This window comes from Equus przewalskii, chromosome 3 (genome assembly GCF_037783145.1).
Source record: "Equus przewalskii isolate Varuska chromosome 3, EquPr2, whole genome shotgun sequence".
In the NCBI taxonomy this organism is placed as follows: Eukaryota; Metazoa; Chordata; class Mammalia; order Perissodactyla; family Equidae; genus Equus; species Equus przewalskii.
In genome coordinates, this window is record NC_091833.1 from 31,688,628 (window position 1) to 31,811,397 (window position 122,770).

The 122,770-nt window shown below is 47.7% G+C and overlaps 1 protein-coding gene and 1 pseudogene across 1 annotated transcript; both read left to right on the plus strand.

Moving 5' to 3' along the window:
* Positions 1 to 23,638: 23,638 nt before the first annotated feature.
* USP10 (ubiquitin specific peptidase 10) lies at positions 23,639 to 94,271 on the plus strand. Its single transcript, XM_070612413.1, has 14 exons — positions 23,639 to 23,828; positions 55,445 to 55,513; positions 60,699 to 60,759; positions 66,051 to 67,094; positions 77,350 to 77,441; positions 77,973 to 78,082; positions 78,489 to 78,544; positions 78,778 to 78,881; positions 81,371 to 81,470; positions 82,256 to 82,433; positions 85,014 to 85,179; positions 88,390 to 88,534; positions 90,431 to 90,496; positions 93,237 to 94,271. The coding sequence occupies exons 1-14, from the start codon at positions 23,808 to 23,810 to the stop codon at positions 93,422 to 93,424; spliced, it is 2,400 nt and encodes a 799-aa protein (XP_070468514.1). The 5' UTR covers positions 23,639 to 23,807; the 3' UTR covers positions 93,425 to 94,271.
* A 5,102-nt stretch (positions 94,272 to 99,373) lies between these two features.
* LOC103554010 (small ribosomal subunit protein eS6-like) lies at positions 99,374 to 100,332 on the plus strand (annotated as a pseudogene).
* Positions 100,333 to 122,770: the final 22,438 nt, after the last annotated feature.

The following is a 122,770-nucleotide window of genomic DNA, read 5'->3' on the forward strand; positions in this document are numbered from 1 at the left end:
CGCATTCATTCTATGAGTGCGACACAGAGACTCTGAGAGGGTGAGTGAGTGACCAAGGGTCACCAGCTCGCTGGACAGGCTGGCCCGGGACTTCTCACCAGGGGCGTGTTCCCGCCCCTTGTTTCTGAATAGTCCCCCTTTCCCTGGTTGGTGATCTTCCCGAATTCTAAAAGGGTATAGGTAATCAAGGAGGGAAGGAAAAAAGCCCTGAAGCTTTTTATAAACATTATTCTGTGATTTGTGCTTTTTTTTTTTTTTTACTTTGTCTCTTTTTTTTTTCTGAATCCACCATTTCTTTTATTACCGACATCCTTGAGCACCACCGCCACCAAATCTGCATTTATTTCTCAGGAAAGGAAAAGGGAGCACCCTAGCATTTGCCCTTGTTTTCTGTGACTGCAGCTCTGAGAAACCATTGAAAGCTCCTGCACGAATGAGCAGGTGTTGATGCCTAAGGGGCTGTGAGCGTCTCCCCGAGCCGAAGCGACGGATCCTGGGCTCAGACGTGAAGTAGTCTGTGCAGCCGGGCAAATTCTGTGACGAGTCTCGAGCTGTTTGCTCATTCATTAAGCGACAGGGGTAGATGAAATACTCACCAGACTCCCCCTCCCAGGGGTCAGGCCCCTTCAGTCTTATAAGCTGTTGAACTACGTTCAGCTCCTCCTGAGATGCGCAGCCTCCCAGCGCTGATTCCGCAATTACCGGAGCAGGCATTGAGAGCATGCCCTGGAAGGAGCATGGGGACTCCTGCCCGAGCCACTGTGTGACAGGAGGGTGACGGGAGGAGAGGATGAGATGGGCGGTACCCGTGAGCCGAGGGGGACGTTATTGCTCTGTGCCTTGGCCAAGGTCTGAGTACAGAGATGAGGACAATTCAGGATTTATTAGCATTGATACTAGAACCCGTTAACTTAGTTTCTTTTTTTGTCTCTTCACTGTACTTCCTTTCTTTTTCCTTCAAGGTTTACTGTGTTTTAGATTGGCCTGTTTCTATAGTAACCAGGAAAGCTCGGAGCGACTTGGGTGTCGAAAGCTTCGGTACCCACAGTATTGCCCTCCAGTGCGAGCTGGGTGAGCCGTCTGCGCATTTAGCTAGCTCCCTGCATATGGAAGTCCCTAGAGGCTTACAGACTGTTGAGAGGTTCTGCAAGGCACGCACTAGAACCAAAAAACTGTACGCTCTTCTCAGAGCTCCCCAACGCTTGTGTGTGTTCAAGGCTCTGAGAAGTCCTGCATTAACTATGAACTTTCCATCGACCCAGCGTCTCCACCTGGAACGCTTCTTTGTCTCACACCTGGTCCCGCCCTCCACAAAGCGTGTTTTGCAGAACTTCCACCAACTTTGAGATGGCTTGCCCCCTTCTTGTTGCAGGAAAGGTTTCGTCACTTGAAGACCCGTTATGAGGCGTGGAACCTGTGTGGTCTCTTCTCAGCTCAGCCCGAGTCACGAACAAAGAGGTGGTCGTTCAGCCAGAATCCAGGGGCAGGTGGGGAGGAGCGCATAGGACGGCGCTGTGCGTGCTGTGGGGAGAGAGATGGCTTGGACCTTGAGAGGACAGCCATCAATTTTCAGCCTAAGCCAACTGTTTTATTTTTGATGACCACGGTGCGTCCCAGGAAAAGGGTGCGGTGCTGGCTTCTGTGCTGGTTTTCTTGTGCCTCGTGAGTTATGTACGATGTCCCGCCCCTAATATTTTGTGATGTCTCTCCTGCCGCTGGGAAGGCAGCTCATGATCCACTTGGCTTAGAATCTGATATTCTCGGGGTTGGGAGGGTTCCTTTAGAGGCAGGGTGGATAAGTAAGTTTCCGCTTGTGAACCAGTTTCCAAAAACTGGTGGCTCCATTGTGCTCAGAAAGGTTTCCCAGCTCGTTGGGGTCGACGGGAAGGAACACCATGACCAATGGGGAGTGTCTGCCTGGTCGCAGGAAAGCACAGAGGGGGTCCCATGGCAGCTTTTTGCTATCCGTGTTTTTAAGGTGGAAATCACTCCGCTGTGCAGTCCAACTAAGAAAGGAAGAAAGTGGCTTTTAACTCAGATGGCCAGAGCTTGGGGATGCACTTAGGCAGGTGGCCGTCTGAACTGGAGAATCAAGATGGTGTGGCTTCAAAGCAAAGTGCCGCAAGCCCGGGCCGTGGCAGTGTGCAACTGGCAGGGCTCCCAGCTGTCCTGCTTGAACTTTGAGAACATCCGTGTCGTTCTTTTAATCTTTGCAAATAAGCATGGCGGGCTTTTATTCAGGTTTTGGGTTTTTTCTCACTTTTAAAGAATTAGAGTTTTAACTTCCTGTTGGTTGTACATTTTGGGTTTGGTCGTCCCCCAGGTCGGAACCCAGTTTGCTTAAGACATAAAACAAAAGGACAGAAGGGAAGGAGAGAGAAAAGCTGAAGAGCCCTTGCTACTCCCAGTGGTCTTTCTGCTGTGCGAGATACGCAGAGATTATCTTTGCAGCCTGCTGGTACGTGGGGCCCAAACGGTGTTTTTAACATTCTGGCATTCTGGAAAGACCTCCCGGAAGGACTTCTAGTTCTTGATCTGAGCAGGAAACCTCATGTGTGTATTTATACTCTCAGTGCCCCCCGGCCCCTGGCTGATAAGGTGACCTCATGGTGATGCAGTAGGAGCCCCAGAAGCCGACCCTAAGGGGTGTCAGTGTCGGTGGGAACCCAAACACCAAAGCGGAGTGGAGCCCCTCCTCTAAGGTCCAGGGTCCCACTCCATGAGTTCAGGTGAGTTGACCTGTGGTTCGAAGTACCTGGTCGCTAAGCCAGCAGTGAGCTTTCGGTGGTCTGCAGCAATGTGGGAAGTGAGGGGACCCTCCGACACCTGCCCCCCTTGTAGCATTGTCAGCCTTCATCTTGACCCTGGTCCTCCATGGCGTGCGGGCAGCACCAGCCTGAGCAGCAAGCGCCTCACAGGCTCTTGGCTCCAATCTCAGACGGCTGTTCCCAAACCTGGAGGGGCAGTTCTGACCGTGGCCTGCCTGGACATCCTCACCGTCTCTGGATTCTGAGTGTCTTCCCAGGAGGGCAGGGGCGGGGGCCCGGCCTCCAGGACGAGCCTCTGGAGGGACAGGGCAGCTCCACGGCGACTCAGAGATCCTGCCCTGTGCGTCTGCCAAGCCTGGCAGTTTTTAAAGTTTTTTGAAATGTTTTGATACTTTTTGATACATTTACTAATGACCATTTTGTAGGTTGTCTGCTGGGGTTTTCCACCTCACCCCCTACCCCAACCCCCTTGAGCTTGCACTAGACAGCAATTGTCCTGTGGTCAGCACCAGGATCTCGGCCACCTCGTGTGGCTATCTTGGATCTTGCTCTCCTCCGTGGCTGCAATCTGACACAACGCTTGCGTTTTGTAAGGTCCCACGTGGCCGCTGACTGGGACCATCTTAGGCCCCCAACTGAGCAAGAGGGCACTGATTTGCCATGAGGACACTGACTCCCTTAAGATGGTCTGCCATTCTTCCGAAGCTCCTACCTCAGCAGTGTGCACAGGGTCAAGAAGATCCCTGAGAACTGATCCATATACCACCTTTCTCATGTGAGTCCTTTCTTGACCCAGGGCATGGCTGGGGTCCTGAGCCACTCCCGTCCACCCCTTCTTTTAAGGACATTTTAACATGAAATCCACAAAAGCTGTAACAGTGAACCGACCTGCTGTTTATGGAATCATTGTCCTCAGCTCTGGAGCTTGTCCTCTTCTGTTCTTTCCTTTTTTTCTTACGTGGATGGAATCTGTAGCTTCTGAGGTCATTTGGGGTCTCAAGAAATTGTCTTTTGGTTGCCTTAGTTAAAAGAGTTGAATGAATGTACACATTTTGCTGGTGGAGGGGGGCAGATGGGGTAAACCCTTTTATGTCAGTTTTCTTTGAAAAAAGGAACTCCATTTTTTCAAAGTTACTTGAAGCCGTCTTTACAGGTTTGCTTGCAATAGAGGGAAACGTCAAGTCCCCTGGATCAATAAGTTCATTGTTACCACCAGCCCCCTTTGAAAATTAGTAAGATATTTGACAATGATGTAATTCAGTGGGTATGTGCCGGCTACTAATGTTACTGAAATCTGTAACTGTACCTGTGTGTATTTAATTTGTTGCTTTTGTATTTGTAATTTTATGACACTCGAAGCTTTTCTATGTCTTACCTCTTTTTAATTAATTTTCTGCAAGTTGATTTTTTTTTTCTTTGTTTTTAATTCCACACAGAGTATTCAGTTCTTGAAACACATTAAAATGTTTTGCCTGCTAGGGGATATTTCATTTTATAATGACACTCCGAGTCTTGTGTGGTTATTGTCGTGATCTTCAGTCCTATTTTCTCTGCCCGAATGAAAAAGAGTCCCTGGCATGTGGAACCCAAATATCATTTGGAAATTAACCAGCCTGCCTGTTGGTGTTGTGAGAGGCTGGGCCGTTTCGAGTCTGCTTTCATTGTGCTTCTAATTACTGTATTTTGCCAGGAGTTTCATTCAGATCCTTGATCACAGCACTGAGTCCTGTGACCTGAAATGAAACTGTTTGCCGCAATTTGTGTCCACTGGGGTAATTTGCTTGGGGGAAAAAAAAAATAGAAACCAGAGGAAACACAGCTTATGACCAGGAATTTATTATCTGTGTCAGAAAGATACAATAACATTTCTATAAGAACAGAGTGTGCTTTATTTCCGTTAGGGCCCGAGAAGAGGATGATGGCTCCCTGCCCTGCTGGGCTTCCACCAGGCCGCCAGGAGTCAAGCCCAGTCACGGCTGGAGCCTCTTCCCTGAATCTTTAGCAATTCAGCTTTGGGGGGATGATGGGCGGTGCCTGCTGTGCCCATCACACCTGGAAACTGGATTTGAATTTGCCTCTGAGCCAATGAGCTGCCCCGGACACCGGCTGCCAGATGCTAAGTTCACCTGGATTCTTCCATTTCAACCTCAGAAGCATCCTGGGTTAGAAATGATACTCTTGCCATTTTCCAGATGAAGCTCCCACAGCTCGGGGCGACCCTCCGACCCGAGCTGCATCCCCTGCCCACCCGGCCGGTCGTGGATGGCTTGGTCGGGTTCCCGTGAATGCAGAACTTGAGGCCTTGAGGGCAGGTGGTTTGTCTGGGGAGGTGGTCCCCAGGAAGCCAGAGCCAGACACGGATGGCGGAAAAGCTGAGGAGAAGCTGCTTTGTCCATGGCTGAGTAGTAAGTCACCCCCAAGCAGTGGCTTCAAACAATAATAATAATTTTTGCTGACAAATCTGGGGTGGACCGGGCTCAGCTCAGCAGCTCTCACCCTGGTCTCCCCTACGGTCGTGGTCAGGCGCTGGTTCCTGCAGGCTCGCGGCCACGGGTCCTGGGGGGGGGGGCCCATCCCCCAGCCCCCTCTCTCCGTCCCCCCATCTCTCCCTCTGTCTCTCTCCCCTCCCTCCCTCCTCTCCTCTTTAGCCTCTCTCTCTCTTTCTGGTCTCTCCACCCAAACTTCTCACATGGCAGCCAGAAGCTCCCAGAGTGAGTGTCCCAAGTGTGGGTGGCAGCAACCACATGGCCTTTTCTAAGGCAGCCTGGGAAGCCGTGGAGCATCCCTTTGCTGCATCCAGCTCCCTGAGGCCACCACGAAGGCCTCCCAGGTTGGCAGGGGCAGAGACAGAGATGGCACCTCTTGCTGGGTGAGTGAGCGAATGGTGGCAGCACGTGTGTCCCCACGCATTTTCGAAGGAAGGAGAGCGGACTGTTTCCTGGCCCCTGCCTCCTTGGTCAGCGCTGCTGCCGCCGGGGGGCCACAGCACCTTCCTCGCGGCCTGCTCTGTGTGCACCCAGCCGGCTGGTCGGTGTCTGAGAAGCCTTGGGGCAGAAAGAAGCAAAGTGTGTGAGAGGGTGACAGTGGCCGCGTGTGGCCTGCGGAGCCCACCCTGAGCAGCCACTGCCCTATGATAGAACCAGAGGAGGGCGGAGGGCCTGTGTTGGACACCAGGGGTGCCTGCCATGCCTGGGGCTGGATTTCAACCCGGGTCTGCCAGCTCAGACCCCGCTCTTGCAACTACTCAAAAACAACCACCACTTAAAGTCCCCATGTGGGGTTTTGTGTCCCCAGAAGGCCCCCATAGGATGCAAATATGTGAGCTGAGGGGCTAAGCAGGGGATCCCTTAGCTCTGACTCAGCCATCAGCAAAGGTTGCTGTCCCCTCACTCAGCAGGTCCGGGACACGTAAGTCTGCGAGGGGCTGGGCAGAGGGCAGGGTGAGGACCCACACCATCTCCCCAGAGCCCCACACAGACAAGGTCCTCACCACATGGCAGCTGAGGCCCCCCCCCATGGTCGCAAGGACCTGCCCACATCCTTGAATTAAGACCAGTTCATATCTCACCTTCGTGGAGCTGGACAGCTCTGTGTTCAAGAGGGCGACACATTCACTAGGCAAGTGCTCTGTGCCAGGCAGGCACCGTGAAGAGGCTGGGGGGACAGTGGTGAACGAGGCAGCAAGATGCCTGTCCCACCGGCTGACATCTTCCCGGGCAGGAACAGAGCAGCCAGCACAGGTCAGGTAGGGAAGGCGACAGGAATGTGCGAAAACCCACCCAGCTGGACTCTTCCAATGGGCACGTTTTGTGTATGGGAATTGTATCACAACAAACTCTTTTTTCAAACTCTGCGTGGGGAGTATGCGTGGCAGGTTAGAGGAGGAGCAAAAGGCAGAGAGAGAGAGGAGGAGAGAGAGGGGAGAAAGGGGAGCTGGGGGCAAATCTCAGAAGGTCTGAGCGGAGCAGGGAAGTGACCGACTCCCATTTTCAAAGGAATGCGTTGGCTGCCAGAGAAGACAGAGAGAAAGGAAGGGTGGAAGGAGGGAGACTGACCTTCCGGGGGCCCCCGCTGGTCCACCTGTGGGCGAGGGTGGCGGGAGCAGAGACTCCCAGATACATCCCTCTGGGGAACGCACCACCGCCGCCCCAGGCGCCATCGCTGCAAAGCAAACCGCACCTGGCCTTGGTGGCTTAAAACAACAACTTAATTACATCTTACGATTCTGTGGGCCGGGAATTTGGGTGGGGCTCAGCTAGGAGCATCTACCGCTCCTTGTGGCTTCGGCCCGGGTCTCTCGGTGGTCCGGCTTCCCTTGCATGTCTGCTTTGGAGGCAAAGGCTGCCTCACCTGGGACTGTTGACAGGACACCTGGCCTTCCCCGAGCGGCGGTCTCAGAGAAGTCTGAGGCGTTCTCACCTGGCAGCTCAGGGCAACCCTCTTCCAAGAGAAGCTGCCTATGTCCTTTTTCTAAAAATTAACATACAGTAAAATTTACTCTGTGTGCGTGTACAGTTCTATGAATTTTAACAGATAATCAGTTATTCGCTGCAAAAATGAAAGCCCGACAATAGACAATAGATAAACAAAGTGTGGTCTATCCATACAATGGAATATTACTTGGTCAAGAACTGGAATGAAGCCCTGACACAGGCTACGACTTGGAAGAACCTTGAAAAACTATGCTAAGTCAAAGAAGCCTGACACAAGGACCACATGGTGTATGATTGCCTTTGTATGCAATGGCTAGAATAGGCGAATTTACAGAGAGAGTAGATGAGTGGCTGCTTAGGGCTGGGATGGGCATGAGAGGACAGGGGGACAATAGCTAAAGGGTACAGGGTTTCTCTTTGTGGTGATGAAAATGTCCTAAAATTGACTGTGGTTGTGGTTGCACATATCTCTGACTATACAAAAAGTCATTGAATTGTGCGGTATGTGAATTATATCTCAATAAGCTAGTTAAAACATTAAAGCAAGAATTCACCCCATTCTCTGAGTTCTGTGTGTTGGTATCCCAGGTAGCTGCAAGCTGAGAGCCAGGATACAAATCTCCCTGCTTGGGTTCTAGAACTGGGGACAAAATGGTGAGAATAGAGGCCGCCTTCATTTCAGGCCTGCCAGGGAGCAATTCTGCGTGCATGGACCTCAGGGCATCCTCCAGAGGGCGCTCCAGAGCAGTGGTCTGCAGACAGTGGTCCCCGGACCAGCAACATCCGTGTCACAGGGAAGTTGGAAAGCAGACTCTCAGCCCCGACTCCAGATCTGCTGGATCAGCCTCTCCGGGCATGGGGCCTAGCAATATGTGTTTCCACAAGCCCTCCTGGTGAGTCTAATGCATGCCCAGTTGAGAACCACTGCTCTAGAGTGTTGTCTCCTTTTTGCACCCACAGGCCTTCCTGGGCTATGAGTTTCTGCCAGATCACCAACAGCTGTGCCCAGTTTGTGCCAGCCAAAACCTGAACCACAGGCTTCTCTCTGGTTAAGTACAGTATGGTCTAGGGGTAGCTGAAGCTTCCAGCTGGAGAAGGCTGGAGAAGATCTTGGAGCAAACCCCTGCAGGGGCCACACACCTGCTGCATCCTGGAGAAAGTGAGCATTGCCTGTGGACTTCCTGTTGACGGAGGCAGGAAGCTCTGGGGTGCAGCCCAGCCCTTTGAATGGTCTCCAGCATCCGCTGGCTCTGGGACTTCACGCTCTGCTCAATAGAATCACTTTACCGGGCATGCCACAATGGTGATTCATCTCGCCCGGGAGTCACAGCCCCGCTCCTGCGGCCGTCTAAAGGTGCTGAAATGCATAACTCCTGTGTGCACTTACGAACTTCTCAGTGCACCAGTGCTGCGGGCCTCTTTCGTTCCAGGCAGAAATTCAAGAGACCTGGATTCCAATCCGATGCTCGTCTCTAACCGGCCTCGAGCAAGGCTTCGTTCGGTGTCTCCTATTTTTAGAACGGGGACTAGATCCCATCTCTGTGATGTGGACGGAGCACGGGGCTGTGCGACAGGAATGGGGGTTTCAGCTTTGGCTCTGTCACCTGTCACCTGGGCAAGGCATTCACTTATGTCTCAGTGCCTCACGCTGTGGGATGACATGGCTGGAGATGATTCGTGTCCTTCAGGGTGTGACCTGAAGAACCCTTGTCCCCTAAGCAGCTATCGAAAGAAGTCCTGGGAAAGGTTTGGGGAACTCTGGAGGCAAGGTTCCCTTCTCGGGAAGTCACATCAGGGCACACATTTGTATATTGCAGCCTCTGAAAGTCCCCTCAGAGACACCCATCTAACTTTGCTTGAACCAGGATTTCTCAACCTTGTCCGCCCCCGGCCCCCCTCCTTTTTCCTCTGTTCGTGACCACAGAGACTGCGTCAGTACAACGCCCTTTGGGAAATGGGAAGCTAAAAGATTTCTGTGTCCCATCGACTCTGACAGTCAAAGATTCAGTGAATGTCCTGTCACCCCCCCTGGGAAGATGCCATGAAGAGATCAAAGAGGATGGTCGGCTGATGTCTACGGGTTGGAAGTAGATATGGCCCCGAGTGATGCAACTCCCAGTGACCCTGTAAGGGGTGTCCTTACTCCTTGCAACTTCTGGCTCTGTGGGTCTGGGGGTCCAGGTTCCCAGAGGAGTTAACATTCTACCTGGGCACCTTGAAAATTCAGCCTCTGACTTCCCCCTGATAGAATAGGTTAAAAGGGTGCGTTTTATGGTATGTAAATTATACCTCAACAAAGCTGTGAAATAAATGAGCAACCCTGAGTACCGTCTGCATGCCCGTCCTTTTCCCTTTGTGCCATGGTGTGAAGTATAATTCGAACCTGCAGGTGGGTGTGTGAAAGCTCTTTGCTCTCTTTCTGACTTGCTTTGTCACCACAGTGAAACTGCAGCAACCTTTGGAAAGTCACATGTATTGGGGGATTTTTTTGTATTATTTTTGTAATAATACAGTTTCACTATAGAAATCTTGGAAAATGCAGAAAAGGACAAAGTAGAAATTCACAACACCCAAAATCTCAATAGCCAAAGACAATTACGTTCTGCTATATGTCTTTTCGATATGGTGCGCTCACATTTTACTTTTTGCCCTTTAATTTAGCAACGATGATTTTAATTCATTTGGTCCTTATTGTATGCCAAGGACCATGCTAAATGTTTGACACACTTTCACCTCTCAAAGCAACCCTACAAGGCAGACGCTGTCATCCCCATATTACAGATGAATGAACGGAGGCTCCGTGGGGTTAAGGGACTGGCCCCGGGTCCCTTACACAGCCAGGAAGTGGCAGAGCCAAGATCCAAACGTAGGTCTGTCTAATCCCAAAACCAGTGGCTAGTTAGGTGACATTTTCCTTATGTCAAGAAATGTTTTTCTACAAGATAATTTTCAATAGTTTCCTAGTCCCCCATGATATGGATATATGGCAATTTACACATCTTTTCCCTGTTGTTGAGATGTGGGCCGTTCCCATTGTTTGATGCCATAAACAGTTATACAACGAACCCCCGTGTGCGCGCACTGCTTTCCTAGATGGAGCGCCCAGCAGGGCAGAGGGGGGTGGACCTTTGTTGCTTTTGCTGACTCAGCATCCATTTCCCTGGCCTCTGGAGGCAGAGCCTGCACTGCTGCTGTCGGTCAGAACTGCACTCACTCCATGGATGCAAGCCCGGGCGATGAAAGAATCAACATCCTCCTGGCAGGAGTCACTGGTGTCGGCATGGAGACATGACCCAGGACCATGCAAGTGAGCCTGTGTTCTGGGTCTTTTGTTTGTACAGTTGGTGAAAAGAAATGCTGGTTCCACTGGGCGTGCTAAGAAAAGGATGCAATTAGGGAGCTTCTGGTACTACCTTATCACCAGGGGAAAAGAGCTGGCCTAAGAATGGAGCCAACCCAAAGGAAAGCAAGGATAGGAGATGGAGAAAGCAACATGGAGCCCTAATGGCATCATTTGAACCCTAGATCCAGCCATGCCTGAAACCCTAGACTTCCAGTTCCAACAAACAGTAATTTTTTTTCCTAATGCTACAGATGAATTTCTGTTACTGGTAATCAAAAGAGTATCATCCAGACTATTTTGTGAAAATGCTTTTGGAAATCCATTGTCAAACTCCTAGGAGAAAGGTGATACAAGTGTGTACTTCCACCAGAGTGCCCATTTCCCCACAGTTGGGCAGATGTTGAGTCCTGTATCCGTGACACCTTTCCAACCAGATTTTCATAGAAGATCTTTGTAGAATCCTCAGACTTATAACTGGACATGAGTGCAAAAAGGCCTGAGTGTGGTGGTTAATTTTATGTGTCAAGATGACTGGACCATGAGGTGCCCAGGTATCTGGATGAACATTATTCCGGGTGTTTCTGTGAAGGTGTTTCTGAATGATTAACACTTGAATCCATAGCCTGAGAACAGCAGATGATGCTCCCCAATAGGGCTGGGCCCCATCCAATCTGGTGGAGGCCTGAATAGAACACAAGCTGGGAGGAGGGAGAATTTGCTCTCTGCCTCACTGTTTTCAAGCTGGGACATTTGTCTTCTCCTGCTTTTAGACTGGAATGACCCCATCGGCTCTCCTGGGTCTCCAGCCTCCAGATGCAGATGGTGGAACTTCCCAGCCTCCGTAAGCACGTGAGCCAGTCCCTCATAATAAATCTCCATAGATCTATGTATCTACGTCTATCTATTATCTACCTATAATCTGTCTGTCTGTCTGTCTGTCTGTCTATCTATCATCTATCTAACGTCTCCTGTTGGTTGTGTTTCACTGGAGAACTCTAATACAATGTGATCACCTGAGATGCAGAGAAGACCTTATGCATAAATATGTTCATTAATATTCCTAAGAGGGAACAATTAGAAACAATTTTTATACATGAAATGTGCACAGGACAGAATACCATACAATCACTTAAAATAGTGTTTATGAGTTTTTTGTTTATTTTTTAATAATGAGTTGGAAAGTTTTAATGGTTCCACATTAGTTTTTTTGGTGAGGAAGATTGGCCCTGAGCTAACATCTGTTGCCAATCTTCCTCTCTTTTACATGGGACACCAACATAGTCTGGCTTCATGAGTGGTGTATAGGTCTCCACCTGGGATCTGAACCCACAAACCCTGGGCCACCAAAGCAGAACATGCGAGCTTAACCACTATGCCACCGGGCCAGCCCCATGAGTTTTTTCTTTTTAATAAAATAGGAGAATACTTCCATAAGTGTCATGGGCAACACGAGAATACAAAATCAGGTATCCAGTAATAATAACAGTAACACTCGTTTCTTGAGCCGTAACTAAGTGTCAGGCACCATCCTGGGTGTTTCATATGTGTCATTGAACTAAGTGAAATTCTCACCGCTATGTTAAAAATATATTTTAAAAAAAAAAGACTCAGAAGAAGCCAACAGTGTTTGTCTTTGAAGAAAAATGAGTGTTTTCTTCTTTCCTCTTTGCTTTACCTTCTTTGGACATCGAGCTTGTGTTGCCTTGTTAATTGGATAGAATTAAAGCAAACAGAATTTTTTCAAGTGGCCTGGAGCCTCGTTCTCCTGCCTGACCCTTCATCTGACTTACCTGCGATGGCGGTACCGGTGGGACAGCAATGACAGGTGGCGGGGTGCCCTCTCCCTTTCCTGGGGGGCCTCCATCCCCAGAATCTGCCCATGGAGTTAAGCTCAAAATTACCGTATAAGCAATGTATCAACCGTGCTGACAGCAGCAACACTATCTTCTATGCAAATCACTGTAATTGTAGAGCGAGCACAGCATAGTAACAATCTATCACAGGGTAATTACACTTTTGTTATTCTTATAAACTTCCATTAAAAGAAAGCATCTTAAATTGGAAAGAAACAATCCATGTCACAAGCCAGTTAGTCAAAAAATGTCTGTCTGTTTGGAGGTCCCAGAATGATCATCATAACATCCACCCCTTATGAAACACTTACCAGGGACCCACCGGCGTGAAAAGCGCTTCGCGTTGGATGTCTCAAGATGCGCCCCTCGCTGCCGTGCTGGAGGTCCGTCTTGTGATCACAAGATCACGGGTGAAAAAACAGAGACCGAGAAAGATTCAAATGGCTTGTTGAGGGGACAGAGCTAGAATCTAAGCCTAGGAGCTTCTCACTCAGGAGCGAGGCGGTCTCAGCCACCAGGCTATGCTGGCAGTAGAGACGTGTTCTCAACCTCTGCTGTGGCGTTCTCAAAGGATCGTGAATGGAAAGGAAGAGAAAGACAAGACGTGTATACTATGCCCCAGAGGAGCTCTGTCCTTCCCTTGGCTTGTCTTTCTCTCTCCCATCAGGTGGACAGCAACCAGAGAGGCTCTATGTGTAAACAGCTCCTCCGGGACTGCCCCAGCTACCCAGTCCAACAAATCAGAAATATGGCATTAGGATAACTTCACCTGTCTCTCACCTTTCATATCAGTTGACGAATCCCATTATCTGAATACCTTTCGCTTCTTTTGCCTGTGACCCAGCTCCTCTGCAGCATCCTACTCAGGATGGCTTAATTGAGAAGTCTATGAATTATTTCTAGCTTCAGGCATGGCTGTATCCAGGAGCTCACACTGTGTCTTGAGCCTGGGATTCAGTTACAGCCTCTTAACTAGCCACACATCCTCCTATCTCTTGCGCTCCTCCAACTTCACCACCTTCCCATCCCCACTGGTTTACATGCCGATGCCTGAGATGTCTTTCTAAAGTGAAAGTCTGGTCACTATTCCTGTGCCAAAAGCTTTTGATGGCAGGATAATAGCTTAACTTCCTGCCTTGACACAATCTGCCATCTGCCCAGCTCCCCAATCTCACCTCCCAACATTTTTCCTCACGTGCCATATAAAGAAAAATTATGCTGACCTTGGGACGCTCAATGCCCTTCAGATGTCATCCCAGACTACTAGAGCAGAGGCCTCAAGGCTGCTGGAGGACCATCGACCTCTGAAAGGCACCAGGACCACCTTGGAAGGCCTGCTCCTGCTCTTTCTTGTTCAGCAGCTCTGAACTCAGGTGGATCCCGAGTGTTTACATTTCTAACAATTCCCAGGGGCGGCTGCTGGTCCCACGACCACATGTTAGGAACCACAGCTCTAGGGCAAAGGTCAGGAGGCTTTTACCGGAAGGGGCAGATCGTAAAGATTTTAGACTTTGTGGGCCAGAGGGTCTCTGTTGCAGCTCCTAAACTCCGCAGTTGTAGCAGGAAAGTGGCCACAGACGCAATGTACACGCATGGGCCTGACTGTGTTCTGATAAAACTTTATTTACATGAACAAGCAGTGGGCCTTCTTGGCCCGCAGTTTGCCTCTCGAGGGAAAGGTCATTTTGTTTGACTTCTTACTTACTGTTAGGGCCTACACCTTGTGAAGTTAGATGCTAACTTGCAGAGTAGTCGTGAGTCACAAATGACGTCTGTCCCATGGAGAGGAAGATGATTTACGTGTGGAGGAGAAGACGGCCCCGAATGTTACCACTGTCTCGCCGTGCAGGGCATTCCCCTTGTGTCGGGCTTTCCAGTCCTGTGCCAGCGGTCTCCCTTCCACTCCCTACGCAGCGGCCTCCAGCAGCCTCCCCCGAGCCCACTTCCCCTCCTGCTGCCTCCCTCCTTAACCAGATAAGGGAGCCTCCGACTGAGGCTCTCCATACATTTACCCGAGGTCATGGTTTTCACTTTTTGAAAGGATACTTGCACAACAATAACACAATAAGGTATTTATGACCCTCATAAAGTTGCAAGTGACAAAATCCCAATGCAAAGTGGCAAAGTTTAAAGAGGGGAGAGAGAGGTGGGTGTCTCAGTCCATGTGGAAATCGGAGTCATCTCTAGTCTCAGGCTGGCGGTGTCCAGGGGACTGGGGAACATCATCAGGTCTCTCTCCGCCTCTGTCTCTGTCTCCCTCAGTCTCTGGGTCTCTCTATCTTTTCTCTGTCTCCCTCTTCCTCCCTCCATCACCCCCTCTCTCTCTCTTCTCTCTGTCTCTCTCCCTCCACCACCCCCCCCCCCCCGTCTCTCTCTACCTCCCTCCCTTCCTCTCTCTCTGTCTCTCTCTCCACCTTTCACCTCTGCTGACATCCGCTTGGCTTCTTCTAAAGCAGGTCCTCTCATGTGACCACAGAGTGTCCCCAGAGGCCCCAGTAATGAGCAGTGGCCCATCCCGGTGCCCATCTTGCTCAGTGGCTTGGCTGCATCCTGGGAGGAGACTGAGTGACCGGCCGGGTCAGGTGCCCCCCAGGAGTGGAGCACGGAGCCCAGCTGATGAGAATCACCCCCCAGTCAGCTGAGTCCGGCCCCAGGCCTGTCCCCGGGGGAGGAGCATGGGCGCCGGCCCCGGAAGGAGCAAGATTACCCTGGAGTGGGAGTGGGAGTGGGGTACGGGGCAGACCAGCACATTTCTTCTGCTATTACAGACTATTACTACTGTTACTGCTGTGACTACAACAATAACAAAAACTAATAATACTAATAAAAACATCTTGTGTTTGGTGAGTTCTCGCTGAGCACCCAGCACTCCGCCTAATTGCTACGTGTGCATAACCTGTTTCCCCTCACCCACAGCCCCACATGATGCCTACTGGCACGAGCGCCGTGGATGGAGACACCGAGGCCCCCAGAAAGCCAAGTGCTTCCCCCAGGTCCACACAGCTAACAAGCGGTAGGGATTGTGACCAAGTCCATCCAAATCCAAAGCTTGTGTGGTCTCCAGTAATGCAAGATGTGTAAATAGGAGTTTGCCAGGCTAGACTGGAGGGAATAGGGAAGGGTGTGGTAGACAGAGGGAAGGGCACTGATAAGCTATGGAGCTGTGAGAGATCACGTTGCCTCTAGAGGATGGCAAGCCGGCGAGGGTATGGCGAGGCCGGAGAGCACAGGCTGTGGCTCTCTTTCTGGGCTGCATGTTAGAACAGCTTGGGGAGGGGGGGGAGCGTTCACAAAACACCTGTGCCCGGGCCCACGCGCAGAGATTTTGTCAAAGAGTAGGCAGCCATCTTTCATCTTCCACACAGATGGCTCCGGGCTGTTAACTCAGGAAGAAATCTCCACGGTGCCTTTGAGCAGGTGCAGCTACAGGCTAGCATGCTCTAGAGAACATTAAAAAAAAAAAAAAAAGAATGTTTTGGAACCAATGGAAGAGTAGTCAAAATCTTGATGTTTGCAAGTAATGGTTGTCAGAGGTAAAACAATCTTAGAGATGTGGCTCCATCCTCGATGTGTCACTAGAGAAGCCCTCAGATAAAGAAGTGACCTGTCCTGGCTCTCTGGAGACCCTCAGTCTGGTCCGTTAATTAACTCCTTAATTGATTCAGTGCATTTTGTGGAGCACTTATGTGACAGATGCTGTTCCACGCTCTGAGGATACTATAGTGAACAGATAAACATCTCTGCTTTCCTGGTGCTTCCATTTTAGGGAGCAAGACAGACATTAAAGGAAATAAATTAAATGTGTGGCACGTCAGTGATAAGTTCTAAGGAGAAAAAAGGAACAAAGAAGAGGATAAACAGTGTCGGGGAGGATGTTCCCATTTTATCCAGGACAGCCAGGGAAGTCCTCGTGAGAGGGTGACCCTGGAGAAAGTGGAGGAGCGGCCTTGGCCATGTGGGGAGGACATTCCAGGCAGAGGGACCCGCAAGTGCAAATGTCCTGGGGCAGGAACATCCTGGCCTGTTTGAGGAACAGCAAGGAGGCCAGCGTGCAGGAGCACAGAGAGCAGGGAGGAGAGGAGTAGGAGATGAGGGGAGGCTGGACAAGATGACGGAGGGCCTGAGAGGTCATAACATGGACTTCTACTCAGGGCAATGGAGCCCGTGGAGGGTTCTGAGCACAGGAGGGACAGGATCAAATTCGAGTTTTAACAGGATCTCTCTGGCTGCTGTGTGAAAGAGACAAGGGTGGAGGAGTAGGATATTGTGTTAGTAGGGTATTGCCATCATCCGGGCAAGGTGTGAGGGGCTAATCTTTCTGTCTCTAACTAGCTGGGTCACCTTGTCAAGGTTGGAAAATCTAGTTTGTCCTGCACTGAGAGAAAGCAAATCTCAGGAGAAAAACGTAAGGATGGGTTTCGAAGGCTTGAAGCTGTTGCACCTCGCTACCATTCGAATGTTCTCTGGGGCCCCCGTTCTTCATTAATTCATCAAGTATTGATGGAGCACTCACCACGTGTCAGGGATTATGCCTCGTGTCGAGGCTCCTGTGGAAAGCAAGGTGTGCGTGCCACACCCCCCCCCCCCCAGAACACAATCATGCTTGTTGGAGCAGAACCAGGAAATCTCGTGGCTTTTGCTCACCAGTGTGCAACGGGGCGAAACAAGCCGTCTCCTGCTCAGGGCCCTGGGCAGGAAGTGGCCTCCTTTATGAGGACTCACAGCTGTCAGGAAACCCTTGGGTCATCCCCCACCTAAAATGTGCTCACGGGCCACCAAGTCATTGCTTATTTGGTTACTTAATAATCAAAAATAGGGGCTGGCCCGGTGGTGCAGCGGTTAAGTGCACACGTTCTGCTTCTCGGCGGCTGGGGATTCGCCAGTTCGGATCCCAGGGGCAGACATGGCACCACTTGTCAAGCCATGCTGTGGTAGGCGTCCCACATATAAAGTGGAAGAAGATGGGCATGGATGTGAGCTCAGGGCCAGTTCTCCTCAGCAAAAAGATGAGGATTGGCAGTAGTTAGCTCAGGGCCAATCTTTCTCAAAAAAAAAAAAAAACATCAAAGATAAAGTCAGGAGAAGACTAGTTAAGCCACACACATTTCATGGCAGAGTCATCAGTGATGGTGAAGTGTGGAAACAACGCACATGTTGGACAACATCAGCTGAGAATGTGTGTGTATCTGTGTGCACCGTCCGTAGACGGACACATTCTGCATATACATTTTGTTGGACTTACCCTTGTATCTCCAGCACCTAGATTAACGCTTGCATGCAGTAGGAGCTTAATACGTTTTTGTCAAATGAACAAATACATGAATAAACGATTGGCTGACACAAATAAAGGATTTAACGAAGTGCCCAGTGCACAGCCCTCAGTAAACGATAGATGTTAGTATACGACCTGCCGGTTTCTCCAACATCTCTGCCGAGACTCCCTCCCTCCCTCCCCTGAGACTTGGCTGCTCGTCTGGCCCTGTGCTTAGAGGCACCGGGCGGGCTCCTCTAGTCTCTCCTGGACCCACTCCTCTCCACTCCCTCACGCCCACCGCACCCCTCGGAGGGTTGGTTGGTATCAGCTTCTCAGGTCGCCTTGGCTGACTTCTCTTCGTTCCTCAGCTTACTCTACTCCAGCTAGTGTGTATGATCTCCTTTAGTCCCCACCGCGACCCTGTGAGAAAGGCATCGGACAAGGAAACCGAGGCACCCGCAGTGGACTCGCCCCCTCCACCCGCTGCTGAGTGGGGTAGGGGGAGCCAAGCTCGGGCCTCCGGGACTCCAAAGTCCGCTTTGTAGAGGCCCATGACATCCTAACAACGAGCTCAGGGGGAAAAATCAATCATAGTGTTTGTGGCAGCGTTCTGGGGTCACAGATTTTTTTTCTTCAAAATCTCTTGATTTTGTCATAATAATTAATCTTGGCTTTAGCTTAGAAAAAATACTTATTTTGTGGGCTAAAGGAAATGGGAAGAATGCTTTTTTTCCCCTCATGCTGTCTGTCTGGCAGAAAGGAAAAACCTAAGTTAGATGAAAATCAATGAAAAATAAGAGATTGTTGGATGGATGGGGAAGGGAAGGGTTTGTCGGGGTGACTGGATCAAGAAAAATGAAAGGGCATTAAAAAGCAATGTCGCCACTTGAACTCGTTAATAACGCGAACGCGTGGCAGTAACGGATCATTTTATGTGATTTAAGTTGCAGTCACATTCCTCATCCTGGGTGATGGGGGAATCCACCCGACGAGGTGGGCATGACACAGCACTCTCCCTATTTTGTAGGAACCCAGTTACAGAAAATCAGTCTTGGAGCGACTTGGGGTCGGGATGAAGGATGCAGTGCAGACCACGGTGCTCCTTCCCTTCTCTTTACTCCCCCTCTGCAGCAGTTTTTCCCCAGCCAAGGTCCTTCAAGAGGGTGGTGTCTGATTGTTACCGTGTTGTCTGGGGACAGTGCCATTCCCTGGGGAGGGCAGAGACAAGGAAATGATTACAATGTGGAAGTGAGGACCTGTATGGATATTCTCCTTAAGAAGAGACTTTGACTATATGAGTTCTGCTACCAAAGATAAGAGAGGAAGAGATGGAGAAGAAATCAAAGGACGAACAGCCAAGCCAGCGTGCCATCCAGAGAGTGGATGCGTCTCCGAGAGCGAGCTGAGAGGCAGCAGCCTGTGCTCTGTCGTCTGCTCCCTTCCGTCCTCCGGCGGGTTGCTGGGCTGAGTTTGATGTTCATGTTTAAAGATAAACAGATTTCAGATAGCATGTCCCACAGAGCAAGGCATAATTAAGGGCTCAAGTAGACAACCTGAGAATTGACTCGGCTCTGGATGAAAAACCCTCTGTGTTGGTTTTATTAAGTGACACAGGGACAGAGACACATAGGGCAGAAGCCCAGGTGACCACGGAGGCAGAGATCAGAGTGACGAAGCTACAAGCCGAGGAACGCCAAGAATTGCCTGCAGGGCCAGAAGCTGGAGAGGGGCATGGGATAGATGCTCCCTCAGAGCTTCTGGAAGGAACGGACCCTGCCGACACCTCCATCTCAGAATTCTGGCCTCCAGAGCTGTGAGAGAAGAAATGACTGGTTATTTGTTCCTTCGTTCAAGAAGTATTTATTGAGTGGCTGCCAAATGTCTGGAGCTGTGCCAGAGACATATGGAACAAGACCAAGCACCTGGCCACCTGGAGCTTAGAGTCCAGTGGAGGAGACAGATGAGTCACGCAAGGAAGAAGCACACTGTCAACAGTCAGCTGGTGATAAGTGCTGTGGAGGGAATCAAGCAGGCGGTCAGCAGGGATGACGGTGGGGCGGTTCTGCTGGACAGAGGGCTCAGCGAAGACCTTTCAGAGGAGACGGCCATTAGAGACCTGAGTGAGCAAGGGAAAGAACGTTCCAGGCAGACGGCAGGCACATGCAAAGTGAACACGGAGCTGCCTGGTGCCCAGAGCTGTCATTCTCAGACTTTTTGGTCTCAGGTCTCTTGACATTCTTCAAAATAATTGCTGACGCCCAAAGGCTTTTGTTTTTGTGAATTATATCTGTCGCTATTTACCAGTTAGGAGTGAAAACTGAGACATTTAAAAATATGTATGACAACTTAATCCTAAACTCATTGTATATCAACATAAAAATAATGTGTTTTTAAGGAAAAATAATGATTTTCTAAAATGAAAAAGAAGAGTGGAATTGTTTTGTATTTTTGTAATGCCCCTTAATGTCTGGCTCAATAGGAAAAGATCTCGGTTCTCGTATCTGCCGCTGAATTCAGTCGGTTGTGATATGTTGCTTCGACTGAAGCACATGAAGAAAATCTCGTCTCGCCTGCATAATGGAGCTGGGAATGGGCGGCAGGAGTATTTTCCTGAAAAGTATATTCCTCAAAAGGAATGGCCTTTTCAGATAATTGTTGATATTTTTCTTTGTTGCTCTGCCAAAAGCAAAATTTCTTACAGGAAAATTGGAAAGTGGAATGTGAAATCCTATCTATGAACTTTCTGTCCTGTGTTAGATTAAAATCCATTGCTCTCTCATACTTTGAGTGACTCTCTTACTCATGCCTGATTTTATAACATCCCAACTGGGTCATTTGGAAAATATTGATTTACTGAGTTATGCAGAATTTCCAAACGTTGAAACATTCCATTATTCATTATTTTTTTAAAAACCCCCTCTTTTGTTACTATTATCACCAATCTCACCAGAAAAGTCTTTAAGTGTTGGAAAGCTGTCCAGCTCACAATGGGGAATACGAGTTTCCCAAAATTCTAATTTTTGTTTGAAAGCTTGAATTTTATCATCAGCAATAAATTCTGTCAAATGCACTGAGCTCTCCCTGTGCAAATATCACCTTCCTTTCCAAGGAGTCTGGGAATAATGCTGATACTTTCCACCATTTATTGAGCTCTTGCTGTATGCTGTACATCTTACTAAGGAATTTATGTGTTATCTGGTTATTATATTCATGTTGCTACGTCTCTGTGAGGTATTATTTCTCCCATTTTACAGATGAAACTGAAGTCCAGAGAGGTTAGGTACCTGCCCGAGGTCACACAGCTAGTGGCACTCTTCTATACTATCAGAATTCCAGAAAAGAATTTTCCAGGTAGGACAGGCCTAATTGAAATGCTCTGCCCCATTGGGCTCAGAAATTAAATTTGCTTGTGAGACTATGTATCCATTGGCTTCTGGGGTAACATGGACCCCCTCTAAAGACATACTTATCAAGACAGCTCAAATGTTACTTGTTCGGAGAAAACTTACACCTTCCCCGGGATACAATAAAAAGCCCTTTACCGTTTGTTGAGTGGTAGTTAAAAAGTGCCAGGCACCATATTCCACGTGCTAGACCGCTTACTTCATTTCCTCCTGGCAACACACTTGCAAAGTAGGTGGTATTATTTCCCCGTGTTAATTTCCTGTTGCTGCTGTATAAATGACCACAAATTTACTGGTTTACAAATGGTTGTTTTAGTTCTGTAGGTCAGATTCCCTGGGCTAGAATTAAGGTCTAGGCAAGGCTATCTTCCTTCTGGAGGCTCCAGGGGAGAATGTGTTTCCTTGCTCTTAGAGACTGCTTGGGTTCCTTGGCTCAGGGCCCCTCCCTCCATCTTCAAAGCCAGCAGCACAGTGTCTTGCTATCAACCTCTCTGTCTCCTTCTCTCTCTGCCCTGCTTCTTGTCACATCTCTTTGTTTATCTGACTCTCTGGTCTCCTCCTTCTTTTCCCTTATTAGGATCCTTGTGATGACATGGGCCCACTCTGATAATCCAGAATAATCTCTTCATGCCAAAGTCCTCAACTTAATCACATCTGCAAAGTCCCTTTTGCCTTGTAAAGTCACATATTCATAGGTTCCAGGGATGAGGATGTAGACATTTTGGGGCTGGTGGGGGTGGCATTATTCTGCCTACCACACCTCCTTTATCAAAAGATTCAAAGGAAGGTTAAGAGAATCTGCTGAAGTTCACACAACCAGCGAGTGGGGAGTCAGGATTTTCATTCGGAGACGTCTCGGCTCTGGGTTCCTCCACTGCCCCTAGACTCCTTGCACGTTCCAGGGCCTGCTAAACACTGTAGGGCCCACAGTGCCAGTTTATCTTTTCCTTTTGACATTTATCTCCTTGCTTCGAAATCATGTGTTAATATCTTTGTAAGTCACTTGAAAATCAGCGCCGGGTCTTATTTACCATAATTTTTATTTTTTATTCAAGCACTGTTATGATAAAAATCAGACATCAACCACCATAACTCACCAATGGGTTTTCATTTCCCTTCCAGCCTTTATCCATGTGCAGATACAATTTTCCTGTCATTTGTAACCATAGCATGGGTACAATATTATATTCTGTTACCCTAGCTTTTTGTTATAAAAATTTTCAAAGATACATAAAAGCTGATAGTTCTAATCAGATCTAAGAATTGTTAATATTTTACCTTATTTGGTTTCTCTCGATGGATATTTTTGTGTCTTTTTATGCTTTTATTTGTTGTTGAACCATTAAAAAATAACTCCCAGCCATTATGACATTGACCCCTAAATTCTTCAGATGCATATCCTAACAATAAGATCAACCTCTTACGCGAGTACAATATCATCATTACACTATGAAATTACCAATAATTCACTAAAATCATCTATATCCAAGCCATACTCAAATTTCTCCAGCTGTCAAAAAACATTTACCAGCTTAAAAAACACACGAGGATCCAATCAAGATTCACACATTGTATTTGGTCACGTCATTTTAGTTCTTTTATTTAAGCACTATCCCCCCCGCCCCTTACATTTTTCATGGCACCCCATATTTGAAAAGACCAGGCCCTCGTCCTGTGGAATGTGGGCATGGATCGCCCTGTGGCTCTCTGCTGCTAGGCACAGGGTCTGGTGACCGCAGGCTGTTGGTTGAATAAGTGAAACCAGTGATAACGGTTATGAAAAATAATCATAGTAGCTAATTTTTATCGAAGGCTGGCTCTCTTGGTCAGTGCGTCCATACTCGTCTAATTTGATTCTCAAAAAACTCTCATGAGTTAAGACATTTTATTAATCTCATCCAGAGTTGAGGAAACCAAGGCTTAGGGAACGGAAGTCACCTGCCTGAAATCACTCAGCTAGAAACGGGGCCAAACCAGATGGAAAACTGCGTGGTCAGGGAGGGGCTCACTGTTTCCTGAACCTATTACCCAAAGCTGGTCCGTCTGTACACACGCGTGCATGTATGTAACACTTATGGAGCGCTTACTCTTTAAGCGCCTGACGTGTGCGTTTATTTACTGATCTGAATATTCTCCAATGCCCAGCAAAAGGCGCGGCACAAAGCAGGCGGTCAGACAACGTTTGCGGAATGAATGAAGAGTGAATAAATGAATGAGGACGGATGTGACCTCCATCAACCAGGGGACTCCCCCACGATCTTCAGCGTTCACTTCGGAGACCCCGGTCCAGGCAGATCCTGGGGTTCGGGGGCCCAGGGCCGACCTCCGGCCGCTGCCCCGGGCTCGGGACGTCCTGAGTGCGGCCCGGCACCCAGATGGCCTCCCAGCATGTGAGAAGCCCGGGAAGGCTGGGCGCTTTGGCGTTATCATCTCCAGCCCCTGCCCTTTCCCCTGCCGGCACCGCCGCCGGGCCCGCGGGCTCCGGGTTCGCAGCGGGCGGGCCCGCACCCGCCCTAGAGGCGCGGGCTCCGAGTCCACCCGGGGCCGGCTCCAGCCGCGCACGCCCACCTGTCGGCCGCGCATGCGCAGCGCCCGCCCGGCGCGCCCGGCCTCCCCGCGCCCCGCGGCGCGCGGCCAGTGCGCAGGCGCGGCGGCCGATGCGAGTGTGTATGTGCGGGCGAGAAGATGGCGGCGGCGGGGGAAGCAGCGTGAGGAGTCGAACGAGCGCCGAGGCTCATTGAAACGGGCCGCCATGGCCCTCCGCAGCCCGCAGGTAGCCGGCGGCCCGCGCCCTCGGCGGGAAGGGGCCCCGAGCCGCAGGCGGGCGGGCGGCGGGCGCTCCCTGGCCCGGCGCGGGCGTGTGGGAGTGGGGGAGGGCGCCGGGACACGCTGCCCGGGACTAGGCCCGAGCCGCCGCCGCCTCCGCCGTGGCCGCCCGCCGCCCCCCGGCCCCTGGGCCCGCCTCGGGGCGGCGCGGCCGAGGGGGCGCCGGGCCCGCGCGAGAGGGCGCGGGGGCGCGAAGGGGTTAACCTTCGGGCGGGAGCGCGCCCGCCGGCGGGGGACGCGGGGCCCCGGGCGCCCCGGAGCGGAGGCCGGGGGGCTTCGGAAGACCCCCGGGGCGGCAGAGGTTTCCACGCGCCCGGGGCTCCGCGTCCCCCGCCCGGTGCGAGTCGCCGGGATTTGGGGGTGCCCCGTTTCCCCCTGCTCCCCCCCCCGCCAAGGCTGCTTTCTCAGCTTGATGGAGCGCGGGGGGCCGGCTGGGTCTCTGGCTTTTAGCCCCAAATCGCTCAGGGGCAGCCTTAGGTTACTGTTGCAAAGAAAACTCGAAATGAGTCTCCAGGGCTGTACTTTGACTTGCACTGGAGTGCGATCTTTTGCACGAATCCGTCTCAGCCTGGCCGACACGAACGCACCCTATGTCAGAACAGCATCTAAAGTTTGGGGGCCGTTTATCGCCATCCCGTCGTGGGAAAGGAAGAGTCAAACGCACCTTTCGCTTTTAGGGAGCGGGGAGTTGAGCTATTTGTTGGCTCGCCTCTCCCTCCCCGGTTACAGTTACTCTGGATGAAAATCGGCGTGTGGTGGTATTTGTCAGGCTGGCTGGAGACTGCTGATTTGTTGACATCGAATCGCTGGAAATTGTTGCACACTTCTATACCATCTCAGTGTGCTTTTGTATTAAATACGGGAAGGTGAAACAAAGTAACTATTCGGAAAACTCGTGGCCAGTAAACCCTAACCCTTTATAAGCTATTGGTTTTTTGTTGCTCTTTTGGAAGTGAAGTCGATTTTTAATAACTGTTGTAATTAATGCTTGTGGGGTTTAAAACGCGAAAACTTTAAAAAAAAAAATTCGATCTTACAGGAAACAGCAGTTCTGTTAAATTTTTAGTATTTTAGTTTGCGCTGGAACTCTCCCCCTTTAGCTTTTTGTTGTCCGCCTGCTTCTGTGTTTCGTATAGTTCTTGGCACGAAAAAGGGGCTTAGTTGAGTGATTTTTACAAAGGTGTAATTCAAAGATTTTTTTTGGTAAGAGATTTGGTATTTGCTTTTTTCTCAACTTAAATATTAATGTAAATAGCTTAGTGTTAAAATTAGTGCAAACAGGGACAAGGTTCATTGTGAACTAATGTGCAATATAATATTCATGGTGATTTTGAAATGAAGAAAGTGTGTTTAGGCATAATTCACTTCCGTTATTATAAGCACCAATCACAATGCACAATTGATTGAAATGTTAATTAGTGGTGATAATATGTAAACTTAGTTGTAACTTCATATGCATTCGTTGTCCAGGTATTTATGCTTTATACAACAGTATTGCCTATATACGTCTTTAGAAAATTGGAGTGGCGAAAGTTAGCCAAACGTGAATGTTATCGACACTTTGCTTTTATTCTTTTAAAGTGTGATTTAAGTGCTTTTATGTTCTGCCATGGAGAAGGTAGCAAAGGAAATAGTTTGATTTCTTAGAATTTTCTTTGTGAAAGAATAGTGATGAAACAGTAATGAAATCATACGTGACAGGATTTAGTGATTGTGTCCTGCTTGAGTTAGGCTGAGCGTTTTAATACGTTTGTTTTATTCAGTTACTTGCCATCCTCGGTCCTGCCACGTTAATGGCCATTCATTCATTAATTCAGCAAAACCTCATTGAGCGCTTACCGTGTGCTCAGCACCGTGGTATGCCTGTGACTTGTTTACTGTTGGGGTTGACAACCACAAAATAACAGTAAGAGTCCTTTTTAAAAGTTGGATTAAAGTTACAATTTTAAGAGTTTGTGTAGATTATATCTTATTCCCATATTTTTGGTTGAACCCTGTTTCCTGGATTGAAGTGAAACACTGCAAAACTCAGAAACTTTTCTAATGCAGACAGCTTTCAGCCTTTTAACAAATACAGGTGATGAACTTAGACAATTGAAGTGTAAGTACTTCTCTGATTTATGAATATTTGTTGTCGCAGAGGACCTGATTAAGTGATTTGGGGTAATTAATTTGAACTGAGCAGTTCTGCCTTAAACCAGAAGAAATTTTTGTGCTCGTTGAAGTCGCCTATAGTGAAATCCCTTCACTAACGCTTCCTGCCCGCTGTTGGGGCTGCACTGTGCTGCTCTGTCCTGGTCCCTGCGGCAGGCTGGCCGCAGTCTTCTCGTTGCCCCACAGGAGCGGGCCCCACACTTCACACTGGGATTCCTGGGATCCAGTTTACAGCATATGGCGGAGTGTTACCCTATCGTTGAAGATCTTTATCACTGACAGCTGTGTTAGTAATTTTCGAAAGATTTTTATTCGAGTCTCAGGCAGTGAGCAGCTGAAGTAAATAAAATTGTTTGAAATACAGGATATTTGGAGATAGCAGTTTTCTTTTGCATAGTGACAGCAAAATATTGAAACGTGTCCTAAGACTTGATGTGGTGTTGAACGCTTGTGAGTTGATGGTTGCCTCGGTGGTTCTGTGGACCGACAGTGCGGAGGAGCCACATCCAGGCCTCACCCTCGGGCTCTGGAGCCCATCTCGTTGGGGCCACAGTACTGAAATCACAGTGAATAACAAGTGACCCACCTCATTCGAAATTCCTCTCTGGAGCAGAAGTTAGGACATATATTCCAGGGCTTTTTTAATGTGGAACTGACGTAGTTCACATAGGAAAACTTAAAGGAGAGAAGGATTACAAAGCTTAATGATTATTCAATGCCAAGCCTACTGGCACATTTACTTTGTGCTGTTCTCCGAATTTAGTATTCAAATAATTGAGAAAAGTCATATCGTCTCTGCTTGAATTAGTTACATCAAGGTTATTTTTTGTTTGTTTTTGTGTTTTTACGAATTTCAGACATGTAAGTACTTGATATTGATGGATCTGGTTTTTCAAGTGGCGCATTAAAGGTGGTTGCTGAGAACACTTCTTACTCATTATATACTAAAGCATGGAAAGTAGTAGGAAGAGCTGGCTTTTGAATTTGTAGTTAGGCTGTTACATTTCTGTTTACTGCCGCACATGCAAGAATCCCTGTGGCATGAAACAGATAAATCGGTTTGCACTGGAATTTACTGGCCTCGGGCCATTGGATTACTGTCATTTGTCACTTTAGTGCTACTTCAGCAGTGTAGATGTTCATTTCCAAAGACTCACATGTGCTTGGACCGCAGTTTTCCTGTTTGTTGAAGTGATCTCCCAAAAGGTCTTTCTGTGACCATTTCTGTCACGAAATAAAGGTAGCGTGTGGGGTGTGTTCGTGGTATTTGTTTCAAGGGCCATAAATTGTAGAATCTGTCATAAGCCTAGATGGGGAGTTTTCAGAATGTAGACTTTTCATGAGCTGGCTACTTTCTGACTATTTGAAAGCTGCTCAGTCATGACCCGGTTTTCAGCACAAGACCTGAGAAACCAGCTGCTGTCAACCAGTGCCTCCATTCTGCCCCCCTTGAGACAGCCTGTGCTCTGGTTGCCCTCTCCTGCAGATGGGGAGCTGAGGAGTAGAGGCAGAAGCATGGTTTGGGGCTGGAAGCAGATCAGAGCAGAGCTTCCCAGACTTTCTCTTTCTGGCTTCCTTGAGAATTGTTAGATGACAGCGTGCATGTGGAGTGTTAGCCCGGTGCCTGCCACGAGTGTCCACATGCTCATGATGGCCGCTGGTGCGATCCTCAGGCCCCTCCCCTTTGGGCTTGTCTGCAGGTTTATTGGTGGCTGTTCTTCAGATCAGTTCTCAGTTTGTTTTTCTGGAATCTGCCTGAGGACCGTCTCGTAAGCCTGCACTCTGATTTAAGAGTCTGACAACTAGTGCATTAGAAATGAAAGGACCTCCTCGGAGAAAGGCTGGTGGCCCTGCCCTTATAACCTTGGGACTTGACTTTTACATCGGGCTGCCTTCCTATCTGGCGCCACCCCCCGCCCCCCCCCGTCTCTCTGTCTCTCTGTCTTAAACATATCTGATGGTGGTAGATTTTTGTTTCCCCATTTGTCCTTGTTTCATGGAGAAGCGCTCCTTTTCATCTCTGTGTTGGATGTGGATAAATTGGTATGCCCTTGCTCTTTTCTGCCAAAGTAATCTTAAAAGTATCAAAAGATTCGCTGTGACAGCTCCCAACTTATATTCTCATTGGAGCTACTGTGGGAAAAAAATATGTTTAAACGTTAGTTGAATAATACTAGATGTATCAGGTACACCCTGCTGTAAGAAACTGAATGTAGGAAAAAACACACTTTAAGACTGCACAAAGTAGAGGGGTTCATGTTACAGACTTGTGCTTCTGGATGGCTGGCCAGTGGGAAGGGAGGAGCCCAGGAGGAGGGCGCCCCGGGGCTGCAGTCTTTGATGAGCTCCACGGGCTGCACCCGAGGCGGTGGGCGTGCCTTCCACAACTTGTTCCCCTGCCTCTCCACAAAATAGAAGGTTACCATTATTGTGAGTATGTGTCAAAAGTACTCACTTTTATGTTTTAAAATATATTGAATTAAGCTGGTTATGTGTATATATTACATTTTGCAAGCTGTGGACCTTGCGAACTGGAACTGCCCAAGAGTGTGTGATATATGGTCCTGTGTAGAGCAGTTTGATCTGCCGTTTGGTCTGAGGGTTACAGTCCGCTTTGTTCACTTGTTCTCGCAACAACGTGATAGTGTCCTTTGCCCTGGATAAGAGCGTGCATTTTTCATTTTATTATATTCTTTTAAATTTGGTCAGGACCAATTGTGAATGTATTTGGTATTCTGATGACTGTCAAGAGGGTTTCTGGTGTTCCTTTTCTTTCGGGTTTTTCCCATTTTAGGCAGTTGAGTAGCTCTAGACAGAGAAACAGTGCCTCTCAGGAGACACGCATCTTATGTGAGTAAAACACACGTCCTCCCTGTTTGCTTGAAATTACCAGGCTGTCTCCTTTCAGTGGGACATGGTGAAGCTTTGGGGGAGACAGAAGAGAGGTGGAAGATGAAGTTTACTTCTAGAGTCTTTGGAGATTCTTGCCTAGTGTTGTAAAATGCTCGTCTTGATATTTCAAGTAGTAGTTCCCCTTTGATGGCTGCCAAGATGTGTATATTCATTTGAAAGCTGGAGTAGGCCTTCTGAATAGATCTGATAATTGGTAGGGAAGAGCATATTTGTTCTAAAGCAGTAATGAAGCATTGCAGTATCAACAGGTGGGGAATGTTGTGCATGGTCTATGAAGTGCCATGGCTTGTTTGATCCTTCCAACAACCCTGTGATATATTGCTAACGTCACCGTTTTACGGATGAATGAAGTGAGACCCACAGAGCTTGTGGCCTCAAGTCACGTGGCTCTTAAGTGAGTGATCATCAGTGATCAGGGACTTAAAAGCAGGTCTTTGGACTTGTGAATTCTTTGCCTTTTCTGCTTTGCCAAACTGCTTTTCTAGAAGAGACTGACAAAGGCACAGTGTTTCACATCACAACTTCCCCGCACTAGTTCCTCAGTGAAAGTTTAGGGGCTGGACGAATGAATGAGACAAAGATTTAAATGTTTAAAGATACCAATATGTTACTAAGTGTTACTAATATGTTACCAATTATTAATTACTAAATTTTGTGTGAAGTGCATTTTGATAAAAGTCCTTTTTGATTTTATTTCTAAATACAAAATAAAGACATGCTATGTCTAAAACATGCAGACAATACAGAAGTATTTAAAGTAAAAAATATGCCATTCTCTTCCTCTTTGATCCGTAATCTTCAGTTTGATGTATGTCTTCTGTGCTTTTTTCCTGTTAGGACGTTTTTGTTGTTCCATGGTATCGTAATACAGTCTGTTATAACTGGATAGTCACTGAGCTGAGCTTTTTGGAGCAAAGCTTGTTTTCAAAATTATTAAAGACATGTGTTTAAGTATAGTAAGTTTCCTTATTTTTATCCAATTTTGCCAGGGAACAGAGCAGATATTCTGGAGGTTAAAGTGGCTCATTGAGACCCAGTATACTGAAGACTATGGAAGTGCTGTGGGGATTTCTTAGTGATAAAATGTTCAAACAGGGGCCAGCCCTGTGGCCTAGTGGTTAAATTTGCACGCTCTGCTTCGGTGGCCCAGGGTTTCGCTGGTTCGGATCCTGGGTGCGGACATGGCACCGCTCGTCAGGCCATGCTGAGGCGGCGTCCCGCATGCCACAACTAGAAGGACCCACAACTAAAATATACAACTATGTCCTGGGGGGATTTGGGGAGAAAAAGCAGGGAAAGAAAAAGATTGGCAACAGTCGTTAGCTCAGGTGCCAATCTTTGAGGAAGAAAATGTTCAAACAACTTTTTTTTTTTTAAAGAAGCGATATTTTGAAAACATACAGCCCCTTAATTAGGGCATCCATGCTGTCCAATTTTTATATTGTAAAAAGAGGTCTGATTCAAATTCATGTTCTTGTCTATCAGTCAGTCTCTGTACTAGACAAGATTACTGAGAGGACAAACCTTTCGTTAGTGGGAGCGATTGGTGGGTCACCAGCCCCAGTGAATAGTGGGGAATTGGGTAATTAACCTGGGTTTTTCCCTGTCTTCTCCAAAATCACGTTTTCTTCTCCTGCCCCTTTGTTTTTATCAAAGTACTGCAATGACAAAAAATAACTCTCTCCTGCTCCCCACGTCAGGTTCCTCTCCCCAGAGACAACCACATTGAGCCACTGCCGACTCTAGTAAAATGCAAAATCAGTCTTCCAAGGGGAGCACTCTATTTCATTTGGAATTAATTTGTAGGATACCAGACTCTTTTATTCAGAACTGCTTATAAAGGACTTTATATCTTTTGTCATTGTTCGAACAAGGATTTTTGGTGGCTGGGCATTAGCAATATAGAGCTGAAAAGAGAGTTCCTGTGTTTTAGAAGTTCATAGAGTAGTGGGGGAGAGAAGCAGGCTAATTGGTGAATCCTGTTTTAGGGTCGTAGTTCTTTTAACAGAAATGTGAACAACATAGCCAAGAACTTTCATTCTTTTATTCGTTCATTCATTCATTCTTTCCTTCAGCAAATAATTATTGAGTGGCTCCTGTGTACCAGGCACTGAGGATGCAGGGATGAGCAAAAACAGGGATGGTCCCCCTTACCAGGGAGCTTACTGTCTAATGAGGAAGACAGTTGCTAATCAGATAATCACAGTAATGCATGTGTCATTCCAAACTGAGAAATGTGTCTGGAAGGAAGGGAACAGAGTCTGTTAGAGTGGCCTGGTGAAGTCAAGGAAGGGTCCCCCAGAATTAGTGCCTTTGCTGAGATGCACAGCATGAGACAGTGGGAACAGCATTTGCAGTGGCTCTGTGGCTGGAAGGAGTTTGGAGCACTTAGGAGAACTCAGAGAGGACTCGTGTATCTTGAGCTTAGTGCTGGGAGAGGAAGGTAGAAAGGAGTCCATTCAACCTTCCAACCTTCCTTATCATCTTTATCCTGAGAAAAATGTGGAAGAGGGGATGATGCAGCGTTTGAGCAAAGAACCTCACAATCAGGGTGCAGTTTGGGCTCACCCTCTGCCTGTCCTGTATAGCATAGACTCTAGCAGGGTCTCAGTGGCCATAAGGAGATCAGGTAGGGGGGTTCTTGGACTTTTGACTAGGGAGGGTGCAGTGGAGGTGGAGAGAAGTGGCATGATCCAGAGGTATGTGGGTATAAGATGGACTGAGAAAGGAAGAGAGTGGCTATCAGGGGAAACTAGGAAGATGTCTCTTCTAGAAAGCTGACATTTGGGCAGAGAAGCATGAGGACAAGGGCATATGGGGGAGAACATGCAGAGGAGCAGTCTGAAAGCCTGCAGCATGTTTGGGAACCCGAGATAAGTGTGCGGCTGAAATGATATGTAGGGTGAAGTGGTGAGCCAGGAGTCAGAGGAGTGAGGAAGGACCTTGATGACCAAGCCAGAGACTGCATTTGCCTTGTAAGCAGACGGGTGCCTGTGAGAAACCACAGGTTTTAGAAAGTGGGTAGCACTTCTCTGTGTTAGCATTGCTGTTGGAGATGATTGTACAGGGGGCCAATTGGGGTCCGTCGTGGTTTGTCAAAGGTTTCACTCTTGAGGCTCTTCACCAGATCTGGGAACGTGCTCTCTGCTCACCTCAGTACCCCAAGCATCTTGAACTCCGAAACTCTGCGGGGAAGAAACTAAGGCGTTCTTTTGGGGACATCTGAGGCGGATTAATGTGAAGCAAATAGCCTTTGAATGTCCTCAGTGATAATTGGATAGAGTAGTTAGGGAATGTCATTTGGGGACATTATTCCGTTTATTTTTTTGTGGGTACCTTTAAAAGTAAGCATTTCTTCCTTGATTATGTTCCTAGAAAATAAAATATTAGGAGAAACATATCACCCATAAATCCCACGACTCTGAGATGACTTCTTTTAAAATTTGAAATGCTTCCCTTCAGTACTTTTTGTGGAAAATTTTAGACACTTGGGATCATTTTATATAATAGTATTTCTTAAGTTGTGATCCTTGGTCACGGTCTTCTCCGTCTGAACCACCTGGCACCCTGTGTGCCATCCAGACCTACTGAGTAGGGATCCCTGTGACCAGGCCCCCAGTCCGAGTTCCAGAACCTGCACATGGTTTTATTTGTAGCTTTTTTCACTTAACCTGTTGAGCACTTCCCATGAATAGGATTAACTAAGTCATATTTTGGACAAAAATGTTTTAACTTCTCCGCTCTAGGTTAGGTGTGAACGGCGACAAGTGCAGGTTCGCGCCGCTCTGAGGGCGGTATTGTCTAATTTTAGCACCGAGTGGAATGAGTTGTGGAAACAGCACCAGCTGAGAGACCTGGAAATGTTGCCGCTTTGAAGATCTGCTGCGTGGGGTCTTCAGAGCGAGATTTCAGTTCTGTTTGAAGTTTGTTAACTGACTGATTGATTAATTCCTTTTCAACAAATATTTATCCTGCTCTTGCTGTATGCTGGGGCCTATGTTGGGTTTGTAAGTTGCAAAACACAATTACAGAAAAGTATGTAATTACAGAAAAGTATGTAAGTATGACTACGTTCCCCCAAAGCCACGAGAGCCGCTCTGCTGAGTGCTGGGCTCCGTGTCTGAGCTGGGCCCTAGTGGAAGGCATGGGCGCAGCACAGCCTCCAGCACAGCCTGATTTGACGGGGCTGCCTGGCGTCCAGAAGCTGGACCGAGCCGCTAATTCATGCCGAACGAAGCCTGCTGGGGGGCAAAATCTGTTCGAGGATGTGGATGTGTGCACAGTATTGAGCCAGTTTGCTATCAGAAGGTCTTGCTGCCTTTTTTTATTCCTGGTCATGGATTTGTCTGCTCAGGAAATTTTTGCCTCCAGTTTTTCACAAACTGGAGGCAAAAATAAGTACGCTTGGTTCCGTCTTGGTTCTTATCAAACTCTTGGCTTTTCCGTGCCACAGCTACACAGTGTGAGGTAAGTGCCAGGAGCGTAAGCTTTCATTTTCATCTGTGACTAGAGTTCTATTCAGTGAGAAAGAGATGAAGTAACTTTTTAAAAAAAATCTTAGGAAGCATTCTCTTCAGTTTTGGCTGGAAGCTTCGCTGGCTGTAACTTCAGCTTCCCTCCGAGCGATACTGTAGCGATAGCCCAGCAATGACTAGTCCCCGCCACACTTACCAGAGCTGTGTTTGGAAAGAGTTTGTCTTGCCTCCCGTGGAACATGTGGACAAACAGGTTTCTTTTCCTTTTAAGGTGGACAGAAAGTAAGGTACATTGCTTTTTGGTTTCTTTGCCGTTGATTTCTTTTTGGTGGAAACATAGATTTGAGTTACCTGTGTTAAGTAGCCCACCGCTTCTCTATGAGAAGGGAAAGGAGCGTGCCTGTGAGCTCTGAGGGCCAGTGGACTTTGATTCTGTCGGTGCCCTGTCTTTCCTCCGACGGTCAGCCAGCCATTCACGGAGGCCTGCAGCCTGCCAGGCCCCGAGTGGGCCCTGTGCCCAGAGCGGCGGAAGGAAGACATGGCCCTGCCTGGCGGAGGGGAGCACCACACAGATGGTTGTCTAACTAGAGCTTGGCAGCTGCTCTGGGGTAGGATCAGGGCCCCAGGAGTGGTCTGGCGGCTCAAGAAGGCTTTCTTGAGTGTTGTGTGATCTGGTCCTACTCCAGCACCCCCGCTGCCCAGCACAGCGTCGTGCCTCACTGTGTGTGGAACGGGTCAGTTAGTTGACAGCAGGACCAGTTGAAGGAAATAAAGAGAACGCCTGGTCGTCATTCAGTCTATTGAGGCCTGCATATGGGTTTGTTTTGGTGTTTCTAGTTGTAAGAATGAAGATCAGGACCACGCGGTGTAGAACGGTGAGGGACAGGCTTGCCCACCTTGGAAACCCATACTTTATGCCATGAGAATGCATGTGTGACCGCTAAGCTTCTTTTAAGGTTTTCCATGGGTCACTTTATCTCCATCATTTAGTGTCCCAAATCCAGGTGATTGACCTGCAGATCAGGTAATAAGCTGTTTTCTTTCATTCTTTGGGCTGTTTCTGCACAAATGTGGTCATGAGATCAGAGGGCAGCTACTGATGCAGACAAAGTGCAGCTTTCCCATGCCCAGGGAGCGGGCGTGGCAGTGGTCCCTTGTTGACCAGGTCAGAGTAAATGCTGTTATCGCCCCGGGGCCGTCAGCCTTCCCAGGTAGAGAGCCTGCATGTGTGTCGGTGATGAGTGTGGAAAGAGAACTTTTCACGTGGCTTGCCTCGGTTATTTTTTATGTTTGCCACTTTTGTTACCTTAGATATCCCAGCCAGTGTCATCATTCATCCTCTTGTTATTTGTTGAGCTCAGCTATGTGCCAGGCACTGTGTGTACAAAAGTGAGTGTGAACGAGTTGTCTCTACCTGAGACCCTCTGCTCCAGACACGCTCCTCCCCTCTGTCCACGCGGCCTGCTCCCCAGCTCTCAGCCACTCCCTGTGTCGATGGCATCCTCTCAGGGAGGCCTGCAGTATTGCCGCTTTATTTTTAAATTCATTTTTTAATTTAATCTTTTATTGAGGTCGTAATAGTTTATAACATTGTGAAATTTCAGTTGTATATTATTAGTCAGTCACCACATAGATGTGCCCCTTTGCTCTTGTGCCCACGCCCTGGCCCCCTTCCCCTCTGGTAACCACTCATCTGTTCTCTTCGTGCGTGTGTTTGTTTATTCTCCACATGGGTGAAACTGTGTGCTGTTTGTCTTTCTCTGGCTTATTTCGCTTGACGTAACACCCTTGAGGTCCATCCGTGTTGTTGCGGATGGGACGATTTTGTCTTTTTTTGTACTGCCCTCTGTAGAGTGGCCCCCTCCTCCTCTCTCGCCACCGTTTTGCCTTCTTTCTCCTCACTCACTCACCCCCTTCCGCGATCCTGTGTGTCTAGTAGCCTCACGTAAGTCCTTCTGTTCATTTTCTGTCTCCTCCCGAAATGGAAGTGTAACGTGGGCCGGGGTGCGGTTAGTTCACTGGCACATCCAGGGCTTAGAAGGCAGGCAGTGTCCAGTGAGGACTCGTCGGTGGGTGAAGGAGTGGGCGCTCTCACACCGCCCGTGCGTTCGGGAAGTCTGCAGTCGAGTGGGGAAGGAGGCTCCCCACCTGGTGCAGTCTGAGCGAGGGACTCGGCAGGCTTGTGCGGGGCGTAGTTCGCCAAGATGAGACTCTGGGACCGAGTTCTGGAGTGTGAGGTGAGGCCAGAGAGAAGGCACTTGACGCGACGCGAGAGACCCCACATGCTCAGTGGCGTGGAGGGCCACGGAGGGAGCTGCAGCCCGGGCTGTGGGGGCACTGGTGAAGGCTTGGCTCCCGAAAGGCCCTGGGAGCCTTGAAAGGCTCTTCCTGGGGCCAAAATAATGAGATTGACATGTTGGAGAAAGCACTGTGGTGGCCGCATGGGGTCTAGATCATGAAGGGTGAGACTGGAGGCAGCCAGCTCGGCCCTCACCGCGACCCAGCGAGAAGTGCTGAGGCCTCCTCTCGGGGTGGCAGTGGGCAGAGGAGCTGAGGGCTTTGGGACGACCCCATGTGAGAGGAGGCATGGGGGCTGCGCAGCGCCAGGGGCCTGTGCTTGTAGTAACGCATGTTGTTTTTTAGTAAAAAGGATTATAGTGCGTGTTGTTTAGTCAAGTGTTTTTTTCCCCACTTCTCGTATTGTGAATATTCTTCATTATAAAACGTTTTTCTTCAGTATTATTCTTAAGTACTGCAGAGTATTCACAGATTATATTTTACCCACACCAAAAACAGTAATGTTCGGCATTTTTTGGATCCATTTTTTAGTTTTTTCTGATTGTGAGTTGATTATCTTATTTCCCAGAGTTAATTAAAGCACAGCATTGTAAACTGAAAGACAGACGTCTTTAATTCATTGATTATTTTGGGGGCAGAGTGGGAGATATATTTTACTAAGTAATGTTGAGAAAATAATTAGAGGTAATTTAAAATGAAGTTTTTTTATGTTCGTGGATTTTAAAACTACATACAGTACTAATTTGATCAAGAGCAAGTTATACATATGAAATATTTGAAAAAGATCGTGTCATAAAATATTTGTCAATAAGCTGGCTCACGTTTGGCGAAGGCCAACTCTTAGCTACTGCTGTAGATATTAGTGTTCTTATTCTGTGTAGGTCGTGGGGAACCAAGTGGGTGGCTGAGGCTTAGGACACAGCGGGGCACATTGCGAGGTGTGTACGTGCGTGCTGAATTACGGGGTGCGCGTGTTAAGTGCTGCTGCAGTAATTGAGGGAGGGGAGGAGATGGGCAGTGAGTAGCCTTGAGAATGCATAGGGTTTGGGCAAATGGAGAGGAAGGAGGAGGGCGTTCTGTGTAGGCAAACAAATCAGATTAACCTGTGTTTTGCTTGTCGAGTGATCTTACTTTTTATGAATCCTCTGGTGGCTGCCGCTGAACTTGGAATAAGCCTTTTATCTCTTTTATTGCTTACTCTGTTACTATCTTAGTTAGGATGCTTTTGATAACAGGTAAAAGAAAGCCCCCGACTCTAGCTGGCTTACGCCATAAACTAGAGATTTATTGGCTCATGGAACTAGAAATTGCAGAGGTAGGTCAGGCTTCAAGGTTGGTTTGATTCATCAATTCAGTGGTATCTTTGAGGACCTGGTTTCTTTCCAGTTCTGTTGTATCAGTAGTATTCTGAGGCTAGTTTTCCCTCGAATAGCAAAATGGCCACAGCATTTGCAGGCTTCGCCTTTGCTCCCAGCCTCCACCACATCAACCACAAGAGAGTGGGTGTGCGTCCCACAGTTCTCGACCGTGTTGAGACTTCTGAGCTTCGTGCCCTTTGGGCTACTCCTGAACCAGGTACTGTGGGTTAGGAGGGTGATGCCTTGCTGGGCTCTGGAGCTGGGATAGATGTGTGCCAGCCTTTTGAACTGACTGGTCCCCATCCAACAGGGGAGGAAGAGATGAGCGCTGCGAGGAAGGCTGCAAAGTTCCTGACATTCCCACCCTGAAGCCCCATCCCTGCACTCTCCTTTCCGACGGTTGTCAATTCTTCCTTCGTTTGGACTCCTCAGGCTTAAGACTGTCCTTCGTGTTCGGCAGGTCATCCTGTACTGTCCGATGGCATCTTTTGTACCTTAAGTTTTGTCGTCGCTTACCTGTTCGTGTCTCTGTGCCTTGGGGTCAGCCCCAGGTTCCAATCATGACTCTCCCGTTTTCTGTTCCTGGGATCTCGGGCAAGAGTATTTCTCTGAACTTAAGGTTTTTCTCATCTTCATCGTTCAGTCAGCAAATGTATTCTGGATTCTCAGTACTGTGTTTAAGTGGACGCTATCCAGAACTGAAAGACACAAGGAGATCGCAGTTCATTCACAGAGATAAGTAGGTAAATGAGAATTACCCTGAGATGTCAACAATGCTTTGATAGGAATAGGGGTTTGGAAGCCTTCCCTGAGGAAGTGATGGCTGTGTGAAGCCAGCCGGGCAAGCAGGAGTTCATTAGGGCAGTGGGGGAGGAGGGAGCTGCCTGCAGGAGGCTTCCCGGCAGGAGACCAGTGAGCACATTTAGAGTAACTGGGGTCGTGGTGTGCAAGGAGGTGAGGCAGGGACACCCGTTACACCAGGCTGAAAAGCTGAGATTCCGTCTCTGTATGCCCTACAATTAAGTTGACCGTACGTCCTGGTTTATACCTGTTGTTCCAATAATTAATGTGATCTTTTCACTCTGAAATGTGCCTCCAGTTTGGATGATAAATGGTCACCCAGCTTAAAGTAGGAGTTCAGAGCCGTGCGATAGCATGTACAGGATGAAGGGCTTACCTTGTAGTAGGACCCTGGCGTCACATGAGATACAGCATTGCAGTGCTTCTCAACTCAAACTACGTTAAGAATCAGCTGGGGATCTTGTTAACAGCGCATTTGGCTTCAGTAGATCTGGGATGGGGCCTGAGAGCTGCCTACCCTCCCAGGTGATGCCTTTGCTGCTGGCTTGGGGACCACGCTTCGAGTAGCAGGTAGTATAGGACATTAGGAGCACCAGAGGGTCTGCAAAGTCCCAGAATTCATGTGCAAAGATGTGTGAGTGTGCACTCTTCAGGCAATGGGCCAGAAATGTGTGAGTGTGCACTCTTCAGGCAATGGGCCAGAATTCATATGCAAAGATGTGTGAGTGTGCACTCTTCAGGCAATGGGCCAGAATTCATGTGCAAAGATGTGTGAGTGTGCACTCTTCAGGTAATGGGCCAGAATTCATATGCAAAGATGTGTGAGTGTGCACTCTTCAGGTAATGGGCCAAATTTGTTTACATCAGGTTCTCAGCAGGGGACTACCACCACCCGGGAAAGGTTAGGAATCATGCCTTTTAGAAATAATGTGTTGGTTAAATGAGATCTATATATTAAATGCCTTTAATGCTGTGCCTAACCCGTAACAGTCATTCAGCATGTGTTAGGTGTCTGTGCTCCTTCCCTCCCCCCCCACCCCCCTGCCAACTTCTTTGAAGGCAAGAAACGTTGCTTAAACATTTTAAGTATCTTTTTTTTTTTTGAGGAAGATTAGCCTTGAGCTAACATCCACCACTAATCTTCCCCTTTTTGCTGAGGAAGACTGGCCCTAAGCTAACATCCATGCCCATCTTCCTCTACTTTGTATGTGGGATGCCTCCCCCAGCATGGCTTGATAAGCTGTGCATAGGTCTGTGCATGGGATCCAAACTGCCGAACCCCAGGCCACTGAAGCAGAACATGTGAACTTAACTGCTGCCCCACCGGGCCAGCCCCTTAAATATCTTTTTAATATCTTCTATGCCATTGGTGTTCAATAAAGATCTGTTTAGTTTGGTGGCACACTGTTTTAGGACTGTTAGCCATTCCATCAACATTTAAGGGTCTCCTATGTGCTAAGTAATTTGTTTGTGTGGTTTTTTTTTTAGAGATTTTATTTTTTTCCTTTTTCTCCCCAAAGCTCCCCAGTACATAGTTGTATATTCTTTGTTGTGGGTCCTTCCAGTTCTGGCATGTGGGACGCTGCCTCAGCATGGTTTGATGAGCAGTGCCATGTCCGCGCCCAGGATTCGAACCAACGAAACACTGGGCTGCCTGCAGTGGAGCGTGCGAACTTAACCACTCAGCCATGGGGCCAGCCCCTAAGTAATTTGTTAGATACTGAGGCTGCCATCTAATCTTGGTTATTGCAGCTATCCAGGCATGGAGGGGTCATCAGGGCTTAGCTGGATAGTGACAGTAGGCTTGAAGAGGAGATGAATCAGACTTGTTTTTTAGTAATCTTACTATTGAAGTATAATGTATGTTCAGAAAGGTGCTGCTCCTGCCTTTGATTCATTGAAATCCTGTTCTCTGGATCTCAGTTGTATGGGATGTCAGTAGGGTTAATTAATTAGAATGCCTTTTTCAGTTCATGCAACTGCTATTGTTCTTTCCAAATACAATTTTTTGAACATTTTGGTATTTTGTTGAGGTCTTCCCAGCAGTTTGGGATGGGAAGGGTATATAATTCAAGATAATCTTGTAAATTTCTCATCTGGAAGGTTGGAAGACCAACGAAGTGTGCCACTGACGTGTGTAGAAGCTGGTTTTCAGAAAATAATGGGCCTTTAAAATTTGTTTAACTGGAACGTAAAGTGGAAGTGCTGTGGGGTTGGCAGCCTGAAAAATGGAACTGGAATACAAGTGGACAGTCCAAGCTGCGGATGTGAATTTGGAGTTCATCAGTGTGGTTGGGGCTGTGGGGTTAGGAGAGCTGCTGGGCGGGGCAATATCTAGGTGCGAGCCCGAAAGAGAGGGAGCGAGTGGTTAAAGAGACAGAACCCAGTCCTGCAGTTACGGAAGACACTGCACGGACGATATTGGGAAGAGTGTGTGCACGTACGTGTGTGTGTGAGTGTGAAAGAGAACTTGTTATTAATCAGGTGCTTGGTAGACTGACGAGCTTAGGATGTAGAGTGATCTTGGATTGGATTGGAAGGTTATTTTTGAAAAGGCAGAGTGTGGGAGGGGAAAGTTAGGTCCCAGTGAGTTAACAGAGCAAATAGGAAAGGAGTTCAGTTACACAAGAAGTGTCTGTGGAAAAGATACTCCTGAAAAGTTACGTGGGAGTTGAATTGTCCATCAAATTATTTCTAGTTTAGTTGCATTATAGGTTTTCTTCTGATTGACATTTGGCTTTGTTGTTAACGACCAGTAAACCCTTCAAAGCACTGAGAGAGTTCCCACTTGACAAACGTCTGCTCTGGATGTTCCTCACACTGCAGGTTCTCTTCTGAAGTGAATAATCGTCTCAGATTGTTTGATAGTGGCTTCTGCCTGCTTTGGGGGCTTGAGTGGCAAAGGAGCTCTGCGCACCCTCCCTCCTGGTGTCTGCTTAGTTCCTGCCACCCTTGATTGTCTGCAACGGTAGAGCTTTTCCTTGGGGCATGTGAACCACCCCTGCACAGTGATTCTGAACCCTAAGTGCACGTCAGAATGACACAGGAAGTGTTTCAAATGCTGGGCGAAGCCTGAGCTCCCCCCAGACCACTGAACCCAGAATTGTTGCCGGCCGTGGCCTGAGGCTCCTCAGGTGACTCTGAGGTGCAGCCCGGGCTGAGAGCCGTTGCCTCAGGTTCCACACAGCCCAGCTTGCTCCCCCTGCTAGGGGAGCCCCACTAGGGCTTGGTTTTCTGCTTCTGTATAAAAAACAGAATATTGTGAGCTGATTGGGTGGAAAAAATCTCTTTTCCAGGATACTTGAGTCCCGAGCTCCACATATTTACTATAAGGGGGACTTTCTGAAGTCTTGTTTCATTTTTCTAATAAAAGATTTTTAATCATAACTATGAACTTAAATACGTAATTGCAGAATGAGGTGCAGTCTGTTATTTTGGCTGGTGAAGTAAACTGTACCTCCATAATGACAGTCTTTGCAGGCCGTTCTTCAACAGATCGTTAGCTGGAGGTTAAATGGAGAAGGTGAACAGTGGACTGCTTCCTCAGTGGACCTGGCAGGTCCTTAGCTAGCAGCACGCCTTTTTGCTTTCTTTTATTTTCAGCAGAGAGTAATTTTGCAGCTCTTAACTACTTCGACAACTCTTTTAAGTAACTGGTTTTCATTAACAACCAAAGCAACTCATTAAGGGGAACACTGTGCATCTCCTCCCTAGAGTTGGAAGGAGAGGGCTGCATGTGGTAGCTCACGTAAGTACTTCTAATCAGGCAGCTCTGACTCCTCCACGGTATTGGAAGAACATTGGCAATGGCCAGCAGATTGGAAGAAAATCATTTATGTAGTCATGCTTTTTTCCTGAATGTCTTTTAACATGAAGCTCTGGTTAGTGATGTCCTTTTCTTTCCAGCAGGTGGCCTTCAGCAGCCCAGCTGTTGTTGGTTTGGTTTCAGCATATTTCATTAAGTGAAAAATCCTGTAGAACAGATGCACTTACAAGTTTCTGCCCATGTAGCACTCTGTTTAATGCAACACTAGAGTTTGGATTCGGTGTTGTTGGCGGTCAGTGTCTCTGTGTGTAGTGTGGGGTTTGAGAAGGTGGTCAGGGGGTCTAGGCAGTTATAAAGACCCAGCCAGGCGCGGACAGTCCAAGGGAGTGTTTGGATAATGATGGATGGAGGCTTAGAGAAGGACAGGCAGCCTCCTAGTGCTAACGGAGAGAAATGCACAGATCACGCAGAATAGTTGAGGTGGTGTTGGGTACCACTAGTAAGAGTCTTTGGACCAAGAAACGTGAAATCTTAAAAACAATCTCAGTGTGTGGATATGTATAAATACTGAGTGCTAAAGAATTCTGCTTAAGTAAGTGAAAGATTAATACTGTAGTCTTTGGTCTTCAAAGCTGTGTTTATAATACACCTGCCTCATCCACCTTATTTGTGGATGTGCATCAATTAATCAATTTGATTGTGCATCACTTAAGAAAAATCAACCATATTGAGATGTAATTCAGCACAATAAATGTACCCATTTTAAGTTTGCAGTTTGAGTTTTGACAGATGTACACACTAGGGTAACTACCACCACAGTCAAGATATAGACCGTTTCCATTGCCCAGAAAGTTCCCTCATGCCGTTTTGCTGTGAATCCCCACCCCATATCCAGGCAATTACTGATCTGCTTTCTGTCACTATAGGCTAAGTCTTCCTTTTCTAGTGTTTTGTTTACGTGGGATCATACAGAGTGTACTCTTCTATCTGGCATCTTTCACTCTGCGTAACATTTTTGAGATTCATCCATGTGGTGTGTAAAAGTTCCTTCCTTTTCAGTGCCAAGTAGTATTCCATTATATGGACCTGCCACAATTTGTTTGTCTCTTTACCTCTTAATGGACATTTGTTCCAGCGTTTGACTATTATGAATGAAGCTGTTGTCTGCATTCATGTACAAGTCTGTGTGTGGGCGTACATTTTCATTCTTTGTGACTAAAATACCTAGAAGTGGAATTGTTGGGTTATATGGTAAGTGTATGTTTTACTTTGTAAGAAACTGCCAGGCTTTTCCAAAGCAGCTGTATTGTTTTACATTCATGCTAGCAGTGCATGAGAATTCCCCTTCTTTGACATCCCCAGCAACACTTGGTATTGTCAGTCTTCTTGATTTTATTGTGTGTCAATTTTTTTTTTTTGAGGAAGGTTAGTCCTGAGCTAACATGTGCCGCCAAGCCTCCTCTTTTTGCTGAGGAAGACTGGCCCTGAGCTAGTGTCCATGCCCATCTTCCTCTACTTTGTACCTGGGACGCCTGCCATAGCATGGCTTGTCAGGTGGTGCCATGTCTGCACCCCGGATCCGAACCAGTGAACCCCGGGCCGCCAAAGTAGAACGTGTGCACTTAACTGCTGCGCCACCGGGCTGGCCCGCGTCAATTTAAAGGGAAGGAATTTTTTGTCCATAGGACCATGAGTTCACTCTATGACAGAAAAATAAATCTGCCTGAAAATACGTATTTCTTAAATATGTCAAGGAAAGAACTGTAAGTTTAAGCAAAAAAGAGGGGGGTGACACTAGGAGAGTGCCTTCTTCACGCCAGACACAGATGATACTTGGTTGTGGGGGGTAGTGTGGGGTGGGAAATAAAAATGGATTTTTAAAAGGTTGCCCTGCCCTGATACTTTCTGATCATGTCTGTGCTTTGTTTTGCCCTTTTTTTCTTCTAGATTTAAAATTTTGAAAGTTGATTTTTCTTTAGTTTGGGAGACCACGTGGTAATTGTGATTGGTGTTCCTCTAGGTCAAAATAGGTATTCTCTTTAAGTTTTCTGTAAAGCTTAATTCAGTTGTCTTGATTGTGTTTAAATGTTATATTTAAAAATTAAATGTTATATCTTGATTATTTATAAAGATTATATTAAAAATGAAAATTGTGCCCCTGACTGGTACATCTCTGGTGATCATAAAAACAGGAGAATAAAATCCACTGAGAGGGGTCAAGTTAAAATTTTGCAGTCCAGGGGCTGGCCCCGTGGCTGAGTGGTTAAGTTCGCACGCTCCACTGCAGGCGGCCCAGTGTTTCGTTGGTTCGAATCCTGGGCGCGGACATGGCACTGCTCATCAAACCACGCTGAGGCAGCGTCCCACATGCCACAACTGGAAGGACCCACAACAAAGAATATACAACTATGTACTGGGGGGCTCTGGGGAGAAAAAGGAAAAAAAAAAATTTTGCAGTCCACTGACATCTGTGAAGTTTAAACTGTTGCTGTGGAGGATGGCGAGGTTATCATTCCTTCTTTCTTTCTTTCTTTCTTTTTTTTGAGGAAGATTAGCCCTGGGCTAACATGTGCTGCTAATCCTCCTCTTTTGCTGAGGAAGACTGGCCCTGAACTAACATCCGTGCCTGTCTTCCTTTGCTTTCTATGTGGGACGCCTACCACAGCATGGCTTGCCAAGTGGTGCCATGTCCACACCTGGGATCCGAACTGGTGAACCCCAGGCCGCCAAAGTGAAACGTGCACACTTAACCGCTGCACCACTGGGCCAGCCCCTTTTCCGTATTTCTTATTCTTGTGTTTGTTATGGGTTTTTTCTTCTTCCTCTTTCTGAATTCATTTGTTCAACAAAGCTATTTTGAGCACCTACTGTATGCCAAGTACTGTATTAACTGCTGGCGATACAAAGATGAATTTAACTTGATTCCTGTTTATTTTTATTTATTTATTTTTAAAAAGATTTTATTTTTCCTTTTTCTCCCCAAAGCCCCGCAGTAAATAGTTGTATATATTTTAGTTGTGGGTCCTTCTAGTTGTGGTATGTGGGACGCCGCCTCAGCATGGCCTGATGAGCGGTACCATATCCACGCCCAGGACTCGAACCCTGGGCCGCCGAAGCAGAGTGTGCGAACTTAACCACTTGGACACGGGGCCAGCCTCTGATTCCTGTTTAAAAACCAACTTTATGGGGGTATGCTATACATGCAGTGAATTTCACCCATTTGAAGTATGTAGTTTGATGAACTTTAGCCAGTGTCTGTGTTTGTGTGAGCATTCCCATCACGCCCAGCGGCTCCCCTCGTGCCCCTTGCAGCCTGTCCTCTCCTTCACCCTGGCCCGGCAAAGGTAGGGCTAGTGAGAGCTTGTTTTTTACTGGCCACCTGCTTTTTTTCCCCTCTTCTTTTGTTTTTCCTGCCTCCCTCCCTTCCAAGATTAGCACCAAGGTGATTGTAATGGATATGGAAATAGGTGGAATCTTGAACTTTTCCTAGTTCTATCCCAGATAACGTTCCCTGAATTCACTCCCTAATTTATTAGCTCTGTTCCATGTGATAAAAATTCTATATAACAAGTTACTGTATAATGAGGGCTATCTCTATTATCTTAGCTGTTTAGTACTAGTTTAGAGCAAAGCAAGTTAAAATTTTACTGCCATTGTGTAGTGTAACTCTAATGCAGACATAGGACTGGAAAGTTGGTAAAAGTGGATTTTTGTTAAACGAATCATGTTTTCTAATTTGGAGATGCAGTCTGTGGGAACAAGGTTAGCTCAGAATCTCCGTGAAAGCGCTTTAAGAATATGCAGCCAACCTATTAAAAATCCTCCTTTGAAAGGTGAGAGGCTGTCTTTGGATAAGACTTTAATAGTCAGAATAAAATACACAAACCACATGAAACTAGACACTAAAGTACAGTACTTTGACATCGAATCCTAAGAAGGAGGGATGCCGTCTGTGGGAGTGGCTTGGTCACATGGTTTGTCCATTTTGCTCCCTTCTCAGGACTCGTCTGCCCTGAGAAAGTAGAGGTCTGCAGCCCACCAGCCGAGGCACATGCCTCTGCCTCCCTGTCCCTTTGTCTGCCTTGCCCTTTGTAACACTCACTGCAACTTGCAGTCCACTTGCGCTGTGACAAAACTGTACGTGTAGTCGTGTCCTGAACGCCGTGTCTCTTATTCAGTTTATTCTCATAAGCTAGCATAGTTCAGCGTGGATAGTTGGTACTCAATCATATTGTTAAATCAACGAAATTCCTGCTGTGCATTGACCGAACAATGTCATCTCCAGATGTCCCCAAAATCACCCGCACCACTTTCCAAAGTTGAAAGCACACTGTAACTATTCAGTAGATGTCAGTTAGCATCCATCAAATACTGACCTGATTTTTTTTTTTACTTTATTGAGATATAATTCACATACCATAGAAGTCACTCATTTAAAGAAGTGTACATTTCAGTATTTTTTGGTATATTCAGAATTGTGCAACCATCACCACAGTCAGTTTTAGAACATTTCATAACTCCAAAAAGAAACCCCGTATTCATTGGCAGTGACTCCCCATTGCCCCTTCTCCCAGCCCCTGGCAACTGCAGTCTGACTTCTTTCTCTAGGGATTTGCCTGTTCTGGACATTTCATATGAATGGAATCATACAACGTGTGGCCCTGTGAGTCTGGTGTCTTGCACTCTGCATGTTTCAGGGTTCATCCATGTGGTAGCATGTATGAGTTTGAGGACATTTCCAAACTGTTTCTTAGTCCTTGTTAGATCCAGGAGATATTTTTGGAGCTGGGAAGAACTTTGGAGGCTGTCTAGTCCAATATACCCTCATTTTAGAGATGAAATTAAGGCTTTATCACTCTTAGAACAGTTTATTACTCCTTAATGTTTACTCATATCTCCCAAATTGAGTTTCCTTGGGCTGGGAAATGAGGGAGAAGACTTTGTACTTCTCAGCTTCTGGTTAGCTATGACTTAGTTTTGTCATTTAATCCCATGAGGCGTACACAGGAGATCGTTCCTGGAGCTGGGGTCATAGTTGTCCGACTGCCTTGGCAGCTGAAGTATGATGCCTCTGCAGGAAAGTGTTTATTGATCACTGCCTTCGTCTCTTAATTTTTTTACCACAGAGGCCGATTTCCTGTTTCCATCAATCCTTTTGAAGGCAGAGAGCATTGCTTTGGTGGCACCTTAGATACAGTCATGTGGGACATGATGACCTTTCAGTCAGCAACGGACCGCATATATGATGGTGGTCCCAAAAGATTACTACCCTATAGCCTAGATGTATAATAGGCTAGACCATCCAGGTTTGTGTAAGTACTGTAGGGGGGAAGACATTTTCCTCTACCCTTCCAGGTTCTCCTGCTGGTCTGAGAATTAGGTTGACATGAGACAGGTTAACAGGAGCAAGACAAATGAGTTTAATAACAGGTATACATGGTAGAAACCGGGGAAACTGAGTAACTCTCTGAAGTGGCCAGAACCCTCACCTTAAATACCGTCCTCAGCTAAAGACAGAAGATGTTGGAGGTGGGGAGAGTCAGGGACTTCAGAAGGAAGAAGGCAGCTCACAGGTCGGAGAAAACAAGTATTTGGCCACAGAAACAGAGGAACACAGAGGGGAGCCCGACAAGCAGGCTTCTCTAGGTGCCTCCCTGTCCACCACCTAGTGCATGTGGCACTAAGCCTACAGCTTGCTTCCTGAGACAGGCTTGTTTATCTGAATTCTTTTAGGCAGTTAAGGGGGAGGTAACAAGAAAAGCTTGGAGTCTTTTGTTTCTTAAAAATAATCAGCCTAGGGCCGGCTGGTGGTGTCGTGGTTGAGTTTGTGTGATCCGTGTTGGTGGCCCATGGTTTGCAGGTTCAGATCCTCGGAGCAGACACACACTGCTCATCAAGCCATGCTGTGGCAGTTGCCTGCATGCGAAAGGGAGGAAGATTGGCACAGATGTTAGCTCAAGGGCTCATCTTCCTCACCAAAAAAAAAAAAAATAATAACAATCAGCTTAAAATAATCCTCATGTTAAAGAGACACATTTTGGGGTGGCAAATCTTGTTCCCTTTCACTGCCCTCTGTGGTGGTCACACAAGGATGAAATCACCTAACGACACACTTCTCAGAACGTATCCCGGTTGTTAAGTGACACGTGACTGGTGTGTCTTCGTGTTTCTGGAGAGGAAGGTTTGGGAGCTTGGCTGGAGGCTCGGCGCGTGGTGCTGCGGCGCCCCCTGGTGCCGAGCTGTAGTGGCGGTCCTCCGTGTCTTGTGCTCTGCAGAACGTGTGCTTCTGTGGCCACGTTAGATCTGCACAGAGCTGTAGGCCGGCAGGTGGACGGTGAACGTCCTCCCTTCCCCTCACCTTCCTTGCGCTGAGGTTGGCTCTTTGCTTTTCCTTTAGCAGGAACATTGGTGTTTGCAGTCTTGCCCAGCCCTTCCGCTCTGATGCTGCAGCCTCTGGGCTCCTCCAGGAAGAAGAATCCAAGGGCTATGCCCAGGGGCTCTCTTCAGCAGCGGGTCTTGTTTCCAGCCTAGCTGTGGTGGGCTTGCCCTCTTCTCCTGGAGTGTTTTTTATGTACCCGTCGATATTTTAATGTCCTCTCTGGAAAGGATCAGGAAATACTCCAGCGTGTGAACAGTGGGCCTCCTGAAAGCCTGAGTGGGGCCAGTTGGCAATGAGGGAGCCGAGCTCAGCTGGGGCAGCAGTGGGGAGGAGCTGCCCGCCTCGCAGACTCGCTCCCCAGGAGGCCGCGGAGAGGCCGACAGCCCTTGTGGCGTGTGCCCTGGCCACGGGCCTTCCTGTGGGTGCAGGGCAGCTGGGAGCGGAGCGAGAGATGTTGCTTTCTCGTTCCTGCTGTTGACTCCGTTCTTCATCTGACTCTGGCAGGAGGGGGCTGTTGCTTAAAACCCAGCGGAATTTCCAACTCTGCCTTATGACAGAATTTGGTGCCGCTCTTAGAAGAGTGGGCTTATTAATGACAACATAAATGTGTCCGTACTGCGGATGGCTGACCGAGGGCTTCCGGCGCCTTCTTTTGTGTCATCCTCACAGCCCCGTGTGTTGAGCGTCGGGCGTGCCAGGCCCGCACAGGGCTTTGGAGACACAACAAAGGATGCGCTTGTTCCTCCTGTTTAGTCTCCTCTGCACACTTAATTGTCCTATGTTTTATCTCACTCTGCTCTGACAGGACAAAGCTACTTCATGCGGTCAGTGACATTTTCTCCCCCACTAGGTTATAAATCCTGTGAAATCAAGCACAGAATCATTTTCATCCTTTTATTACCCAAACACCTACAATATTTTTTCCCTAAAAATAGACTTTAAAATATATTTATTAACCCTCCAGAGGAAGAAGAGTGTTTTGCACTCACATGAGAAGGGTAAAGGTTTTCCTCATAACTGTTTGCAGCCTTAACTTTTAAAAATCTCTTTGTATTTGGAAATTTCAAATTTACAAAAGTTGCAAAAATAAAAATAGTACAAAGAACCTCCATTTACTCCTTTACTCAGATTGCCCTGTTAGGATTTGACCCTGTGTTCTTGCACTTGTGTGTGCTTGCATTCTCTCTCTACATACACGCAGGTATGCCCAGACGGACACGCGTGTGCACGGTTTTCTTCTGCCCCCTCTGAGATTGGAGGGTAGATGATGTACACCACGACCCTTTACCCCTGGATGCTTGAATGTCTGTTTTCCGAGAATAGGGATGTTCTCTTACATAGCCGCAGTACAGCAGTCACCACTTTTATAAGCTTACACTGATGCAATACTTCTTTCTCACCTGCTGTCCGTATTCTAATTTTGTCACTTGACCCAGCAATCTCCTTTATGGTGCCTTCCTTCCAGGACAGGGTCCAGTCTGGGGTCAGGTGTACCGCACTTAATTGTCATGTCTCTTGAGCTTCCTGTAATCTGGGACGTTTCCACAGCTTCTCATGACGTTGACATTTTTGAAGAGCACAGTACCCCTTCTCCCCTTTTGTAACATTGTTCATTTTGCCAAACTCCTAAAATAATCTGTGGTTGAAAATTATGAAGGCTGGGGCTGGCCCCGTGGCGCAGCGGTTAAGTTTGCATGTTCCGCTTCTCGGCAGCCCGGGGTTCACTGGTTCAGATCCCGGGTGTGGACATGGTACCATTTGGCAAAAGCCATGCTGTAGCGGCGTCCCACATATAAAGTAGAGGAAGATGGGCACGGATGTTAGCTCAGGGCCAGTCTTCCTCAGCAAAAAGAGGAGGATTTGTAGCAGATATTAGCTCAGGGCTAATCTTCCTCAGATAAATAACTAAAGAAAAAAGAAAAAAAGAAAATTATGAAGGCTTTTGGAGAAGGAGGTGGTGAACCCTGAACATTTTAATGATGCTTGACTATCCTGAATTTCTGTGATAAACTCTTTAATGTGAGAACGTTTGTGTTGATTCAGCCTTTAGTCAGATATAATTTTAGTTAAATAATTGTCACTAAAATGGAGGGCAGTGCAATTTATGTCCACTCACTGGGATGTACTGTTGAGTAAACATTTGGCCATTTCTTTGCTTTTGTAGTTTTATCAGGATGTCAAAAAATTACCTCTTTTTCTCCCAGTAAATTTATTTAAGCTAAATTTTACTTTATAAGCGACACTTTTATTTGCCTTTTTGGAGCAGTGTGGACAAATGCTTCTTTGTGGTTGTGCCTCCTGTAATAATTTTGAATGACGCAGATGATTTTGTTAAGTACTGAATGATGTCATAGCCTTAAGTTTGTATGAGACACTTTATTATATCATTCTGAATGAATGTTTGAATGGTTACCAAAGAGGCATTAATGTGTAACTTTGCCTAAGAAATGTTTTTCCTTTTTTTACATGCACTCCGGTGGTAGGAAATTCCCTTTTATTCCTAAGGCTGCCCTAGCCTGAGGCCTCAGTGGCTTGGCCTTTGCTGATCTTTGAGAATGAACTCCCTATCATATATCAGGCCTGCCTTAATCTGCAGTCACTGCGTTACATTTGAATTCCTGTTTGAGTGTAAGTAGTGTGTATGTAGACATGTAGGAAAAAGCTACATGGAGTTTATCTGCCTTGAGCATATGGGGAACACTCACTCTACAGGAAGGAGAGGTCCTGACCCAGCCTCCCCCTGGTGGTGAACACCGTGCAGAGACGCTCCTGGTCTTTGTGCCAGCTTCTTAGCGATCCCCTCTGTTAACTCAGTCACAAACTTGAAACAACTGTTCTTTATGTTGGTGAAGTGTAGCTGCTCGCTTTCGAAAATTTATGTATTTGGGGATTGAAAATAAATCTGATTATGGCAAGAGCATGTGGCTCGTGTATTTTGTCAGAGTTGTCTATGGTGTCGATGAAAATAATCCATAACCAATCTATAAATGAAAATTTGGGTGAGTTTATTCTGAGCTGAAATCTGAGGACCATGGCCCGGGGCCTTTCTTCCCGAAGGAAGAAAGGGCACCAAGGAAGTGAGGTATACAGAGTGGTTATATACCCCCATACAGGACGTTTCACATATGATTGAAATGTCCCTCCCACAATAGTCACAAGATTGCCCTGTCGGCACAACGCTTGGTGGACACAGCAGGTAGTGGGTCTGCTGTCTCAGAGGGTGTAGCAGGAGGCAAGTCTATTGTCTCCAGCTGGGCGGTCACAGGTGAGCGCAGCAATCAGTTCCTAGCCTAAGGAAAGATGCTTAATCCTTAAAGAAAGGCCAATGTTGGGAGGGGGAGGGAAGTTGCACCTTTATCTCTAGGGCCTTTGTTCTTGCCATAGCAAATATCTAAAGCAGATGTACAGTGCATGCTCAACAGCCATGGTCAGGTCCTTTTGGAAAGACAAGCTCAGACCTAATTAGGTTTACACCAAATGGCTTCCTCATATTCTCCAATATATCCTATTACTTGCCATTTTTATTTGTCAATGGATATATGTGAGCCAGGGTTAAGGAAATTACGTTGGAGTTCAAAACAGCTCTGGCTAGCTGCTTGGCAAGTGTTAAATGATATTTTAGCGTTGCATAGTTGATAGTTAACAGCTGCTTATGGTGTCTTTCTTGTATTAAATGTTTTCGATCAAGATCTAATCTGTTGTCAGATCTTGAAACTAACACTTGCAGTAAGCTGCAGATTTACAACGTTTCTGCAAAATGGGTATGTTTGAATAGTCGTACAGTGATTTCTGTTGTTTACATTGACTTTTTACATTGAATTTTTGGAATAGATAAGGCGTTTGTATGGCTCAGAACTAGGAACTCTGAGAAGATACACACTAGGAGGCCTCACTCCCGCCCCACTTCGTCCACTTGGTGTCCCCATGGCTCTGTGCTGAAAACAGTTACATCCCATTCTGGGTTCCTTTTCCAGTATCTTTTTATTGCAAAGACAAGTAGATATTTCTATTTTCCTCTCTTTTACGCAAAGAATGTTTTCTTCATTGAACGGTGTCTTAGACATTTCTCTCTATCTGTACATCAAGCTCTTCCTCATTTCCCCCCCCAGTGAATCTTGTAATCAGATTGAAGGTGCCTATCTGTGGAGAAATGGTTGACATGAAGTTGCAATAAAAGCACATTTACAATCTATAGCAGACGTTTTAAAATAATACTTCAAAAATAATTGGATAAAAATAGTAAAATAGAAAATAACAGAAGAAGTCTTTCGGGAGCCTCTCTCAGCCTTCCAGTGGTTGGCTGTGAGGTTGCCCCGCCCAGCCCGCTAGTGCGGCCACGCAGGGCCTGCGGGCGCACCAGGAGCCTTGTGTGTGCGAGTAGCTTGGAGTCGTGTTTCCTCCTCCCTCTCCCTCTTACTGACAAGGTTTTATTAAATCATTTGGAATTTTAGTTCTCTTACTGGATTCACCAGATCTCTCTCTTTAAAAGACTTTTCAGACTGTGTATGAACTCAAGTAAGAAAGGATGCTTAGGAGTGTGGATTAAATGAGCATTGCATTTTTTTTCCCAAGAAGAAAAGCTGCCTGAAGAAAATAAGTTAACAATCCTGTAGAACATTCCAGTTCTCATCCCTATATGTCTTCCCCGCATTCTGAATTACAATAAACAGAGTCCTTTCTACTCATAAGAGAAGATAAAATGGGTGTCTTTGACTGCAGTGTTTCTCCTATTGGTATTGCGTGAAACAGCATGATTGTAGTTTGCTGATTCCTCATATTTGCAGTAGGCTTCACAGCTACAGTGTCGGCAGTCTCTTGGACCTTACTTCTTTGTTTACCACTCTTGTATGTCTTGAATTCATTTTCTGGAATTCTTAAGCAGGCGCCACCCCACCCCACCCCACCCCACCCCAGCCAGAGGGTGTACGGGTGTCAGAGAATGTTGTTTTTCTTTGGCCTTTGAGTAATAACCTCAACTATGGGATAGAGTTCTCTGAAAACAAAATACTCTAGAATTCTAGGAACAAAATATTTTTTTCTTGGAACTTTGAAAATATCGCTCCATTGCTTTGTAGTCTTGTTGACTCTGCTGTTGAAACTTTCTGCTGAGTTTGTAAATTTAGTAATTTAAATCTAATAATCTTCTGATTTCTGTGAACTCTTCCTTCTTCTCTAATGATTAGGTCCTTTTTCATGCTATTCTGCTTATTTTGTCTGCTTGAATCTCTTTAAGGATACAAATTAGAATTTAACTTCTTTTCTGTTTCCTGTGTCCTGTTTACTCAGTCATTTTCCCCTAATTTTAATAGTAATTCCCATTATTGCTGTTGGTTTCCCCCTCACGTGTCTTGTGATTCTTTATTGTCCATTCATGCATGAGGACCGAAATCCTGTGTTAGTGGGTGTGTTTCCTTTACAATTAGGGTGGTTACTGTTTCTCCAAAAGGCTTCTCTTGTGAGTATTTTCATCACGCTAGAAGTTCCTTTGTGCCTCCTTTTAATCAGTTCTTCTCCAGACCTTGACAACCGCCGATCTGTTTTCTGTGCCTATAATTTTGCTCTTGGATGTTGTATAAATGCAGTTAGACAAGCTGTGTGCCCTTGTGAGTCTGACTTCTTCCACCTAGCATGATGCTTTTGAGAGTCCTGCAGTAGTGTTTGGTTGTATAGATGTACCACGTCCACTCTTGATGGATATTTGGGTTGTTTCCAGTTTTGGGCAATAATGAGTAGAGCTGCTGTAACATCAGCAGACAGGTTTTTTCATGGACGTTGGTCTTCATTTCTCTTGGATAGTGCCTCGGAGTGCTGTTGCTGGGTGGTATGGTAAGTAACTCTGTAAGAAACTGCCGAACTCTTTTGCAGAGTTGCTGTGCCATTCTGCGTCTGTACAGCCAGGCAGGCAGTTCCAGTTGCTTCACATGCTTGCCGGCGTTCATGTGGTCAAGAATATTTTCTCCTAGTCTATGGCTTGCCTTCTTCTTTTCTCCTGAGTAAGTTTGAAGGTTTATATCTAGACTTAAAGATCTCTGTCTGCAGTGGGACTGCAAGGAACTCAAGTCGGCAGTGTCGTTTCTTCGTAGATGCCTCACTCCCACCTCTCTTCTGCTTCCTTTTCACTTAGATTCTCCCTCCCAGTGCTCGGGATTGTGCCTAAGTGGAATGAATGTGCGCTTACCGTTGGAGGCGGTAAGACGGTCTAAGCTCACTGAGCTCACAGTGAGAATCTTTCCGAAGACCATTTCTAGATTGTTTTGGGACTCTGCTTATTTTCACCATTAGTGTCACTGCACAACTTCTTTGTGGACTTTTGCAAGTATATGTAAATACTATATGAAGGTATTTTTGGTTTTAATATATATTTACAGTCTTGGTGGCTGTTGCCAAAGAGCCCTCCAGAAGGGTTTCCCCCGGAAATAGTGGTCCATTCTCACCAACAGGGTGTGAGAGTTAGTTGCCATTTATTCACATTTACAATAGTAGTGGGTATTATTCATTTATATAATATTAAGCTACTGGTTACTTTTGAATCATGTGCTTGTACATTTCCCTCCAAGTTACTGGACTGTCAGGTCCATGCGAGCGGGGGACCACACTCTGCTTTACCATTGGTATCCCCGGTGCTGGTCATCGCGCACGCGCTAGTAGGCTCTAAGTGTCAGGGACTAAATGAAGGAGTAATTAGTGAGGCATTCTCTGTTGTAGAAATCTGGGCGCACTGCTTCTTGTTAATGGCTTATTTCTTGAAGCTCCAGAGAGGGTATAAACTGTTAGGCACTTGCCAAACTTGCTTCCATGTAGGTTAGCCATTGTTTTTCCAGAAAGTCATTTAGAATTCTATGAAATGAGGATTCACAACTATGTTTGTGTCTATCGAATAATGTTTATCTGTGCATCATGTTCCAGTGCATTTTTAAGATAAAAAATTACGTATACTTTTAAAGATCATTCGTCAGGATCATTAACATTTTGCTTTTGTGGATTTCCCTATCTCCCCATTTGAACCGCATTTTCTGCTTTTCTTTAGTATGTATGGCAGAGAAAGCTGGAAAGGAGGTAATGACATGAGTCAGCAGAAAGGTAAATGGACAACTGGAAATGTTTGTGAACCAAAGAATTCTCCTGCAAGCAGGACTCTGCTTCTAAGTTTGGTGTATAAAATTGACCTGTTTCAAAATAAGCTTTATCAGCTTTAGAGTATTCTTTGGCAATCTATAGAAAAGGCTAAGTCGCATTTCTCTTGTTTGTAATTGGAAAATACTAGAAATCGCAGTTTGCAGACCCTTATTTTGTTTAATCAAGAAAGGGTCTTGGGGATTCTGGCCCAAATATTTCATAGGATTATTATAACATATAGCATTTTTTCTAAAAGTACATAATTTGTGTATTTTATGTGATCGGTGATTCTCTTTTTTTCAGTATATTTTTGGAGATTTTAGCCCTGACGAATTCAATCAGTTCTTTGTGGCCCCTCGCTGTTCAGTTGAGGTAAGACAAAGCTTTGTTTTATTGAGTATATGTGTAGATAGAATCAATGGTTACATTTTCATTTTTATTTACTGATTTATGCTTTTGATAAAGAATTCCAATGTACAGAAAAGTACAGAGACTAGTATGAGAAATGCCTGAACCCACCAACCAGATTTGACTAATATTAACATTTTGCTGTATTTATAAATAGCAAAACACTACAGATGGTTGAAGCCTCCACTGTACCCCTCTCCCATCTCATTCCCCTCCGTCCCCAGAAATAACACGCCTGCTAAAATTGCTCAGTTTTGTTTCCTGACTCTGGTTTTCACCTTTTGCTACATACCTGTGTATCAGCAGATAGTACATTGTATTGTTTTATGTGGTTTAAAATGTCACAAAAATGGTTTCATGTTATAGTCATCATTTTGTAGTTTGTTTATTTTAAGCTAACACATTTTTTAGATTTAGCTATGCAGATGCATTTTGATCTTAATTGCTAAATACCGTTGATGGATCATACCAATTTATTTGCTTTTTCCTGCTGAAGGCCGTTTCGGTCTTGAGTTCTTCCAGTATTGCAGAAGTGTTGCAGCGAACATGTTTCGTCCTGTCTCCTCACGCTCCTCTCCGGGTTTCTCCAGGATATATTCCTAGGAATGGAATTGGAGGGTTCTGCAAGGAATTCGCGGTTTTAGTTTTGTTAGAGACTGCTAATTTGCTTTTGAAGTGGTTTGAACACTCTGCGTTCCCATTGGCAGTGCCCGAGAGTTTTCTCAGTCTTGTTTTTTAAAAAGTTCTTGCTAATTCTCAGAATAGGCATACTTAAAATTTTTGTTAATCTGATGGGATAAATAGATTCTCCGTTTGATTTGCATTTCCCAGATTACACAGAGTTGAGCGCTATTTTATTATTTTCATATGTCCTTTGGCAGTACAGATTTCTGCTTGTGTGAATTACCCAATCTGTACCCTTGTCTGTGTTTTCTATCAAGCAGCTTGTCTTTTTCTTATTGGTTTATAGGAGTAATAACTAGCATGAGGGCTTTTAAACTTCATATCTGATGCACTTTTTTTTTTGCTGGGTAAGGGCAGTACATTTTTATCTTTAATGTCAAATGTATTGATTTTTTTTCCCTCGTGGTTTGTGGAGTTTTGGTTTTTAAAAAAAATCTTTAAGAAATTCCTCCCTTTCCTCAGGTAATAAAGACGTTTGTTTTCTTGTAAAAGTTTGAAGGTTTCTGTTTTCACTTTAGGATGTGAAACAACTGAAATTGAGGTACTAATTTGTGTCCGTGTGCGCTCTGCGCAGCGGGGGCGCTGGCGTCCTCTCCCCCGTGGCAGCAGGGAGTTGTCCTAGCGCCATTTACTGAGCGCTTGGCCCCTATTCGTGTGCCGCCCTGTGAGGGCGCACATCCTAAGACAATAAGATGTGTCTATGCATTTTAGAATTCTGTAGAAGGAAGACTGAAGTTTAGTTCTTTCTTATTAAAAATCAGTTGATTAGGAAAAACATCAGATCCCATATTCCTCAAGCCTTAATGTTAATACTCTACTAATGATTCACGTGTTAAATACTTTCCGTCTTTGAATTACAGTAAAATGTGGTAGTATTTGTCAGGAACACTACAGTGTAACTGTGTTCTTTGGGATTAAGGTTTTAAAAAACGGTGAAGCCCAATTTCTCTACTTTATAGCTTTTTTCAAGGGTGTGCATATGTGTGGGTTTGTGAGTGCTTGTTTGCAAGTAAGTGTGAGAATAAAAACCTGGCTTTTCCCATGATATGAAAGTGGGAAATGTATCGTATTTCAAGTCTGAAGAGCTGGGTTCCTTCCTCACACTGCCGCTTAAACGGGCTTGGCCGTCTTGGGCAATTTCCTGCATCTCATTGTGCCCTTTTTTTTTAATTTGAGAAATGGAGAATGCTTATTTACTTAACAGAAATATTGGGAAATCATTAAAGTATGATGTGTTAACATTTAGTGAGTACCAAATATTACTAGATATGAAGGATGTTAGTGGTAAAGTTATGTCAGACTTTTTATTTGCAAAAGTAATGGTTGTGTCTCATCACAAGAGTTATAGCCAGAAATCTTTGTGAGTCTGAGCTTACTTGAGGTCTTCCCGTTTTTTCACTTGGGAGCATGCCTTGAGTCTGGGAGGAGGGTGTGACAAGTGTTGTCTGTCACAATCACATATGGCCCAGTAACCCACAAAAGGGAAATGTGGGCTAATTAACATGATCGGGTTGAGTTACCTTTCTCAAGGTATAATTACTATAATTCAGGGGTCTGGCTGACGGTAATACTGTAATCACAGAGGACACGGACTGCCGAAGGGGGTGGCGCGTGGGTGGCTGCTGGGTGTGTGAGGAATGATGTCTCGCTTCCACTGCATCGTTTGGCCTTTTATCTGGAAGGTAAAAGAGTTGCACCTCACACCTGCACTGTTCCTTCCATGTGGCCGTGGCATAAATTAGAATCCAGCCCTATTCTTCCTACACATTTTCGCTGTAAGGAAATTGATAAAGCATTTTGTCTCTACTTAGGGCCAAGACTGAAAAATAAAAATTTGAGAAATATGGAGTGTTAAAATGTGTAAGTTCTATCTTTCTACAAAAATCATCATCCTCCTCAGCTGAGAGTGTGACTGTCTTTTACTTTCCTTCTTTGGAAGCTTGCCCACTGGCAAGATCGGGTGGGGAGTGGTTTAAAAGGATCCGAAGAAATAGGTTCAGCTGATTTTTTGTGTGTGATCTTGAATGTGAGAGTAAAATTTTAAAAGGTAACCGACATCTTTTCTTAAGTTGTGCTCTAGTTTATAAGCCAACGTGATTTAAAAATGAATTTCTCCAAATGGAAAAAATACAGTCAACATACTGAATAAGCGTCTTTTGAATCCCAGTCATAATCCTGTTACTAGTGTTCAAAATAGGGAGAGAATGCTCATTGGTCTCGAAACTTCCCAGAATCACAACATTGGAGGCAACACGTATGCCTCAACCCGTTACTGAATAAACAAAATAAACAAGCCCCGGGTAGCATGATATAGACCGTAAGTGTCCGCGCCTGTGTGTGTGTGTGTGTGTGTGTGTGTGTGTGTGTGTGTGTGTAAGTGTGTAATGCAGAGAGTTCAGACAGTTATTCTTAGTGGTTTGGTGTCTCAGTGGGATTTCAGAGGAGATTCAGCGTTCATGAGGGTCTTGGCGACAGAAGCAGAATAGATAGTGGCTGCACAAAAAGATTTTAAAACCTTACCTTCTTATCGAAGGGCCCGAGCATGGACTTCACAAGACGGCAGCACTGTTTTCAGACTAAGCTGATTTGAGTTTGTATCTAGTAGAACTAGATTTCAGTGTTTTACATTGCTCAGTGTGCATTTGTATGTGAGATTTGATGTTTTTGCTGTGATTTTTAAATTTTGTGCTCTTTTAAGTATCTGTATAGTTAAAAATGGACCTTTGAACAATTCTTACAGTTTTATTCTGCTGTGTATTTATTATACCCAATTACCACAGACCAAGGGACATCTTATGAGTGGCAGAGAGTTGTTGAATTAAAGGTGCCATAAGCCTCTAGCGTAAAAAAGAAATACACACGGACACATTTCTTCTGAGCCACAACTCAGTTCAGCTTTCAGTAACTCCCACAGCTACGCTCTTGCCAGATTAGTCATCAAAATAAGTGTTTTAAACACACTAACAGAAAATGGCAGTATCGCGCCCTGGAGTCAACCGGGTGGTCTTGCAGAGCCTGCCTCTGCCACTTACTAGATTTTGTGTAAATTCAGCGTGATTTAAAAAACAAACAAAACACTTTTAGCTCCTTAACATTTCCATCACCAGGGGGCACCCTAGTGTCGTTGATAGAAAAAGAGAAGGCATTCTGTGCATGGGAGTTTGCTAAACTTCTCTTGTGACTGCAGAAGGACGTGAACCCAACTCGGGGCTTCCTCACACGCGCCTTTCTGCTCCACACGTCCGTTCCAGCAGTCCTGCGGATGCGCCTGCTGCCAGCGTGTGAATGATGTGGAATGGTCTTTGCACTACGGGTGCAAGGCCAAGGGTGGCCCGTCTCAGCACCCAGGCTGCTTTCTCGTTTTGCTTCAAGGTGATGAACACTGGGGTGCCCCCGTGTGGTGGAAATGTGCGCAGCTCTCAGGTCCTGAGAGCGCTCCGTTCCTTTTGAATCGCCCTGCATTTTCTTAGCTGCTTATTTGTCGTTAATTCTCTGTGGAGAGAACTTGGTTATTTGGAGTGATAAGCTTTTATCTCTGTGATTATTGAATAACTTGCTAAGAGTTGATTGCAGAAGTCAGCCGAGGAAGCCACTTAAGCAAGTAATTGTGGGCACAAGCATCACCCGGGTGCCTTGACCCCTGTGGGACCCCGTTCAGACACCTGGGCTGGGGTGCAGCGGGTGTGGCATTGAGCACGCTTGGAGAAGTGCTGTGTTAGGGTGTCATGGTTCTGTTCTGCCTTCAGGTAGCAATTATCTTTCCATTTAATTTGCCCCTTCCCATCCTAAACTCCTTATCTCAAACATGTCCATTCAAAACAGTTCCAACTCTTCAACGGTATGCACTAGCTAGGAAGGAGAAAAACTTGGTATATTCATAACACCTTCCCGGCTTTTTACAAAGAGGTCAGACACTTGCCATTTTGCTTTCTCTCTTCCAAACAGGGAATGTGATTTCTAGCTGTTAATTCCGTTATTTAAGGCACTGTGTTAAAAAGGGAGCCTCGATGACCAGACTTCCATTCCCAGTGGCCTTTCTCCACTCTGCCGTGGGCCTGGTCCCGCCCTCCGCTGGCTGTGCTGACGCACGGTGATTGTGAACGTGAAGTGCAGATGGTCACTAAGAGTCATCTTTGCTAGTCAACAAAGACAAGTGGGCAGTCTAACATCCTGTGAAACAAACATAAGCATTTTATTGTAGCTGTTTACATGTCCATTTGTTTTGCTTCATTTTTGGATCTGTTTAATAACAATGTATATTTAAAAGCATTCCTATGGTGTTTTTTTCCTTAAATGAAGATGATTGACTTTTACTGTCTCTCCATGTGTGTTATTTTGGTAAAAATAATGTCATGAGAAGTTGCATGGATAAAGAATTTTAATGAAGTGTTGCTCTAATGAAATAGTGTGTGTCAGGTTTTCATGTTTTGTTGAGTTAAAATTTGTCTTCCACTTCCCTGTGTAGCTTCCTCCATACAATGGGACAGTGCTGTGTGGCGTGCAGGCTGCAGATGACCTACCTGATGGTAAGCTGGCGCTCCCTTCATTTCCCTGAGTGAGTTCTGGCCTACATGCTGCAGGGGCAGGCTGCCTGGAAGCATGTTTCCTCTTTGTTCAACTTTCTGAGTAAACATTCCCTTACTGCTTGCTGATTTTGCTGTAAACTATAGCAGATTTCATCACTGAGCTACTTTGACTGATGGATTAAAGTTCATTCTGTGCTTCAGGGTATGAGAGTTCAGTGTTTAGTTAAGGAAATAGTTCAGTTCTGTTTTTTCCTAACAGTTCTCAGTGGCACAGGTAGGCTCGTTCCCCATAGCCGGTTCTGTCAGTGAAAGTTCTGAAGTGGGCTTTCTGCCAGGTTGCGGGGCTGCAAGGCCCAGAGCTGGTGAGTCTCTGAGCATGTACTCTTTGCATGGCTCCACGGCAGTTCGAATCTTTGATTCCAGCAGTTTGCGTTTATGTCCTTGGCTGTCGCTAATGCTCTTCAGAGTTCACGTAACTTCTTTACCTCCTGGTTTGTCACTTTTTTTGGGTCTCCTACTCAGACACTGAGCTGATTACAGGAGACAGTGCTTCTTGAGATGCCGTGATTTGATGTTGTTGAAGTGCCCAGTGTTTAAATAACAGCAGGGTCGTTTAATTGTTGGAGGCTGCCACAGTGCAGGTCAGACCTGTCTAGCGCATCTCCAGTTTGCATCTTGTGAAGGGCCTTTGCTGGCCTCGGAGAAGCTAAAACCAAACGCTTTCTTTGCAAGCCAGGGATTGGGTTCCCATTTTCCTTAGCGTGGTCAGACCTGTGAAAGTGGGTTAATTACAATTTAGGTTTAAATACAAAGCTTGAAGAGGCTGTCCAACCTTTTTATCTACAGTAAAGTCAGTAAGGGGTCATATCTAAAATTATTAGCAGTTTTACAGGAAACAGTGATATAGGAGCCCGTAAGGGAAAGAGCAGTTCTAACGATGGCTTAGGATGAGAATAACATAAATGAAACTGAAGGGACCCAAACACCCTTGCCAGGCTGTCCATTCAGCATCTGCAGAGGCTTTTTGTCAGTCAGTCAGATTTCTGTCTGTCTCCATGTGCTTTGCACATAATAAGCATGCTGCCGATGTTTACTCGATGCTTAGAAATGTTTTGTTATTTTCTCTTTCCTGTTACTCCTTTCTTTCTAGTTCAGTTAGTGGCCTCACCATCTTCCCAGTGGTGTAGATCGGAGGCTCCAGCAGCTCTTCCTCCCAGCGTTCAGAGTTCCCATTCCACTCGCTTCGAATCCATTTCCTCCTTCCCTTTCTCACGCTGTGCTTCTCCTTCCAGGCTGTCATTGATACCAAACCCATTAATCTCAGGTTTGTGTGCCTGGTGCCCAGCAAGCCAAACACCAAGACATGAGTGCTTGGAGATGGAGTAAGATTGATTCGAACTGGCCAGAACTAGTAGGCGGGAGCCTGGGTTCACTCAAATCCACCTCCCCAGGAACAGAAAGCAGGGAAGTTTTATGGAGCTAAGGGGCTTGGCAGGAGGAGCTCTGGGGAAACAAAGGGGTCACTCGTGATAAGCCCCTGGGGATCTGACTTCTGGGCCATCAGCAGCCATTCGTTAGCAGCCATTTGGGTGGGCAGCCATCCAGTGATTGCACCCTCCCTGGAGGTATTCTCTTTCTTCTTCAAAGCAAGCTTGCAAATCCTCCAGACCCCTGAGTCACCCCTCAAGTTAAACAGGAAAAACAGTACGTAGGTTTAATATCTGCAGTAGCCCTCAGGTACCCGGCTTCATCATCCTTGTTCAGTTACTGCTTCTTGGCTTTTTTCCTCCATTCACCCATCTTCCCTCAAGCGTATCTATTATTCTGCTGAAAACGCAGCTGGAATCTTGTTACCTGCTCACAATGTTAGTGACAGGCCAGCTTAAAGACCCCTTTTTCTCTGAGGTGTTTCTGTCCTCTTGTGTCTCTTGTTACTTTTGTTGACAAAAATAATCCATAACCAATCTATAAATGAAAATTTGGGTGAGTTTATTCTGAGCTAAAATGTGAGACCATGGCCCAGGGCCTTTCTTCCCAAAGGAAGAAAGGGCACCAAAGAAGTGGGGTGTACAGAGTGGTTATATACCCCCAAAGAGGGTGTTTCACATAGGATTGAAATGTCCCTTTTACAGTAGTCCAGAGGAGACTGCTCTGTCAGCACAGCGATTGACGGACACAGCAGGTAGGTCTGCTGTCCCGGTGGACACAGCAGGGTGGCAGGTCTGTCGTCTCCAGCTGGGTGGTCACAGGTGAGCTGGGTGGTCACAGGTGAGTGCAGCAGTCAGTTCTTACCCTAAGAAAGATGCTTATCCCTAAGGAAATGCCAATGTGGGGGGAAGTTGCACCTTTATCTTAAGGCCATTTGTTCTTGCCATAGTAAATGTTTAAAGCAGATATACAATGCATGCTCAATGGCCACGGTCAGGCCCTTTTGGAAAAACAAAGTCAGGCCGAATTAGGTTTACACTAAATGGCTTCCTCATATTCTCCAGTATATCCTATTGCTTGCCATTTCTATTTGTCACTTTTATTTCTCTTATAGCGCCTCTCCCACTGTGCAGTAATGAATCTGCCTCCCTATTTAGGTTGAGTTCAGCTGTGGGTTGCAGGGACCATAATTCGTCCACTTCTGTAGTATCTGGAATGTTGTAAACCCTCAGCGTGTTTTTGGGTGAATAATTTAGAATGATCTATTCCACCTTCCACCACAGCCGGCTTCAGCCAGGTCTTTGCAGGGTCCCCCTCACGGCCGGTCTGTATACTTCTGCCTTTTTTAGTCAGTTTCTAAAGCTTGAGATAGCCTATATTCCCCTCCACCCCCACAAATCCAGGTTCCTGCCAGTTCCACTGACCTCTTTCTAGCTTCTGATTGAAATTGGTCACTTTCTTCTGTGTCCAAAGCATTCTTTTTGTAAAGCTGTTGAGAACTTATCTCACCCTCCCTCCGCATTGTCATCTTCAGTCCCATGTGGTGTCTCCCTAGTAAATGTAACTCACTGGGGCAGAGACCTTGCCTTGCTAATCTCTGTACCCATGTGATAATACACACCTCACACATAGCTAGGTGCTCCTGATTGTTGAATCAGCTTGCTAGGAGCTCTTTCTAGCAGAATCAGAAATCCACTGAGGAAGCCACATAAGCAGTAGTTCTCAGGTGGTAGTGGGCACGAGAATCACCTGGGTGCCTTGAACATGGCAGACTGCAGGTCCCCGGGCCGTGGTGGTGTGTGTGCTACTGTGAGCAGGCTTGGAGAAAGGCTGTGTTAGGATGTCATGGTTTTATCTGAGCTGGTATTCCTTCCCCCGGCAAACCCACTGCCTGCATGAGCTCTGTATTGAGCTCCCATTTACTCAGTGCCTTGACTGGGTAGTTTAAAGCACAAATTGGCGGGCCGTCCACCCCTATTCTGGCCTGACGTGTTGGGCTTTGTGCTGACCTCTCTGCCTTGCAGTGACATGTGTGTCCATGACGGGTGTTCCTGCATAAGAAGAGGAGCTGTTCTGGGTAGAAGTCTGCCTTCCAGTGATGTGATCCAATGCTGTTCTGGGTCAATGTTTTGATAATAGCCATAGCATATTGAAATGGTTCCATTAATGTCACATCACATTCTAGAGTGTTTCATGATAAGATTAAGAATTGATATGTGGAAGGCACTGTGTCTATTGGAAATAATCAGAATCCCGCACAAGCTGCACGACACGTTGCATACTAATTTTCAGTGTAATCACACAACGTACGCCACAGCCTCCAAAGGGTAGTCTCCCCCTGCGGAGTGTTCTTCACCTCTTCAGGTCCGTCCGTTTCAAACCATGTAGCAGCATTGCACCTTGCAGCATCGTGAAATAGGTGATGCCTGGAAGCGAAATGGACAGTTCACCTTGAGGTATAATAATAGAGAAATTAATTTCTCTTTGATTCTTTTCAGAGTAGGGAAAGAAAAAAATCAGTACTCAGGGGCCAAAGCTCTCCTTCTATAAAAAGACGTCCAAGGTGAAATGTATTCAGTCCTCTGTAATGGAACACGACTTTTGATATTAGGATTTTTGTTCCTTGAAATCCATGCCTTGAAAAAAACTTGGCCTCTTGTACCAGACTTGGAGAAATCTTCAGTTATGCACTAAAAATGAATTAAGGCGTGAGTTTTTTCCTTAACTTCAAAATGCTCGGATACAGGATGACACTGAGCCTCGGTATCTATTGAGACACAGCTGATTCTCGAACTCAGCCTGATTCCAGAGGGCTGAACTACGAAAAAGTGCACATCTTAGAAAGCATGGAACACCTAGATTGTTGTCAGTTGGCAGGAAATCTTGAAGGATTCCAAAGAGATTTTTTTAAAGTTCACAGTCCTAACTTTATCTGTTAGTATTTTTGGAAGTACTTTGACCACCCATGGAGCTAATCCAATATGAATTCACTTAGTGGATGTTTACACGCATTCATGTAAAGCCTCTTTCCGATTTCGGTTCAGGCTGTCAGTGGGCAAGATCAGGAGACGGATAATTCAGAAGAGTGCTTCTGAGGTGCAGTTTTATATAGAGCATTAGTTCTTGGTGTAGTTCAGACTTCTTGAATTATTAAATTGCACTAACTAGAGAAGCCTTTATATACAATGATTTTAAGTCCTTAAGTTAGTCATTGTGATTTTTTTAAATTAAGTTGTCCAGAACACATATACCATAGTCTCAGGCATCAGTGAGCTAATAAAGTCAGATTTCATTGAGGGGTGTTTTTATTTATTTTTTTGAGGAAGATTAGCCCTGAGCTAACATCTGCCACCAGGCCTTCTCTTTTTGGCTGAGGAAGATTGGCCTTAAGCTAACTAACATCCATGCCCATCTCTACTTCTTTGTGGGACGCCTGCCACAGCATGGCCTGGTAGGCATGGCATACAAACCGGCAGACCCCGGGCCGCCGAAGCAGAAAGTGCCAACTAAACCGCTATGCCACCGGGCTGGCCCTGAGGGGTGTTTTTAGACAGGCAAAATATTATTTGCTTTTTATTATAATTCCATTTTAATTTCTACCTTCTGGAAGTCTCCCTTGGCTACCCTGAGAATGGAAGATAAATACAGGCCTCTGCTTTCCATAGTCCCAATTAAATATAATTTTATAGTTATTTTAAGCAAATTACTTATTCAGCACAGAAATAAAATGTCATAACTTAATTAGGAGAAGATTTTAAGGTTTCAGTTTTCTGAAAGAAAATAAATTATTGAGACTTTCATAAGTTTTCACAGTGGTGTTCGTAACTGATGGGTTAATTACTGATCGTTTTCTTTCTAAACAGGACAAGAATATCAGAGAATTGAGTTTGGTGTGAATGAAGTAATTGAATCCAATGGCGCTTTGCCGAGAACGCCCAACTACAGTATTTCGAGCACATTGAATCCTCAGGCCCCCGAATTTATTCTTAGTTGCACAGCTTCCACCAAGACCCCTGACGACCCGGATAAAGAAGCGAACTACAGCTCCACTGACTGCCCGGACCCAGGCTCTGCTCTTGCTCTGGATGGCAGCTCTAACCTGGAGGCGGAAGTGTTGGAAAATGACAGCGTCTCCGGTGGTCTTGGACAAAGGGAGCGTAAAAAGAAGAAGAAACGTCCACCTGGGTATTACAGTTACTTGAAAGATGGCGGTGAGGGCAGCGTTTCCGCAGAAGCCCTGGTCAACGGCCATGCCAATCCAGCAGTCCCGAACAACTTAGGCACAGAGGAAGCAGAGTCGATGGGCGATGTGCCCCGGTCGGGGACGCCCAGGACTTGTAGCAGCCCTCAGGACTCCACGGACTTTGTCAGTGACACTGTGCCTGGTGGTTCTTTCCCTGGAGCCCTCGACAACGATGCCAGGACTGCAGGGCAGCCTGAGGGCTGCCCCAGGGCTGACTTGGAACAGTCCTGCCTCCCTGCAGAGGCTGGCAGGGACAGCCTGTTGAGGACAGCTGTGGCTCAGCCTTACATTGGGACTGATACTACTGAAAATCTTGGAGTTGCTAATGGACAAATACTTGAATCCTTGGGTGAGGGCACAGCTGCCAACGGGGTGGAGTTGCACACTGTGGAAAGCCCGGACTCAGACCCTGCTAAAGCCGAGGGTGCTTCCCCTCCTGGTGACGCCCTGGCCTCGGCCATGGGCGCTGCTCCCGCCAGTCAGCCTGCTAAGTCATGGGCCAGTCTTTTTCATGATTCTAAGCCCTCTTCCTCCTTGCCTGTGGCTTCTGTGGAAACTAAGTATTCCCCTCCTGCCACGTCTCCCCTGGTCTCTGAAAAGCAGGCCGAAGTCAAGGAAGGGCTTGTTCCAGTTTCAGAGGATCCTGTAGCCATAAAGATTGCAGGTATAGTTGAAAAGATACAGGTCGAAGTGAAGATGGGAGCAGATCTCATTGCCTGTTGAGTGAGAAGTTTGAGACAGTCTGGGCTTATGAACTGTGGTGATAGATTGTTACCCAGAACACTAATAGATTAGCTGTGTGTTAATCGGAATTCCTGAAAAACGCGTGTGCCTTAAATGTTATCTAAAAGTAAAACGATGCATAAGCAAAATGGGAGGAGGGGTATCATACCTTTATGTTAAGAAAAAATCCATGTCCATTACCAGTGCTTTTCTGTTGACAAATTACATTTCGGTTTCTTGGCTTTTGATTAAGTAATTCTGCTCCATTGTGTGAGTGTATAATGGACTTGTTCTCTCTGTGTTACAGCTGTCCTGCACCTTTGGTGTGATAATCCCTGAAGTGAGCTCACTTCACACTGTTTCTTTTCTCCGTTTCTTAAGATATAAGAAAGCGTTTGGGCTTTTTGTTTTTAATGCCTATTTTGGATTGAGTAAATGGATTTTACTCAGTTTTAGCACACCAAGGTCAGCTCTTGACAGGAAAAGAAAAACTTAACAATTTGGCTCAAAGTTAACATTTTGTTTCGAAGTGCCAAGGCTCAAAAGTAGGGCCAATTCACAGTAAAAATATAAAGCTGCATAATTTGCAGGGTTTTTCTAAGTTAAAGCAGGAAGTCAGAAATACAGAGGAGCATGTATGTTTATTCGTCTCCAAGAAGCCAAAGCCCTCTCTTGAGGTTTCATCGCACCAGGAAGTTTAGTAACCAACCCTTCAGATTCCTGCTCCTTAGCTCGGTTACGATAGGCGGTCTCATTTGTGCTTTATGTGATGTTTTCTGACGTATCATTTTGGAACACCTGACAGCATCCAGGATGAGGATGAGTGCAGTAGCAAGCTGCAAAATGCACCGCTTTTATGCATGGTCAGAATTCCATCAGATAGAAAACACAGTCTTTTGATGGCAGTAAGGTGACGGCAAGCAGTATTTAAAAAAAAAAAGTAAGCACTTTATTTCTTATACAAAATACATAATTTTGAATAATCTTGGTGTCTGGAGTTCTCTTAAAATGAGAAGACAATTAATAGGCCAGTCGTCACTTTGGGCTTCATATATATTTTTAAAAGCCAAGTAATTTCTTTATCATAACTTTTAGAATGTATTCATTGCCAGGGAATGCTGTTATAGTCGGGATAAGACAGTGTAAGCCTTTGTTACAGATCGTTTAAGTTAAAAGTTTATTTTTAACCTCTAATGAATGAGAAATTCATGGTGGGCTGCTTTTGAAAATGTGCATTTTAAGTTCGAAGTCTTGAAGACATTGTAATTATACTTTTGTTCCTACTTCACAAAGGAAACCTCCCATTCCTGGGAAGTTTTCTCAATCTTTATTTTAAAATAAGAAAGAAGAGCTTCATTTGAAGTGTTTTAAAACATTCCAGTCCTATGACTCTCAATGTGGTTTGACACATAGTTTGCTGTGTTCTCTATGTGTTAACCTCTAATTAACCTGCTAACTCTAGCGTCAGCCTGCTTGTGAAGCAGTGCGGCGGGCGGAGAGCGTCGCTGCAAACCATGCAGGTGGCTCTGCGTTGGCGTGGTGTGTGCCCCCACGCCTCCCCAGCAGGTTTAGGCCTTAATCCTGTTTTGATTAGGCCGGTTATAAAGATGTGTCAATTATCTGAGCAAAAGTGTAGCTCTTTTTACAATTCTTCTTTCTCTTGTTTATTAAGCCTTAGAAATAGAGAATGTAGCTGCTGACAGTTTTCAGCATTACGTCCTGTAAAATAACGCGGTCATAGTCGTCACAGTGAATAACTCTTGCAGTCATGTAGAGCCTAATTAAGTGAAGCGATATTTGGATTTTTTTCCTTTTGTCGTATTCTCTTACTTAGAGATTTACTTTATAAATATGATGAAGTATATTCGGTTTGTTATAAGTCAGACCCACTACCACAAACTTCCCTTTAATGGGCATGCTTTTAAACGTAGCCCCACTTAGTTTAAGCAGGATTTAACTGAAATTCTGGCTCCATTAAAAGATCTGTTGATATTGGTTATCATAGAATTTGACTTGGATTACCTTCGAAGTGGTTCTACTGAGAGAGTAATTTTTATGTTTACTTAATAACTTTTGGGAAAGAGGGAGACGGGAACAGTTCAGATATCAAATCTATTCTTTCTTGAGTTCTTAGAATAATAACAATATCCACAGCCAGTTTTTGATCCCAGGTGCATTTGTTTTGGATGTCTGTATTTTCTAGGTTATCAACCCTGTGCTTAATAAGTGCCAACTAATTTTTGTATTAGGAAGACAAAGCAACTGTAAACAAAGAATGAGAATCACATGTAAGGCATTTTGAAGTGAGATGCAGCCCACTCTTGATTCCTCACAAACTGGTCTCCATTTCTTTAGTGGGCTCTGCTTTCCCCTTGGTGGCAGGGCCATATTCACGGTGTAGCGTATTTGCCAACATTTGGTTCCCTTGGCTGGTTCTTGTTAAGTGTAAACTCTTAGTCAAGAAGGAGATGAAGGAAGAGCACTCCACTGAAAACGCTCGGTGCCTTCCCGACCCCTCAGGGAGTGCGACCCCGAAACGAAGGCTGCGGAGGCTCGCGAGGGGTCTGGGTGTCAGCGCGTGGTTGCTGTGCTCTAAGAGGGGCGTTTCAGGAGCAATAACTGAACCCAGAGCCGAGAAAAATAAACCCGAAGATCTTAGCTTGTATTTGAAAGTGGTTGCAAAACATTCCCGATTCAGAAGTGTGGCAAATATGAGTGACGCAGGGGTAGCTGTGCTGTCGCTCTCGCCGTTACCACACGTCATCGAGAGTTGTTGGAAATCAAACATCTTTTTAATGAACATTAAACTTTTCCTGGGTTTTTACTAAGGAACGTTTATCATTTCTCAAACCTAAATTGTATCAAATGCTTTCAAATCACAAATAGAGCTATTTTGTTTTGCTTTTATTTTATTCTATTTTTTAAAGATTTTTATTTTTCCTTTTTCTCCCCAAAGCTCCCCGGTACATAGTTGTGTATTTTTAATTGTGGATCTTTCTAGTTGTGGCATGTGGGACGCTGCCTCAGCGTGGCCTGATGAGCAGTGCCATGTCCGCGCCCGGGATCTGAACCGGTGAAACCCTGGCTGGTGGAAGCGGAGCACGTGAACTCAACCACTTGGCCATCGGGCGGCCCCTTGTTTTGCTTTTAAAATTGTGCATCAGTGTATTTTGTTTTAAAGGGCTGTAAATAATGTTGGGCAAGGAGAGAGATTAGGGCAAATGCCCAAATGAAATGAGTTAAAATTTCAGTGAAGGAGAACTGGATAAACTGAGGTTTTTTGACAGCTCTAAGAAAATTCTATACTGTGAGGAAATTGAAGTATCTGGTAATATCACTTATTATGAATTTTAGTCCAAACATGTTTAATACCTGATTTTGCACAGTAGTTTTATACCTAAAAAGTTTTGCTGGGGAGAGAGCTACAAAATCGTTACAAGTTGGATCTGCTCAGAAAAATGAATTCCCATGTCCATATTTATTTTAAATGTAAACAGAAATATACCCTATGATTGGTATTTATTTTGGTAGTTTATCAATCGTATTTATACCACCCTCCTCCTTGGGAAATGATTGCTCAAATATTTTGCATTTTTCTTCAAATTCTCCTAAGTGGCGAAGGTCGTGATAACGTAGCGTGCCCTAAGCTGAAAAGGGCAGCTCCTGTGTGCAGGAGTCCGTTCCGTGTCTGATTCCACGTGGACCGCGTCCTTGCTGCTGCTTAGGATGCGTCTCTATTTTATAGAACTAAATTGAGACCCCTCCGCCTGGAAAATGTCAGCTGGGCTGTAGTGCTGCGTTTTGGTCTCTTTGCTGTCCTCCACCTGATTAGGTGACCCGGATGGTCTGTGTGCTTCCAAAGTGATGTAGTGAGGAAAAAGTAGGCACTTGGAGAATGTTCTGGACAGTTAAAAGATGACAGAAGAGCAGGTCAGCAACGTCAGAATGTTGATTACGGGCCAATTGTTGAGCCTTAAGAATCAAAGAAAGTTCTGCACCTTGTGTTTTCATGGATTGTAAGTGGTAGTATGACCTCCAAATCCTAATTTTAGGAAAACAAAATTTGGTGCATAAAATATGTGTAAGTATAATCGCAGCTTATGTTGATGTAAAAGTTGACGTCAAAACTCGAGTTCTGCCACCGAGTTTATGTCATTTCATATTTGATTTATGGCAACGTATAGAAGCTACTTTGTGCGTCCTGAAATACGAGAAAGGATATTAAACACTCCATTTTTCTATATGTCAGCAGATTACGTAAGAAGGTTGAACTTTAATTCAACCACTTAATGTTTGAGGTATTACAAAGGGTGAGGACTCTGGTTTCAGTTTTATATCTTTTATGTGCTATGGAGTCATTCTGGCATTTTGTGCCGTTCCAATAACATTGTTCTGGGCAACCCCACCAAGTCCTGTGAAGAAGATGGGTTGGGGAGGACATCTTCCTAAAGCCGCCGTCTAAATGGCTCTGGTGGTGAATTACACTAACAATGAGGAATTGAATAGAAGGCCTCTGGGAGAAAAGTTTGTTATTGTAGTCAACTTCTGATTATTTGCCCTAAAAGAAGGTAAAATAGATAACCAACAGCATCACTGTGGGTGGTGACTTTGGGCTGCAGGTCAGATTTAGAGTTCCACCCTCAGGAAGTACCCTAACTTCTCTCCTTTGTGGCTGCCCTTCCCAGTTTTGATTCTTTTGACTTCCCTAATTCTAGTGCTTACTGGGCTTTAGGCTAGGAATAAAATAGTTAATGGAAATGGTGATGTTGTTATAAAGGGAATTTAATTAAATAGAGCCAAGAGCTATACAAAAAAATTAAAAGCAGTATTCATAACTGGCTTGTCTGCAAATCGTGAATAACTGACTTCTGAACTATACCAGTAGGATTCATTCATTTTAACAGGATTCAGTAATAGCGACGGGTGACAACTCACTGGAATTAGAATTGTCGTTTCACTTGTGCTTTTTCACTAGGAGGGAGAAGGGGAGGAGCACACGGACGCTTTGTCGCGTCTCAGGGTCTGGACCAGTGTGTGCTTATTGAGATTATTCAGGGGAAATACAGTACGTTACAAACCTGAACCTCTAAAATTGTTTGTATATTTGGTTTTTAAGAGAAAATCCTAGACAGTAAGATATTTAATCCTAATTTTTTTTACAATCTTTCATTCTTTTTGAAATGAAATTATTAATATATATTCACAAAGTGTTCAAAAGTTCATTTTAAGGAATTTAAGCTAACTTATTTCTCGGAGTACTGAAAATTCTTGGTTCTCTCAAACTCTTCCAGAAATTAATTTCCTTGTTACTTCTCTTCCCGCCTGTGTGAGCTCCTTATTTCCTAATGAGGATTACGGAGCATCTGTAACGAGCTGGCCGTCCTGCTATGTGTTCTCTGTGCACGTGTTGCTCATCCCACATCCTCACGTGGCTGTGCATGGGGCCGCTCGTTGTGTCTCTCTCAGGTGAGGATCTTGCAGTCATCTGCTCCAGGTGGCGGATGAATGATGTGGCAGAGCCAGGCTGTGAACCCTGTCGTCTGGGTGTCTTCCTTGACTTGTGCCCTTGGTGGTCTTCCCCACGGGGCACTCCTAGAGGCTCTGTGAAGTGTGATAGAATGACTTTTAGTGTCCATGGGGTCGTATCTGACAGACTCGAATGGTGTCCTGTACCGTAAGCAACAGCTTTGGTATCCAGGTGTTTACTGCATCCCGTGTTACTGTCTAATGAGTGCTTACTGGAGGCAAGCCACCAGGTCAGTGCGTAACAACTGGCCTGGCCGGGAGGGTTGTCTAAGGAATAAGATAGGAAGAGACAGTAGCTCTTTTTAGCTGAAAGAGAGAAGTTATCATTTGCAGAGGTGTGTGGGGGAAGGAGGTGAGGGGGAGACCTGATGGAGCCAGTAGGGATGGTAGTATCAGGCTGGGGGCAGAGATGGCAGGAAGTCCTGTGACCCTGGATGACCCGGTGGGCGGGGGAGAGACTCAGCTGATGGGTGGCAGTGTGAGGGTGTTGTCTGTAAGGAGCTTCCTGCCCAAGGAAGGAGCCTCACTGCTAACACGAGGGAGACGACGAGGAGTCTGCTCCTGTGAAGGCCCGCAGCGCACGGCTCCGAGGCCCCTGTGGGGAAGACTGCTCCCGGCAGCCTGGAACCCTGGCTCACTCTGAGAGCGCGGCTGAGGGGCACCACAAGGTAAAGCAGCAGAATGCTTCTGTGCTTTTTAGCTCATAGAAGTCTTGCCAGTGTAGAGAAAATTTTTCTAGAATAACAGATAATTGTTAAGAAAAATCTAGATTGTTCAGTGTCTCTGTATTTTCTAAGTCTGTAAAGACTTAGTAATCTACATTTATGAATGTTGGAGCAGAAGTCTCTTTAAGAATGTTAAAGAAGCTAGTTTAGTACATTCTCTAGTAAATGTACTGTGTTCTTTTGTTCCACATTGTGTTTTTAGACCTTTTGCATTTTTAATTTTGTAGATAGATGTCTACTTGGAATGTTCCGTTACTTGCAGTTACTGAACAAACCACTAGGTGATGCTGAAAGACTTGAACTAATATTGTGAAAGATGACAGTGAGACAGCTTTTTACCTGCCTGCTCCTTAAAATCAGCAAACCAAAAGTAACTGCCAGAAACTGGCATCGATTCAAGGAAAGGGTGGATGTAGACACCAAAGGTTTCTGTCCAACCGGTACACACTGTTTCCCAGATAAATGTTGGAAAGCAGTCCGCTAATGGGCGGTTTTGAATTGGGTGTATTTTCTGATTCCACAGGGCTTGGATGCTCCAGCCTCCAGGTGTGCGGATTATTTTGGGCGTGTAGCTCGGTTAAGGACGTAAGAGGAGATGTGTTTTCCAGGGCAGCCTAGAGCAGTTCTTGATATTTTTGCATCTGCTTCCTTTTTGAGAGGGGAGTTAGCCTTGTCATAAGTGATTTTTTAAATTTAACAAGATGTGAATTCAAAGTGCTTTTGACCATCTGTAAGCATGTTTTTTATATAAAAATTTTATTTTATTTTCAATTTTCCCTTTTTCTCCCCAAAGCCCCCCAGTACATAGTTGTATATTATAGTTGTGGGTCCTCTAGTTGTGGCATGTGGGACGCTGCCTCAGCATGGCTTGATGAGTGGCGCCATGTCTGCACCCAGGATCCGAACCAGCAAAACCCTGGGCCACCGAAGTGGAGCACGTGAACTTAACCACTCAACCGTGGGGCTAGCCCTGTAAGCATGTCTTTGAGTCTGTTACAGCAGTTGACATGGAAGGGAAGTTTCAGGGAGGTCTTGTATGCCTGTCCCTTGTCATTTTCTTTCCATTTTCTTCCAGTGTCTGTACTGAACAGGAATTAGTGTTGTCAAGCCCCCTCCTCAGCCCTCCCTCTAACCTTCACCCCTGCCCCCACTGTAGAAGATTGAGGTTGCTCTTTCCTTTCTTGTCCCTCCATAAACCTTGGTGAGTCTGCACTTCCTTAGCTCCTTCCCTCCGACAGTCTTGTGAGCCTCTTAGGGACCCCATCCTGTCTCACTCTTCAGCCAGGCTTCTAGCCAAAGGGCCCTGCGTGTGTCCTCTCCACTGTCGCTTCCCTCCTTGAGGCCGTAGAACCTACTTCTGCCCCCACCACTAACTCGGAGTGCTTTGTCCTTCTAGGTTACCATGTGGGTTCTTCCTGGCCTGTCACGTAGGCCTAGTGGTGCCCAGGGTTCCCCTTCGGACTCCTTGTTCTCCTTGCTGTCTGTGCTGTCAGAAGGTCTAGTTCCAGCCCTGAGCTGCAGGGCCTGTGTGTGTGAGGATAGATACATTACTTACTGGTCTGTGTGTACTGTTCCTGGTGTACCTCTTATCAGCACCCTGAAAACTGAACGCATTATCTCGTCACCGCACAAAACAGGAAGTAACCCTCTCGTCCTGCTGTGTTCCTCCTCTGAGTGGAAGGCACCACCGTTCCCAGCCGGAGACCTCCTTGTGGCGTCAGCTGCCTTTTGCTGTCATCGGCCCCTGGCCTCCTCAGGGTTCTCCAGTCCTTGGCTTGGGCTGAGCACCTCTTCGCTGAACCCCTCCAGCTTAGCCTGCACTGTGATGGCCCTTCTTCACTGGTCTGCAAGCTCTCTTGCAGCAGGGCCACCTCTTAGTCATCTCTGCGCCTCCTGGACCCGGTGCTCAGGCAAGACTCAGCAGATGGCAGCATGTCATTTAACAGAGGTCCCTGTGTTCGCAAGGCAGTTGATTTTGAGTCTTATGGTTATAAAAAACTTGTTAATTGTTTTTAGATATAAAAATACCATGGCAGAGATTCACAGGTGTCACACTTGAGCGTTCATTTGGGATTGAGGGATTGATGCTTATTTGAAAATGCACAGATTTTTTGGTAGAGTAATTATATTAAATAATTGCCATTTTCTGGCACACACTGGAAATTATGGGTTGTTGTCATGATATGGCTCAAAGACAAATGTAAAAATCCATTCTAAGTAGAAGATCTGACGCCTGTGGGGAAGGGTTCATATTTGAAACCTCAGAGTAGAATTCTAAAGTGGAGCCCCTTATCTATTGAGATGAAAGAGCTGGGCCTCTGGAGTCATGTGTCAGCTCAGTTGTGTGACCTATGTCAATTACCTAACCCCCTGGCCCTCAGTTTTCTCAGCTGTACAATGGGGATGTTAACGCTGTCTCTTTGACAGGGTTGTTAGGACAGTTATGAGTTATACAGATCCAGCTCCCAGCACAGTGTGTGCCGCGTGACTGCGACTGTCTGTGCTGGGTGTTGTCACGGGTCGGCTTGTGGTTCGGTTCTGTAACTGAGCTGTTACTCACTGAAGGCGCAACACTGCACCCCGTAGTCAGAGAGAGATGAGAGGAGCTTTGCAGGCTTGGTTTAGTTGGACAGATTCTATTGGCTTCTCTTGAGCCCGTGATGTTTTCCTTTCTATAAATGTGAAATTATTCCCTATGCTTCGTCAGTTAGAGGAAAGAGGGCATTTACTCTTGGGAGGGAGAGGGGCGGGAGTGTGTGTTAACATTAATGTTGACATTAGAATTTGCAAGTTGCAAATTAGTTTCTCATTTGACTAATGCTTAAGTCTAGGACCTGCCAATCCAACTGTTTTAGAAAAGAAAGCCTTCTTCTGAGTGATGCCTTGGATGGATGCTACTGTGAAATGGTGTGCTCACTTGGTGTTTCTTTCCTGGGATGCAACTTAAAAGTAATGGGAAACAGTGTGGTATGCCCACAGGTTATGGATTTCAGGCACTGGCTGCACTGCTTGGCTTCTGTGTGGTCACAGGCAAGCTAGTTAACCTTTTTGAGCCTCGGTTTCCTCATCAGTGAAAGGGGTTTGGTAGTGGTACTTCCAGGTTACTGAGGATTAAATGCAGCCGATTAACATTTGTATGTAAAGCTCTTGCCGAGCGTAGAAGTTGTCCTTAAATTGTAGCTGTCACTGTACAAGTTTCATGATGGGCTATGGGGGGACCTTGTCTTGTTTTAAAGACTTTCTGGAAAAAATTATTTAAAGCATTATGTAAAGATGTCATTCACGGCTATCTCAAGACTGAAAGAGAGTGATGGCAAAGGGTGAATCTGAGGAGGAGCTTGTTTTTAAGTGGAATAAGGGAATTCCGGTGTATAACACAGTCCCTAAATAGGCATTCTGATGAAAAATACAATTTAATAAGTAGGAGACAGTTGTCCCAAACAGTATCGTCACTCACTGAGCACCCACTGTGATGTGTTGGCTGCCGTAGCGGTTGCTGGGAGTTCAGGCATGAATGAGACTCTGGTTCTCACGGAAGCACCTTCACGGCTGGTGTCTGAGGGACTGAGCCGTTACAGAAGCGTGCCTGCCCTCAGTGTTGAAGGAAAAGAGCCTGTGTCTTTGACATTTATTCTCTAATACTGTGTTGTTGTTGAAGCCTTTTCTGTTTCTTATTACAATAATTTTCATGCTTCCTAATTATATATTCCCAGGAAGATAAATAAATGTTGGTGTTTGGGGGGAAATATTTTTTAAAATTTTGAATCGTTAAATAATGTACATGATGTTGAATGAAACAAAGCTTTAGCGCAGTATGCCTTTTCTTTGGATGTGTGTTTTACTGAGGGGTTTTTAGCACTCTCCCAGTGTAGAGCATAAGAATCTACTTCAGTGTTGTTGACTTGATGTCATTAACTTCTTCAATGTGCTTCTTTCCTCTTTCAGAGTTACTGGAGAATGTAACCCTAATACATAAACCAGTGTCATTGCAACCCCGTGGGCTGATCAATAAAGGAAACTGGTGCTACATTAACGCTGTATCCTTCTCAAATGCTGTCCCCAAGGCCAGCTGACTGCAGTTTGCTCCTTCTTGAGTGCATTTGACTTGGTTCAGCTTCCACGGGGCATCTATCTCACGTTTTGAATCCAAAACCTTGGTTCATTTCTTAGTCTGCCTGTCTTGCTTATAAACAGGGTTCTTGCTGCCCCCAAAAAGATGACTTGTTGACCTGTGCCTGACGGAATCAGGCAAGTTTTATTCTCATTAGAATGATCCCAAATAATAGGGCAGAGTGACCACTCACAACTGGAAATTTTGTTTTACTAGATTTTGGTCGTCTTGGTTGAGTTGGGTTCTCGCGTATTAACGACTGGATTCATATAACACCTTCTATGGCTGTCACAAGGCAGGTGCTCCCTGGTGGTTTGGTTTATTCTCTTTTGTGTGTACACATCTAAGTCCTTCAGTGTCCTTGGCTTGTTTTACATGCTCTTGTGTTGAAGGTGCCTTTTGGACATCTGCAGTGTCTGTTGTATTTCCTTTATGCTTCCTTACTGCTGACGTGCAGACGCTGCAGGCCCTGGTAGCCTGCCCTCCGATGTACCACCTGATGAAGTTCATTCCTCTGTACTCAAAAGTGCAGAGGCCTTGTACATCGACACCCATGATAGATAGCTTGTAAGTAAGGTGCTCACAAATGTTTTAAAGGGCTAGGTTTCTCTCCCTCTGATAATTAGAATTCAAATGACTTAGCAAAGTTCTTGTTTTCCTGTAAATGAGTCCCTAATTCTATTTTTTTAAATTTACTGTTCATGATTTTATATGGAAGCTAACCAGAATTAGAGCTTATTCATCTGTGTTCTTTATATTGAGTAGAATAAATTTTAGTGTTTACCAGTTTGTATCACATAAAATACCCCGTAAACTTATACAGAGAAGATTTAAGACTCACCAGCTATTATAGCACTGATTACCTGGAATTTGCTGTCTTCATACTAAGTAATGTCTCCTTAGCCGTCAGTGTTCTTTAGTGAAAGTATGTCTTTTTAAGAAGTGCCGCTTAACGTTTTTTTTCCATGTTTAGTGTCCGGCTAATGAACGAGTTTACTAATATGCCAGTACCTCCAAAACCCAGACAAGGTGAGTACAGATGAGGTCTTTGGGGCCGTTAGGTCCTGGGAGTTACGAAGTCAGATCACTGAATTGGATCAAGTCAGTCTTTGTGGAGAGAAAATGTCTCTTCAAGTACAGCTTGCGACATTATGTTCCTCTCAACATTGTGAGGGGGCGGGGGGGGGGTTTGGTGATTTTACTTTCCATCAGTTTAAGACTGCGTCTTAGTTATGAAAGTCTCTGTTCTGTTTTCATTGCAGCTCTTGGGGATAAAATTGTGAGAGATATCCGCCCTGGAGCTGCCTTTGAACCCACGTATATTTATAGACTCCTGACTGTCATCAAGTCGAGCTTGTCTGAAAAGGTTTGGGACTGCGCTAACGTAGCCAGTATGAATGTGGCCTTGTGCTCCAGTGTGTGCCCTGACTGTGGCCTATTCAGGGCTTGCCCTGTGCTTTAAGTGCTGTGATTTGGTGGGGGTTCAGTAGATCTAGGCTTGTTATGGTGTCAGTTGCCTGGATGAATTTAAAGAGTATGACGATAATTATCATAATTAGGGCCAACTCATGTATCATTTACCGTGCACCAAGTACTGTTCTAAGTCTGTTCCGTATGTTAACTTACTTAACCCTGTGAGTAAAGTATGGTTACTGTCTCCTTGTTACATTTGAGAAGAGTGAAGTCATTGTCCAAGGTCGCAGAGCTAGAGCCTGGTGTTGGAGTCAGCCCCTAACCACTGTGCCGTGCTGCCTTTCAGGGAGAGTGGGCTGGTAGGGAGTGGAGTAGTGGCAGGGCTGAGAAGAGCCTTTGTCTTCCTCATGCTCCTGCTTTAGCAGCTCCTTGGGTCCTTGACTGGAGCATCTACATTTTTATCATGCGCTTTGCTGGGAAAGGCCACAGGACCAAGGGCCAAGGAGGTCTGGTAACGGGCCCTGATGGCTTTGAGAGTGACTCTGGGGCATCCTTTGCATTAGTTAACTGGAGCATTTCTTTCTTCCCTGGTAGAGTTTGTGATGAATCAGTACAAGCAGTTGAAATGATGCTCAGGGAAATTATTTAGAGAGAAAAATAGTCAAGAAAATTCCATTAAAACTGAGTAAAGTAATATGAAGCTCCATTGTTTTGGAGAAGGGTGAATGCCCGGGGCAGTGTAGCAGGATACCACCAGGGGCTTTTCCATGCTCATAATGTAGCTTTTGGTAATAAGCTCAGAATTTACATTTCCCAAGTGATGGGGAATATACAGAGTGTCAGGAATGCAGAAATGGAATAAACTGTACCCTCTGCCCTCAGCTCACCGTCCTGTGGGGGAACAAGATAGATGACGTAAGGGTAGAGACAACAAGAGAAGTGCTAACATAGACGCATGTACAGATGCTTTAGAAGCCAGAGGAAGGCCCCGCAGCCCGGGTGGAGGCAGAGCTAGAGAGGCAAAGGCACAGCACTTCCTGTGGTTGAGATCCTGCTCAGAAGTTACGGTCATGGACAAAAGTGTCTGTTGAAGTTAATAAATATTGGCTGTGTCAGGGTCCCCGAGACCTCCCCCCAGGTTTGGTGATTCACTAGAAGGAATCATAGGACTCGGAAGCTGTTGTCCTCACGGTTAGGGTTGGTACAGCGCAAGGACACAAAGCAAAAACAGCACAGAGTAAAGACACCAGGGCAGCATCTTTAGGAAACTGCGAGACCCCTCTCTTAGAGCCATCGCACAGGACATGCTTGGCCTCCAGCGTCAGGTTGTGGCAGCGCGTGGGAAGGTTGTCTCCCAGGGAAGCTCGTTAGGGACTCAATCTTCAAGGGTTTTATTAGGGGCCGTCACGTAGGCACCCTCTGCGTAGCACGAGATAAAACTCCAGACTCCCAGAGGGAAGGCAGGTATCTTAGCATCAGTCACACTGCACAATTTAGGCACAGTCCTTTATCAGTTCTGGGAATGGTGAGAACCTTCCTGAAATCCAGGTTTCCGCATGCCAACCAGGACCATCCCAGCAAGCAGGCTTTTCAAGGACAGCAGCCTCAGGTCTGCTGTGTTAATTCTTTACCACATCCTGGGCTGTGCCAGTTTCTGCCCTTTTCCACACACACGCAGAGCACACTCACACCAAACAGCTGCTGTCCATGACTGCAGTTGCATTTGGAACAAGCAAATCTACCCAGGGGCCGCAAGCAGAAGAATTTACAGATCCTTGGAACATGCCATTATGCTCCAAAGAATGAAATGTGAACTAATTGCGGTAAAACCATTGTGAGATTATAAAACGAATATGTGACTATAGTGTGTGACTCATCTGTGAATGGTTTTGCTGATGTGTGTGTATTTAAAACAGTTAAGTCTTTAAATAAATAGTTTTTCACATGGGCTTTGGGTCCTTCCCCCTACAGTTACCCATCATCAAAAACAGGCAGGAGGAGACGTACTGGGCTGCTGATTTCACAGCGGGCAGCATGAATGATAACCCTTGGGGTTGTGCAGTGAGGCGGCCCTAGACATTGAGTTCTTGTTCTTCTGTTTCATTTAAACAAAAGAGCAACTTTTAAATAACGTTTTTATTATAAAGGTAATGTATATTTGTTGTAGAAAATTTCAGAAATACAGGAAAGCATAATAAAATAAAAATCCCCGTTAGTTCTCTCACTTAGAGATAAGTGTTTGATCTGTCTCCCCCCACCTTCGTCCCACCCTCTGTCTCAGCCGTCCGAAGAAAAGCTCACATGATATTTTGGAAACACTTGGCATTACTTCTTGTTGGAAATTTAAGAGGAGGCATAGTTTGAATATGCAGCTGTAATGTTCCCTTCAGACCTTGGCTAGTGGTCCATTAAAATTCATGGGATCGCGTCTAACCTTTCCAGGGCCGACAGGAAGATGCCGAGGAGTACTTAGGCTTCATTCTGAACGGACTTCACGAGGAGATGTTGAACCTAAAGAAACTTCTTTCACCGAGTAATGAAAGTAGGTTATGGTGTATTTGCTGCAGAATTGCGTCACAACATTTTCTTAAGAATTCTTCTTAAACAAATGTTATGTGTTCATATATTAAGTTGCTCCCCCCCCAACAGTCATTTGCCCTTCACAAATCACTTATTTACTCATTAGGATAAGTACTTATTTTTATGTTGCTTATTACATACCATTGAGAATGTTATATTTGGATAAATCAAAATTTATCCAGAACCTCTGCTTTGTTTCCTTCAACGTTTAATTAGGAAAATGATCAAACATGGGGAAAAGCTGAAAGAATCGTTTGATGAATACCTGTGTAACTGCGGGATTCTGCTGATGTTGACATGTTGGCATTACTTCTGTCTCTTTCCATCCACACACACAATGTCCGTGCACATTGTTCCTGAGTGATTCACACTGAAGGGCAGGTGGCAGTTTAGCTCACCCCTAACTGCTAAAGCAGGCACCTGCTGAGGGCAAGATTACTCTCTCGCGTGACCAGAGTCCTTTATCAGATTAGGAAAACTAACTGGCTGCACAGGAATGCCCACTGTCCCGTTGTCCTCACGTGTCCCCGGTGGTGCCCAGAGCGTCTTCTGAGCAGTTTTTGCAGCAGGGATTCAGTCAGGTCACTCAACGCTGCGTTTGTTCTTAACGTAGAACACGCTCTGAGTTCGTTTCAAAGGCTACAATTGACAAATCTGTGCGGGTGGTTTAAGTAGAAGCTTCTTTTATTTTTGTTTATTGCTGTTCTTGTTGTAAATAGCAGCCTAAGCAGACTGTCTACTTTTCAGAACTTACTATTTCCAATGGACCCAAAAGCCACTCAGTGAACGAAGATGAGCAGGAAGAACCCGATGAAGGAAGTGAGGACGAGTGGGAACAAGTGGGCCCCAGAAATAAGACTTCAGTCACTCGCCAGGCCGATTTTGTTCAGACCCCAATCACCGGCATTTTTGGTGGACACATCAGGTTTATGCTTTTCTGGAATAATTTAGTATTTGCCTTTTTCAGAGTTTTGGCATTTTGCTAAAGGGGGAAAAGGTGTAAGCCTTGTCCTAAGAAATTTTGCACTCGATGGTTCGCCTTTATGTTTCTGTGCCTGCTCTTTCTTGGACTTCCTCATGCTTCTCTTGCCGCCCCAATGCTCTCTCAGTACCCATCGTGACATTTCCACAGGGGCACTGTCCCCAAGGTGCCATCTGCTAGCGTGAGCTCCTTGCTCCTCTTACTCCAGCTGCTCACAGCTAGGTAGGCAGAGGAAAATGAGCTCATTGAAATGCAGGCTTTGTGAAGAGGGGAAATTCATGTGTCTGATTGGAGGAGTTTTAGGTGCCGGAACCACGGGAGCTGCCAAGTTGAGGGAGTGTGGAGGAAGGTACTGTCACAGAGAGGAGGGCGGGTGACTTCCCGCAGACCTGGCACCTCCTCTGCCCCAGTGCCCTTAAACCAGCTGCTTTTTGCTCATTCACGAACTCCTAAAAGGTGTTTATCTGTTTACATTAGAGCCGTTCCTTACCACGTGCTGTGGAAGTCAGTAGAACTCGCCCTGTCCCCAGGGAGGTTCACTCACCTGAAGAGCGCATTGTCCTCTCTGAAGGCCTCGCAGCGTGACCCGCGAGGGGGGTTTTTAGGGAGACTCTCCGCCTTGTGTTGTCCCAGATGATGTGTATCCAACAGAAGTAACACACTATTCAAGGCCTCAAGACTTGTTCAGTCTCTCTGCTCTAAAACAGTGTAGACCCGGCATCTTTCAACAGACTAATGAAAACAGCCCCTCTGCGCTGACTCCCTCACAAGCTGGTCAGCGATGCTGTGGGACTGGATGTGGAGGCCAGCTGTGCTGCTGCCATGGGACCTTGCACAAGTCCTTTCTGTGCTCTTCGCTGTGCGCTAGACTCTACAGGCCCCTCTGTTCTGCAGTCTTTCCGTGTCAGCCCTATGGTCAGGTGTGCTCTGGGGACGCCCAGCCACGACCACTGCTGCTCTCACTCGTTTTTGCCAGATAGGTCCCTGGGGATGGGCTGTTTGGGGAGAGGGAAGCAGGGATCCAGGTCGGGGAGCAGCAGCGAGAGGAGGCTGCCTGTGCCCTCAGCTCTCCGTTAGACCAGCAGCCTGATGTTAGCACTGTTGGGGTGATCACTTATGGATCGGGAGAGGGGTGAGGGAGCAGCCCAAATGGATGTAAGGTAGGTGGAATATCAGGATTGCAAGGCCACTGATGGCCAGCATACCCAAAGATCCCAAATTGGTTTGAAAATAACCAGTGAGAAAAGCTAGCGTCCACTTTTGAGGAATTTCTGGCTTGGCCTAAATGGCTCTACCGTGGCCCCTCGGCCTCTCTGGGCTCCTTGTGCTGAGATTGGTTGTTGATAATTCTGTTTGAAAAACGGTAAAGCAAGGATACTGAACTACGTATAATTTAGAAACTTCTCTTCTGTGTATAATAGCCATCATTAAGCATGCTTCTTTATTCAGACCAGCTAAAAGGATTTCTTCTAAAATTCACCCTGTTTGGGTGGTTTTTCAGTTTCCCCAGAAAGACCAGCACCTTTCGCCACCTTCCCCCTGGGCCCCTGGACACTTCTGATAAAATCCAGGCCCTTTGAGTCAAGAGGACCGCTTGTTTCTTCGCCGACTTCAGTGACTGCTTTTCCGTGGTTCCCTTTTGGAACCAAGGGAACGGTCGTCACTCTCCAGTCTCTCCCAAGAGGAGCGTGGAGGCGCCTCCTCGGAGGGTGTGCAGAAAGCCGTGCGGGAAACTCAGGCCCCGAGCAGGGGCCTTTCAGCCTGCTCCTCGCAGCGTCTGCTCTGCGAAGTCGAACGCTCTGCACACCCGGGCCGGCCGTTTGTAAACAGTTCGCTCGGCCCGCAGGCCCAGAGCCCCTTGTTCAGCTCCTGGAACGTTTCCTGGCTGAGGCTAATTGAGAGGGGCGGACACACAGTTTGTACTCAGGAAAACTTAGAAAAAGAAAGATGAAATGAAAAGCCAGCTAAGAAAACAAGGTTGAATTGGCACCTTCTTCTGGAGGGTGGGAGGCTTGTTCTCTGGAGTGTAACTTGTTTTATTATACACACCCTGCTCCTTTTCTTTTCTAAGTCATTTTTATAGGGGAAGATGCCATTAAAAATATTCTGTTTCCCTTGGGGTTTCCTGTATTTTATTAGAACAGGCCATGATACTTTAAGAAAATGAGAAGTGTCAGCATTTTGAGGCTGTGGCAGGATCGTCACAGTGATTAACAGCGCGGTAAATCAGCCGTGGGGGGCAGGGAAGGGATTGGAAGGCGAAATGTTTTCTCTTCGGAGCACTTGAGCTGGGAAGATTATCAACTGGTGGCCTTCGTTGCTAGAAATACTTAGCAGATGGTATTCAGCAGAATTATTTGTAAATTCAGTATATTTTTGTCTTTTCTGTTCTCTCTAGCCTTATGAATATGGTATTGAGTAATATTATTTTCAGTATTTATTCCTCTTCTCCTGTTGGATAATCTTAAGGGAAAGTCGGAAGGAGTAGTCTCTTAAATTTTGTGTTTTTGTTTCAATTCTTAGGTCTGTGGTTTACCAGCAAAGTTCAAAAGAATCTGCCACTTTGCAGCCATTTTTCACGTTGCAGTTGGATATCCAGTCTGACAAGATACGGACAGTCCAGGATGCATTGGAAAGCTTGGTGGCGAGAGAATCAGTCCAAGGTTATACCACAAAAACCAAACAAGAGGTATATTCACAGTTGATCTTGACTTTTATACTAAGGCGCTCTGATGTGGTGGAAACACAGAATTAGGAATGAGGAGAAGTAGGTTTGGGTTCTGCCTCTTAAATCAGTCACTTAGCTGTTTTAGACTGAAAGTTTGCTCAGTTTTAGAAGGAAATGGTTGAAACAGATGAGTGTACCAACCTGCTTTCACTCTGAATCATGTCACACAAGATAATGATTTTTTGGATTATTTATCCTGAGCTACATTTAATTTTCTGGCTATCTAATCATGATGTCGCAAAATCGCTACTACCTCTAACAGGTGGAATAGCTTCTTTACCTTCCTGGCCTCGTGGAGCACGGTCTCGTGAGATTAGTTAGGCTGTCAAAGAGATCCTGAACACATCTGTTTTGCATTTAATCGTAGCTCTTCAAGGACGTTGAAAAATAGAAACTAATTGTTCTGATGCCTGTTACTCTTTGATTTGATCTGAAAAAGATAACGTCTTTGGGTCTTCAGGGGTCAAGACAAGCAGAGGATAGCTTAGCGTGGCGTTCTTGTCAGCTCCGAGAGGGACACTGCTCTGCTCTGTGGGAGCCTGATGGTTCCTGGCTATTCTGACAGGCCGGTGTAGGCCTGTTTTCTACTCTCCAGTAGAGAATGTCTTTTCTATTACATATCCTGGATTGTGGCAGTGAATTTATAAAATGTGTTGGGGAGATGATGCAGGTGAGTTATGGGTAGTACTTTATTTTTTTACGTTTTTTTATTTTTGAGGAAGATGGGCCCTAAGCTAACATCTGTGCCCATCTTCCTGTGTTTTATATGTGAGGAGACACCACAGCATGGCTTGATAAGCAGTGTGTAGGTCCATGCCCGGCATCCCAACCAGCAAACCCTGGTCCGCCTCAGTGGAGTGTGTGAACTTAACCACTACACCACTGGGCTGTATTATGGGCAATACTTTGGTGAACAGTTTTAGAGTGTTCCTGGGAAGCTTGGTTCAAATAACTGGCAGTGTGTGGTAGTTCTAAGGGGAATGTGGAAGACCGGTCAGCACCTCACCTGGCTGAGGTGGGCCTGCCCTTGCAGCCCACGCTCTCAGTGAAGACGAGCAGAGTGGGACCTGGAGGCCTTCAGTTCCTCTGGGGTCTCCTGCTCCCGATTGGTCAAGCCAGCCTCTTGGGGAATCTGTAGCAGTTACAACTAATCCTCCACTATATATTTTCTGACTGGCTTCTCATGGGCAGTTTTGTTTAAAACAAAGTGGTGGGAGCCAGAAGCAGGATCTTGGCAGTTGCCTTAGTGAGTAAGCTGAGAAGAGTCCGGCGGTGGAACTGAGCTTAATGCAGAGGGGGAGAGAGTGGGTATTTGTTTTAGGAGCTTGGTTGGTGTGGCTGAGTTGTGTCTTTGGCTGTGGGGACTGTCCAATTGGCTCCTTCTGTGGCAGCCATGACTCAGAGATGGAATTGCTGTCCTGGCCACTGTGCCCTCTTCTTGCTGTCTCTCCTTTGAGCCAGCTGTGCGAGTCTCTGGCCCCTTGTTCTGCGGGGGAGATGTTCAGCCTTTCCCTGGGCTACCAGGACAGCCCCCTTGGTGGTCTGTTTTCCCCTCGTTTGCTTCTCCTGCAGTTACACTTCGACTTTAGGGAGGGGGTGTGGCGGGGGTGGGGATGGAGCTGGAGGTGGTTGTTGGCCTGTTGTCACAGGATGGTGAGGAAAGCGGATTTATTCTAGATGGCACATCTGGAGGAAGGCTCCGAGAAAGCGGCATTTTGGCGGAGCCTTGAACATGAAAAACAGCGATGCTGACTGTTCTAGCTCCATGACTGTGTTCGTGTGTTATCAGATGTGGTCAAGATCACTCGGAAAAGCAGATGTTTGGGGAAAGAAGATTTTGGATAGATTGTATGAAAACATCTGTAAAGAGCAAATAACATTTTCTGGAATGTGATTTTTTAAATGTACTTTTGAAAATAGTGAGTTTAATTTTATTATGTTTTTAGGGTTTTTTTCTTTGGGAACACATGAAGGTCCATGGGGAAATTTGACTATACAAAATATTTGCTGTATAGAAAAGGCCTGACCTTTGTTGGATGATAAGAAAGTGTGCCGCAGTTTGTCTGGAAACCCAAAACACACATTTAGGAATTTTAGGTTAGCCACTTAATGAACTGCCTGAAAATTTAAGGTCAGAGTCCAAGATCATGAGCACTGAGAAGCATCCCGGAGACACTGTCGTCAGCTCTCTTGACTCAAGTGAGGAGCCTGGGGGCTTGTCCTCATCCTCTCTGGTTTTGACTCTTGAACTGGAGTTGCACTTTTATTCATTCACAAATCTTGTTGGTTCGAGAGAGGAGAATGCAAAGACAGTGGGAATATAGAGAAGCGGAGGGTGGCTCCTTAGTCTGGGTGGGGGGACGGGCAGGGAAGGGTCCTGAGACTTCATCAGCCCGAGCAGTGAACCACTAGCTTGCTTTCCAAAAGCCTCCTGCCCCTTAAGATACCTTCCGCCAGATGCTGGTAGTGTCCTCCGGAAGCTTTCTCCATATCTTACGTATCCTGTCTTTGGGATTGTTGCTTTAACAGACACTACTGCCAGAAGTCTTCTCCACGTAAATACAGGAAGCATCAAAGCGTTTGTAAGGACAGAGAACAGTAGATAAAGGGATTAAGTATTGTTTGTGAAGTTGTATTTTAATAGAAAGCATTCATTAGACCTGTGAAAGTACTTAGTGGGCACATTAAATTGATAAAACTGAAACTGTTAGAAAACTAATGGTTAGATAAGTAGCTTTAGGGTTGTTTAAAACATCTAATTTAGGAAAACATGCTGGCGTCAGTTTTATCAAAACTATGAGAGTTATTAAAAGCAAGTTAATACATATGCAATTGAAAGTGCCACTGAGTCAGCTTTTTAATTTTTGTGCCAATTTGTCAGTAATGCCCCAGAGCCAAGGTTCTTGACTTGGAGCTCACAGGTGGGCTCAGGGGCCCAGGGGGTCCTCTGCCGTTGTGTTTTAGGGATATACGCGTTTTTCTAAGAATAATATCAGTAGCTCTCAAAAAATCGCATCAGATCCTCAAAAGATCCTGTGACCCGGGAGGCCTGAGGAGCCCTGCCACAGAGTTGAAGGCATGAGCTCTCGGAGGTCTCTGAGTGGCAGGTGGAGATGGCATGCGCTGCCTGGAGTAAGACGGACGGCGTGTCCCGGTGTGCTTGTGTCCTAGGTCGAGATCAGTCGGAGAGTGACTCTGGAAAAGCTCCCTCCTGTTCTCGTGCTCCACCTGAAGCGCTTTGTTTACGAGAAGACTGGTGGCTGTCAGAAGCTCGTCAAAAACATCGAATACCCTGTGGACTTGGAAATCAGTAAAGGTACAAATACATAGTACATGAGGCGGAAAGCGTTTTTGCTGACAGTACTCCTGGAAATCAGTGAGCTTGACGCTTTAGCATTTCTGTGTAAGGGTGAGATTAAGGAAGTTCTCTTTCATGACTTTTTTTATTTTAAATTTCTTGACGTTTAATAGACCTTTATATTAAAATTATCATTAAAATGGCTTTTTAAAAATAAAGGCAAAAATGAATAAACCATGTTATTTCACTAGATTAGAAAAACAGGAGCTTTTGTCCATTAAAATGAGCATGACTTTTCTATGAACATTTTATAGGTTAATGGTACAAAGTAATTTTTCTCATAATAAGTGTTAACGACTGTGTTGGCCAGCCTGATTAAATGGACTTTTTGAATGAATTGAGAATGTTTCCCCTAGGCCACTGGGGGTTCCTCTGGCCTGGCTGCAGTGACACACATTACATTCGTGGCACTCTGTCAGCCACAGGTCCCTGGCAGGTGACTGGCGCTCTGCAGCGTGAGCACATGCTTTCAAAAGAGCGCCAGACTCAAGCTGTCATGCTGACAACACAGCTGGAAGGAAGACTCCTTGAAAGCTTCAGAATTTGTGAAAAGTGTATCGTGCAATCCAGAAGCTCGATCGGGAGTGGAAGAAGCTAGCGGTGATTCTGAGAATAGCAGGTTTTCTGGAAAACAGAAGAGAGGTCGTGGGGCCGTCACCCCTGGATCTCGTAGAGGAATAACCCTGTCGTCTCCCTCCTTCCTTCTCTCCCCGCAGCACGGCACCCGCACTCCACTCCTCCCCAGGCCAGGGACTTGGGAACTGTGGGTAGCTGGCTGTGTTCATGGTCGGCCGTGCCTGCACCCCAGGGACCTCGCATTTCCTTCAGCTGAAGATTCAGACTTGGCCACAAGAGTTGCCGTCTTCAGCTGATAGATTTGCCTCTGGGGCCAGTTTACGGCCCGCCCCTCCTCTCGCACTTTGTGCTGCTTCATTCATAGGCAGCATGTTTTTCTAATCCCAGGTGAGACCAGAAAGGGGAAGAAACGCCAGCCGAGAGTCGTGTATTGGTCATCTGTCCTGTTTTGCACGGTTGTCAGGAAAGGTAGCGAGCGCAGAGTACAACAGCGGCCTTTTACCCCAACCCCTGCGTCTTCCCTCACCCCTAAATCAACCATCTTGACTAACTGACTTATATGGTTTTCACAGATTTTATTTGCCTATCTTTTCTTGCTTGTTATATGTATTTTTGTATCAGCTGCCACCTCAGATGCTTTCTAGAAAGAGAAATGACATAAATGAGGACAAGGGGACCTAGCTTAGGTCATGGAGGTGGGCAGCAGAGAATGAACCAGTATTGGCTGGAAGAACAGTCATCTCCAGCTGAGCTCTTCCTGGCTTTGGAGTGGGGCTTCTGTGAAGGGGAACTGCGTGCCTTAGGAGCGAGAGGACTTCCAGCCTGCGCCGGCTGGGGGACCAGCACCTCTGGCTGGGGAAATCTTCTTACTGTTACTTGATTGAAGTTTTGTGGTCTGACTTCCATGTGAAACGTTTTAATTCTTAGGTCTGCCAGGGCTGCTTCATTCTGTTTTTGTTTTTCAGTGGGCAGCTTTTTTCTTTTCCGTGTTTCAAACATCTGCTTGTAAGGGATTTCTAGCGTGAGTCTAATAGGCTCAGTGTACTGCCCATACTTCTTTCACGGATTGGGTGTGGTCGCGTGTATTAACTGCATTGCACAGTGCATTTTCCTTATGGGTCAATGTTAATGCTGGTAAAGGGATGGGGTTTTGTTGTGTGTCCTGGCCTGCTGGGCGGTGTCCTTGAGTGGAGGCTGCTGTTAGCCCTTTGCTCCTGTCACTCTGACCTTTCTGCAAGCGCTTTTATAGATTGGAGCTGTTGGTATTTTGTTTTTCAGAGCTGCTTTCTCCAGGAGTTAAAAATAAGAATTTGAAATGCCACAGAACCTACAGGCTGTTTGCGGGTAAGTCAGTCTGTGCATGGTTTCCCTGTTAAAACAATGCTAAAAAGGTTTGCTGCCAGGCACGATTTTGCTGTGGTGCCACTTAACACAGGGAATAGTTTCCTCTATTTGTACCTGTATGGACTTTAGAAGTCAGGAAATCATTTGAAAATATGTGCTTTACCTGACACTTGGTGCTTGGAATTTGACAGAATACCCCTTCTCTCAGCTGAGCCCAACATAAGACCTTGTTGAGCACGATCGCTTTGGTCTTGGGGTCGGAGGATGAGTTCTAGGCGCCAGCCTGGCAGTGTGAGAAGGCGGCCTCTGCCTGCTGCAGCTGCGCCTGTGGGGGAGAGCTGTGGAGCGGCCGCGATGCCCGGTCGCCAGGGGAGCACCCCACACTGCCTGCCGCGGGATTCTCCCCACACGGCGCGGTCGGGTGTGCCCGAGCAGGTGCTCCAGCTGCCGCGGGCCCCTCGGCTGCCGCGCTTCTCCATCAGTCCCGGATCATCCAGTGGCCGAGGGCACAGCCCAGCCCCAAAACTGGGGCCCTGGGACCTCCTTTATCTCCCGGCCTGGAGCATCCGCTGGGCCCGTTTGTCTGATACACCTCTGTCCTTGCCCTGTGTCCTTCCTCCCGCCTCTCTCTCCTTATAGCTGGACTCATTGTGCCTTTGAGGCTCTCCATCTCCTTTGGTAGCTGTCGTTGTGTTTCCTTTTCTGGCTGTGTTTGTTAGACTCTTCTGGCTTCTCTCTCATCCCTTCTTTGTGTTGCCTTTGATGAGCCTGTTTGTAATTTAAAATAACACATGTTGATTGACCCTCACACCTTCGTTGAGCCTTTCTACTGCATGCCTTTTATATATTATCTCATTTATTCCTTACAGCTGTCCTGAGAGGTCAGTGGTGGTGTCCCCATTTTATAAAAGAGTAAACTGAAACTTAGAGAGGAACGCTCACTGCTCTGTGACCCAAGTGGCAGAGCAGGGCTTCTCTCCTCTACCCTCGGTCCACTGCCAAGGCTGTAGGAAGTGGGGTTGGGCCCTGGTCAGTGGAGGAGGTCCCTGTGCCACATCAGAAGGTGTTCGGCTCAGTTGGCTTTCTTTCCACCAGACGCTGTTGCTCTTGACTTTCTTTTCTCCACCAAGGCAGCTGGTCACAGCCCCTCCCAGCCTGTGGGGACCCAGAGAAGGTGGTGACGCACACCTCGCTCTTGTTGGTGTCTCCGGCCCTTCCCTTGCCCTGCCCTGGGCTGGCAGCTCTGAGGCCTACCCCCGAGACCAGAGGAGTCCTCCTGGTCGAGTCCCCAGGCTCCCTGCACTGGGCTCCAAGGCCCAGTGGGTGACAAAGTGGTTCTTTTTGTCTCCCTGCAGCTCTCCCTTGGGGCCTTGCAGGGCAAGGCTGATGATCAAGGGCAAGGGGTAGGAATTCCTTGTCTCCTGGTGTCCAGGGGCCTGGTGTGGGTGCATGTCCCACCCCGGCCGTGACCCAGGGGTCACACCTGAGTTGTTCTCTCCTGCTCTCCTGAGTCCTCATCTTGAGTCTTCTAATCTCAGAAATGAGGTCACTGGTTGGAATTTTCTGTAAAATGTGAGTAAAGAGGTACTTTTTAAAAAGGTTCTGATTGTGGGACCAGAAAGAACAAGGTAGTATGGCGCGTAAGCTTTTTAAAAACTCAGATGCTGAGTTCTGTTCTGGCAAGTGGGCTCGCCAGGTGTCCGTGACCTGTTACCGCATTAGTTACCAGGCGACTGCCTCAGAAAGCTGAGTGCCGGTCGAGTGCTCTTCTGTTTTGAATTGTGGAGTCGAGGGGTCTTACAGACACCGGCTCCTGGCCAGCCGCCTGGGCCCCTCTTGGTAGGAGGGAAGCGTGCTGTCTGTAATGTCTTCATTACATCTGCCAACAGATTTGTTTCAGGCCTTTCACTAAGGCTTCCTAGTTGAATTAACAGGATTTTTTTTTTAAGTAAATAAGTGGTATTTTTTCCTGTTAAAACATTGTTATAGAAAAATTGGAAATGTTTTTAAAAGAAAAAAGTAATAACTGTATCACTGCCTCTGTGGGGTCACTCCTCAGCTGTGCGCTCAGCTCAGCTGATGGTCCTGGCGTCCCTCCTGGGACGGGTGCTGTCACCTGGGAGTGGCAATCCAGAGAAAACCTAGCATTCTCATTTTTCTTCATGTAATATGAGCACGCCAAACACTCTTAATCTGTTCTGCCAAAAAATTCATCTAATTGTAATCTGCTTCACTAATCTTTCTTTCTAGTGGGTCTTGAGGTTTTTCCGTTTTTTGACTGTTGTAAAATTTTTGTCCGAGATTCAGATAATCTCTTGTCAGCGTCTGGCTGTGGGCTGGCGGAGGGGGCACGCACGTGTTTAGGCCTCGGATGTGCTCTCTAGAGGGCAGCTGCTCTGCTCTGACGCCCTGCTTTCCGGTCCGCTTCTGCAGCGCTGAACATCGAGATGGTTGATAGTCCTTGCCCAGAGGGCTCACAGACGGGACAACCCCATTTGATTAGCGCTTCTTTCGTTGTTTGTGAGGTATCGAATGATTTAAACATGTCGTTAAGATGTATGTGTATAACTTTTTATCGTAAGTTGTTCAGGGGCTTGGAGTTTCAGTGACGTTTCCTTGTGTGATTACATCTCTCCGTCCCCCTGCTTTGGGACGGGGTTCCAGGGGACAGCGCTTAGGAGGAGCAGGCGGTGCGCCAGGTCGCCCTGCCTCTCCGACTGAGCCCCGGCCTCTCTTGCAGTGGTCTACCACCACGGCAGCAGCGCGACGGGCGGCCACTACACCACAGACGTCTTCCAGATCGGCCTGAACGGCTGGCTGCGCATCGACGACCAGATGGTCAAAGTGGTTAACCAGTACCAGGTGGTGAAGCCCACTGCTGACCGCACAGCCTACCTCCTGTACTACCGCCGCGTGGACCTGCTGTGACCGCCTGTGTGCTCTGTGTGCCCGACGCCTGCTTCTAGAACACCGACTCTCACTGACTTCCTCCCTCTCTTTAGTGGCTCTTTAGAGAGAAACTTTCTCCCTTTTGCAAAAATGGGCTAGAATGGAAAGGAGACGCCTGGGGGCTTGTGTGCAACATAGTTTGTGTTGACTTCTAACTTCCAAATCAAAATCACTCGGTCGAAACAGACTGTCGGTTGATTTGAGAAAATACACAAAAACCCATATTTCTGAAATAATGCTGATTCCTAAGTAAGAGGGGGAAACTTGCATTTGATTCCCAGTCTAATTGCTTAGTAGAATAAATCCTGCACCAGCAACGACACTTGTAAATTTGTGAAAATGAATTTTATCTTTCCTTAAAAAATAAATTTTTTAATCCATCACACTTTCCTTCCCCACCCTTTAGTTTTTGATAAACAGTAAAAATGAGCCAGTTATCAGAGAAGAAATAGTTCTTACTTCAAAAGAAAAATAAACACAAAAAATAAGTTGCTGGTTCCTAACAGGAAAAATACATTTTAATAATTGTGCGATGAGAAATTGCTTACGTGCACATTGCAGATCAAATATTTGGAGTTAAGATGTTAGTCACATAGATGGGTGATTGTAACTTTATTGCCGTTAAAAGATTTCAAATTGCTTTCATGCTTCTGTGTACACATAATGACAAATGGGCAAAATAATGAAGGTTGGTCTTTCCTTGAGTCTCTGTGTAATTCCGCTGTCTGCTCTTCTCTAGCGCTGCGTCTCTAATTGTACACAGTTTAGTGACATCTAGGAGTATAAAGTTGTCGCCCATCAATAAAAATCACAAAGTTGGTTTAAAGCTATGTGTGGGGTTTCTTTGACTGCGAATGCCGTTTTCAGAAACTGGAGCTCAGGGGGGCGTGACTGCCCCTCCAGAAGTAAAGTGAGCCTTTGAGCTGCCTGCTGTGTTTGTGAAAGCCGAACCAAGACGCGGGTCATGCTCGTTTAATGTTTCCAGAGGGGTTAACTGTGGTGATTCGGGTAAATGGATTTTCTGACTCTTCAGACAGCTAAAAAGGGGAGATAAAGTCTCCATTCGTTGTTTCTGTCCCCAGCATTGTTGAGTGTCACCAAAGTGGTGGGTTTATGGCTGAGCATCCTTTTAATTGTGTGCCCCTGGGGCATCTTAGCAGCACATCTGATGCCACCCTCGGGTTGTGGAAGAAAGCCTTCCTAGACAGAAGAGACGGAGAGGAGAGACGCACACACAGGTCAGGCTTCTCCCCGCGGCTCTTGGGCCTCTCGTGCCCCAGCTTCCAGCCCCGTGCAGGCAACTCATCATAATGTACGGGATCCCCAGAGAAGCGGCTCTACGTGGTCTGAGCCTTTTACCCAAGCTCTTCCTCTTACCGTCTTCTGTTCCTAATCATAGCCTTGTGCCACTCCTGGCTTGAGCTAGCTGTTTAAAATTATAGGACAGGCACTGTCCACTTGGCTTACTTAGCTTGTTGTAATCCTGCTCTGATTTGCTTGGCTGACAAGTCATATTATAATTAGTTTCTCATTAAAATAATATACAACTCGTATGTAACATGTGGATTTTGGAAGCCAAATGAACTTTGGGGGAGCAGAAGGAACGCACAGCAGTAACCCAGCCAGTGGTGAAATAACCCCTGTTCTAAAGCACTTCCTTGAGTTTCCGGGCTGTGATACTCTGAGCCCTGTCGTGTCCCATCTGGAGGGAATGGCTTATCTGTCTGAGTACCCACCTCTCTAACTGGTGTTGGTCCTCCGCCCCCAGCAGGGTAAAGTGGCTCTGTTATTTCAAGTTACTGAAGTATCGCCTGCAGTCATAGTGAGCAGCCAGTCAAGAGCAAGGCTGGCTGGTCTGGGAACGCCTTCCACAGGGATCTGGAGCAAGGGGCCGGACGAAGAATGCTGCTGTTGTCACACCAGCCTGCTTCCAAACCTTCAGACACGTCCTGTGTACTTGGATGAGAAAATTTTCCCTCACATAGCATGCAGGGGTTTCTCCATAGTCTTTATGTTGCTAAGGTATCTGTTCTGTCAGTCCCGAAATAGTTTGGAAACGACTGAGACATTGAGAAACTTCCTTGGAAAGATCTCAAGTCTCTCAAAAGTATTTAGAGATGATTTAGGCCCAGTGGGACATTCGGGTGTCCTGGTCACTGTGTAACGTGTAGCAACGATGCATTTGCTGTTGAGGTTGCTGTCCCTGGGGCCCATGGGGACTCGTTCTCAGCCATCTGGTAGCCAGCAGGGGCCTCCTGTGTTAGCCTGCATGTGAGGATGTTTGTTTGAAAGATGAAAGCTAGCTTTGTTTGAAAGAGCGTGCGTAACCCCACACCCCCTAACGACCCCGACTCTATTTATGACAGAGATGTAGCTTCCCAATTTTGTTTTGCTTCTGCGGGCTGAGCACATTTGGCTGCACACAGGAGCGAAACTCAGAAAGGGACAGGATGCGGAACAAGGAGATGCCCCCCTGCAATTAAGCATTATTTGCATTTGTCCCTGGAGTGAATAATTGGCTCATAGATAAAGAATTAGATCTTTCTAGCAAATCCAGCATTTTCTAGGGTCCCACGTGAATTGTGGGCTTATCCATGTTATCGGTTTTTGAGATTTTTGACCTCAACGTTTAATGTTTTGTGCTGTAATGTTTAGTATTTTTGTAAGTTTCATAGACTGTTTCCCTGTCTTTAAGCCATTTACACTTAGAACTTGGCCCATTAACCTTGGTGTCACGGATACAAATTTAGTGATGCTCCTTCATTAGGATTTGACATGTCTTTATAAGTGGCTTTTCATCCAGTGTGAGTAGGAGGGTATTGTTAGAAGTATATTACAGGGAGATTTTTCTTTAGTGTGTAAGTTTTAGTAATGAACTGAGAAGTTACACAGGGAAGAGTGTAACGAGGTTTCCCTGGTTGGTACATTGCCCAGAGCCGAGAAAGCGCACGAGGCACTACGGGTTCCATCCAGAATGAAAAACGGCCGTCGTTTCATCGTCCTCTGTGTATAACATGGTTCGGCTGCCCGAGCGGCTCCGGCAGCACACTGCTTTCTTTTCTCAGTATGGTGAGTTTCATCGTCTTGGTCTAACGTGCGGGCCACACGAGCAGGAACTCTGTAATCAGAAAACACATCATTTTATGTCTTCCTTAGTGGAAATTTCTGGTTGTTGCTCTCGTAAGCTGCTTGTGCTTGACCAGGCCAACCGGTCAGAAAGCTGAGATTGCGGTCAAAGTCCATTGCTTTAATTGGCCAAATAAACCGGTGAGTTTAGAATTGTGAGGCCATCAGCCAACTTGGGTGAGTCAGTGACAGGAAGTTGTTCCCATGTGGACACCTCACTCTAGCCTTTTCTTCAGCTTCTCTTTGGAAGGGCTGAGTCCGTCAGGAGAGACAGAAGACCCGAGACTTTTCTGTTACTTCTCGGGCTCAAGAAAAAAGATTTTGTTGACTGTCCCCAGTGAGGACAGTCACCCATTACACCAATTTCCTGAGGGCCAGTGGATTTAGAAAACATTAGGCAAAATCCGAGTGTTTTAAAAATAGTCAGTGTCTCGCAAGGTCCTGTGTTAATGGCCAATCCTACATAGAATTTAGTGTTTTTTCTTTACAGTCAATCATGGCACATTCGAAGCAGGCATGCCTTCCCGTCATCAACATTTTGTCACTTCCCAGGGTTTTATTTTTTAGCGTTGTTTCTCAGCTTCTGGTCTGACCATTTGCATCTTTTTTTTCTTCCCCTGTGTTATCCTCTTCTTCGCATTACCGCAGTTTTCAGTGATTTTTTTTTTTTTTTTTGGTGAGGAAGCTTGGCCCTGAGCTAACATCTGTTGCCAATCTTCCTCTTTTTTTCCTTTTTCTCCCCAAAGCGCCAGTACATAGTCATAAATCCTAGTTGTAAGTCTTTCTAGTTCTGCTGTGTGGGATGCTGCCACAGCATGGCTTGAAGAGACGTGTGTAGGTGTGTGCCCAGGATCCAGACCAGCGAACCCTAGGTCGCCAAAGTGGAGCATATGAACTTAACCACTATGCCACTGGACCAGCCCCTGACCATTCCCATCTTACTTGTACCTTATGGAGAACAATTTATTTGCTTGAGAAATGAAATTCACTCCATAGCCGGGCTTCACCTTGGTGTTTGTTCTTGTAAGGAGTAAAGGAAGAAACGTGTGATCCCCATTCACTCTCTTATCTTCTCCCTACGCCCAGAACAGGGCATCTTGTCGCTAGCCAGTGTGGATGTCTCGGGCTGTGTGCTGATCGTCATGAGGGAGAATTGACTGAGCACTGATTCACTGAACACAGTACCACTTTGTCAGGCGGTCTTTCCGTGGAAACAATTGGCAAGTAAACGTTGAAATCACTGTTACTCGCATTAGAGAAGATTCACGCAGCCGGGCTGCGGTGGTGTTTACAAAGGATTGTGTTTTGACTTGAGGCATACTGAGGGACGGCGTCTAAGATACTTCCATTTGAAACTGTTATAAACTGCATTTTCTCCCAGAACCCCATTTAAGTGCTGGCACTTTGTCGTATTTATCATGGTTGGGAAAGTATCGTTTGTTTCCAAACGAGTACAATATAGGGTAACTTTGTTTCTTCTGCTGTACCAAACCCCTAACATGCATTGCTGCATTTGCGGAGTTCTGGATGCACTTCCCAAGGAATGCCTGTGTCCCTGTCGGCACACTGGGCAGCTGTATAAACCTCAACCCTAGATTTTTGTCTTGTCTTTTTTTTTTTTTTTTGTAACATCTTCACCCATCCAGACTGTGTTTTGGTTTGTGTTGTCGGCCATCTGCATGGTTTTCAGTGTTCGGGATAGCCCTGGATTCCGGGGTTTGACGAATCTGACGTTGGGCTTCCTGCCTGTCCTTCAAAGCAAGCAAATCTCTTGATATATTTTCTGAGTATTTGGGGATTCTCTAGATGATCTAAGAAAAAAAATTTTCCTCTGCTTTAAAAAAAAAAAGATTGAAAGCCTCCTGTGTAAGATGTGGATTTACTTGCTGATCTGAAAACGGACTGCCTGTCCTCGCTCCTTCCCCGGGCTCCCCGGGGGCGGCTGTGGGCGGGGTCGAGGCTGTCGACCCGTGCCTGTCCTGGCACAGGCAGCTGTGTGTTCACTGTTGGTTCTGCGGCTGCTGAGAGCAGAGGGCAGCTGCCCCACTGCTTGCTGGATCCCGTGCAGCGTGAAGCCTTGCGCTCCTGCGCTCTGCAGGGGGTAGGTCGTGCCTCTCAGCCTCCCGGGGAACGTCCTCCCTCTGCCCCGAGAGGCCGCCAGCGAGGGGTCCTCCGAGGGAGTAGTGCACGGACAGGAGATTTGTCCTCTTGGGAAAAGGTGTAAATTAACTTTGCAGTGAGTAAAGTTGACTTTTTAGGAAGATAACCCCTGTTTCCTGTGGCTTTAAATGCTCCTTGCTGCACTGGGGCCACACCTCCCAGAGCAAACAGCACAGGCTCCACGGGAGCCCTCTGCCTGGGCTGCGACCAACCGTGAGGTTCAGGACCCAGAGCACTTCCATGTTGGGACCGGGCACTCACAGCAGAGTCCTCTGGTCACCCTGGGGCGCTCCTGCTTGCCGCCCCCTGAGCATCTCTCTCCAGCTCCTCCAGCTCCTCCACCTCCCCTCCCCTCCCCTCTCAGGGACATCCTTCTCCTTTGGCTGAGGGCTTAGCATATTTTTAAGCTGTTCATGGTAGCCAAGACAGAGGGCTTCCTATGGACCGGGCCCGCTTCTGAGCTCTTTACAGGCATCAGGCTCCCTGATCACCCCACGAGGACCTCCTGTCTGGTGGCACAGTGGGGAGTTGTTCTGCTCAGAGCCCCGGCACTGTGCTGCGGGCAGGCGCTCCCCCTCTCGCTCCTGCGGCGTGCCCTGCTTGCTGAGCTCCGTCCCTGGCACTTGGTGGTGAACTGGGGCGGCAGGCAGGGCCGGGGATACTGCAGAGAAACGCAGGGAAACTGCACGATCCCTCAGTGCCTGCAGCATGAACCCAAAAACAACTTGTTTGTGGTGCCTCAGAGGCGATCGGTGCGTCGGGATGAAGCTGCACATCTCTGCCCCAGCCCGGCTGCCAGAAAGTCGTTGAAGGCGACGATGAACGCAGACTTTGTCCGTTTTGTGAGAAGCGTATGGCCACAGAAGTTGCTGCTGATGCTCTGAGTGAAGAAGAGGAGGGTTTCGTGGTCCGGACCCGTGGTGGGGACCACAAACAAGGCTCCCCCTGGAGCAGGGGCCCTTCACCCACGGCCTGTCCGCGGGCCTTTGAGGAAGGGGCGTTCCTGTTACAGAGCGAGGAGGCTGGAGAAAGAAAGCGCAGCTCTGTGCGGGCTTGCGTTGTGGATGCCAGTCTGAGCGTTCTCAACTTGGTCGTTGTAAAAAAGGGGAGGAGGATGTTCCTGGACTCACGGATGCTACTGTGCCTCGTCGCCTGGGCCCAAAAGAGCCAGCAGAATCTGCAGACTTGCCAGTCTCTAAGGAAGCTGACGGCAGCCAGCATGTTGTGAGAAAGCGTCTCGAGAAAGAAGGTGAGAAACCCAGGACCAAAGCACCCAAGGTCCGGCGTCCTGCGACTCCACATGTCCTGCGGCGCAAACGTCAGCGTACTGCTCTGGAGAAGCAGCGTCCTCAGAAAATAAGGAAGAGTCTGCAGAGTATGCTGAGCTTTTGGCCAAGAGAACGAAGGAGGCCGAAGAAAAACACCAGGAACAGATTGCCAAGAGACTGAGGCTGTCCTCTGAGTCCAGTCAGGAATGAGATTTTCTAAGGGTAACAAATAAATCAGATCAGACATCAAACAACAACAACAAAGTAATGAAATGATTAAAAACTGGGGCGCAGAAGCCACACTCACCCTGCACTAACGGTCATGTGGCCTTGGGGGTGTGGCCCAGTGTCTGTCTAGGAAGTGGCTGTGGTGGTGCTGCCACACCGAATCGGGGACAGGAGTAAGCACGGTGTAATGGGTGTGACCTCTTAGCACCGTGTGGGTCTCAGTGAGCCCTGGACACTGGTGGCCCCTCTGATGTTGGAGGAGGAGCTGGGCCACGTTCTCCAGGCGAGCCCCGGACCAGGAGCCCTGGCCGAGTGGGCCCTTGCCACAGGAAGCCTATCTCAGGGCCGGGCCAGGTCCTCCTTTTTGACAACTCGCCTTTCCAATCTCCCCCTTTTACCTACTGTGGCCTTTGACCCTGCTTGCCTGTCCCCTCATTTGAGTTCTGCCGTCCTGTCAGTTGGGGATGCGTCTGTTCAACCCAGACGGGTGGATGTTGCCTGCTACCTGGTCAGGGTCCACCAGGAGAGGTATATGTTTCTTTCTGGCCAAATTTCCCCTAAAAGCGTGAATGTCTGGACTGTGGGCAAACCAGCGAAGTGATCCCGACCAGCCCAGTAGAAAAGTTGTACTCCCGCTGTCTTCCTCTCATTCAGATGCGGAATCAAGGGTCGGCCACACATCCGTGCATTCCATTTTTCTGTTCCTACTCTTCTTTGCAGCTGTAATGGGACTTCTTTTAAAACTGAAAGTCACCAGTGCACAGGAGATAAACCAGGTCAAAGACCGCCTCCAGCCTAAGATTTGAAGCAACCTAAGATTTGTTTCCAAAGAAATAGAAATATAAAACTTCAGCTCAGCCCCGTTTACGACTAAGGAGAGAGCACGCACTTCGATAAACACAGCAAACCGCTGGAAGCTTTAGGTCTGTGTGTGCCCAGCCCCGGGCAGGGAGGGCTGAGGCTGTGGGGAGGCAGAGGGGATGGAGGAGAGAGGAGAGGAGAGACACCGAGAGCGGGGAGGAGCCTGGTCCTGGGGGCGCGGTGGGTGCTGACGGCCACCGCGGAAACCAGTTTCGTGTACACTTTCCTCCTGCCCTCTGCAGGAAAGCAGCTAGTCCTTGCTTCTCTTCTAGAAACACTTTGCTCTGGAATTGTCAGGGTCTCAGCGTCTTCAGCACAGTTCGTGTGTTAGACATTTGGAGGTGCCGTCTGCTTGGCCCGAAAGCCTGTTGGATGTTCCCAGGCGGGCGGGCCGCCTGACTTCCTGTGGCATTGGGTGGTTGAAGTCCCCGACTTCAGATTGCACTGCAAAACCCATATTGACTTCTGAGTCATCTTCTCCTGAAACCAGATCGATGTCAGTGTTTTGGTCTCTTTAGTCCTAACGGCGATGGTATAATAGGAGTCAAAGGGAAAATAAAATTCCCTGAGAGATTCTCAGCCGGCTCTCCCGCCCCTTGGCTCGGAGCCTCAGAGCCCTCTCCCTGGAGCAGTAGCCGCAGCACAATAGGCTCGCAGGTCCAGCCAGAGCATCGCTCTGGCCCGTTCATGCCCTGGACCGGATGGAATTAAGTTGTGGCTCAAGCTGAGCACCAGCCAGCAGTGTCAGCTGCTCAGGACTGACCTCCTGGCCCACTGAGCGATGACCCGCCCGCGCCGACGCCCCGGAGCAGGTCTGCAGCCACCTGAGCCAGCAGGGTGGGGCTGAGCCTGCCCCTTTCACGGAAATGATGAGCTCTCCAGTCGGGGGTGCCAGAGCAGTAACACCTGGGGGGCCGTCAAGGAGCTCGCTCACTGCCACGGCGGTGACTTGGAAAATATTGTGAAAGAGAACGGAGTGGCTACCATGAGTCTGCACATTCATATGGTTCGTATTTGACTTGGAATCCCCCAAAACCAGACCTTTTCATTTCACTTGAGTCAAAGTGATACGTGGACTAAAACGTCCTGTCCTACTTAAGCGGGAGTGGTGGCAAGGGCGCTGATGTCGCGCCTTGCGGAGTGTGGGGCTGGCTGGGGTTGGAGCGGAGGATGACTGACGGATGGCTAAGCGCACTAGCCGGAAATGGACTTGTGCTTACTTACACTGCCATGTAAGCGTGTGGAGCATTTCCAGTGCCCCTGAGCTCCCTCCCTGTCCCTGCCTCATCCCTAATTGTCACCAGTACCTGACATCTGTTATACGTCAGTTTCTCGCTCTTGGCACCATGGACATTTGGGGCCAGTAATGCTATATAGTGGGGCCATCCTGTGCACTGTAGGAGGTTTAGCAGCCTCCTGGCCTCCTCCCACTGGATACCAGGAGCATTTCCCCTCCAGTGGTGACAGCCAGATGTTTCCAGTCATTGCCAAATGTCTCCTGGGGGCCAAAATCACCCTGGTTGAGAACCACTGCCAAGACCATTTTGACTGTTTTGAGCTTCCCATAAATGGCATCGAACAGTATGTGCTCATATGTCTTTTTTCACTCAGCGCTATTTCTCTGCAGTCCATCCACGTGGTTGGTTGTCCCAGTCGTTTGTTCTTTTTCATTGCTGAGTAGTATTCCATTATAGGCATAGACCACAGTGTATTTGTGTGTGCTGTTGGTGGTGGGCAGTCCAGGTAGGGCCGTCAGGAAGAAGGCCCTGAAGGTTCCCGCACTTGTCTTTGGTGCACACGTGCGCTTGTGTTTCTTGGGTACGCACTCAGGAGGGGAAGTGCAGGTTCCTGGGGTAGGTGTATGTTTAGCATCAGTAGACACCGTCACACAGTTTTCCAAAGTGATTGTACCAATTTCCACTCCTACCAACCGGTCCTGGGGCTCTGGTCCAATTTTAAGTGCACTGCAGGGTCAATGTAGTCCTTTTGATGGGCTCAAAGTCGCTTTGTGTTGAAATTACAGTAGAGGGTTTAAACATACAGAAACATATCCAGAGGATGCCAGTTTTAATAACAGTATACCCACTAATAAATTATTCTCCAGATGGGAAGCTCTCATAGTTCAGAAGGATATAAAACAGGTCTTTCCTTCCTGGGGACCATTTCTTGAATGCTCACCGCCTAATCGAACACCACACTAACCATGAGACATTATGTCTTCACACTATATCACCCTAAGCGTCACCAAGATCTTAGGAGGAATTAAGTTGTGAGGGCGGGATTAGTCCCATGTATAAATGAGGAAACTGAAGCTTGGCCGGTGGTGGTTTGCAAAGTCACCACGTTTTACTCACCGCACACGTCTCCTCTCTCCCCTCCCTGCTCCCATTCCCTCTGCGAGGTGGGCGGGATCTGGTGCCCGCCTGCTCTGGATGGGCTTTGCGTGAGTGACAGGTGCAGCTGGCGTAGGAATCCTGTTCACCCTGCTGCCCACCAGGACGGTGACCAGCTGTACCGAGGGGCCCGGGCTGATGAGACACAAGTCCGCCTTTCATGTCCATCGTGCATTTGCCACCTTGAAAGCAATTCCCAAAGCGCAGGGCAAAGGAACCCCAAACAAACTGAAAGCAAGTCCGCTTGTCCACATTGCCAGCGGTTGTCTCTGTTGTCTCAGCGGTCGTTTTTTTTTTCTCTCAATCTTTCTATTTGTATACTCTAATTTTTCTACAGTGAGCAATTTTTACTTTCTAAATTTAGAAATACTGTCTCCTCTCTGTCTCCCACCCTGGTGTGGCCTGCCCAGGAAAGGTCCTGGAGCCCCGCTTGTCCTCTGCTTCTCTGCCGACCCAGGGTCCCAGGTTCTCCAAGGCTCACGGTTTGGCCGTGTGGCAACCCAAGGGGCGTCTTTTGATTCCAATCCTTGGGGAATGCGTCTGCCAAGTCTATACCCTCTTGGAATTCAAGCCCTGAGTTGAGAATTACCATGAGATTCAGTTGCATGCCCTCGAAATTCCACCAGCATCTAACTCTACACATAAAATACAGACGCACGAGCCCCATGGGCACCGGGCACCGTTCCATCAGGATGAGTTCACACAAACAAACCCCAAACCTAGGGATTAAATTCTCCTTTAAATACTCGAGAGTTTCCAACTTCTGGAAAAAATATGCCTGGGAAAAATGTCTTTGGGGTTTCATCAAACCCTTGGAAAATAATCTGAAGACATTTTTCCAAACCCTAGATGGCTCCAGCCTGGATCCTAATTGGTACTTAATAACTATGTCTATAAGGGCTTTCTCCGTCTATTCTTAGTTCTGTCAATGGCTAAGGAGACCTCTGTGCTGAGAGTTTATCCTGGCACAATGGGGTCTGGGGCTCACGTTGCTCTGGCCAGTCTCTTTCCGCAATCACAAAACAGCCCCCTTTTTCCCCCCAAAATCCTTGCCCCGAGTCCACTATCAGTCATTATCAGAATCAAGTCTTGGGTCAATTTCAAGTGCATCGATTCATTCATCAACCGGTTACTGGGCACTGACTCGGTGCCAGGTTTTGCTTGCAGTTTTAGGAAGATCAAAAATGAAAAGAGGTGGCATCTTGACGGCTCCGTTCCCGCAGAGTCCACAGTCAGTGGGAGGAGGCAGGAGCCAGGTGAGAGGGCAATGGTGAATGCTCGAGTTACGGAGCAGACAAAATGAAACGTAGAAACCGTGCACGAGTTCTGTGAGATTTACAGCTCAGCATTTCTTTGGGTGGGGGGGGGGGTGGTGCTATTGTAACTGGCAGTATTCTTAAAATTTTAGTTATCAATTGTTTATTGCTAGTACGTAGAAATATGGTTAATTTTTGTATGTTGGCTTTGTTTTCTGAGACTTTGCTAAACTCATTATCCCTATAAGCTTCTTTTCTAGGTTCCTTAAGATTTTCTACATAGACGGTGCTGTATGCAAATTAGGGACAGTTCTGTTTCTTCCCTTCCAGTCCAAATGCCTCTGATGTCTTTTTCTTGCAATATTTCTCTGGCTGGACCTTCCAGTAAAATGTGGCACAGGAGGGGTGAGGAGGTATGTTCTTGCTTGTTTCTGACCCTAAGCGAAGGCGTTCGGCCTTTCATCATTAATATACCTGCCGTGGGGTTTGGGTAGATCTTCTTGATCAGATTAAGGAGGTTCCTATTAATGCCAAGTTTTCTGAGAGTTTTTATCGTGAATGGACTTGAATTTTGTCAAATGGTTTTCTGCACCAGTTGGTATGACTTCCCCTCGCCTGGGCCCACGGGCACCCCCCGGCTTCCCTCCACATTTTGTGTGTGGAGCTGAATTTCCGTCTGCTCTAAACGGGAAGAGTGGAGAAGGTCAGAGTGGAAGGCTTCTCGGGGAGCTTGCCAAGTCCTGTCCTGTTACAAATGGAGAAACCCAGCAGCAGAGAGGAAGAGCGTGGCAGAGCCAAGAGCCCCAGCTGGGACTCCCGCCTCCCAGGGCTGTGCCGTTCTGACACGAGGCACCGGTGTGCTTGACCCTGGGGGCCTGAACGACGCGGAAGGCGGACAGAGTGTGAGTTATCCAGGGAGTGAAAGCGTTCGGGTCAGGCGCACACAGCCAAGAATCTATATTTTAAATACGAGTAACAGCTGTTGTTTCTTAGACGCTTACCTGCACACTGACCATTCTGCACCCACCGAACCCTCTCCCTGCTCTCCACAGCAGCCCTGGGCCGCGCATCATGCTCACTGTCCTCACTGACAGAGGAGGGGGTGAGGCCCAGAGAAGGAAAGTGACTTTCTCCAGGGCACACAGCCAGGAAGTGCTATGGCAAGGATTCGAACCCAGGCCCATTTTTATGGTGACTCCTGGCCAGGATAAATTAAAAAAATAAAATTCTGAAGACATGTCTTCCAGGTAAACACGGTGGACCGGATTGTCGTCCAGTGGCGGGCTTGCAGAGTGTCAGGCTTCTGTTGATCCCGGCTCTTCTGGGCTCAGCCAGCAGTCGGCCACCGTGTCAGCAAACACTTCACAGAGACCGCATCGAGAGGCGAAGAGCCAACGCTCTCTCAGATGACTTCCATCTCTTGATGGGAAATGTTAGTAAGAAGAATTACCCTTGAAAAGCTTGTACGTTTATAGGGTTTTGATTAAGGATTCTGGGAAGCCAGAGACGTCTTTCCGCGTGGAGAGCTGCCATTTCTCCACCAAGGCTGGCTCCTTCTGCAGATGGAGCAAGATCACGTCACTCATGGGAACTTTGTGACCTTCTCTTCCGCTGACCCGGCCCAGTCTTGGTCAGCAAGGCTGACTCAGAGAGGTCCGGATCCCGGCCCCTTCCCTAGGGCTTGGAAGGAGGTGGGACCAGCCGTTCCCTGACTCCCTGTCATGAGGGTTAATCTCAGAAACAGGCCATGGGGGGCGGGCCACTGCGGGACCCCATGCAGGCTGTGGATGTGCACCGAGAGCACTGCATCCCCGGCGGTCTCCAGCACGCCTGTACAGCTGCAACTGGGTGCATTTGGTTGCTGTTGTCAGTTAAACAGCAGCACGCTTCTCTCTGCCCTCCGTTCATGATGAGCACAGAGCGCGCGGCTACAGGTGTGGACAATGCAGCTGGTACATCTCCTTCTGCTCCATGTTCACAGGAAGTTCTGCTCTTGCAAGTCACCTGACAGCGTCGTTGGGTGCAAAGGCGGCCCCGGGCCATCCCTCCTCTCTCTGGTCTGAGGATTCCCCATCACTTATTTTTCCTTCACTCCCTCTGTCCCTTCTTTCCTGTTTTTTTTTTTCTCCTCTTTCCTCCTTCTCATTTTTCTTTCATTTTCCTATTTTACACATTTCCCCCTAAAGTAACACATGCTCACTTTAAACATTTTTGTTAGGAACATAACAGTAGGGAAAAAAAAACCCCGCCGTAGTCTCATCATTCACATGCACGCATATTTCTTTTTGGCCTCTTTGTATTCCTTTTTTTCTTTATATATTTAGGATTGTACCCTTGATATGATGCCGTTTTCTTCTGTATTTGCTTAATATATTTCCCAGGCCACGGGAAACACCATCGTTTTTAGTGGTTGCTCTGGGGATTTCACCATGCATCTTTAACGTACCGTGACCTACTCAGAGTTAGTGAATTCCTCCAGGAAAATGCAGGAGCCCAGCCGCGGTCTGTCCGTCTGCTCCTGCTCCCCCACACTCAGCGCTGTTGTAGTCACACACAGCGTCATAAAACCAAGAACTCTGTGTTATAGTATTTGCTTTAAACAATCTGATTTATCAATTTCTTCTTTTACGGATTGTGCTTTTGATAACCGTATCTAAGAAATCATTGCCTATCCCAAGGTCACAGAGTTTCTCCTGTGTTTTCTTCTAGCAGTTTTATAGTTTTAGGTTTTACATTTAGTCTATGATCTGATGGAGTTAATTTCTGTGTATGGTGTGAGGGATAGATCAAAGTGCATTTTTGCATGTGAATATCCGATTCTTCCAGTACTTTTTTATTGAAGATACTCTCCTTTCCCCATCAAATTTGCCTTTGTGCTTTTGCAAAAAAATAAATAAATAAAAGACCGTATATGTTTGGGTCTGTTTCTAGACTCTTGTTTCCATTTTCTCGGTCTGTTTGTCTCTCCTGTTACCAGTCCTGCACTGTCCTGCTCACTGTTTTATAACGACAGTCTTGAATAGGAATGTAAATCTTCTAACTTTGTTCTTTTTTTCAAAGTTGTTTTGACTATTTTGTAGTCTTTGTATTTCCATGTGTATTTTAGGATCTGCTGGTTAATTTCTACCAAAAAAAAGTTTGCTGGGATTCTGATTGGGATTACGTTTAAGCTATAGATGGAGTTGGAGAGTTCCTCGGGTTCTGTTCCACGAACAATGTACTTCTCCGTTTCTCTGGGTCTTTAATTTCTCTCAGCAGCGTTTGTAGTTTTCAGTGCACAGGTCCTGTTCCTCTTTTGTCAGATATAATAAGTGTTTCCTATTTCGTATTTTGTAACTCTTGCAAATGGCATTTTTAAATTTCACTCTCCAACTATGATTTTGGTTTGTCTATTTCTCCTTTCAATTTTATAAGTTTTTGCTTTAGGTATTTTAAAGCTCTATTATTAGGTATGTACACAGTAGGAATTTTGTATATTCTTAATGAGTCAGCCTTCTTATCATTATGATAAGTTCCTCTTTATTCCTGGAAATATTCCTTGTTCTGAGGTCTACTTTTGATTAGCGTAGCATGTTGGATGGTACACATTTTTCCCTCCCTTTGCTTTTGGCCTATCTATATCTTTGTATCTAAAGTTGGTTTCTTGTAGACAGCATAGTCTCACCCTGCTTTTTCATACAATCTGACAACTTCTGCATTTTAATTGGAGTTTTTAGACCATTTGCATTTAAGATGAATATTAATATCGTTCGGTGAAAACCTGCCATTTTGCTATTTGGTTTCAATTTGTCTTATCTCTTCTTCATTACTTTTTTCTTGTTTTTCTTGTCTTCTTTTAGATTAATTACATAAATTATCTGATTACAATTTATCTCTATTATTGACTTGCAGATTTTTTTAAAAGTTGAAATTTCACTAGGGATGTATAGAAAGTGGAGATTTTCCCTAAAACAGTGAGACAATCAGCAGATGACTGGTTTAGGAAAAGGTCAGTATTAGTAATGCATGCTTGGATGTACCTCTGGTACATTAGGAAACATTGTGTGTGTTACCTAATGTGTGTTAACATAATGTGTTACCGTTAGGAAACACAACACACCTATACCAGAAGCTGAGTGTATTTTATCCCCTAAGTTCACAACTGTGGTGTCTATGGTTTGAGTCATCAAAGGAGCCAGGCAGGAAGTTCTGGAAATTTGGGAGAAATGAGGTATTGGGCTAAAAGCCCAGCCATCAGGAATGACGTGCTCACCTCTGCTCCACTTTCCCCACTGGTTCTCCTCCTCCCCTTGTGCTGGGCCTCTGTCTCTGGAGCTGCATAGTCCACGCCCCAAAGGATGCTTCCCTCTAACGAGTGCTTTCCGGTTCTTCTCTTGCTAAGTACAGTTCTTGGGTTAGCTTGTGTCTCTCTCCCAGATAGCCATTTTAGGTATGTTTGGGGGAGCTGACAATGTGCCAGGCGCTATACTCAGGGCTTTCCTACATTAGTTCATTTACTCCCCCCAACAACACTGTGAGGTTCACACTGTTATTCGCCCCACTTTGTGGCTGATAAAACTGAGGCCCAGTCCCTTAAGGAGGCTGCTGGAGTGAAGCCTGGCCTGTCCGGCAGTTGGAATCCATGCTCTTCACCCTTCAGCTGTCCCGGGGAGGGCCCGTCGTGCTGGGGTTCCTGTTTCTGTCTTTTCTTCCTCGTGGCTGAAACAGACGATACGTTCTTTCACAAGGCCTTCTGAAACGTCTTCCCCTTCAAGAGTCAGCCTCATGCTGGAGCTGGGGTGCAGAGGGAGCATGACGTGGTCCCTGTCTTATAGATGCTTGTCATAAAAAGAGGCAATGGAACCATCATAACAGTTCACTCTTGCCACAGTGATGCTGAGTGCAAGCACGTGTGACTTGGTGCTCTCTTGCTCCCGTGTCTGCAGGTCAGCTGGAGTGAGGGGGTGGGGTCAGCTGGTCTATGCCGGCTTCCGCTGGGCTTGCCTCCAAGCTGCAGATCGGATCCCGTCCTACTCCACACATCTTTGTTCTGTGGCCAGTGGGCTACCTGGGGTGTGTTCTCCTGGTGGCCATGGCAGAAACCCATTGGTCAAAGCAAGTCCCATGGCCAAGTTCAAAGCCAAGAGGTGGGAACTGCTCTCTGCCCACCACGAGGCCGTGCAAGCCCCAAGGCCATGGGGCTGTACAGCAGTCTTCCAGCAGAGCGAAGAATTGGAACCCACACTTCAATTTACCTCATCCATTTTGACAGGTGAGTAAGGTAATTTGCATGATAAATGCAAAAAGAGAAGAGGCAAAAGATGCTGCTAAGGAAGACAGAGATATAAGGAACTGCGACCTGCCTACCACACGCCTTCACAGAGGAGGTGGCATTTGTGCTGGGTCTAGAAAGGTGGGGTGGAGTTCTGGAGAAGGCCTAGAGCATGTGCAAAAGCCCAGGGGCACAGAAGGCCCTGTGGGTTCAGAGGGCAGGAGGAAGTTTGGTGAGGTGGAAGCATAGGTTGTGGGTTAGGGAGAGGGAGTCAATGCGGTAGAAGGAGGTGACCTCAGAGGCAGCCGGTGGTGAAGCCAGTTGAGGTGGTAAGCAGCGGAGCATCTGGTCAGGCTTCAGCTTTCAGCTGATTCTGGGTGCAGAGTGGAGAACAGAGAGGAGGCACGTTGCTGTCACTTAGAAGTTTTTAAACAAGTGCCAGGCACTTGATACACGTAATTGCATTTGACCCTCACGACAAGCGGTGAAATAGGTGTTATTTTTTTAACATACAAAGCCATGAATCTTTATTTATTTTAAAATCCATCCTCATTGGCCCCGTTCGAGGAGCTGGAGGCCTGACTGTGCTCCCCCGTAGGGGAGGGAAGGGCCGAGAGCAGCTCTTACTGCTGTACGATTCCATTGACGTGCCATCCTAGAAGGGGCACGGCTCGGGGAGGGCTGACCGGGGGGCATGAGGGGTGACGCTCTGTCATGGTTGTGGTTACTCGGGTGTAGACAGTCAGCACTCATAAACCGTGTGCACTCCATCATATGTAAAGTCGCCCTGCCATAAGGTTGATTCGTAACGCCTCTGAGGCCTCCTGCTGGTGAGATGGGGTCAGTGCAGGTGCCGTTAGTCGACGAGCGGGATCTTTCTTTTAGAACACGTGGCTGTGCTTTCCTTTTTTGTCTTTGGGGGTGCATGACCTTTTCCCTTCTCGGCCAGGGCTCCTGTCTGCCTCCGGGGACCAGGAACGCTTCACAGGAGCTCAGCACGAAAGGAGGGGTCTGAGCTGAGCTTCTGAGTTCTGAGACACAGTCCTGCAAGTTGATGTAGGTCAAAGACAAAAGGGTTTTCTGAATGCCTTTAGCTCCCACTTCTGCATCCAGAGTTCAGCCCTGTTGAACTTGACCTTCAAGCTGATTATCAGCCGGAGTGGAAATAAAATTCACTGCTTCGCAGAAGGGGCGTCCTCCCCTCTCGGCTCCAGCTGCATGAGGGGGAGATGAAGAAGTGATGGGGGCGACTTGTCCTGAGCTGCCCCCTGGGTCTGAACCCTGGGGTTGAGCGAGGGAGGTGGGTTAAGGGCAAGGCTGAAAGCAGAGGGCTGAGAGCCACCACCCAGTGCGATGTGGAGGGGGGACCCCGTGCGCGGTCCAGCTCCAGCACCAGGCGGCGCCAGAGCCCAGGCTGCTGGGGTGGGAGAGCGGCCAGAGGTGAGCCTGGGCTCGCTGTGTGGGTTGAATGGGACCCTAAAAAGAGATCTCCAAGAGCTGACCCCTGGCACCTGTGACCCTGTTAGGAAAAAGAGTCTGCAGTTGTGATCAAGGGTCTCGAGAGACATGGTCCTGGGTTCCCCGGGTGGGCCCTCAGTGCAGTGACGAGACCTTATAAGAAGAGGAGAAGGCCGTGTGAGGATGGAGGCAGAGACTGGGGTGATGTGGCCACAGAGAGTGCCTGGGGTCCCCAGGAGGCGGAAGAGGCAGGAAGGAGCCTCCCCTGGGGCCTCTGGAGGCAGCAGGCCCTGCCACACCTGGATCTCAGACTCCTGGTCTCCAGGCCCATGAGAGGATAACTTCCTGTCTGTGGGTGTTTGTTATGGCCACCCCAGGAAGCGAGTCCTGGCTCCCATGTTGTGTAAAAGGATCTGGGGGTGGGGTAGGCTCCCCTCCCCCAGCAAAACCATGGAGACCCTAAACCTCCCCTCCAGCCATGGGCATCTTAGGAAGGGGAGAGTCAGGAAGACCTGCCCTGAGAGGCTCCGGAGCCCCATTGTAGACTAGTGACCAGAGACTTTTCAAATGAGCAGAGATGACGTCAAGTGGGAGAGACGGGATACTGCTTATTGTCATGTTTAAGTCCTGCTCCTCCCAGCGCCCCCAACCGCCTGTGATGGAAGATAAATACACGCCTCCGAGCGACGGGGTGTGAACAGAGCTGCCCTGAGCCCGGGCTGAGAATGCACAGAGCAGGACGGCCGGGGAGACCCAAGGGCGCGCTGGGCTGTTTGCCCACGGCCCCCGCCACGTTCCAGTCCCGCCTGCCAGGGCTCCCCCAACGGTGGCAGGACGGCTGCCCAGGACACGGCCGGTGCTGGAGGGCACTGGGTGGGCAGTGATGGTGGCCCGGGCTGAAGAACCCACCCGAGTGGCTTGCGTGGCTCTCAGGCCACGCGGAGCCTGCGACTGGCCCCTGGCCAAAGTCTGCATCTGGAAAGTGTTACTTGATCACTAGAAAAATAATCCGGGCGAACCCAGGGCATTTCTGGTAAGGAGGCTGTAAGGAGGCGCCTCCCGGGGCCGCATGACTCAGGCCGGCAGCGCTGTGTGGTCCGCGGGCCTGAGAGCCGGTGTCCGCGGCGCACGGCCCATGCCCGGTGGTTTCCCTTCGAGGGGCGGCCCGGCCCGCGGCCCAGCTCTGCGGCCTCCTGCAGACACAGCTGATCATGGAGCTGTGCTGTTGTCCCAGGGCTGCTGTAACCAATGGCTGCAGCCTTAGTGGTGGAAAACAATGTGAACTTACTCTCCTACAGTGCTGAAGGTCGGAAGCCCGGGATGCGTCCTGCGGGGCTAGAGGCAAGGTGCTGACAGGGCTGGGTCCTTCTGGAGGCTCCATGAGAGGCTCTGTTTCCTGGCCTCTTCCAGCTTCCAGAGGCTGCCTGCACTCCTTGGCTCGGGGCCCCTCCCTCCCTCTTCCGTGTGCATCACTGCAGCCATGCCTCTCCCGTCACATCCTCTCTCCTCCTACTCTGACCCCTGCCTCCCCCTTATAAGGACCTTGAGGTCCCATTGGGCCCATGGGATAGTTCAGGATGACGTCACCATCTCAAGATCCTTAACTTAATCACACATGCAAAATCCCTTTTTTTGACAACGTGTAGTAGGTTGAACAGCGCCCCCCAAAATTCATGTCCACCTGGAGCCTCAGAATGACCCTAGTTGGAAATAGGGTCTTTGCAGATGTCATCCAGTTCAGATGAGGTCCTTGTGGCTGAGGGTGGGCCTTTGTGAGAAGGGTGTCTCTGTGAGATGAGGGAAGTGTGGATGCAGACACGGGGGCGCCGTGTGAAGATGGAGGCAGAAACTGGAGGGATGTGGCCACAAGCCAGGAACGCCAGGCATCCCGGCCGCCCCCGGAAGCTGGGCGAGAGGCCCGGAACCCATCCTCCCTCAGAGCCTCTGGAGGGAACGAGGCCTGTCGGCGCCTTGATTTTGGCCTCCAGAATGGGAGAGAGCAGCTTCTGTTGTTTTAAGCCCTGCCGTCCGTGGTCCTTTGTTATAGCAGCCTCAGGAAATGAACGCACCACATAAAGAACATTCTCGGTCCAGGGAGTGGGATGGGGACGTCTCTGGGGGCCGTTATTCAGCTGACCACGGAGCCTTAGAGCTCAGGATAAGCCTCCACGCCGGGGAGGAGCTGGACTGCTGGAGACGTGGAGGGGCCCAGCCCGGCCGCTTAGCTGTGTGCCCCCGGGGAGGTTAGGCAGCCCCTCTGGGCTTCGCTTCCTTCCTTCGCTGTGAGAGGGGAGGAAAATAGCTCACCCCCTGCAGCAAGTGCGAGGATGGGAGGGGAGGCCACGTGGCCCGGCAGGTCTGAATTTCTCATTCGACAGTATCGAGTGGTTCCCTGCCAGTGTCGGGCCGGGGCTTGGGGCTGGGGGCGGAGCCGTGCGGGCCCTTGGAGAGATGAACCTGCGGGTCCCTCTCCTGTGATGACAAAGAGGGGGGTGGGCTAAGGTCAGTGCAAATTTCCAGTGCAAAGGCCGGCGGGGGGAACCTCAGGGGTCACATGAGAGGCTGTGGGGGCCACCTCAGCATGGCCTGATGAGCGGGACCATGTCCGCGCCCAGAATCCGAACCGGCGAAACCCTGGGTCCCCACAGCGGAGCACGCGAACCCAGCCACTCGGCCACGGGGCCGGCCCCCAATCTCCTCCTCTAAGGACACCAGTCATTCTGGATTCGGGCCACCCTGACGACCTCATTTTACCGTAAGTACCTTTGAAAGACCTTTCTCCAAACACAGTCACATTCGGAGGTCCTAGGGTTTGGGGCTTCACCGTAGGAATTTTGTGGGGGCACAGTTCAGCCCGTAGCAGAAGCATGAAATGTTCCTGAGATTTTTCAGTGGACTTTGGCTGTGCTGGAGGGGACACACATGGCTCTCTTGACGAGGTTGATGGTTACATGACGTGATCTGTCAGCTAGGCTTTACTGCATAACAAAGCACCCCAAATTGTAGGGGCTCAAGCAATGACGGTGTATTGTTCCCATGTTCCGTGGGGTGGCAATCCGGTGTCCTCCTGTGGTCTCGAAGGGGCTCGTGCATGCAGCCGACAACTTGACTAGGGCTGAAGGTTCAAGGCCGCTCGCTCATGCCTGGCACTTGGTGCTGACTGTCAGCTCAGGTGCCACGCTTTGCCCACGTGTGCCCTCATCCTCCAGGAGGCTAGACGGGGCTTCTTTATAGCATGGCCATCTCAGTTCTAAGAGCGCGAGAGCAGAAGCTGTGGATGCCCTGAGTCCCAAGCTCAGAACAGGTGCACGGTCACTTCCACCATATTCCTTTGGCCAAAGTAAGTCACCTGGTCAACCCAGGTACAGAGGATGGAGAAATAGACTCCACCGCTAGATGAGACACGGGACAAAGTCCCCTTGTAAAGGGGCAAGGCCACAGGGAGGCGGGGTTCGTTGGGTGCCATCGTTACAGTGACTTACCACATGCTCGTTACGCTTCTGAAGAGACGTTTTCGGCTTTGGCTTGGGTCGAAAGCAACACCCAATGAGCAACAGACCCGGGTCGTTCAACCGATGACAAGGATCTGGAATGTGTGCAGGCCGGATGAGATCATCCTTGCGATTGTCCCCAGGTCGAAGCACCCGCCAGGACTTGCACAGCTGCAGGTCTCAGGAATCGACTTACTCACCCCGCCAGCGCCTGCCAAGGCCTCCAGAAGGCCTGTCTCCCATTAGGGGCCAGTGTTGCCTATTTTGCAGGAATACTGAAGCCACGCATCATTTGGAAATAAAAACCTCAATTTATCTTGGTTTAGGCAAGGAGGAAGACAGAGGCCTGGCGTGTTCCAGTTAATAGATCCCAGGGTATTAACGACTTTGATTGTTGCCGTTGTTAAGTAGCTTCTTGGGAGTCGGAGATGATTCTGTTCCCGTCAGCCCTGCGGCGTGCCCAGCCCTGTGCAGTAGAAGTGAGGAACGGACTGCTCCTTCCTGTTCCTGTCTGTGGCTGCTCAGCAAGCCACCGCACAGCTGACGGCTCAGAACAGCAACAGCCGTTTGTTCTGCTCCTCCCCAAGATGGGCCCCTCCGTCCTGCAGCCTGGTGCTGCTGCTGGCGCCGTCCGTGGCAGCTTGGGCTTCCTCACGGCATGGCGGGGGGCTTCCAGGAGCAGGAAGGGGAAGCTGCCCTTTTCTTAAGGCCTGGCACGGCGTCCCCTCATCGTATTCTTGGTCCTGCAGCTCAGAGTCAAGGGAATAGTGTCCTCCCCAAATCTATGTCCTCCTGGGACCCCCGAATGTGGCCCGAGTTGGAAACGGGATCGGTTTTGCAGACGCAGTCTGTTACGATGAGGTCATACTGAGGCCGGGTGGCCCCTCATGCGAGGCGACCCGTGTCCTCATAAGAAGCGGAGAAGACACGGCCAGATCAGGAGCTGGGAGAGGCAGAGGGACCCTCCCCTCGAGCCGCGGAGGGAGCGCGGCCTGCGACAGCTCGCTGTCAGACTGTGGCCTCGGATACCCGAGGAGAACCAGTTTCTGTTGAGGTCGTTGGTTGCGGCAGCCCCAGGACACTAGCGCACTCCTCCACCCTGCTTTTCAAACCCTGACGGCGGACTGTGCTTGTTTGATTGTTTTCCGGGGGCATGAGGGAGGGTGGCCCGTAGGAGGCGATGCTTGGCGGGGACAGTGTTTGTAGAGCCAGGGGCGGGGACAACTTGGGGAACAAAGATGGAAGGGCTGAAGCGGCCTGAGGGTTCCCGACGGTTAACTCGTCTGCTACGGCGGCGCTGTAAGGCCAGTCTGTTGTGATGCCCTTTTACAGATGAAGACACTGAGGGACCGAGAAGTCAAGGCCCTTGTCCCAGGTCTCAAGCCAGGAAGTGACGGAGCTCCCATCAAGGCCCCAGGGACCAGGATGCTCAGTGCCACGAGGAGATGTGTGAGGGCCCCTCCCCAGCAGGAGGTGTGGGGGCTGGAGGGGGACCAGCTTCCATTCTGTCCCGTCCCCCTGCCCCGGGCTGGCGCCACGGGGTCCAGCTCACGTAAGGCCCCAGCCCATGCCCTCGGGGTACCAGCAGGGGGAGAACAAGCAGCATCCTGAGGCTTGGCTTCCCCCCAGGCTGACAGAAAGGCTTAGAATCTTCCGGAAACACCACACCCTGGGCGTGAAACCCAGGGCCCAGCCTCCTCTGGAAAAGCCTGATTGTTGCCCAGGGAGAAAGCGATCGCAGCGGCCGCGTCTGCCAGAGGAGCTGCGTTTCTCGAGGAGTTCTGGATCGCGTGTGGTCAGGGGTGTTCTCTGGCCCCGGTGCTTGGGTGTCGGAGAGGCGGGAGGGGGCAGGAGCCCCGGTGATGGGGGACCCAGGCGTGTTTCGGTCATGGGTTCAGTCTGTCCCAGGTTAATGACTCAAAGCAGTGTGAGCACTGAGTCCCTAACAAAATTGTGAAATGGAGTCCGTCCCTTTTTGTAGAGATGTAATCATACATCTGTTTGGTTGTTTTCCCCCAAGAATGAAGAGGTGCCAAATGGATGATTCAAAGGAGAGAAAACTAAGAAACAATAACAAAAAATTCCCTCATTCTAGCGTTAGACCTATTTGCACTTTTAAACTGAAGACGTAGCAGGATTAGCTATTATGAGTAATGATGACCATGCCCCACCTCCCCACCTAAATAGGGATGGAAATTTATTTCTCTTTTATGTAAATGAAGTCTGATGTAGGTAGTTGGACTGATATCGAGACCTACAGTTTCACAGACCCAGGTGCCACCATTTATGGCTTCTGTTCCCAAGGCACCTCATGGTCCAAGATGGCTGCTGCACTCCAGCCATCATACCCATATTCCAGGCAAGAAGGAAGAAGAACAATGAAGGGCAAACTTCCCCCTCCCTTTAGAGAGACTTCGTTGAAGCCATGCACAATGATTCCACTCACTTTTCTTTGGTAAAACATGGTTCTATGGACAGGAGAAGCCTTAAAAATAGGAAGAGCCTTGGGGCAGCCCCGTGGCCGAGTGGTTAAGTTCTCGAGCTCTGCTTTGGCAGCCCAGGGTTTCACCAGTTCGAATCCTGGGTGTGGACGTGGCACCGCTCATCAGGCCATGCTTAGGTGGCGTCCCACATGCCACAACTAGAGGGACCCACAACTAGAATACACAACTATGTACCGGGGGGATTTGGGGAGAAGGAAAAAAAAAAGACTGATAACAGATGTTAACACAGGTGCCAATCTTTAAAAAAATAGGAAGATCCTTGATTTCTGAGTACCTTGGCACTCAGCCAAAAGACTACTTCCCAACCTGCCTTGTGGCTTCTGTTCCCAAGGCACCTCATGGTCCAAGATGGCTGCTGCACTCCAGCCATCATACCCATATTCCAGGCAAGAAGGAAGAAGAACAATGAAGGAATTTAAGGAAGAAAAGAGGTGGTATTGGGAGGCAACTCGAGCAATCGGTGTGACCGCTGGGGATCTTGTGGGAAAAGGGATCTAGTGCTGAGATGGAGAGTTGGGAAGCTGGCGTTATCATCCTACGGCCACAAACCACAAACCGTGTCACCCGGGGTGTTGATGGTCTGGCAGCCTCGTCACTTTTTATAAGCTTTTCCTTGGCTGAGGAGGAAGCCTTCGCGAGCGTTCCAGGATAATTGTCTGTACTTCAATACCATAAAGACATTTCCATCCCAAGTCCTGTGCCAAAAAGCTCCCTGAATGTTCCGGTACTTTCTAACAAAGGATGCAGTAGGACACCCCCCTTCTCACCACCTCATTGCCTCGACAGGAGTCCCTCGCTGGCTGGAAGCTCACACCTGGCACTCAGGACCCGAATAGGTTCACAGAGTGAGGGAGAGGGAGGGACCTGCATTGGACCTATTAACGATTAATTAACACCTCACAGAATTGGTAAAATCTCAGGTTTCGGAGTCCACACCCTCTGGACCTCTTGCTGTGTGTTCCCGGGCAGTGTGTTTACGTGTGGGAACCTCGGTTTTCTTCTGCGCTTGGTGGGGATGCTGTCGCCTTGCAGCAGTGGCACGAGGATGGGATGCAGGCTTCGTGTGAATTGCTGAGTGCATGATGAGCTTGGCATTCCTAGTTCCCCCCTCTGAGCTGGGGGCTCAGCCAGGTGCCCAGAGAGGAGGGGAGCTGTCCTGGAGCCTACTGCTGACCATTCTCTTTGGCGCCAGGAGCTCCCCCAGAACACCATTCCAGCCCCGCCCCCACCCCACCCCCAGGCCACACTCCCGGGGATGCACCGTGATCTGCCCAAAATGGAAGTCTTGCCTTTTGGGAGCTCCTACTTCTCTCCCCTGAGGTTAAAGTCTGCATTGCTCAGCAGGCATCATTCAGGGCTCTCGCCTCGCCTCCCCGCTGTGACCCCCGCCTGCCCACGCTGTCCTCTGCCCAGACAGGCCCTGACCTGTCCCCTCTTCATCCTTCTGCATCCGTCTGTCTTGGCCATCTCTGCCCAGCACCCCCTCCTTGGGGCAGCTGCTCCTGCCTCACTCCCATCACAGACTCCGGCTGCCCTGGCCCCTGGGTGAGCACCTGAGCCAGGCCAGCTGATCCCCAGGTCCTGTCCCCCGCCACAGCTTGTGGCAAGGGCTGGGTGTCTTCCTTTGGGTTCCTCCCAACAGACTCTGAGTCAGGATGTGAGAGCAAGTAGTTTACTGGGCAGATGAGCCCAGGAAATACCAGGAGGTGGGCGAGGAAGCGAGACAGGGTGGGGCAGGAGCCAAGGACGGGTGAGCTATCTCGCCAGCTGCCTCTGTGGCACCTGGAGCGTAACCCCGGGGGCCCCGGGGAGCCAGTGCTGCCGCGTGAGAAAGGCGAGGGAGTGGGCGTCTACCCTCTAGTTCTTATTAAACTATCGATTGATGCTGCCCCGAGGTGGGTGACTCCATGTTGATTTTGGCCTGCCTTGGAGGCCCGTGCCCAGAGAAAGCTCCGAGGCAAAGGAACGCATGTGCCGGCGGCTGGAAGCCAGCTGGTATGCACATGGCCGTCAGGGTGGGAGGACCAGGGTGAGGCGTGATGGTCTGCCGGAGCGGGCACGTGGCCTGAGCCAGGCCAATTGCGTCTTCCCCTGGGATTTTATTTCTCCATTTGCAGCCGGGTGGGAGGCGCTGGCCTGTTGGGTCACAGAGCTGGGGTAGCTTGAATTGGTAGCAGCCAGTGGCCACCTTCTCTGCCTCATGGAGTAGCAGGAGGGAGCCGGGCAGAGCCCGGGGGAGGGGGGAAGGGGAGGTCAAGGGAGGGGAGGGAGGGAGACGTGACCATCTTGTCTGAGGTCCTGGACCCAGGTGCCCCTGAAACTCGCCCCTCTCCCAGACTTCCCACTGAGAGGAGCCATACACGGCCTCTTTTTCGGTCCGTCCTGGTCAAGTCTCTGTAACGTGCCGGCCACAGAAGAGGCCCGGGTCCCACACTGGCCCCGCATCACGGCTGTGAGGCCTCGGTTCACCCCTCGGTCCAGACACCCGGCCCCTCTCCTGGGCTCCTTGGAACCCTCCAGTTCCCTCTGTCCTTGCACTTCGAACAGAAGACAGCATTGACTGTTCACCCAGGGTCCCTCCATCTGTCTCCTCTCTGCCTCATTCATCTCCTTTTTCCAGAACGCCTGGTCCAAAGAAAGTCCTCGGCGAATGTCATCAAATAGAATCACAAATGAACTCCAGCATTCATTTATTTTTAAAAATCTGTTTACATTTTCTGCTTGTATTACTTCTTGTGGGGTAACTGGAGGTGAATAAATTTGCTATTCACTGTTGGATGAAGAATTCCTTTAATTTGCCCTAAACTACCTCTCTCAGATTTTAAAGGGGGTGCCCATCGTATTCTGGGATTCCGCGTTCCCTTTTCCTCCGTGAGTCATAGTTTTTATACGGTGAAATAATGCCACAGTCAGCCTTTGGCTTCCCAGACTCTCCTTGTAAAAAGCCCTTCTCTCTTTATATGGCTGTTCAGACTGTCGGGTTTTTCCTATTTCTCTCCTATATTTGTCAGCACACCCCCTGGCACGGAGTAGATACTCAGCCAATATTCAGGGGCCGGATGAACGAATGCACAGGTGTCCTAAGAGAATAACGTGACTCCTGGGTCCCTGTCCCCAAACTTCAGGGTCCTTGTCCTCGTTTGGGTTCCCAGAAGCAGACGCCCAGCTGAGGATTTGAGGGCGGTGTATCTGAAAGGGGCGAGGACTGGAGGAAAGAGATGCGTTAGCGATACAGGGAATGTGCATCGTTCAGCCAGCGACCGCGTGGCCGAGTAGGGAATCCTTCCGGCAGACGCCCATCTCGGAATCTTCCCAGCTGAGAGCACGGGATCCGGGGTATTTGCACCCCCAGCCCTGTCAGCCATTGTCAGCTGATGTCCCCGGGGCACTAAATCCCAGGCACTTGGGGGCCACCATGCTCACGGGCTACGTGCAGCCCAGGGGCAACCCTCCAGCAGACACAGGTGCGGCTGGGGCAAGTCAGGTTGGCGTGCACAGAAATGGTTGGGAGTTTGATGGGCTTAAGTGGAACGCTGACTGTCTGCTTTAGTCCAATGGATGGAGTTTTTACCCCAAGCTCTTGTCTCACTGGATTCTGAGCCTTTTTCTGGCTGCCTCCACAGAGTCTTTGTTGTGGCTCATTTCCATCCATCTGGCCTTGGGGGGTGCCCACCCAGCTCACAGGGCCTTGCTGTCATGTTCCTGGTACCTGGCGATGTCCCCTTGGTCTCCTTTGATTGGACCAGGGGTGACATCTGTTCCCAACAGGGCCAATTAGATTCTCTCTCTATGGAGTTAGAACTGGGAGGTGGCTGGGCACGGCCTGAGCTGGTCCCCGGAACAAGGGAGATGTGAACCCCGGTGCTGGCGGGGTGGTCATGTCCACAGGGAATGGGCGAGGCCCGGCTGCAGAGGGAGAAGGATACGGAGAGGCGCGAAATACACAGAAAGGACTGCCAGGGTGCCTGACCCCCTTTCAGGACTAATTCTAGTTCTTTGAGGGTTCTGGCTGTCCATGGGGTCCACAATAGTCCAGTATCCTACCGAGAAGCCCCCTCTCCGCTTAAGCTAACTTGAGTGGGTTTCTGTTACTCGCAACTTCCATCGGTCAAGACCTTGCCGCAGATCTCCCCATGGGCAGGGCCTGCACTGCCCCAAAGAAGTCCTGCCAAGGTAAGATGTGTAACTCACGCTTGTACCCTTCCTCTCCAAGGCCAGCAAACTCATGCCCCTCAGAGCCTGAGGGCCTCACAGCTAGCACCTGTCCACTCAGGGCGGTCGCCATCTTTCCCGTCCTTTTAGCGCCCCTGTCTAAGCCATGCCCATCACAGGACGGTCCCTCCAGGTCTCCTGACTCCAGTAGTTAGTGGTCTTTGCTGCCAGGCTGAGTCTCAGTGACATTCTGCAGCCGCTGGATGGGTGTGGTGGGAACAAACGAGAAACTGGAACTCCCCAGTCTTGGCTCTTGATGTCCAGCTCAGGAGACTCCAATGAAAACAACTGGTGAGGGAGACACTGGTGTGAGTTCAAGACCCGTCAGTACGGCAGCCACGTCGAGATGGGAAAGAAAGACCTTGACCTTTGCATTGACTGATCCCGCCCCACCATCTGCACTCACACGTGTGGTCCTCCCACCAGCTCACCTTGGTTCTGAGCGAGCGAGTGAGTGAGAGGGGCCTGGAGTCTCTCCAGGGTGTCCCGACCTGGCCCACGTGCTCCTTTTTCCGGGTCGGGCCTCATTATGACCAGAAGGACCTTCTCCGTCTCAAACTCTCCATGACTTACTCCTGCCTGGGTGGCAAACAGGACCCTTTGCTGGGATTTCCAAGGACATCAGCGGCCAGTCCCTTCCCAGGAAAACTCGTAGGTGCATCTTGCTCCTTTCCCATCCTCCTGGACGCCCTCTCGGGATCCCACTTTGCCCATGACACACCATCTTATTCAAATTCAAAGGTTATTTTTTGGAAGTTAGATTCTAAGATTGCACAACGATGGAAAAGTTGATCAAAATTAAACTTTTCTGTCTCCCTTTTTACTTCGTTGGCCCTGATAACAATAACATTAGCGAATACTTGCCATGTGCCTGGCCTGTTCTAATTATTTTCTGTGCATCTCTCCCTGAGGGAGGGAGATGCCATCATCATCACCCCCATTTTACAGATGGGGAGCTGAACACAAGGCCAAGAACTTGGAAGTGGAGGAGCCGGGACTGGAAGCCAGCCCCACTGGTTCCAGATGGCACCAAGCAGCAAGCTACGGACTCCGTCTGCCACTTGAATAACCCCACCTGGGAGGCAGTTGTAGCTCAGAGAGGTCGGGGGACTGGAGC

Coding starts and splice junctions, on each gene's coding strand:
- USP10 (XM_070612413.1), top strand. CDS start 23,808: ATGGCCCTCCGCAGCCCGCAG. Junction 82,434..85,013: donor ATTTTTGGTGGACACATCAG/GTTTATGCTTTT, acceptor TTCAATTCTTAG/GTCTGTGGTTTACCAGCAAA. Junction 90,497..93,236: donor AACCTACAGGCTGTTTGCGG/GTAAGTCAGTCT, acceptor CCTCTCTTGCAG/TGGTCTACCACCACGGCAGC.